Source organism: Anarhichas minor, unplaced genomic scaffold (genome assembly GCF_050575085.1).
Source record: "Anarhichas minor isolate MPS153535 unplaced genomic scaffold, ASM5057508v1 ptg000030l, whole genome shotgun sequence".
NCBI lineage: Eukaryota > Metazoa > Chordata > Actinopteri > Perciformes > Anarhichadidae > Anarhichas > Anarhichas minor.
This window is the reverse complement of record NW_027466476.1, coordinates 9,330,324-9,474,502: the sequence shown is the minus strand read 5'-3', so window position 1 is coordinate 9,474,502 and position 144,179 is coordinate 9,330,324. Positions and strand designations below refer to the sequence as shown.

At 42.6% G+C, this 144,179-nt stretch overlaps 3 protein-coding genes and 1 pseudogene across 3 annotated transcripts; 1 reads left to right on the top strand and 3 right to left on the bottom strand.

Annotated features, from left to right (window-relative positions):
* The first annotated feature begins 13,756 nt into the window (after positions 1-13,756).
* Positions 13,757-16,489, top strand: xbp1 (X-box binding protein 1). The gene is given in 6 exon segments (XM_076104746.1): positions 13,757-14,108; positions 14,577-14,673; positions 14,839-14,955; positions 15,071-15,151; positions 15,154-15,237; positions 15,366-16,489. Coding segments are annotated over 6 exon segments (1,194 nt in total). The 5' UTR covers positions 13,757-13,899; the 3' UTR covers positions 15,972-16,489.
* An 11,621-nt stretch (positions 16,490-28,110) lies between these two features.
* On the bottom strand, positions 28,111-55,180 carry LOC142964620 (coiled-coil domain-containing protein 60-like; annotated as a pseudogene).
* Positions 55,181-62,196: 7,016 nt separating this feature from the next.
* hspb8 (heat shock protein b8) lies at positions 62,197-71,967 on the bottom strand. Its single transcript, XM_076104826.1, has 3 exons — positions 71,381-71,967; positions 68,645-68,708; positions 62,197-63,767 (listed from the first exon to the last, which is right to left on the bottom strand). The coding sequence occupies exons 1-3, from the start codon at positions 71,799-71,801 to the stop codon at positions 63,587-63,589; spliced, it is 666 nt and encodes a 221-aa protein (XP_075960941.1). The 5' UTR covers positions 71,802-71,967; the 3' UTR covers positions 62,197-63,586.
* Positions 71,968-75,611: 3,644 nt separating this feature from the next.
* On the bottom strand, positions 75,612-129,681 carry srrm4 (serine/arginine repetitive matrix 4). Its single transcript, XM_076104295.1, has 13 exons — positions 129,337-129,681; positions 92,789-92,923; positions 85,244-85,333; positions 85,014-85,094; positions 84,898-84,924; positions 84,562-84,612; positions 83,101-83,184; positions 81,723-81,888; positions 78,215-78,537; positions 77,857-78,045; positions 77,217-77,318; positions 76,950-77,105; positions 75,612-75,888 (listed from the first exon to the last, which is right to left on the bottom strand). Exons 1-13 carry the CDS (start codon positions 129,540-129,542, stop codon positions 75,612-75,614), a joined length of 1,887 nt encoding a protein of 628 aa, XP_075960410.1. The 5' UTR covers positions 129,543-129,681.
* Between the last annotated feature and the right edge of the window lie 14,498 nt (positions 129,682-144,179).

Below are 144,179 nucleotides of genomic sequence, written 5' to 3'. Positions count from 1 at the left end.
ATTTAAAGGGAGCATGGTGACCCTTTAAAGGAGACGTATCGTACAAATTTTCAGGGTTGTATTTGTATTTTGAGTTTCTATTTGAACATGTTTACATGCTTTAATGTTCAAAAAACTCTTTATTTTTCTCATACTGTCTGTCTGAAGGTACATGTGCTCACCGTCTGTCTGAAACGCGCCGTTGTAGCGCGTTTCAATGGAGCTTTCGTTACTTCCTGTCAGCTGCTGTCGTTCACATACACTGCAATCGGAAATAAACCGGGACACATTTAATATGGTTACACGTTCAAACTGTGAAACCGTCGACATATTGTATAGTTGTGACGTAACAACCGCACGGATGTCCCGGCGGCTCATTTAAAGGCACAGTTTCTGAATACGGGCTGTGTTTTTCTCCGTGGACTGAGCTTTTCGATAAGCTTCATATAAAATAAAAAGACATGAAAATATCACTTTTTACAATATGGGATCTTTAACGTTGTTCAATATATAGAGACAATTATGATTTCCATTATATGCCACATCCCCCCCATATGTGTTTTTCATTGGATAGCAGCTGTGGATCCTCTCCTGACGCTCCAGTCTCTCTCTGCACCAGTGTCTAAACTCAGTCCACCCTGAGAAGAATCAGCTGTCCACTTGTTTAGGCTGAGAGGGTGCTGAGGATGAGAATGGCTCTGAGGTGATGGCTGGCTCTGGATGTCAGTTTTTTTCTTTTAGTTGAGCTTGTAAAAGTCAGGTTCATTGGCTGATTTATGAGGTTTCGTGATTGTGATATTAAAAAGCTGCACTGCTCCTCTGTTGTGTTCTCTTTTTTATCTCTTCTCGTTCAGTTTAATTCTTCTATTCTCTCGAAACAGCTAAAGCAAATGGTCGTATAATCTCTCAGTTAATCATCAAAGAAACAAAAACAATTGAGTCTAAATGATAAACATTAATTATGATAATTTGCTATTTGTCTTTGTCTTATTATGTGATAGTACTGAGGTTTTTTGGTTTTGCACTGAGTCGGACCTTGGCTATTTTGTAAAAAAAAAAAGTTTAACCAAAAGATAATAACTCTCAAATTAAACGATAATAAAAAATAATGGTTAGTTGCAGCCCTGAACCCATCTTTCTCAATTTATTTGTAACATACTGGAAATTTCACTACATTTTTCTGTACATATTAGGAGATGAATTAATCTTATGTGTGGCAGTATCAATCAGATAATAATTTAAGAGGATTTGGTTTTTCGACTGGATAAAAGCATATAAATAGTATCATTGAATGTGATGCCTTGATGGCGCCCGTGTTGTGCATGCGTATCTGTTGTGCCGTGTACTGTCCTCACGTGTCCGTCCAGATTACCCCGAGCTACTTCACTCTTTTACAGATTTCCATACATCATTATCGGATAACTGAGATGATACTTATTGCTCGTGCGAACCCCCCTTCCAGCCTGTCATTGAGAATAAAAATCTGTCCTTAATTGACCTGCCTGGATAAATGAATAAATATGGAATAAACACATGATCACGGGTTACTAATAATACCCAATGGGAACATTTGAACGTGTTTGATTAGTCTGTCAGTGCAGCACTCGAGCTCCCAGCCTCTGTGAATTGTCCCTTTGTTGGCACGGTGCTGACGTTATGTGTTAATGAAGAAAGGAGATGATGAGGAGGGGGGAGCCTTTACATTCATGGCTCCCAGAAGAGCGCATCACTGCAGCATATTATTACATAAAGCAATTAGGGGGCCCCACAGCCCCCCGATTGTGGGAGGTGCTTTCCCCACGATGACACAGAACGGTGATGACTATTGACTCCAGCCCGCTCAGAGTATGTTGCATGTTTGCGATGATGTCACTGCACAAACCCCAGTCGGAAACTCTCATGGAATGAATTATAAGTTGAGAGTTAATAAAAAGAGGTTATTTATGGAGTCCCTTACGGAGACGTTTGTAAGCACTGCTGAAGCTGTTTTAGTTAGAAAACCCTGAGGTTAGGTTTTAGTCTCTACACGCAGAAACTGAGACCTTTGAAAGCGATGATGCAGCCGAGTTCGCTGCCTGATTGGTTCTGATCAGTCAGGACGTATCCCTCCCTGATTCGCTACGCCCCTGTCACATGATCCTTTCTTGAAAGAAAGGACATCAGCCTTGACTACTAGTGGTTGATTTCCACATGGATAACAAATCACAACTGTTGCTGACCTTGTTGTTTAAGGTAGCAGCTGTTGCACAGTTAAATATTCATAATTCACAAAAAGCTCGTCTGGAAGGAGATTTTTTTTGTTCTAAAACGCTGTTTTAAAACAAAAACGTAGTAGTGTGGATGTAGCCTTAGGATACAGTTTTAGTTCATTCTCACTGCTCTCATTGCATCGTTTTCAGTGACAGCATGGCAACTGTTTTCAGCAAAACAAAGCTCTAAAAAGCCCACTGTACATTACCGACACTCAAGCACCAGATATTCCCCCCAGGAGTTGGTAGAGACCAAACACAGAGCTAGAAAAATGAACATTGGACTTACATTCGACAGGTAGCATGAAGCATAACTCCAAACTAGAAGAGCATTCGGAGATCGCAGACCTCTGCCGAGGACAATCCGCTCCAAAATGAAATGGGTTCCTCCTTGGCCCATGCTCCACCCTTCACCAAGTTTCATGGCGATCGGGCCAGTAGTTATTTTGCAATCCTGCTGAGAAACAAACAAGCCACCAAACCAAAAACATAACATAACCTCCATTTGTAAATAAGCGACTACTTGCAGAACAAGTTTGCCTTATCAACTTGGTAATAACACATCAATGTTTTGTTTACAACTTAGTTCTGCTGCCACCAAGTGGCCAAAAAACTAGCAACCTTGCTCAATCCAATACACCCAAGGCATTTGCTACTATACAGCCTTATGGTCTGGTATGACCGATAGCATATGGTGGCTAATGCGAACAAATATAAAGCAAACCTATGTAACTTTTGAAAGAAGAAATAACACATCTTCATTTTACAAGAAAAAAGTTGAATTCTTGTCAATAAAACACACCCTTTCTAATTTCAATACATACGGGAGTTCTGCTGCTACAGCCATTCTCGGTCTGCTGTTCCCGGTATCCCGACGCTAATGTAAGAAAAACTTCATCGAGTCAGTTCACTGAGAACTCTCCTTGCTACTGTTAAATTACACGAAACATTATCCCATTATTGACATTTATGTCCACAGTGGTCGTAATATAGTGAAAGAGTAAAGATTAAATAGGAGACATACAAAATAACCCCAGGGATAAAACAAATGGGTAAAACTGAACTTTATACTTGAGCTATCAGGTGAACATGTGCTTAGAGACGTTGTTTCTTAAGCAAAGGAGACTTTTTCCAAGGGAAGAAGCAGAACCAGGCTACCTCAACAGTTTGATGAAGACCATAAGATGCAGTTAAAGCTCTGGTTTTTGTATTCATTTTTGATAATATTTTTGACACACCAAAACAATAAAATCACTCCTTCCTGTAGCAGGAACAATGGCATCTGAAGATAGCATTCAGGAAACACAAACATGTGTCTTTTCTGTATCTTTAAAGTTACTTAAGTGGTATTTTATAAAAGTAATTTTATCTGACCACGGTTTTGGTCAGAAAATTATAATTACAGTATCAACTTTACAGTGGACAAACGACAGCATCAATCACCCTACGTTTTAAAAAGTGTGCTCCAATTTTCAAACAGCTCATAACTAAATGTTACAGGCTTTGAAGTCCTAACTATTCAGGGGCTGGGCCCTTTCCTGGTCGGACTGCCCCCCTCGGATCTAGCTCGAGGGTGAAAGTCGACTTTGAAGTGCAGACTAGACCAGGGGGAGGTATTTCAATAGGCCTCTAGTTCGGTGGAGGGCTAAAGTTGCAGCCTGTAAAGGGGGGGTGGGGGGGGGGTGAAAATGAGAGAGGGTAAAGGAGTGAGGGAGAGAAAGAGAAGAGCCTTTTGAAATGAGGCACCTGTACATTTGAGGCTTGCAAGAACAGGTATGTTCCCAGGGGTTAGGGGCTTTGGAGAATTCAAAGTCATTTCAGTCAGCTCCAACACTCATAATCTGAGGATAGAGGGGGGGGGGAGATATATGATGTTGATACACTCACACAGGCGTGAACATGTTCTCAAAGGACTGGATGGATGGACGGATGGAATCTGCGCTCACACTCACATGCTAACACACGGCAACGAGACCAAAAAAAACCCAAAACAGAGTGATTTAGACAAACGAGGTGGCTAACTTTCCTTCCAATAGTGAAATAAATCTCCTCCAGGAGCTGAAAACGTCTATTCTACCGAGCTGTGAGCAATGCAGAAACAATATTTAGGTCATATTTATTGTGAAAAAAAAAACTAGAAACACATTATATCAAAGAGAAAGAGAGAAGAAAACAAAAAAAAGTTAGTGGCTGATGTCCTCATCAATGATCAAAGAGCGAGCAGGTTTGCCTTGTGGCGACATGACGGGAAAGTGGATGAGGAAACAAGACTGGAAACAGGAGATAGATGACGATCCCTCAGGACAGTGTGTGTGTGTGTGTGTGTGTGTGTTTGTGTGTGTGTGTAACATGGACAACAGCGAGTCTGTTTGGTAACTTTTTCCATTTAACAATCTCAGATCTTGTTCTAAACATCAATTTGTATCATGAAGAGAAAATTACTGTTTTGTGTGGTCACTGGCATGAAATATTGATACGCCGTGAGAAAAAGGGAATACTTTGACATTTAGAGGAACACCACTTTCTTACAAAGAGCATCTGTCCTTTAAATACTCCGGCTAGCTCATAGACTTTGTTTAAAATATGGATGTAGTCTCTTTGACGTCACCCGTAGGTTTCTGAAGAGCCGTTGTGAAGCTCAAATTGGGCGGCTCCGGCCGTCGGCCATCTTGGCAGTGACGACACAGCTCGACTCATCCAAAAATGTGCAAAGAGACGATTAGCTAGCAACTTTAGTGACACTCACCTGTCAACGCAGCCACGCCCTTAATTATGACTTATTTTAAGCTTAAATATAATTAAAACAGGTGAGTTATATAAAACATCCACCCCCTTACAGTTGTCATGAACACGGATATTAGCTATTGAGACCAAAACAGTTTTTTGTGCCAGGCTGTAAACATTGTTGGGGATTTTACCATGGGGGTCTATGGAGAATGACCAGGCGGCAACCTCAGGTTCTGGAAGGTGAAGCCAATGCTGAAGTGCCTAAAACTTGCATTCTCTCCAATGGCCAGCAGGGGGCGACTCTTCTGGTTGCAAAAGAAGTCCGATTGTATAGAAATCTATGAAAAAATGACCCTACTTCTCACTCAGTAAACATTGTAAACATGAGTTTATGGTTTCAATGACTAGTTTACATTCTGATGTTCATTTAGTAAAGTATGGTTCATTTAGAGTAAAAATAGACTATAAAGCGGGGTATGCTGTAGGGCGGGGCTACCTTGTGATTGACATGTCGCTACAGCTACCAGAGCCGACTACAGCGTCTCTACGTCACTCCTCCGCTGTCCAAATATTGTTACTTCTGTCCACTGGTTGCAAAATCCAAGATGGCCATGGCCAAAATGCCGACCTCGAGGCTTCAAAACCGCAGTGCACAAACCAATGGGTCTTCATATCTAAGACACTGTATCAATCTTCTCATCTGTTAGCTATTATAACTTTTTACGGTAATAATATGTCAGTGTTGTGTTTACAGCTTGTTGTGCTGCCCCCAAGTGGCCAAAGAAAATAATGAATGCAGCTTTAACAAGTCAACTTATTACTACTTTTTGTACATAAGTAACTCAGTAACTAAAATATACTTTCTACTCACTTCTATTAAATTACTTTAAAACAAGAACTAAACAACGTTGTTGAACTCGTTTGTTTCTTAATTTATCTCTTTAATGTACTAAGTAATTACTACTTTAAAGTATTTATTAATACTTGTTAATTTACAGACAACAATTTGTTACCAGACGCTCTCTCACTAGCTGTCCTATCTTTTTGGTCTTTCTAACACTTTCTCCCTTTCTCGTCTTCATTCATCTCCTCTATTTCCTTGCCTCCATCTCTCCTCGCTAACTCGGCGGCGTCCCATTCGATTGCTCCCTTATTGCTTCAGACCGCAGGCTCAGATCATCACTCTGAGGAGGAAAACAATGCGTCAGCGCACCAAATCCCCAAACATCCAAATCCCCAAATGAAAAGGCGTTCTGCACATCACTCATGCTGGTCTCAAAGAAGGGATCTTCGGTTTGCGTGAGAGGACATGCTGACACAGTGCAACCCTTTTGCCACATGTGCCACCCAGTGGTTGGGTGGCAGTAGAGATGTAAGGGTGTGTGTGTGTGTGTGTGTGTGTGGGGGGGGGGGGGGGTTCGCCACCACTGAAAATGGATCGTCTTCCCTCCTGGGTCTCTTTGATGTCTGTGAGACTTTTTTTGTTTTCTGCTGATTTTGTGGTAATGGCTGCACACACACACACACACACACACATTCATAGACTCACTCACACACACACACACACACACACACACACACACACACACACACACACACACACACACACACACACAAACAGTTGAATGAGACATCAAAGGGACTTCAGTTCAAACTTAGCTGGTGGACACAAATTCAATTTCCCTTGAGAATCAGATCTTTGTGTGCAGCACCAGCTCACTGAATTACTGCTTTACTGTATTCAAATACTTAGTTCACTAGATTCTCAACTCACAAACTCTGAAGTACTGCAAGACTTTGTTTTCATTCTGATGTCCTTCAACAGCAACACAGTTATGGTTAAAAGTTCATCCTTGATCTTGGAAGACAGCCGTCAAAATAATCTCCTCAATTATCTAATTCAGAGGCTGTTCCGGTGCTTTTGATCAAATTACATGATCTTCTTCAACAGATGGAGGTGCTAATTCCTTGTGGTGAGTTTATTTTCTCGACAGCAATGATACTGTGTCATTGAGACCAGCTTTGTGCGGCACAAAAATATCAACTTCCTACCAACTTCTTACCTATTACAAAAAGCTTGTATTGTTGTCGGTGGAGAAGGTATTCTTCAGTTCACCACAGGGAGGCAGAAATGAGCAGTTGGTCATGCGAGGGTTGAACGCTGCCATGAAGTGGATCAAAAGGAGGAGAATCAGGGGCTTTAATGCAGACAGAGCAGGCAGCTCGGTAGAGAGAGCGGGTCCCTAACGAAGTGTTAAGTGAAGAACAGGCTGTTCTGGTGATTCAGATTGTCACATTGGAAACACACCTGTGCTCAAGAAGGACCTGGAAATATGTATTATATCTATTATACAATCTATTAAAGAGGCAAATCTCCATCATGGTTTTATTTTCAATGACAGAGTTAACACAAAGATATGCTTATTCCACATAAACTATCAAAACTAATTAACTGAACATATATATATATACACATATACAATTATTTGGTATTTTTGTCATCAATGATTATTGCTGAGTAATATGTCTGTTGAGGCTTCATATAACTAGCATGCATTAGGGCCCGTCATGATGGTGTTCACTGGGGCCCATCGTGTAACCACCTTACTCCAAAACAAATGAATGAGATGTGAACAATCTGCATCATCAGTGGTGAGTGAAAAAAAACAAGTGTATGAAGAAGTTGCATACTAAAAGAAAACACCAAACAAAGCAACCAAACAGATGTGGACAATGTGGAAGCTGAGAGAGAGTGAGGCGGACTGAACTGACCAGCTTTGAAGGCTTGCAAGCTCATCGGTCCAGGTGAGCGAACGATCAGCCAACATCCTGCAAGACGAAGAGAAAACACAAGCAGGCAGAGCGGAGACACAGGAGGGGTCCTCACAATGCAACATCATATTCCAACTTCACGATGTGTTTGAAAGAAAAATTATGCAATTTTCCTCTTTTTTTGAAGGATTTTGTTGTTTGTGAATAGAAATAAACATAATTTTAATCCTTTTCCTGTAAACTCAAAAGGTGCTTTGTTGTTGTTGTTTTTGTGTAATTTGCAGTTTCACACACCAGAGGGCAGTAGCACACATGACTTCTGCGTGGTGCGGCACATGCCAGACTGGAAACAGTCAAAAGCCGGAGTGGAAGAAGTCAAAGCTTTGATATCAAGTGTTATGAACACTCTTTGTTGCAGGATGCGTCCACCGCACACATCTGAGTCCGACACTCACAAGAGGAAGAGGAAGTGACACGTCATGAAGACGGACGCAGGTTGCGATGAACGGAAGATTAACGTGGGTTTCATCATTTTGAGGGCCCTCTTGCCTCTGTGTTGCATCAGATCAATGTTGCATCATAATGCAGCCGATTAAATCTGTCCAAGTGAAGACTCATGCATGTCACCGTTAGATCCACACACACGATGATTGCTGGACTTTTCCCCCCTGCAGATTTGTAATCTATTTTCTTTTGTATGAGCATATTTTTCACTGTCAACTTAATGAACAGTCAGTGTGTCCTATGTGTGTATGTGCATGTAGAATAGACTCACACTATTTAGGACAATATACACCAACACACCTTTTAAAGATCCTGCAGTCAAAAGTGAGCACAACAGCATCAACAGGTCCTGCACAGTCTTGCCTTCCTGTGTCTGAACAGTGCAGCGTCGCTGCTGGCAAAACAGTGTTGTTGTTGTTGTTGTTCGTCTGCTAGTACAGTGAGAGCAGAGTAAATGTGGCCCGTCTAACAAAAAAGAGCGCCGTGTCATCTCTCTGTACCAACAAAGCACGGCTTATCCGGGCGAACAAAGAGTCTGCAGAGACCCTAAGACAATTACAGAGAGGGACGGACAACAAGTGCTGTTCCACTGATTGCATTTAGGTCAAACTATACTGGAAGATGTATTTTGGCTTCGATTGTTTCCATTCCCACAAATGTCGTTTGGTGCAGAAACGGTGTGATGGATGGATTCATTAAAAAATGTGTGACGCATATCATAGAGGAGTTTCTCTGATCCAAGAGCAGGGACATTTTACTGCCCGCATACAAAATGTGTATGCAAAGTGGTGGATACCTTATCAGTAGAGTGGACATGGCGCACGTGCATTCACACACTGGATAATGAGACAAGTGATTGTCGGTCTAACTGGCGCGGAGATATCAAGGCCCAACCAACACCCCAGTGGATCGTGGGTAGGGGGGGCGAGATGTGACATGGGGAGGAGGCATATAGGCAAACACACTGAACCCCCCCCCGCAGCTGGATGTTGTCCCAGGGTGTGATCCCGCTCACCCCCCTTTTGTCCAGCCACCACCGTTTACGCCTGAGACCGCACACGGTGAGCACACGGTGAGCACACGGTGAGCACACACAGGCGTTACTGTGTTTACTGTAGAAACCAAGGCTTAGGAAAACACAAACAAACAAGCATGAGTATTTTTGTTCTTAATGACAATGTCAGTGCTGTAACCGCTACATGCTGTAGTCAAATATTAATGTTTTAATCAAGATTATGATAAAATGGGTTGGAGTGAAGTGTAGGATACACAGTTACTGATCTTTAAAGCCATAAAATACAGATTGTCAATCGTTAGAATTACAAATCCTCTATTCGAAATAATAAAATTCTTTAAGAGAGTAACTAATCGGTCCCAAAGTTTCTCCCTATATGATTGATTTATTTAGAGAAACAAAAACAAAGCAGCTATATAAAACATGCAAATGAACATTTCATTGTTAGGTTTTATAAGCTGCGTTTATGTATCTGTTGAATATCATTAAACAATGTTGAGTCATTATCAAAATTCTGTTTGGACAGGTTTAAATCATGCACACAGTACAAAACATGTGGGACAAACATCAAAGATGCCGACGAAAGACGGAACACAACGTACTGAGACAGAAGAATAGTTGGCACAGTTTGAATACCACAGGGTGCAGCTTTTATTCATCTGGAAGGCCTGTTATATCTCTTACATCACAGCTACTATGTCCCCATCTGGAAGAAATAAGTGTGATGTACACGCCCTGAGTTGTTGTTTTTTTATGCTTCTGGGATTGGTCCATTCTGAATTGTGGTTGCGAGGATCCACCCACTTTAATCACAGGCTCCAAGTTTGAGCTCAAGGGAGGATCCCCACCTCTGCATACATGTGTGTGTGCGTGTGTGTGTGTGTGTGTGTGTGTATCTTAGCAGAGTTGGTCTGTTGAGCAGCCAGGGCGGACTACACTTCGGTGTAGCTGTGCACACAATCCCTCTGAGAGCCTCCAAGGAAGATTATCTGAATCCAGGATGTGTAACCAACGATTTAATGCCGACCGTGCAAATACCGTTAATCTGCTTGTCTCGTATTACACAATATAAATACTCTTTAACACAGCAAATATTCAATATTATATACTCACCCATTTCTATTTAAGAACTCACGCTAACATACCAAATTGCCATAAAAAAAAAGGCAAAACAATAACCAAATGTAAAAATAATAATTAGCCATTTTACGGCTGGTTAAGTGTCGGACTATTTCTTGGCTTTAAACAAAGGAGATACAACGTGTTAGTGAGCTTTCGAGGTTCAGCGGATTTTGTTACCAATGGACAGAGCCAAGCTAGCCGTTTTCAGGCTTTGTGCTAAGCTACGCTAACCGTCTGCCAGCTGTGGCTTCTTTAAGGGACATAAGAACTGGGTTTCTGTGTATGTAGTCATTTGGTGACGATGTTTCTGATTTGTAACAGTTGTTTTTTTAATGACTAAAAGGTTTCAAGATGCTCAAGGGCTCTCCTCAAGGCAAAACCTTTTCGCTGCGTGTGTAGTTCCAGGTCTCGCTCAAGTATTCTCCAAATGCACTCTACATTCTTTTGAACCAGTCAGGCAGGACCTTTAAAGTCTGAGAGCGTCTTGAGTCTCCTTGTCTCAAGCTGTATTCAATGAGAGGTAATTGTTTGTGCTAACATTGTGGTGTTACACCCATTTAAGCACATCATGTATTAAGAGGATTTCCATTAAGTACTTACAGAGTCTTAGTTAGTGGTTACAACGCTCTCTTCTATAAGTTAATACACTGGTATGAGTCCACTGGCAGTGGTGGAATGTAACTAAGTACATTAAGTACAATTTTAAGGTATTTGTATATATATATATATATATATATATATATATATATATATATATATATTCCCTGATGGTCTCGTTTACTTATGTTGATCATGAGGAGGCATCATTATTAAATTGGAACTGTTTCATAACAAAAAAGTTCCTCACAATAACTTTAAAGTGCTGTTTACATGTTAATGTTTCAACGATAACGATTATACACTAAAGAAAACATACTTGATAATATTATTTTCTAATTCTGCCAATAGATCCCCTAAAATGTAAAACTTTGAGTATTTGTATAGTGCGATGTCACTGCTCTTATTTAGGTAAATGATTTGAATACTTTTCCCAACACTGTCTATTGAGACATTTTACTATAAACATATTGAAACAATGTGGACTCAACACATGATTTACATTTTAAACGTTCAGCATTTTCAGAACAAAAGAACATGTTTTACAGTTTGGTGACAGAGGCCCACTGGCTTTGTGCAGAATGTACTTAAGTATACGTTAAAATCCCTCTGGCTACTTTGCAGAAAGATTTGAACACTCTTCAGTTGTCTCACCTCTATCCCACTCGGGGTTTAACATAACTTGAGAGCTGCACACATTTGGGAGGTCACTTCACTGTTGATAAATGTGACACTTGTCTCATGCATCATGGGAGATCCCCCAACCGACTTTCCAGGTCAGAAATAACTAACTGCGTTTCAGCCTGTGGCAAGAGGGAAGTGTTTTCTATCAAACACCATCGCCTGTTCGCTCTCTTGAGTGACATAAAGAAACTTGAAAAATAGGAAATGTTCACGAGGAAGTTTAAAGGCACACGTAATTCATTATTTGCTTTTAAGCATGTGACAAGTTAGTGTAAACTTTCATTCGTGTGGCCCCGGGAGTTTTACCTATTTGGGCTATTGCTGCAAATAAAAGACGTCCTGCATTCAAATTACTACACAACACTGTGACACACACACACACACACACACACACACACACACCATCATAAACTGCTGCTCTCGCAACTCTTAGATGTTGATTCTGTCGTGACGGTAAAGCTCGGCAAACAGGCCAGTGTTTGCTCTGGCTCCTGTCGTTTCTCCTGCAGAGGTGAGAGACGACGGGGCCAAAGGGCTGAAAGCCGTAAACAGTAACGGTGGCCAGAAAAAAATGTGAATTCCTGGTTGAGTTCAAATAGGAGTTCTAGAAAGAGAGAGCACTTGTGAGCTTGCTTAATGTGTTTTTTGACAGTTTTATGACTGAGGCTCAGGGGGGGGGGGGGGGGGGGGGCGACATCTCTATCTTAAACGATAGATAGCTGCTTGTAGGCAAAATGCTTAAAGCCACTTGAGGAGTTTTATTGCGATGGCATACTCATAGTAGTAGTAGTAGTAGTGCAAAGTCTTGTTATCAATGTTGTAAACTGTGCTCTATTGCATCAATTCATATCATTCACCACACAGCTCCACATTCAACACACAAAGTCAACTGAACAATTCAACCCCTTGTGTTAAAAGTTGAGCAACACTGTGGTTGTTGTTGTCACCACATCCATGTGTTTTGTTGTGTTGTCGGATAAAGAACTTGTGTTTTACTCTTCATGGCTCAAGCTAACCACAGTTTCACTACCTTTGAGGCCTGCTTCATATGAAGTTCATTATTATGAAAATCTGAACTGAAACGGAACAGAAACGTCTTTATTTTTGTTCCGTCAAAAATGCAGCAAATTGTTATTTTGCTATTTGGTTTTATCAAACTTTAACAAATCAAAGAGTGCAAACATTGAACAATAATCTATGGCGCGGTCACATGAGTCCTGCTTTATTTTTATAAAAAGATGTGAAACCTCCTTCAGTGGAGGAAAAAAAAAAATTAAAGGAATCATTTCACAGACAAGAAACAAACACATCACTCCAGCAAGTCCTGTACAGGAAATATGCAATGAGCCCTTCGGGGAAAGCCATCAGAGTGGTAAAGCTTGTTTAGTGTGTAATTACACTCCTTCAAAGGAAAGAATGAGGAAATGCTAACGTCCAAGACAAAGAGCAGGAGCATCAGATGTCTCAATGAGGGTTTCAAAATCAAGAATATCTCCTATACTTAAAACCAAAAACAATGTGTGACCTGTTATGCTATCACGGCATTTATTTTATTAGCTTCAGCTGATATAAAATATAAAACATCAATGTGATATTTTTATTATTGTCTTAAAACAACCATAACGTGCTGCTTGTGAGGAAAGAGGTTGTAAATATATTATACGGATTAAATAATGAGACCGACATGGTGGTTCCAGGAAACTCCAAATCTATGACACAGCTCCACGATCAATAAAGAGAAAGTACTGCAGGTTTAGTGTATGTGATGAAGTCTGTGTGGCTCAAATCTGATGCAACTCCTGGAAACAAGGACCTGAGAATACACTGAAATCCCAGTTTACTCCATCAAACAGTCAAGTCCGCTCACATGGTGCCGTACCGGTAGAATAGAATATAATAAAATGTTTGAAATGACATGTTGAAACAGAAATTGACATCTAGTCTTGATATGAAACAACACTTCCAAGGTACTACGGGGTTTTTCATTTTGACTGAAACTTCAAATGCAGATTTTATCAGCACGGCGACCAATCACAGGTCGTAAACAAGTTGCGTCATAGCCGCTGGTAGCCTATCAGCTATCACCACGACAGTAGAAAAAGATCGCAGGCGCAGTCCGTCTTGTACAACAGTTGAGAATTACCGGCGATCGGGTTTGACCAGGGGAACCCTTCAGGTTTCTTCTGATTTCATTAAAGGATACCCGATTATTATTTCAGACGCCGCCAAGGAGGATATACAGCAACAACAATGGTGGTGATAACAGCCGGGACCGCGGGGCCCCATAAAGTGCTCCTGATATCCGGGAAACAGACGGGCTACAACCGGCCCATCTCCGTCGTCTTACCGTCGTCCAGCCCGGCGTCGTCGGACTCGGAGTCCAACTGCTCCGCCGGGCCGCCCATACGGAAGAGACAGAGGCTCACACACCTGAGTCCGGAGGAGAAGGCTCTTCGCAGGTTAGTCTCTCACAAAATACAATAATAGTCATGTGTCATTATTTACGGGGGTAAAACTCTTATTAATGTTCAACGAGTTGCTACAGGGACACGCCCAACGATATTGATCCCCTTTGGATTTGCCATTTAAATCTCAGCAAAAAAAAAGAAGAAGAATTGCGTCACTGTTGCATCTCTTAATATCACAAAGAGGTCATATAAACAGTTTAAATCTGTCCATTTTACTTAAACGTCGTTATTGCGTCGCCTTTTGGACTCTGGTCAAGCTTGTCAAAGTGCTTATCGGAGTGATTTGACTGTTGCCGAGCAGGATACTGATATCCTGGTATGCGTGCGTGGCAAGGAAACATGGCCGGTGATTGCGCAGTACTGTGCACTCTAAGTCCATGTCAGGGGGCTTAGTCAGCATCACGGAAAGAATGTGTGCTAAATTCCTGTTTTTCTTTTTTTCTCTTCTTCCCCTCCAAGGAAACTCAAGAACAGAGTCGCAGCTCAGACAGCCAGAGACAGGAAAAAGGCCAAAATGGGTGAGCTGGAACAGCAAGTCCTGGAGATGGAGCTGGAGGTAATTTATTTTTATTTAAATCATCTTAAAGACATTTAACACCCACCCCACTTTTTTTGGTGCAGTTTCATTTCTAGTTTTGGTTTCGTGCCCTTCATGCATCACTTCCCCCATAAACCGTTAAAGTTTCAGGCGTGAACATCTGTTTCATCTTTCGTCCCGCAGAACCAAAAACTTCACATTGAAAACAGGCTACTTCGGGAAAAATCGAGTGGCCTACTGACAGAAAACGAGGAACTGAGACAGAGACTTGGGTTGGACACCCTCGACTCAAAAGAGACGGTACGTTTGTGTTGCGGACAGCAGAGAGGGAGGCGGGTTGACTTCTGGTGAAAGTCGGCTCTTCAGAGTGGCGCGATCTTAATTCGCCCCCCTTTCCCGTTCTTTTATATCACAGGTTCAGGTTTTGTTGTCCACCGGGAACGACGCAGGTTTAGGGATCGGGTCTTCTGAGTCCGCAGCACTCAGGCTACGTGTGCCTCCGCAGCAGGTGCAGGCCCAGCAGTCCCCAAATCTGAAGACTTCTCAATGGATACAGATGGTCCTGACACTACAGACAATGAGGTAAGTCTCTGATAAAAATGAAAAGATGCGTCTGAGATTAAAATCCTCTTTCCAAAGCTCTGTAATGACACCGGCGTGAGGTCATGGGTTAGTAGGTTAATCTCCTGTTTCTCTCCCCCCCCTACTAGTCTGATTTGCTCATGGGCATTCTGGACATCCTTGACCCAGAGCTGTTCCTCAAGTCCTGTGAACAGGAGTGCCCGGAGCCGCAGGTGCTGCTGGTCGGAGGGGGGGACACAGTACCTGCCACCGCACCTGCACCTCTGGGGGCCCCATCAGTTAAGCTGGAGGCCCTTAATGAACTGATCCACTTTGACCACATCTACACGAAGCCCGTGGAGGAGGTGGGCGCTGGCGGGCAGCGCGACGACCCGGAGAGCGACACGGAGGAGGAGGAGGAGGAGGAGGAGAAGAGCAGCGACGACGAGGTCACCGACTTCCCCGTCACAGACGACGAAGTGGTGGTCGAGGAGGAGACCGTCTGCGTGAAAGACGAGCCGGAGGAGGTGGTCATCCCCGGCTGTGACGCTCTCAGTCCGCTGGATGACTTTTTCGCCGACATCTCCCCCGCGGCCCTCGGCGGCCTGGATAAGGAAGCCTGTCTTGCGGACACATACAGCGACTCTGGATACGAAGGGTCCCTGTCCCCTTTCAGCGACATGTCCTCGCCCCTCTGCTCAGAGAGCACCTGGGACGACATGTTCGCTAATGAACTCTTCCCCCAGCTTATCTGAATCAACCATCCAGCCCAATAAGTTAAAATATATATATATATAAATGCACATATATAAGAGCTCATGTGTAGTGTTCAATAACTACAGATAAGCACACGATGCTTCATGGCAACATAGGACACCACCGACTCTGCTCGTGTGTATATAGGCTAAAAGTTAAGCACATAATCTCCTATTATTACAGCAGGTCTGTATCATTGGCGATGCTGCATTGATTTGTGGGAGATGGAGTTCATGACAGCTTATTTTGGCACCAATTAATTACTGCAGAGGATTTAAGATTGCTAACAAATCTTTCACCCGCTGTTCCAAGAAGACAAGTGGGTGGAACCCAGTATTTCTGTAAATGAATAGAGGGGATGTGGGGGGGCCCTGACCATTTAAATATAACCTTTTTATTTATTTGTGTGTTCTGCTTCAGAGTCACTGTATGTCCACATGTAAAGACGCTTTCTTCTAATTTGTTGACGCTCTCCTTGTAGTCTTAATTACTGCATTAAAAAACTTTTTGCATTGCATCTCGTCTCTTCGTTTCAGTCATTGCAGGTGCTTATACAGTTCATCTAATCGTGTTTATTCGATGTCTCCCATGAATATGCACACAAAAGCAAAATGTTTTAAACTTTATCTTGCAAGATAATTCAGGTATTGTTTAACAACCGGACAGTTTAGTGCTTCTATCATTAACTGTAATGGATTGCTCTTTACTGCTGAAGTAAGTAGTTGACTGAAATCATTGGCAATTGAGGTAACAAGAGAAATTGCTGAACACTTGGTTCCAGCTTCTCACTGCTTCATATTGTAAACTAATTATCTTTGGATGTTGGACTGATGGGCAAAGAACCAGCACTTTGAAGGTGTCACGCTGACTTGAAAACACCCGCCTCAATGTCTCCTGAGCTCCATGAGGCTTGATTCTTAAATTAAAAAAAGGTAATTTACAGATAAGTCATCACTGAAAATATCTGGAATCATGTTTTAACCACGAAGACATCTTTCTGCTTGCAGATTTTAGAAAAAGATTCTATCGTCTTCACAATTTAAAGTCACAAATCCGCTTCACCCCCAGACGTGGTGGCTATCAGGAGTTTAAATTATTGAAATGCTTAGATTGACTGATTACTGTGCTCTTAGTATAGTATGAAGAGTCCAATGTTATGCTCATAAAAACTTATCTTAAACTCTATCAACATTCAAAACTCATAGACGGCACAATCTTTTCACAGCTATATCTGTCCAACTCTGAGATAATCTCGCACGTGTGCAGACGCAGTGTTTATGTTCCCTATCTAGCTCTCTTGCACAACCTTGCGTTTCTGAGAAGCGGGCCTGCTTGTGTTACATAACACTTCTAATGTGACAGAGTTTTTCTGGGCGTCCAACCTGAGACGGGTTTAGTCTTCACTTGCCCGTCAGAAGTAGGTCAGTGTGAAGAGAACAGGCGGAGTCTGCGGGTCACACCTTGTCCCTCGGGCTGTTATTCTGTAAATCACAGTGGCCCCCTTTAAGTTACTGAGGCTGTGATTGTTATGACCCCCCCACCCTTTGAATGAGCTGATTAGAGCTGCTTTTCACATGCAACACTGATGTAATTGATCTCTCCCTGTTCGCATTTAGCTCCTGTTTCCTTGTTACAAAGCTTTGTGTTTACGATGTCATCCATTATGTCTCGCAGCAGCTACTCTCGCACATGACGTCAAATTATCTGGAAGGGGGGGAAAAAAACAAAAAAAGAAATTGGCAACTCAGCTAATTTCACTGTAATCTGACCTCCATTTTGTTCGTGTGGTAGGTTGAAGGAAACCGCAGGAGTCTTTGACGTAGATGCGCCTCAGCTACCCCGAAACAGTGTGGTGAGAAATCGACTACTTCCTGTCTCGTACGTAGAAACCACAGCAAAGACTAAACCAGCCTCACAGCTGTGGAGCCGAAACTGAAAAATATCTGCTGAAGTATAGTAGATTCTGGTTTATTTAGGGACGACGGACTCTTTTCTGTTTTTACTCAATGTGTGTGTTACCCAGTAAAGTGTTTTTTAAGTTTTGGTTCAAAATGAGTTGGGTTGAGAGATAACTGCTCCCTTTCTTTGCTCAATGTCGTGTAACATTTAAACTATTTTAAATTATTTTAAGTATTGCCTGTCAGCCTTTTCTATCCGGTAAAGCACTTTGCAACCTTTGTTTTGAAAAGTGCTATATAAATAAAGTGTATTATTATTATTTAGAACAGCCTATATTTATAATTGCTGAGCTGTTATTGCTCTTTTGTTCCCCTCAAAGGGATTCCTGCGAATCCAAGATGATTCCTGTCAAAAACTCTTCCATTGCTGAGATAAAAGCACTTTTTTTACGATCACTGGAGATTTTGAAAGATGAATTCACCTTAAAGCACCCAAAAGATTTCCTTGCAGCTGTTTAGAAACTCAACACAGAAACTGATATTCAAATCATCCACAGTAAACCTGAGACCATGTGTGGTATCTGAAGGTGCTGCTGGGCGCTGTAACAAACAATGTGAACTTTCATACTCATATTCATTCTCCTAAATTAAAGGACTTATTAAAACAGAAAAGTTCCCCGGCACCGACTCAACGTCATCTGTGGGAATCAAGTAGCGTCATTTGGATCTCGCTCTTGGCCACTTTGGCTTCTTTGACCGAAGAAATCATTCAATCATGTGATTCAGGTGATCCCAGGTGAGGTCCAATTAAACTGGATCTTGCCAGTGCTCTCACAGCAGGTTTCATAATGACCACGCAGATCTTTTGAAACTCCAAATCCAAGTCTTTCAACAGAAGGATACGGTTCCTCTTGTTCAGGCAGGAGTGCTGCGATGTGGCTGTGACCTTTCTGTCCCAGAGAAGGAGCGACAGAAAAATGCAGCACAATCACCGGCCGAACTGAACACAATGAACCAATGGGTGACAAAGGCTCGGTAACACCAGACTGAACTCCAGCTCAGTACATCGCTCAGATTGCAGATCCTAACTCTTTGTTTCCTGCTGTTAGGGTACCATCAGACCGAACAGGTGTACGATGAGTACTGTATTTGTACCGCCGTACACGACGAAGACGAGGCGATGACGAGACGGCACCAACGGCACTTAACTGTGACTATATCAACTTGCAATTTTGTTGATGAAGAAAGACGACTAAAATGAAGTTTAAGAGGAGACAAAATATTTTAGTGTGCAACCATATTCGGACGACACCGGCAGAAACACAATGATCAGCCAGGAGGACTCGGGTTAACTTATTAAAGTCAAAGTTAACAATGACAACAACAGGAGAGAAAGAGAAGAGGGGATATTTTGCAAAATACTCGGCTGCAAAAATCACAGCGATTCTTTCGACGAGTAACAACAGTTTGAGTTTCGCACAACATAAAAACAAACGGTGAGTGGCCTTTAACTAAATTAAAAAAAAATATATCTGGCAAAATAAACACTAGTTTGTACAATAATTTAGCCCCTAAATGTATGATCATTTCAACATGTCATACATTTGAGGCTTGAGCCTCGGAGGCCACCCCTCCCCCGCTCCGCCCCGGATAAAGACGAGCTCCTCTAAACCAGTATGAAACCAACCTGGTGCTGCATGTCAAAGTTCAGGCTTAAATTAGAACCAGATTTGTCGCGCTAATATGACACCGTTGTCCCCAATGCATGGATTTGGATAAACCTTACCGCAGGCCTCGAGTTACTACGCTCAGCAGTATTATAAAGAGGATCGCTGAACCTACACTGGCGGCTGCCACTTCGACGTAAATACGGGTTTTACAGTCTAAACTGTGAACAGCGTGCTCAAAATGTACATTTAAACAGAGCGCAACAGAGCAAATCTGCTCCGACACAATAACAGCAAAACACTTCACAACAAGGATTCTGAGAAAGAAGCAAGCAAAAAAAAAAAAAAAAAAAGTGCCACCTGATCAAACAGGATTCAGTCAGGTGTAAAGCAAACAAGAGGTCAAAGCAGCCATGTGACCGTTTTCTCATGTTGATGGTGTGGCTGGATGGGGGGGTCACAGCCTCGAGGGGCTCAGCGACATCAGTCACCTGACCCAGATGAGGAATGTAAATCAGCGACCCCCCTTCGGCCTTCTTTATTAAAAAGGCTAACGAGTGGCTGATCACAAGCTGGGGAGGGGAGAGGGCATAGCTTTGGTATTTAGGGCACTTTATCAATAATTCAGTTGTGGAAAGGTGAGTCATCGACCGACGTCATTGCCAACAAAACAACATCTGTCCATCTCTGCACACAAACAACCTGCTGCACTCAACCACCTGATAATACTACACGAAACAAGGCTCGTCAATCCTGTCACCCCACCTCAAAAGGTGTGTTTCTATTCCCGTCATTTGTTCACGTCCGGTTGGTTTTTCCGGATTTTATTCACAACATTCCAAATGATCGTTTCACATGCAGTACATCGTTATAAGGCGTCACTCGCCTTATCACTCGCCAAGTCTTTCCTCTTCATCTTCCCGTCAGAGCTGCAACAATAGCAGCGTGATCCTTTGTCAGGATCCATCAACCTGTTATGTCAAAACATAAAAGGGAGTCAAGAACATGCAGTTCCACAAGCTGTTGAATAGTTGTAGAATTGTATTGAAAGATCCCCTCCAGCTAGGTTTAAAGACACAAAAATACTAAGAAGAAGAAGAAGTCGTTTTTCCACACGTTCTTAAAATTCCCTCATTGAAACATCCAAAATCTATGAATAAGTAAATAGTTTCCTAAATGAACGATGAATGTATGATATCTGACAAAAAGTTGTTCCTCATTTTTGGTGAGTTTTCGTATGAAAGTCGAGCAACACGTGTCAATTTCCATTCGTCATTTCAAAATACACTTCCGTCTTCACAGGAAACAACTTGATTACGTTTAGGAAAAGATCGTGAACTACTTAGTTAGTTTTAGGAAAAAAGTTTTGGTTACAATAACTACGGAAGTGTCGTTACTGAAGTACGCAAGTTACGTGACAAATAAACCAACGTTGACTTCTCGCTTCACACGGGGAGCAAACAGCGGTCTCCTGAGTGACAGATTGTTTTTTTGTTTACATTGTTGTACGAATCGCAGCGCATTATTTTTCGTCTGTTTCGCTACGAAGTGCTGGATGAGAACGGCCTGCCTTTTTATGAAGTTTCCTTTTGGACCACAAGTAGTCTCAGATTGAAGGTGAGCAAAGAGAATATTTCCTCCACCACCCTGTTAGTGTCAAACCCTGCACACAGACATCACTCTGCACAGTGACGCTCACACATCCAAGTGAAGCAACAAGAAGCAAAACACATTTTTGAGTGGAGGGGGAAGGTTAAATATTTGTAAAGCTAACAATTCTGCAAGAATAACTTGAGCGCAATCTTCATCATCACTCCGATTCAAGACTTTTCTGTTTTTCTTTTAATTCATTAATGGCCACATAAAGCAAGAGACACGCTTAAAAAAAAATACTCTTGCTTTTAAAATTACAAAACAACAGCAGCATATTGTTCGGAACACAATCCGAGGTCAGCAATGAGGAGGAAACGACACGATGAGTCATTTTGTGCGAGTGGCAGCAGGCTATTTAACAGGCACAGGCTAACGCAGGCTGCGGGGAGCACTCGCGTCACAATGTTGCACAAGGCTCCATTGCCATGGTTTCAACTTCCTGTACATGTGGCAGGTCTGTGAGAGGCAGGCCCGTCTGCTGGAAGAAAAACATGAATCACTTGGATTCCTCCTACACGGCGTGGCAGATTCTCCCTTTGAAGCTCTCTCAAAAGGCAGCAAGCCCACGTAGCAAAGATTCAGAGCCGATCAAGGGGATTTAAAACTGCACACATTTCTTTTGATATTATCTGAATGCCTTCTCATAACCTCGATGCAGCTTTGCATTGTGCTCGATCTGCAATCTAATTCAAGATCCCAACTCTCTAAGAAAGTTTCTCTTTCCCACTCTTATGGATGGTCTTTTTACTTCTTGCTCAAACCACGGAGGCCCCTGAGGTTAAAGGCTCGTATACCTCAGCCTCTGTCTGCCAGCAATTACAGAGTAAGCTTAGACGTGATCACAAAGCACAGGCGGACAGGCATGCACACACATACGCAAGAAAAGTACAGCAATTCCTGTTTGGAATTTCATCATTCATGTGTTGTCATCGGGACCACCTACGCTATCTGAGACAATAAACATCCCTCGGCTGTCACAGTTTGTACTGCGCCTGTTGCAATATTGAACACTCAATTGAGAGATCAATAGTGTTCCTGTCAGATGCAAACTTTGGACTGTATGTCTGCTTTTTTTTGGGAAAGTCAGAGAAAACAACCAGAGGTTAAGTGAGGCTGCACTTAGTCACAGTGGCACTTTGAGCTAAATGCTAATATCGGCATGCTAACATGCTCCCAATGACGATGCTAACAAGCAGATGTTTAGCGGGTAAGTTTTACCTTGATCACAATCTGACATGCCAACGTTTGCGGATGAAATGTGAAATAAAAAGGTTTTTTTTCCAGGTATTTGTTTGTAAAGTACTGGACAAATTAAAAACTTGACCTGATGTTAGAATAAAAAGCAAGGGGAACACTTAAGTTATTAGTATTTATTGTCTGGGAACCATGAGTCTAAGAATGTTCTCAGCCAATAGCATGTAATGGATCAATAACTTCACCAAAATTGGAATCATAAGGCATTTCACTCAGCAACAGCTAAACTAGAAAACCATTTGCCTAAATCATAACAAGCAATTTTATTTTTGCCACTGAAATGAAGTCAAATACAGGAACCTGAATGTGCCTCATATTGCAAGAAGGATAACGTGATCAATACAACAAGTCACAACCCAGCTGACACACTGAACAGCCACGGTCAGGACACTTCCACTGCTGCAGCCACAACAGCTGGTTTCCCACGGCGGCCTCGGCTGTAAAAGTGTCACATGTGTGTACTTTAAGCGAACGATCCGCGGCTATTCTGGCCCGGAGGCGCGGACAGCCTTCAGCTTAGCTTGTGTGACAAGTTACTGTGAACTAAATGACATCTGTCACAGTGACATAGAAATACAAGAAATCACCCGAGAGAGCTCCGGACACAATGTTTGGGTGGAAAATGTGAGTGTGTGTGTGTGTGTGACTTTGACAACAGCGTGGGCACCCCCTAACCCCTGTTAGAGCGGAGATAAGAGAGTGTCTACATGTGCAAAGTGCCAGCTACAGGGAATTTATCAGCAGGACAAAGGGCTAACCAAGGGAACATGCAGGAAGACACAATAAAGGAACTGATAAAAGCATGTAGCCATTACAGATATTACATTTGATATTTCAGGAGGTCTGCTATCATTTAGTGCAACTAAAATACAAGAATGATGTCCTGTTTTCCAACAACAATAAAGATTACAAAGAACAAATGATCATGTAGTTGTTTCAACGTAAATATTCAACGAAAACTACCGCAAAAGTACTACATGCCACGTATTCCACGGCCCCTTATGTCTCAGTTTAAAGTTGATTTCACTACTACTCAGCCTCTTTAACGTAATCATTTCGAGGCCCAGCTCCTGGTTGCACAACGTTTCACCACTAAGCAAACACTTTCACACACTTGCAGCCAAATTCACTTTCACAACTACACAAGCATGGAGAGGCCGCCGCTGGTACACTGGAGAGTAAATATTGAATTTTCCTGTAGGGCGGATCGACCGTTGTGCTTCTGATATGATGTGGCAGGAGAGGTCACAGCGTTTATAAGATCAGGACGCCCACGTGACTTAATCCTCATCTGAATCCTGAAGCAGTTAATGAAGTATTTTTTGGTACATTTTAACAGAAAGGATTTCAGCAGCTGTTCTTATTCTTGACTGCTTGTAATGATGGTGATCACGGAGTTTAAGCTCGTTCTGCTTTTTTACTCGTAACAAATGCCTTCACCAAAATGACACATAGATGCTTAAAATCCTCTTAAATCTCTAATCTCATGTTGTACCTTCATTTCTTCAGGTTTAGGTTGATAGATAGATGCTCAGTATTTTCTGCTGCTTGTGCTGTAACTGTGCAATTCTGTCTGCGATGAGCTACGAGCTCGAGTTACGGCCCGAAGGAATTTCGTCGACAATTGCCAACCAACCAAAACAGGAAGAGGAAATTGCTTTTGTTTTCCCCGTCAGCTATCAGTAGCTATCCCGTTACCAAAGAATGTAAGTTCTTGGCAGTTACTATCTTAAGTAGCAGAAATGGCAGACGGTTGAACAAGCGAAGTAAAGCCCTTTGTACAACAAGGAAGTTTTTTTAATCCGTCATCCGATAGAAATCGTTGAGCACAGAAACCTTGCACACTGAGTCCGATGTGTTTTATTGTTCTATTTGTTGCAAATATTCTCCAGGCAAGACGAAACTGCATTAATTACGTGTGTGCAATAGACAACGCAAGTCCCAAACGGGGCTAACGAATGAATGACGTTAGCAAGAAGCTATCGCTTAGCTGCCTGGAGCTCAGTCGCTACCGTCTAAACTTTAGTAAATCCTTTGTTTTGTGTCCATCCTCGATTCCAAGCTGTTCTGCAATCACCGGCCACAATCTCTTTAAATTCCACATCTAGATATTCTTTACTTTGTTGTTCAGCGCCTTGTGCTGGGAGACAAATGAACAAAGTGAATAAGATGCCATTTTGGATGAAAGTTTACATTTAAAGTGGCTGTAAGTGGTCTAAAACGCCGATGGATGCAAAAAAACAACAAAAAAACAGCAGAAATCAAAACTGCTCCAAAACCTTTAATGACTTTGAAGTTCCGGAGTCAGTGTGTAAACGTGATCGACACAACGTGAGGTTGTGTCAACATAAGCAGCGCCAACAATGAATCACTTGGGAACGCTCCTCATGGTGTTTTAGTGTTGCACTGCTGTACTGAGCTCTGCTCTGTTTGACTGTTTACCTCCTGGTCTCTTCTCTGTCTACTTTACAATCATGTGCACCTTTAACAAGCTACATCCACACATCCAATCACATTCAGTGAACAGGGTTCACGGTTCTGAGCACCACAGCGGCTAAACCTCAGGCATACGGTACATCTGGGACGGGTCACACCACGGCAGCGCTATCTGGTGCCACCAGCAGACCAGCCTTGCAATAGCAGCTGTTTTCAAAAACAATTCTCCCACACAGATGACTCAAAGTCCTCACAGTCTGTTGGGCTTCACCGCATGAAATCTGCAAATACTTAATAAAAACAAGGGATACTCGAGCAATTCAGTATTGTACTTCCATAAAGTTAGGGGCCTTGTGAAAGACGGATAAAAAGAGAAATGGTCTAATGGTCAAAACAGCAGATGCCAAGATATCCTGATTTTAGCTCTGAGGATGAAACAACCCCCCCCCCCCCCCAAAAAAGCACTGGATCCTACATTTCCCAAAATGCAACCCTTCATGCCTGATAAATGCCCACATCTTTTTAACTCGATATTTCCAGTTTGTACAAAGACTTTTTGTTAAAAATCTCCAGGGAGGTCGGGTGGATGGAGATGGAGAGGGTCAAGGGTCAAAAATCACCGGACTTTCACCCAGGAGACGTTCATGTCTCGAATGAAACCAGAAGTCAACGTTGAATTATTTGTCGTGTAGCTTCCATACTTAACTAACGTCACTTCAGTAGTTATTTTACCCTAAACCACGATCTTTTCCTCAACTTAAACAAGTAGTTGTGTTGCCTAAACACAGCAGAAGCCTGCACAGTTGCACTGATTGCACTCGTGTTGCTGGACACACAAATAAATAAATAACTTTATGTAAGATATCAAACAAACTGCTGTATTAGGATACGTTGATCTATTTACACCAGCTTGCTCATGCTCACCGCAACTAAGACTGTTCTTCAGCTTCAAACTCTTTTCTATATTTTATGTATGTGCATAATTCTACCAGTTTAAATCCACTGATTTGCAGCTGTATTTATTATCCTCACTTTTATTTACTATTTTCCCCTTTATTCCGTCTACACTCTGTGCCCTGAGGCGTGAGCTCTCAAACCTGAGTGAGAAGTTCAAATGAAAGAATGCTTGTTCCCCCTCATGTTTTCCTCTGCCGCCCTGCACCTCACCATCCCCCTGCCCAGGGCCAAGTGAGGGTTCACAGCTCCCAGACTGTGTGGCATTCCTAAAATGAGTGATAGCTTGTTGCTGACCCACCCCCCCCCCGTTCCCGATCCTCCCCCTCCTCCCCCAGGAAAGACACTCTCCCCTTTGACTCTACGCTGCTTCGCAGACTGAAGTAGATACGACAAGCCCAATCTCACGTGGAAAAAAAACAATACAGTGAATGTTATCGCAAATGGATAAGGAGGACTAGAAGTAGCTAGAAGTAGTTTGCAAAAGCAGGAGTTGAAATAACACATATTGCCAATGTGTTCCTAACATTATTTTCCTCAAGGCATCTCAAAAACCCATCGGGTCCAAACATTCACAGTCACATGATTTCAGTCACATTCACTCTCAATTTCTTCAAAATGCTGATCGAGGCAAAGAACAGAGAGTTGATTATTCCTAACGGGCGGAGCTGAAGGTCAGCCTCTTTTATTCACAACCCCTTCAGGAGGCGAGGCGGGGGCACGTCTGAGTGTCGTTATATTAGATCGTTGATCCATTATCCCATCGGCCCTGTGTCATCTGTGGCTTGCACTTTAGCAGTACTTGTGGCCTGTAATGTTTTTCATGTGATGTCTGTTTTACTGCTCCCTACGGACGGATAATACCGTGTAAGTGTTTTTTCAACCTAAAGCTTTTACAGCACATTTGCTAAACACTGAGTCAAGAAGATCTTTGCAGGAAAATGTTCTTGTGAACAGGAAGGGGTGGGTTTTTACAACGAATTTCACATTTGGCAACACCGACAGTGTTTTTTCTTTTCTTTAGATGATATAAAAGAAGAAGTGGTTAGTTAGCACGAGTAGCAATGACAGAGCAGACAATGAAGAGGGCCGCATACACACTTCATCGCTGCACAATGTATTTAGTGCAAACTAACGTTTGACCCATAGCACTTAAAGATTCTACCAAATAATGACATGTGGTCTCGTGAGTTATCACTGGAGACTTGCACGTGAGAAAAACAACAAGCAGGCCTCCAGGAAGACTTCTGGTTGCTCTTTGTAGCCTTTAACTGTAAATTGAAAGGTATGCACCCATTCTACTTCCTGCTTCCCCCCTTATTGTGTGTGCTCGCATCTCCTTGTTTATCCTGTACACATGTGTGACCCTGTGCTTATCGGTGTAGAAAGCATTGTACCATGTAAGACCTTTTTAATTCATCTGAAAGAGAAAATACCATTTAGCAGCAAAAGAAAAAGAAATCGACAAACTAGTCCACAGTATACACCGTTAATGAGATTATTAATTAATTAACTAACATAATTGAACGTGGCCGTCGGAGAGAAAGTGCTGGATGCTGTCTGGTGTCTGGGAGCGGAGCCTCAAGGCTTTGCCGCAGAGGACGTATCTTCAGCAGACAGATGACCTCTCGTACATACAGACAAACTATCAGTAGCAGCCGACAACTCGATTGGAAAAGTACTTTCACTGCTTGTTCTTTGTCAGATTTCATGTGACACTCCAGTGCTCACCCATTATCCCAAGTTTGAATATTTTGCGACAAGGTTCACATCGCGTCTGAGACGAATTGCTGTATCATATTTTTTGTCGTAAGACCACTTGTCATTAAATTAGAATATCACCGATGGTTAGGGGTAACCACTAACAGATTTGTTTCCTGTTTTGGACGTTACGGAAATGGTCATTGTCGTGGGATATAAAATAACCGTATAATAAAACATAAAAACTGAAAAAAAGGACATTTTTACACCTTGAATATCAAAACCTAAATTTAAAACATTTTAAGACTTTTTAAGGCACCCTGATTGTACCTTTAATGTAATTGTTCCTTTTCTTCGGGCAATTTAATTTAACTATGAAATAATAACAACAACAAACAGTCTTCCAACTTTCAGTTGCTGAGTTTCTTTTGGTGTTATTAGTTACTTATTGTCGTCCAAGACAAGCAAAAAGGTGGAAATGCAAGATAACTTATCCTTCAGTACTTGTCACTTTTACTCATTCATTTTTGCCCCGTTACTTTTGAGACTCTTTCAGCCTTGAGCTCACGTTTTATTTACAACCCTGGTGTCCCAGTGTTCCCTTCATCTATTCGTCCTCCAGGTCTAAATGAGTGTGGTTCACCTGGTGTTTGCGGGGCGCGGTGACACTGTGGGGGGCAGAGCGACCCTTGAACACAACCAGGAATCGTACTCGTCCCTGAGCATCTGGACAACGTGCTCCGTGGCAATCTGACAGAGAAGGAGAGTAATGGGTGAGGGATAGTTTAAATAGAGATAGACAGAAAGAAACAGAACCTCTAAACCAGTAAACTAACTTTACTGTGCTCCGGTGTCATTTACCAGCCGGCGTCCTGTCATTACACCGTCAGCTATCTGCTCAGGAGTCTGGGAAGGATCTATTCCCCCTCATTTCTGACCGGTAGAGGCGTGTTCAGAGGGTCTGGAGTCTCTTCGTTTTGGGAGTGGGGCTCGTCCCTAATTGATGGTTTGGTGGGAGTGACTGAGAGTTTGCTGTCGGGCTTAAAGTTAGGGGGAAGATGAGAGGAGTTAAATAAAGTCCCACAATTGAATCGCTACTATTCGACATGGAAATGCATCATTACAGAATGTTTATGGTGGGAGCTAACGAGATCATCTTTAATCTGCTACCCAACTGCAATAAGAATTTGGCAACAATTGCCTCCATTCAGATTTGAATCGTCTCTCAGAACACAGCATCACGTTACAATTCGCCCAGATTCCAGTTGTAAACATCAATGTAACGTATGATTGTGACAATTTCAGCTGGTCTGAAAATGTTAATCTAGAACTCGACAGTCTTTGTATTTTGATCATGCAGAGTTGTGTTCACAATCTGTCATTTTCTCAGTATAAGCTGTGGGAGAGAAATGATCATTTGTTGCTGCGATTCCGTGCCAGTTTGCTGTAACTTTAGTTTCGTGTACCTTGATGGCCACACGCAGCTCAGGCAGGCAGAGCTCCTTCAGACCCGAGGTCGAACCCTGAGGGTCTGCTGCTCTGCAAAACCAGTCAGCCTCTCCAGCACCCGGCTCCCCGCTCGCTCCCTGCACACCTCCTCGGGCAGGCTGCTCAGCAGAGTGGACACAGCCTGGACGTAAACGACAGCATGAGTGTTATCAGATCCACTGGTAACATCATGCTACCACACAAAAGAATATGGTATTTATTAGCTCTAATGTGCATGTTAACACACATGCATTCCACATATGCATGCAGTTCCACAGGTGAGTGCAAACACACATCTGACCTCCCCTCCCCCGACCCCAGTAAACCTCCCAAACCCCCCGACATTCCACACGAGATAATGTCTCCAGCAGGTTGCATCCCACATATTGTTGCCGGGCTTGTTTTTAGTGTCGCTGTTTGGGGCCTTCATCTCTTGGGACATGCAGGTCTGTTGACGAGGAAGTTGTTGTCTGTTGACGAGGCCCTGGGATTCAGTCACGTGACACAGGGCTCGAAACTGTACATCCGGAGTCAACCAGTCAAGTTGCGGTTTACATCCATTTGTATACATTTCCAGATGTTTGTAGGAATAAAATGTTGTATAAATCAGCCTATGAATAATATATGAACAAATATATGAAGGCAAACACCTTCAGATTATAGATAGGATGACTGTCTGCACTGCACAACTGGGGGACTACTTATAAGGTGCGACTCTGTTCAACCGATGTTAACATCAAGCTGAAAATCCGCACTTTAACCTAATAATTGTTGTTAATTATATCTTTAAACAAAACATCCAATCATTCACATAAACAGAATACGATGAAGGTATAATATTTCGACAGCGACAATAAACCAGGTCACACACTGCAGGTCAGACATGACAAAACAAATATCCTCAATTACTTCTAACGCATGCGTGCAGGTGCAGTTGCACTTTTTAGGCCGAAAACTCTTCGTGGCCTTGGACCCGGTTCGGTTGTCCGTCCAGCCTGGAGGCTGTGTTTTGGACTCAGATGAAACAAAGGACGGTTAAACAAGCAAGACTTGTTTATCGAAGAGACTGGTTAAACAGGGATGGGTCATTGTTGGAAAAAGACTGAAAGTGAGACTGGATGTAGCAGTCAACGCCCAAAACACTTTCACGTGTGTTCTCATGATCTGGGTTTTGTTAGCTGTTAGCCAAAATCACTGTCCAAAACACCAAAAGCGAGATAACTGCCCCCCCCCCCCCACTGTGTCAGAGTAGCGGCTGGGGGTCGGCGATGCACTCAGCTGCGTTAGCGCTCGCTGCTCCTACCGGCCGGGGGTCGGTGAAGAGTCGTGAGTGATTAGTCAGCAGGCAGTGAATGGCCGTATCGGACGGACAATAAAAGGAGTTTTGAGAAAGTGTAAGTGCACCGCAACCTCGAGAGGACCTTGAGCATGCAGTAATAACTGGCCACCCAAAATATATTATGCAGTTTGCTGCAGCAGAATGCGAGATTAGCCGTGGACAGACACGGAGGGGCACGCTCACTCACTCACGCACACGTGACCACACCCGCGACAGATCTCCTCCTGACGGTGAAAATGAATACAGCAACAAATCTGACAGTTAGCCTTCAAAAAAGGTTTCCGTAGATGAATACGTTGAGGGGCGCAAACTCCCATGTGAATTCCCCCACTGCGGGACTAATAAAGGATCGTCTTATCTTATCTTATCTTATAAAACGTGTCAAAAGAAAACCACCAGTACGCACACTGCTGAGAACATCGACGGCAACTTAATTGTGTTTTTGGCAAGATTGTATGAAATGTCTTTTACAGCGATTGCTTGCATATGTTGCAGCTTTTGAGTTTGAAGCAAAGTGTGTCTTTGGACTCCTTTCTGCCCTTCAGTGTCTAGACGGGGGATTTGCCAATTATGGGTTTTATTCATTCAATCACAGAATACAGCAGCGGTCACTGCAGACACACCTGCCGGAGATCTGCACCTTACTAAGTGCACCTTTTTAGTTATGACTGTTATGTGCTGATATGTTTTAAACATTTAGTTGCATGAAGACAAGTGAATAGAATGTAATGTACGGTTTTAAACATGTTGCACATGAACCATTCAAAGCACAAATGTCGATGCAGACCAATAATTACTGAAAAAGCTGGCTGAGAAAATAGTCATCTGGAACATGTAATGGAACATGTAATCAGTCACTGAATGGTGGTAATCATGTGCAGCCGAGGTAAATATCAGGTGGAAAGGACCAATGAAATGTCCATGATAACATTTTACAACATGCCCTTTAGTCCCCTCGCCCACAACACAATTCCACCGACGCTTTACAGCGCATTCCTGACATAGCCTTTCAGATCACTGCCTCTAAAACAGGTGAAAAGGCCAGAGCAGGAATGAAGATGAAGGGGACTAAAAATAGAAAGCACAAATTGAAGGGCTGTCACCACAGAGCGAGTGTGACGGGTACAGGTTGAGCAGCTTTCCTCTCCCTGCTCTTCTTCTCTTTACACATTCCAGGGTCACGGGAATGCCGGTGCTGGTCACGAGGGCTTGGACTTTTGTCCTCTTTAGGATTAGCTGCTTTCGATCTCGGGAAATAAAGCCTCGGCTACTACGGCTACATTAGCCATCGTAATGGGAGGCACGACAGCGGTCAGGGGTTGAACTTTAGGATTTATGGCAGTAGGCCGGTAGCCGTTATCTTTTATACCGTGTTTATCTTTTATACCGTGTTTATCTTTTATACCGTGTTTATCTTTTATACCGTGTTTATCTTTTATACCGTGTTTATCTTTTCCGGCTGCTGAAATAAAAGTCACGAGACGGATATTCTGCTAAAATGTAGATCCTTGCAAGATGAACTCACCAGCTGGTTTGTGAGCTTTGGCTTTCTCTCTTGACTTTCTGGTGGACATCTGAAAGTGTCCGGAGACCTAGAGATTAAAAAAACAACCTTTATTTAAACCCTTTTCTCTGCTCGTCTCTTTCATCCCTGCATTTTATTATACCTCTGTAACTCTCTCTTCCTTTCATTTTCAAGCAGAGTTTCTGAGGCAGGAGTAACGTCAAGTCAGGGTTTGTACACTGTATGATTCAGGAATATAGTCGGCTCCCAAGAAGGCTCACCTCTTATCTAATGCATTCCCTCCATACAGAGCACTTCTCTGTGGTTCAAATGAAACCCCCACACTCCTGCATCCCGCCTCAGTATACAGATCAACATAATGAATTTTGAATGTGTAACTTTGAGTAATTTATGACCTCTCATTTCACCAGGTACACCTGCTGTACCCAAAGGTCAGTTCATAAACAGGTACAGCACACACACACACACACACACACACACACACACACACACACACACACACAGCTTCTAGCTGTTTCCTCCCTGATGATTGAGATGCGCCCAGATTCTGATTTCTTTAAACATTTTCTTCTTCTGTTTTTATGAGTATTACGTCCTTTGTAACAATTGATGCACCTTCCTGTGTGCTTCTTATGAATGCTTATTGCTATTTTTTCTCCGTCTTTCGTTCCTTTTTCACTTTTATCTAAAGCACATCAAGTCTGAATGAAACGTGCTGAATAAAAACAGCCTGCCTTCAACTTTGCCTGATGGATTTCCTGCCCTGTGCTGTCAGGACCCCACAAACGGCTAACTGTTACTTGTGTTCCTGCCCCCTTCAGTCGCCATATGTTGTAGAAATAGAAATAATAGAAATGTAAATTGGCTAAATTGTGCAAAAAACGGATTAGATCTTGTGTATTGTATTACTGTAATGCATGTATTTCCACAAATCAAAACAAATATATCTCTGTATGTGTTGTGTTTGCATATCTAATCCCACAGCTCCCCCTGGTGTTCACATGCTGCTACTACACCATGAAATGAACATGTTTATCTAGTGTATGTCATCCCACTGAAGGATCAGCTGCTGGTTTCTACATAGATGTCACACACGCTGATGACACAATAAATCTTCACGAAGCTTCCCGAGAGCATAAAGCATTCATTAAACTGTTAAATACCAGCCTAAACGACTCAACTTCTCTATGAGCTGTGACAAAATTAATCACAGTGTGGCAAATCGGGCCGACGAGGCGCTTATTAAAATGTATAGCAGGATTTCTCATGAGGAATAGCTGTAAAAAAAACCTGCAGCCAAAACTCTAATAGCCAATAACTTTTGCAAATTGGCTGGTTTTACATTGAATAAATAGAGTTCTTATTGTAATTATCCCAAATGAATGCGGCAGATTAACTAAAAAGAAAACTACTGAGGGAGGCATTGGAATGCAAAATAAACCTAATCATTCAAAGTTTGACGATTCCTTTTTTCATCAAAGAGTTTGAAAAACGACTTATTTTTCTTTCCCAAAGTCTAAAACTCCTCTTTCAAATTCATGTACCAGGCAAAACAATGTAGTGTGGGCAGAGCGGCGCTTCTCCAGTGGCTAATTTCTGGATTTGAGACATAACTCTGGGGATTAGCCTGAACAGCAGTTAATTGCTTTAAACCAATGGCGCTGAATTAATCCTTTGATTTTTGGACTCCTTTTATGATTAGAGCGAGAGGGAGGGAGGGAGGGAGGGAGGAGTGGAATAAATATGTGAGAAAGAGAGAGTAATGGAGACGGAAAAAGAAGAAACAACAACCTGACAGTGACTCAGGCAGCCACGGCTGGCTGAGCAGTCTTTCATCAGGAGGTAATGATATGAAACCTGTAATCTACAGGAGGCGGGGTGTGTGTGTGTGTGTGTGTGGGGGGGGGGATCAGATGACTAATTAATAGCTCCGGTCTAAAAGCCCCGAAGCAGTGCACTCTGGGAGTCAGCGCAGGCAAGGTACAGGAGGGCTGAGCTCTGATCACACAGCTGAGTAGTGAGTGGAACAGACCCAGCTCTTATTTTGGTTTCCATTTCAGACTCAGCAGGTGGTGGGTCTGTGTGTGTGTGTGTGTGTGTGTGTGTGTGTGTGTGTGTGTGTGTTTGTGTGTGTGTGTGTGTGTGTGTGTGTGTGAGAGACAGTGTGTGTGTGTGTGTGTGTGTGTGTGTGTGTTCATGAGGCTGGACAGGGAATTCGGTAGGCAGCTATCTCTTTCTCTAGCTGCAGGGATAAAGTGACTTTTTAAGGCTTTGCGATCATAAGTTCGTGTCAAACTGCTGTTTCTATGACAACTGGGCTGAGTTTTCTGTGCGCGCGTGAACAGATCCTGAGTTTCCTTTCTTCACAGCGAGGTTGTTTCTGTGAAGAGAGATTGTTCTTTGGTGGTTCTTTTGTTCTTCCAGGTCTAGTTTAGGGTGTGATGCTGACTTAAAGTTAATGCTGACTTGTGACATGAGAAGTCAAGACGTTTAGGATGTGCTCGGTATGTTTTCAATGATTATTTGGTGTTGTTGTTTGCATTTCAGTGTCATGCCAAGAACAAGGAAAGAGTCAAAATTTCTCTCATAAATGAAAGATTACGTCATTTTTCAGAAAGACATCATGTCAATGCAGTTTTCAGACAATCTCCACTTACAGAGGCCCAAATGTTTTCTTGTAAACATATCGTGTTTACATAATGTTTACTGAGGGTCATTTTCTCATAGACTTCTATACAATCAGACTTCTTTCTGCAACCAGAGTAGTCGCCCCCGGCCGGCCAGTAGAGAGAAAGCAAGTTTAAGACACTTCCGTACTGGCCTCACTTTACAGAACCGGAGGTTGCGGCCTGGTTCTGATGGGTTTTGTCACTTGGCATCCATTAGTGCTGCATTACCGCCATCTGCTGGACTGTCCTTTGCCCCATCTATTCCAGCATTAACATGGCATGTTTAAGAAACGCGCACGACGGAAATGCTCCTGAACGTAATAGTGAAAATCACAAGCGGTGCCTGAAAGGTTTTTCACAGTAATTTATCGGGAACTACGTGTGAACGAGGCTGTGGTGGACATGTCCCACCTTAATGGCTTTTTTTTTTGGAGGTGAGGGAAAACGGTGGGTTACTCTTAGGATGCAGGGAATGAATGAAGTCCTTCTGAGCAAGCAGGGTTGCCACAAACATTGGTATGGTTGTGCGTGTGTGTGTCGAGTGTTGGTGAGAAATGGACGGGCTCTATTCCGTGCTGTGTTTCCCGTCAACAAGTAAAGAGATGAGTGAATGTGACTGCATGCAGACTCCACCCCTGCTTACCACACACCTCCATTCACGCTTGGTGTTGAAATGTGTCTCATGTGCAGACTGTGGGTATTAACATTACCCCCCCCCCCCCCCCCCCCGTGCCTCATTTTCATAAAGATGTAACCCTTTGAGGAGCCCTTTTTTTTGCGTTCATGAGCTCGTTTGTACAGCTCTCATATATGCTGAAACTTCCGATTTCGACAACTTACCCTCTGCGGGAGGTTGGTCTGTCCCCCTCTTGTCCTCCTCAGCGACCTGGACCAGAGAGGACACACTGCTGCTGCCCACAGTGACGGAGGTGAGGACAGGGAGGTGAGGACAGGGAGGTGAGGGCAGGGAGGGAGGCCACGCTCGTGAAGGAAGACTTCCTGCAGGTGGGGAGGCGAGCAGAGGAGCTGTAGGGGCGCTTGGGATGAGCGAGAGTAGATTCATAAAAAAAAAGAAAGAATGTGTTTAGTTTATCGTCTTAGAAAACAGAATGCAACTATACAAACTATTGTACTTTCAACCCATAGAGGTCAGTACAACAAAGCTTTTCTGCCAGATTACAGTGGAGTATCAGTGAAGAGAAATCCACTGTGGAATAACATCATTATCTTCACTATATTAGATTTAATTAAAATGTGGTGTATTTTTTTAACCTTTTTTACGTTTTGTCAGTTTTATACTCTTTTATATTTTATTTTAGCTTGTATGATTTATTGTTTGAATGCCAAACTAAACTGCTCAGAGTTATAGTATTGAGTGATCAGCTGTTTGTGTTTCTGGTGTGATAACTTTATCTCAACCGCTGCATTTGATCTTATTTGGTTCGTTGTTCCTCACATTTGCCAGGTTGTCTTTTGAAACGAGCTTGTTGCTTTCAGTCAAAAGTTTGACATTTTTCGGGAAAACCACACATAAGAATGCACTTCATCATCATACCGCTGCTATCTAGGCCACAAACAATCACCTCCCTTGTGCTGTATTTGAATCAATTTATTTACCTATTTATCTCCTTTTCCTCACGACATTTGTGCGATACTGTTGGAGATACTGTCACTTATCTTTACGCACAATCCTCGTTTCCACACGTGTAACGTGCTATATTTATTATCGTACACATTATTAGGGCTGCCCGATCTTTCGATATTATATCGATGTTGTGATATGAGACTATAGATATCGTCCATGTTTTGGGATATTTTAATATGGCATAAATGTTGTTTTAAAGGCTGCATTACATTCAAGTGAAGACTGCTCTATTGTTCTCCTTTACCCACTCAGTCTTAGTATCCACATCATGATGATTATCTAACAAAAATCTCACCGTGTAACTATTTTGTGAAAGCACCAGTCAACCCTACAATATCGTCGCTATATCGATATCGAGGTATTTGGTCAAACATATTGTGATATTTGATTTTCCAGCCCTTCATCTCATTGTCATGTCATCCTATCATTGTCACCATATCTTACTATTGTCTTTTCATCTAATTGTATCTTTTATATGATTAGTTCTCTTTTATTGCTGAGCCGACCCGTTCTCTCATCAAAAACGCTTCATTGTACTTTTGACATATTCACTGACACTTGAAAACACAGTATCGCTTTCTGCACAAACATGTGTCACTAACGGCTAAAACTCAAATCACAGCGCCTCTAACGGCCGTCTTTCATTGACATCCATTGAGGCTCCTGTCAACGCAGAATCTTTAATTGCCCCCTTTTCTGCTGAATGTCAGCACAGAATGGGGGCTCTTGGTACGAGTTCTGAGGGACTCGCCAAAAACCTGGCGGTAACTTCTGATGGTTTAAATCTTTTCAATGTTGTGTTTTTCCATCAAGCTCCATTTTCTCCATGCTAGAAATATCCCAGTGTGAGGTCTGGCCATCTGCGTTTGGACAGTTATTCATGAGGAAAAGTCAAAGCAGACCAGCAAACAACGAAATAACCCAGTGATGGTGAAACTTTTCTATAAGAACAGCTTTTTTTTTTGTAAAAGTTAGAATCTGTTCTCCTTCAAGCTTAAATCGAATTCTTCAGACTAGCTGCTTGTGGAGAACAAACACACACAGACAAGCTGACATGCGGCCGCTTGGCACATGCACACACAGGTAGATCTCTCTACCAAGTGAGGACGACATATGAGCAACAGAAAGGAGCCAGACGTGCCCCCCCCCTCTACCCTCTCTCTCCTCCCTATCTGTCTGTCACAGAAGACCAGGGCCTGAAGTGTGTGACGCTCCCATCAGCCTAATTATCAGCGTGGAAGGAAGCACAACACCTCAGCAACCTTTCCAAATGTCCTCTACTGCCACACACTGCCATCCCCTAAGGAGTAAGAGTGTGTGCGTGTGTGTGCGTGCGTGCGTGCGTGCGTGCGTGCGTGCGTGCGTGCGTGCGTGCGTGCGTGCGTGTGTGTGTGTGTGTGTGTGTGCGTGTGTGTGTGAAGATGCGTTTTGCTCATTGAGTCAGTCGGTGAGTGTAAGTATGCATGTTTGACTGTTTAAGTAAATGAGTCTGTGCTTTAAGATTTAAGGTTTAGAGTCTATTAGTTCTCGAGCATGTTGCACCTGACTTTCTCTTTTTGTGTGTGTGTGTGTGTGTGTGTGTGTGTGTGTGTGTGTGTGTGTGCACGGTAAAGCCGGGTGGCACAGTCCAGGATTTCTCTCTTTCTGCCCAGCGTGGCAGGTGGAGGACTTTGACAGATAAGTTCTCGGCAAAATCCGACCTTCTGCTGAGATCAGAGTTTGTCCAGAACTCGGAGGAGGGACACACGGATACAATGAATAAACTTCATGGCCAAAAAGTATGTGGACACACGAACATTACACCTGTTGGTGAAGGCGTTTGGCCAGATTTGATGAACATCACTTTGTGCTCGGGGGGGCAATGTGGTTTTGAGACATGAAAGGGCCGTCCCAAAACTGTTGCTACAATGTAGGAGACACCATTAACGTTTAAACATCAGCTATACCTTTTTAACCCGAAGAGCCATTTTTAAATGTTCTTATTAATCAGTTTGCCGTTAACATTAAGTTTAATCATGACACCACATCAAAATTGAAATCTCCAACAGATCTGTAATTTATTCCATCAAGGCAACGTCCACAGCAAGGTTGAAATAAAACATCTCTCTGTGCAAGAAGGCTGCGTTCCTCATGAAAACATCCACATCTGAGTTGAAATCATTAATCCTACCAACCTTCCACCAATCTCGTTTCTGCAGCAATGAGCTTAACAAATTATGCAAAGAATGCATCGAGTACCAGCCAATCAGAGGCTGAGTGAAGGGGAAAAAAAAAATCGATCGAAACTATACCGTAAATAACAGGCAGCGAAACTGCTAACGGCTGTAAGATGGAGGTACGTTGGCGCTTCAACATTTCCAAAAGAAATTGCCCACTTATTGTTAGTGTGCCATTGCAAGTGCAACTGTGTGGCTCATTCATGTGTTTTAATGGTTTTTGGACAACTAATGGAGCTCTGTGACGCAGACAAAGAAGAAGATATAAAAGACTTTGGCCTAACAGACAATAGTTTTTAGTAGAAGTTTGTCGTTATTTTGGTCTTTTTATGGGATTTATTGACAGTAAAGAAAATATAAAATCACCAGACTCATCCGTTAACTGGAACTTGGGTTCAGAAGGCAGAAGTACGATGAGGACATGTCCACAAACCTTTGGCAATATGATTAATAATAATAACAATAATAAAGAATAATAATAAAATAAATGATATAATAAAAAAGTAAATAAGATTGAGGGATACCTTGGTTGAAACAAACTGCTCCCATCTGTTCTCAATGGCTCTTTCTTTTTTCAGCAGCTTAATCGTGGTCGGGCCTCGGTCAGGGTGTTGTGACACAATCATCAGTACGCCGACCTTCTGCGACTCACCGCTAGTCGAAAAAAAACCAGCCTTTGGGGCAGAGACAGCTCGAGAGTCGCTCCGGCCATTATCAAAATCATAATTCATCTTATCCTTAAAAAACATGTGCGGCGCTTTAGATTGATGCCCGGCATCAGAGCTGCCCGCCCGGTGGAAAGCCCAGCAGTGTCGTAACCTTGTGATAATGTTTCATTTCATCCGCTCCTTGTCTTCCTGTACAGTAATGCCTCAGCTGTATCATTTGCTCCATAAAGCTTAAGACTTTCTGGGAAATTGGATTTGAAGCTGAGTGAAGGCCCTGGAGGCGACGTTTGGGAACCAAAAAAAAAATCACTTTGTAGCTCTTTTCCTTCCTTCTTTCCTTTTCTTTTCCTATCAATTATTCAAGGCTTACAGGGGGGGGGGGGTGCAGTAACACGCCTGTACTACATTCTACAAGGAGCCAGTGTGACCGAGCGCGGTACATTCGCCTTTACACTTTATGAATTAATCTATTCTCTGAGTCCAGGTCTCCTCTGATACTTGGAGAGCACAAAGATCATCATAGATCAATATCACGGCGGGATAAAAGAAAAAGAAAGAAAGAACTGCCTTCGAGGAATCACAGCAGACTACAGATGCAAAGTAACATCAATCCTGTGGGTTTAAACATGTGACTTTAAGCACCACACAGCTGCTGCTGCTTCTGCACTTCCTCTCCGTCTCCTCACTCTCGACACCCTGTGGTGGGTCAATATCACAGGAGCTGAGACCTGGAGGGAGGGGGGGCGAAGATGGAAGAATGCAATCTCCTCGCTAAGCCCGGACCCCCTCCGGAGCTTTGGACTTTTACATTTCATCCAGCACTGTCAGCTTCGCGCCCCGCGGCTCCTGATCGCCGCCACCCTTCATCACTGGCACCTCCACAGTACAGACGCAGCGTCTCTTCAGGTGGCTCGCATTAAAAACACTGCCGGGTTTGACAGAAGTTACTCATCGGTCAGCATGCAGAGGTCAGCGCCCGCAACCAGCCCGATCGCTGATGGATGTGTCACTCCTGTGTTTTCCAGGCGGTGGAATCACCGACGAAATAGTAAATGACGGTTAATGTATTATGTATGTGTAGTGTGAAGACATTATCCCAACGCTCTGTGTGCTTTGGTGTCTCATTATCCTGTCAACGATGAACACAGGATTACTCATTCATAAGCATAAACATTACACAGTTGATGTTTTAACAAATATTCAAAGCATATTTGCAAAATTAAAAAAAGAACTATTCAGATGCACCGTTGTGGCCTTTAACTTGAGTACCAAGAAATCATGAGACGCGATGTCTATAAACTCTTTCACAGAAGGTGCATTGAAAACATTATCCACCAGAGTCGAAAAAGTCAAAATTGTATTTTGGTAGTTGGAGCAAAACGAGTTGGGCGAGTTGATTAGGTATTAGGCATTGCCGCGAAGGCAGCTTTAGAAAGCAACTTCCTCAAGTGTTTGCTTTAACTGACCACTGGAAGGTTGTGTGTGGGTGGGAAGAACCTTTTGACCCCAGAACAACTTACTTGGGGTCCCAGCAGGCGGCGAGCGGGCCGACTCTGCCGTGGCGATCCAGAGTCGGGGCCTCCAGCATGCCGACTCAAGACAGCAGAGCTGATGGTAGATGATCTTCCTGCAAGAGCACACAAACACAGAGAGCGTCAACGTCTAGATACAGATACAGAGAGCCAAAAAAGTGCGCGTCAAATTATCCAGCTCATATTTACAGGATAAAAATGACACATTTTTTATAATCCCTTTTTTAGGTGCAGGTCCAAGATTGCATTTTTGTCCTACTTAAATGTATCTGTCTCCATTGCCGGTGTTGTCGAATACTGTCTCTCCGTCTCCCTACCCGAACATGAACCAACCCTTATCCCTCACCCTAACCACCCAGGGGGGGCGCTATCATATTAACAGGAGGGTAACACTCGATGGGGGAACTTCAACATTACACCGGCCTGGTCTATATGATGAATACGCAATTGCGTAGAGATTAGAGGTGAAATAAAAATGAAATATGAGGTGCAGGTGAATTCCAGATCGATACTAAAGGAGTTATGTCGCCCTCTGGTGGTGGTTTGCATTCAAAGCTCAGTGAGAGAACGCTTGCTGGATGAAAGACAGTATCTTTCATCCAGCAAGCGTAACAGACTACATTAAGTAATGGTGGATTGCCCCCTCTACTGGCAAAAAATAGACACTGCAAAACCAATCACACCGAACACCCTTCAATTCCAGTCAGGTCTTCTGCTGCGTGTAAAAGAAGTGGATGGAAACGGGACACAAAGAGGCCCGACTCTTCAGAACGAGAGCTGCTGTCGTTGCAACCAACGCAAAAAAACATGGCATCTCTCTAAAAGCGCGGTTACGCGGCGTCACCTGCGGTCAAGCGGCACCGTCCATCACCCCGACACTTTTACGCTTCGAGGCTTCACGACCGCCTCCATTCCCATGATCTCTCCAAACACATCAGACACAATATGAAATTCTGCTTTGGTCCCGGGTCGCTCCGAGCTCTTTTCATTATCGACCAGGCCGTTAGATTGTCTGCTCGATTAGGATCCGTCAGACGTCAGGCAAAGGCCTTCCAACGGGGTTGTTGTTTTTCCAGAGGTCTCGCCAAAAAAACAAGGCTGCATTCTGGAAGCGGCAAATAATGCAGTGTCGGAGGAAAATGCATGTTGAGTTGGAGGTGATGCATCATAAACAGATGTGTCCCCGTGGAACGGTGCACAGACGGATGTAAAACACAGAGGATTTCCTCTAAACATATATTAGCTCTTCAGGGAACTGCCGGTGCAGGTGTCTCTTAGTTTGAAATCTAAAATGTTCCTGCTTTGCCATTAAATCCTCCTCAAACACACTACGCCTGTCACGACATAACGAGCCTCAGGCAGTCTCGTCTGAAGCCAGGAATCAGTCTGTCTGCGTGTTCTTTGCATATCTCCAGAACCGTTTCGTCCGATCTACACCTGGTGGGTGTGCTGCCGGAGACCCAAGGTAGTGCTTTGTTCAGTGTGGTGCAATGTGGCCAGATGGTGGCGCTTTAACGTTTGAATTGGGAGTCTCAAAAACAACATTTGTTCTTGACACGAATCTATGTATTTAAGCCACGCCCGCTTGCGTGTAAATCGTTTGTCCGCCATCCTGAATCCGTCTTTTTCTCCCGCTATTCGGCCTTCAAATTTTGAGCAGTTGTCACTAAATTTGGTAGCGAACATCCCCGGAACAAACAGGATATGATGCAGATATATGTGCAGATATGATGTCTGCTGTAGTATCATCTGACTATAAAGTAAGGAATCTCGGTGTGTTTACGCGTGTGCTTCATTCGCATATCTCGACAACAGTCCGTCCAATCTGCTTCACACTTGGTGCAATTTGTACACTTTCTATATTAATAAACATTGCACGGAGAGCGGGGCTTCAAGGCCTGCGGCTCATTGCCCTCAGTTCACTTTTGGTGCTGGATGATGGATATACTAACATTACAACCAAACTCTTCCTCCCTTCCCTGGAGTTAAAGAGCAATGAGCGGGTTCTCGACAACCCTGGAATGAGCACTTCCAGTGGCCAAGCAATCAGCCCACTCCGAACCGGCCACTGCTCTAGTTCTCTTCAATCTTTCCTATATTTCCCTCTTAAAGAATAAGAGAAGCCACCTCCAGATGCTGAATGATGAATCCCACTTCATCATAAATTGGAGGCGTGCGGCTTTCACCCAAAAAGGCTGCAAGAAGAAGAACTTCAGCAGTACCGAAATCGAGGTACTGTTAATTCAACTTAAATGTGAACAGGATTGTCCAGAGCGTCTGTGCTGGCGAATAGCAGTGTGTAAGAATCACAATATCATCCAAGCGTTTTTAATAGTCTTCATTGGGATCAATAATATTTCTTTAGCCCACAATTTAATAATCCAATCATTATAGTCACTCTAAAACATATAGTAATCTAAATTTGATGATATGATACTCATGCGTTTTTTATGTTTTCTTTAAAAAAAGTAAAAGAAATCGTACAATTGTATGCACCTAAGAGAAAGAATAAAAAAATAAGAATATTTACAGACAAATAGAGGAAATGTGTTTGTTTACGGCTCCCCTGCATGAGGCCCAATGTGATACTGTATTTTTACATTTGTTCAAAAGCCTGAACTTGTGGATTGTATGCAGCATTGGCATCAAATCCTCCAGACAAGATCAAAGCAGAGCAGAAACCACTAAATGTTGCTTTTGTGAACCAGAGTTCTGTGTGTGTGTGTGTGTGTGTGTGTGTGTGTGTGTTTATTGTCAGCCAACACCTGAGTTTCTCTAACAAGGCAGATTCGTGAGAGAAAACTTTCTCTGACGTGTTTTTTGCAGAGAGGTTAGCTCCGGTTCACGGGGCATCAAAGGAGTCCGCCGTATGAAAGAAATACAAAATGAAAGCATGGCGAATATCTGTCAGTGTCAGATGTTTTGCATTAAATATTCAGCAATCTGTTTGTTTTCCTCTGTTTGATGTTTGCTGAGGTGTAGTAACACATCTGTTTGACATGAATCAAATGGATGAACACTGGCAGACACAAGAGGGTGGAATAAATGCAGTGATTCCTTACAATCGCATTCTTTTCAAACATCTCACCTTTTTCTTTAGGCCTCTACAGGGCGTAGAGAATATATCACAACATAACAGAATGCGCCGCTGCCGTCGAGCTGCTCGGATGGAGGCCGCCGAGCGGGTTATGCAAAAAAAAAAAGAAGAAGCTCTTAGACAGCTTCTGACCTTGAGTACCAGAAAACACTCGAGCAGATATATACGGCTCGTTAAGAAAAGGACGCCATCTTGAATATTGTCGAGGGAGCAGGCTGTGCGGTGTGTCGCAACCTTACCTTCACTCTTCACTCAGCAGAGGGGAGGTCAGGGAGTGATGGACAGGGGTGAAAGGTCGTGCTGAGTGGCTCTTCTTCCCGCGTGGCCGTGCTTCAGTCGCACCCGACCAGCCGGCAGAGGCCACCTGAACACAGCGGAGATACAGAGCTGTGAGCATGATGTGATGGGCATTGATGGGTTATTTTTAGGTGGTAACATTAAATTAACTGAATTCCCTCACATAGCCCAGACTGTTTATCTTAGTTTGCGTGTCGGTTTGCTAAGAATTCAAAGTATGAATGTTTTCAAAGCTGCTATTAATGATTTAAATATGAATATTTTCTGCTCAATCTTATGATCTTAATCTGAAGATTCTCAAACGAGATATTAAAACGAATCATTTCATGTCTGCAAAACCAATATTTAGGCTCTGCGAATCTCCTGTGAAATTCAAACATAGGCCACAACATACTTTTATCAAATGTCACATGAAATTCTGCGATACGACTAAATGAAAAATAAATATTGAACGGACAAATGCATCAGTAAAATTTGTGTTTTTGATATTAATATTCAACATTCTAATAGAGATTTCTTTTGTTTGGACAAAAAAACTGAAGGAAAAGCGAGAGGCACAGAAATGGGATCATTCTTCTGCGACAGCAATAGTTTTATTTATTTTTGGTCCACTTTAGGGCAGCAAAACAAGCCGTGAACGCAGGAAGATCGGAAGTATTATCGCCTTTTAGAGTTGATACGTCGATCAAGTGTTCAGGTGCTTCTTTACACATCCAGCAGATACAGAGCAACACTAGCGTTCCTTTGGAGTCGTGTTTTGGGCCTTTTTAAACATCAGTCCGTCCTGTTGTTAAACCACAATGTGTGCGCTGCTGAATGAGACCTGAATCCAGAGGATATAATGTGATATGCGCCTACAGTGTCATATGTGTAACTGTATGTTTGACCTGTATTTACGTTTCTTTCTTTACTTTTAAGGATGCAACATTCATTTCATACAGTTAATACAGTCAATTCGTATGTGAATCAGTCTTCTTTCAGCTTTGTTTTTGGTCCCCACCAATTCTTGAGGGAAATATCTGACTCTGCTGGCTGATAAATGCTGACTGGGCTCATTTTTTTGTGTGTTGGTCACAAGGAGCAACCCCTTTTAGTCATCTGGTACATTTTTTATATAAAAATGTTGATTGGTGCAGCTTCAAATACTCCAAAAATAGGATAAACTGACAAACTACGCCAGAAGTGAAACTGAGCTGATGTGAGTCGTGGCCTCACCCGTCTGAATCGCTGTCGGTCGCGGCTGTGTTCTCAGCTGCTCCTCCCTCCTCATCCGCTGCCTCTCCTCCTCTTCCTCCTCTTCCTCATCTTCCTCCTCCTCTTCCTGCAGGTGGTGGAAGTAGCTCTGGTCGCGCTCAATTGCTGATGCCAAACGTCTGCAAAGCAGAGAGATAGACGCATGCGGGAGTCACAAATACAGGGCATCACCGGCGTGCTTTAATGATGATATATGTTCACTTTCCAACAATCCAAAGGACAGAGAAGAAAAAAAACAAAAAGAAACAATAATAAATAAACCACAAATGCCAAGCGTACACATTAATCTCCTGTCTTTATTGGACATACAAAAAACATCAAAGCCGATGAGTTACATTTAAAAGTGCTTGCGTGACTTCACAATAATCCCTTTCTCACACACACACACACACACACACACACACACACACACACACACACACACACACACACACACACACACACACACACACACACACACACACACACACACACACACACACACACACACACACACACACACACACACACACACACACACACACACACACAAAGTGTGCACTGTAAATCATCCAAATCAGAGCACACCGAAACAGCAGGCAGGCACAAATGACACCTAACTAGAGCATTATGGGAGAAACGTGTTACGTCTGGCCAGATTAATGACTTAATTATGGCGGTTTAGCTTCCAACCGTAACCTTTCCTCAAACACTGTTTGCTTGTTTTTCTCATGCTGCACGCGTAATTACCTTTGCATTAATGCGGCGGTGGAAAATTAAAAGACGCCGCTTTGAAGCGACTGTCGAGGTGACTTTGCCAGCAGAACGGACCGAGGGAACACAGAGGTTCTTTTTGTTGTTTTTTTTTACACGAGCAGCTCGCCTTCTTCTGGGTGAAGGAGGCGGACAAAAAGCAGGTCAAAGTGTGTCCTGCTATGAAGCTCTTCATGACGAGCTGGAATGGAGAGTCAAGGTTGGCGTGTGATCCTTTAGTTGTTGGAATCAACAGGGATTCAAAAGGAATATTACTTTGCTGTGTGTGCTTTCAAACGAAATAAATAGTGTGGTTCAGCTTTGGTTGCTGATGTTTGGAGGGAGCTCAGGTATTCCAATATGACTGTGACTCTGAGACAATATCTGGAGAATAATGTTTGTTAGGATTGGGTGATAATTCAGTGTTATTGTTTATATACTTTCAGTATAGTGAATGGAGAAGATATGATCACAGTGTTTTCTTTGATAATATCCTGCTGTCCAAAGGAATGATTTCAAGCAAACTGTAATTAGAAAACTACCAATATCAGTCGTTTAAAGGGAGCGTGTGAATGGGTCTGTTTTTTTTCTATCAGCACGTGCCACGATATATTCATGCACACAAGATATTCATGCACACAAGATATGAATCCCTGCTCACGGTTTCATGCTCTTCCACTGATCGCCAGTTGGTGGCAGTAAGGAGACAATAAACTACATTTATCCTGCAACAGTTAGAGAGAGAAAAAAAATGCTCCAAGAAGCGCTACCGGCTTTGAAGCAAATTTTACATCGTAAAGTTGCAACTTCCGTCATGTGATGCCGTTGGGCCAACAATACTTAACATAGGGAAAGAAATGTCCACAGATCAGCGGATCATATATTTTTTTAGGTTAATCAACTTCTCAGTATGAGCACTTGAATAGGCCTTATTTAAATCATTAAGTCCTAAAAGTTGTAAAATGCACTAATGTCCAAATCCAGAGTTATTTTCCTTCTGTTCGTGTGAATGAGCCTGAGATCGTGTGGCTATGAGGCGGGTCTAAAGGAAACGCTAACGCGCTAATAGAAGCCACCACTCAGCTTGGCTGACAATTTGTTCCAGTTGCCACTTGCAGTACTGCCCCATAGACCACCACTTTAAAAGAGGCCTCTGTGAAACCTTTGACAGGACGCCTTGAACTGTAAACATGTCAATTATTTATTTTTGTGTTGAGAATTTCTAACCCATGAAGGTTTTGTATTTGCGAAACCTTACCCCAGGGCCTAGAACGAAAATGTTCATGTTCGTAACATCATCTCAACGTAAAGTCTACGGGCCGAGAGGCAGAAACACTAATGTGCATGTGCAGAGGGCCTTCGAGGCTCGAGCAAAGCTGCACAAAACTTTTTCAGATGTTGTGTTCAATGAGCATCTTCTTGGAACATGCTATCCAGTTCTCCTAATAAAACCGTCATATATGATGCAGGTTCCCGACTTAATCAAAATTTAGCAAATGTTTTTATGAGGAGGGAAATGCATTCATTGGGGTTTGTTGGAGATCATTTCGCTAACCCAGATGTCCAGAGCGACTCGAGGTGAATAGAACAGCTCCAATCTCCTGATTTATAAACGCAACAAGCGAAAGAGGAGCGAGGATCAGAGCCACAGTGACCTAACAATGTTCTCGTGACCTTTCCCTTTCCTTTTGCAAGCAAAGGCACAAAGGCCTGCATATGTTCCAGCCCCTCTGCAGCTCCAGTTCTTATTTGTTATCTGGCACGCGAGCTGGCTGGTAATATTTTCGCCCACAAGTAAAGCCGAGCACTTCAAGCTAGGGGGGGGGGGGACAGAGCACTTGTGTTCCAGCATGCTAATTTGGCTCCGTTTCGGCGATACGCAGAGCGCACCAGTTTAGCTCGGAGGCATGTCTGTTCTATTTGCATACCGCCACGCCCCTGATGTTACTTATTAATCTTCAGATGTGACATCCAAGTCCAAAATGCAGCAGTCTTAATTAAAGTGTGGTTCTATCAGCATCGCTAATGACTCGGAGCTGCGAATGTGCAAAAAAAAGTTGTTCCCCGGAGTAGCTGCCGGCTGCCAAGAGTGTGAGAGGCGGCTCAGTGACCTTGCCTCAGACGTGACTCATTTTGTTAGCTCTTTGTGCTAAAGTGACTCTTTCGCTTTTAGTTCAGCTTCTAATTGATTCATATCTTATAACTGGCAGGCATGTGGATGTCTTACCGCCGGTGTTTGATGCTCCGCGCGCACAAATGTTTGTGACAAGAGCAGCGATTCGTGTCTGAATGCAACATGAAAGGTGAACAGTAACATGCCGAAGGGAAAGGGAGAGAAAGAAGCAGGCGGAAGAAAGCGGACGAGTAGATGACGGGCGGTAGAATTTGGTGCGACAAGAAGAAAAAGATATTTTAAAAAGGCATTGTGAAGAAGCAATGTATCATCAATACATAAATGAAACTTTTTGTGTTTGAAAAGCCGAGACGCTCTGAAGTGAAACCCCATTATGCCTTTCTTCTCATCCTCACCGTCTGTCCTTCCAGTCAATAACAAGTTACTCTTCTTTGTGAGACTGAATTTTGAGCACAAATCCGAGCCTGGCTCGAAAAGCTCATTAAAGATGACAATGCTCGGAAAGGGAGGCTTGATCGGTGGCTGCAAATTGATTGCAATGTAAAAAATGTAGACATTTGTGTGTTGGGGGAGGGTGGTGGCGGAGCGGGGACAGTTTTTATTTTAACAGATCAGATCACGGGAGCCCTTGGGTGGCAGCTTGTTGCCAGGCAACAAAAGAGATCGGGTTTTTAGGAAGGTTGAGGCATCTTCACAGTGATTAGACCAACTAAGATGTTGTGGCTTTATTCTGAATCGACTCTCACGTCATCGTAAATTACAATACACAAGTTATGATTAAAGCCTTTAGCATTGGGGTATTTTGTTGGGTGTGATACGCGAGCGACAGCGACATGACGTCAAATCTCATTTCATAATTAAACCCCGATTATGAATCCATCAGAAGAATATCCGCCAGTTGCAACGTGACGAGAAACAGGACTCCCGGCAGCGTGGCGATGGTTCACGTCAACATCGCCGGAGACAAACGGCAGAGCACGATGCAACACAAGCTGGCGCAGTCATGAATGACAGAATGCCACGGGCAAGGCGCTGAACACGCCGATTGGGCTTTGTGGTGTCTGCTGAGACAAAACAAAAAAACAGCGAGTACGAAACCCAAACCGGATTCTCGTTGTATCAGCACACCACATATTTCCACGGAGCATCTCAGTTCACCTACATGTTGTGACAGAAGTTCATGGTGTATGAGGATTGGTAGCAGTGCCAAGATGCAAAGAAAAACCATGATGTAAATAACATGAGGTGCAGGAAAACATCAAATTCAGCTTAAAATGCGCGTCCTAATTTCCCCCTCATCTTTAAATGGAGACATTTATTACAGCTGTGTCTGTGTTTGGGGGATTACATAAATTAAGTGACAAATCCCCGTCCTACAGAGGAGGATTAGGGCCATTTGAAATACATTATTTGATATTATGTAATATTATCATCCAATTTTTCTGATATTTTTTGTGCTTTTAACTGAGAATCGTGATCGTTTTTCTGAATTCCGACCTTAATCAAAGAGCTCCAATGACCCCCCCCCCCTCCCAATACTCTTTCATACTCCTCTTGACATGAATTGGATTAATGAAGATCTGACGAGTAGAGCTCTTTTTCCCATGTCAGGATACATTATTTCATATATCTGGATGTCACAAAGTGTTATTGCACTTTTGCGTACCACTTCTCAGAAACGAGAGAAAGGGGAAAGCTGTGTTCAACTCATCCAGTTTTCAAGACTTTGTTTGAAATCTGACGAAACATCATAGTTATGTAAGTATTACAATGGTTTCTAAGAGTTAAATATACCTTGTGAACTAATGGTCGAACTGTCGAACTCAATACATTTGAGTGGTTCTGATAACTTCAACATACAGCAAACAATACATATTATCCGTCAAACACTGATGTAAAGCAAAGCTGATACTAGACCCAACGGCCCACCTTTGATTATTTTAACAGAGCAAAATTATGCATCTCAAAGAATAATTTCAGCGCCCGGCAGCAGTGGCTCCTCCTCAGGCCAGGAGCAGAGCTTGGCCTCGCTGCTCCGCTGGGAGCCGACACCATGCTGCTGGAGGCCTAGGCTGTATTACTGGGCCTGCTGAAGGGAAGGGAGGCAACGGGAGAACCAGAACCAGGACTGAGCGTGGCAGACTGTCAGACCCCTGCTGCAGTAAAATGAGAGGTTTGCTAAAAGGACTCTGGTGCTCGGAAACACTACCACTTCAACAATCCACAAAAATGAAAGTTTTTCGTAACTGTGACGATATACATTGTAACGTGACTTACATAGTAATGTTACCATCTAAGTATAGCAGGAAAAGAGGAACCTTGAACGAGGTCCTACCGGGTTCCAAGCTTACTCAACGGTTATTGGAGCAGAGAGCAAAAGGGGGCGGGGCTTAGGAAGGGTACGTTTTCGTAGCTTAGCATAAAAACTGGAAGGGGAAACAGCTATTGTTTCTCTCTCTAAAGTTCAAAAATACCAGCAATAATTAACATGTTGTATCTCCTCTGAAAGATAGATGTAAGAGAGACAAGAGGATCTAATGGTCAGATTCATATATAGACAGCCATTATGAAACATGAAATTGCTGGAAAAACAGCCCGCTACGTGGCAATTGTTTCCACGAAACTGTCCGAACTGAAAAACAAAACCAGGCCGAATAAGTTCAAGAAGTTTTTACTCTGGCCAGAGAAGCAGTAGAGACGTTCAACAAGTGAGCTGACAAGAGAACGGGCTGCCGTTTGGCCTTAAAGGCATCACAGCCCTTAACCATCACTACTGTATTCACTTGCAGGGATAAACAGCCACATTTCATCTGGAGGGGGGGGGGGGGGGGGAGCATCTCCTGTGAAAATGGCAACCTTTCCCCGTAACACCGGTATGAATAATTCAACACTCTGGGCTCTATCAGAGGCTGTCAGAAATGTCAGCCGGTTGGAAGTACCCTTGGCTGCCCCCAGAGGATTTTGACTCTGCAACCTGTGGTGGGGTTAGGGGGTTACACACACACACACACACACACACACACACACACACACACACACACACACACACACACACACACACACACACACACACACACACACACACACACACACACACACACACACACACACACACACACACACACACACACACCAAATACCACAGCTTTTCCAGTGGCAGGACTCCACTGCCTGCAGGACACTGAAAGCAGAGCGTACCTGCAGTGAGCAAACTGTTGCAGATTTCCTCCCTTTTTCCCCCCATAAATAGCTGCTGCTATTGCAGTCCTCATCTGTTTTAGTGGGGGGGAAAGCAGCTAGACACCACATGTTTACACCAACAGACGGGATTCATTTGTCCCATATTTGCTTGAACACCCCCAGATGTAAGTCTCACCTGGTGTGGCCCATGCAGGTGCTTCCTCAGGGAAACGATATCAGCCCTTTCACCAGCCTGCGTGCGACAAATTCAGGCTCTGAAAGGAAAGTGCATAAAAACAAAGACATAAAATCAAAAGGACAAGCAGCTATTATCTTATTGTCTTCCGAGTATAGCTCTAGTACTCAGAGCACTGTTTCACCTGAAAGACTCTGCCGCGTCCCCATGTGACCTCTGCAGAGGCGAATTGGGCAGCAGGTCAAGAGTAAAAGACTACGTCTCTAATATAACATCGCATATGGAAATTATCTAATCTACATAATTAACTGCGATGAGTAAAAAAAAAAAAAACTCTTTAAGCGAGATAAAATGATGTTTTCTGCAATGTAAATTGGATAACAGGGTGTGAGAGGAGTGTAAATGTGGGCGTAATGATTAACAGTCACACCTTACTTTCTCCTGTGGAATCTGGAGGGTTGCTGTTAATGGATCGGTCCACTATCTTTGGTGGGTCATCTGTAGTCGCCTATGAATCATCAGAGTTGAGGAAAAGGGACATTAGCGTGGACGGGATATTCATGAAGATGTTCTATCTTCAGGTCTTTCATTTGACTAATTTAGGCAGCTACAGAACCGATTAAATCCAACGGGTGATAACTGAGGATACTTATTTCCAACATAATCTCGAGCTGTTAAAAACACACGTTAAATTAAATTATATCAGTATCAACCAGGCTGCAACCTCCACTTCAGGATAGTGAAACCAATGCGGAAGTGTCTTAAACCTGCATTCCCTCTAACGGCCACCAGGGGGCGACTCCTCTGGTTGCGATAAGAAGTCTGATTGTATGGAGGTCATTGAGAAAATGACCCTAATTCTAGCTTGATGTATTCCCTCAGTAAACATTGTATCTTATGTTTATGGTCTCAATCGCTAGTTTCAAGTTTTCTTCAATACAGCATGATGTTCATTCAGTAAGTTATGGTCCATTTAGAGTCAAACAGACCATAAAGCAGGGTATGCTTTAGGGCGGGGCTACCTTGTGATTGACAAGTCGCTACCAGAGAACTGGCCGCAGACTAAAGCCCTTCCCCCAAAAGCGATTGTTCACTCAAAGCTTAGCAGCCATAGGTCTGAACTAGTGCTCTATCTGCAATTGTTAGCACGTCCTAACATCACGAAGAACGCTATTTCGACTGTAATGTGAGAGTCTGTGAAATGTGTTTGGAGCCTACACACACACACACACACACACACTCCGGTATCTCAGTTGGTAGAAAGCTGTCAAATTCACAGTTCTTTATTTAAAACGGGGGTGATACCAAAGATTCCAAAGATACTCTAGAATCTAGAATATTTCCATTTAATGATGACGCAGCCATAAAAACATGAAGTCTTGGGTTTGATGAAGAGTTGGAACAAACTGATACAGAATATGTATGATACTGTCAGACAGAATGATTTACAATCTTAATGCTCGGGGGAAAAAACTGCGTGAAAAGGGGTTAAAGAAAATTGAGTTCCAGAGTGTAAATGCTGAATCTTTGGTGGTTAATATGGTTAAAAATGGCACTCCGCTAAATGTCATGACTTTTTAGATTCAAAGCTACAGATGAACTGGACAAGACCCGAGCTGATGTCAGGTCTTTGAGCTGCAGCACCCAAAAGGACAAAAGAAAGGTGCCGAAAATGCCACGGCCGTCATATTTCACTGCCGGGCTTCTCTCCGCCCCACCGTCTCTCTTCATCTTCCTCCTCCTCATCACCATCATCATCTCCTTTGTCCCCCCGTGCGCCTCTGCTGATGGATGAGCTCGTTTGCTGCAGATCTCTTTCGAGTCAAACCGGGACACTGTTGTTGCCTCTCTGCTACTCCAGTGGACACCAGAGAATAGAGACCCCGGCACATGAATGCTGTACGGCCGCATGCACGCAAATAAAATGCATGTTCCAATTCATACCGAAAAAAAAAAAAGCCTGTGTATTTCCCATCAACACCCAGGAGTAACGCTTATTGCATTTGCCTTAACGGCACCACCGAGAGCTGAATCAAAAGCATTGCAAATGCAATAACACAGAGCGGGAAACCGCAGAAGATGAGATTGCCTTGTTTTCCCTCCTTAGTGATTTACAGTGTATACGGGGCAATTCTTGTTCACTGTAGCCATAGAGACAATGGATTGGCAACAGCCGGCATGGCTAAACCAATTCAGCGAATGAATTTTCTCCCCCCAATGGCGTCGTTTTAGTGTTAGATCGAGGTTCAAGCATCACTCCGCATTATTTCCGACTCATCACAGGCTGCAATAACTTGTAAAAACGGCTTTCCAAAAATACATTTCCATAGATAAGCCACTCCACTCTGATGTGTCAGGTTTGATACGGACTCTCTCTATTCGCGGCCAGCGACTGAGCCAGCACCACAATAACTATGATGAATGCAGTGTCCACAGGAACAAACCAGCCATTTGACACTTCCATCCCCCTCTTGATGCATTAGCTGCTGATATCCTGTGGATCCGTGGCTGTTTGAAGCCTCATGAGTCGCTGTGACTCCCCCCTCCCACCCGAGCATAAGGCCGTAATCATCGAACAATTGTCAATGTCTTACTTCAAATGCATTTGTTAGAGGGAACAGGCTTTGGGGGATCAGACGCAGCATCTGTGTTGGTGATTATGAAAACTGACTCTGCGGAGCCCACCGGGGCCTTCAAAACGAACTCTGAGATCCTCTCCAACTCCAGTCGCACTGAGGACGGTTCAAAGTAAACTGGGTCATGGGTGTGTTTCCCGTCCTCCTCTGACTGAAAGTCCGAAATTATGTTTTCATCTGGGCTGGAAAATTTTGATTTGCGACACACTTGATGTGCTTGAGGGCGGTCAGTGTCCATTAAAAAAAGCGACCGGCATTGGATGGGACTGCTCTGTGAAGCCCGGAGATGGTGAGGGAAAGGTGTTTGGGGGGGGGGGGGGGGGGGGGGGATGAATGAGAGATAGAAACCCTGCCATGAAATGAGAGCAATCACACACATATACACAGAAATATATGAAAATATCACTTGACAGCGGCATTAGCAGTTCAAGGGAGGAAAAACACGAGTCTAATGGGACCATGAAGACTTTCTGATCTTTAGCAGCAGATGGAATGGAAAAAAGAGAGAGGCAGAGAGAGAGAGAGAGAGAGAGAGAGAGAGAGAGAGAGAGAGAGAGAGAGAGAGAGAGAGAGAGTTTGGATTCTCTCAAATGAGCCATTTTTAATTTTGAGTGAGATGAATAAAGTGCCAGCCATCTTTGAAGTTAATCCTGATTCAAGGCATCAAAATGATTTGGTGATGATGTGTTTACACGAGATGGGGGGGAAAGTCATCTGAGAGAAGATATTATAAAGTCTGACGCTCTCTTTTATCTACACAAAGACAAACAAAACAAACTGTATTGAAACTGAGTGAAATCATGCAGGTTTATTTAGGCTAATGACTGAAAATACATTTTACCGCGTGCTGTTGTCCCACATTGTCGAGTTTAGGTTTAGTGTCCAGGTGTTAGGGAAGTCTGGGTGCCTCACTCGGTCCCCGGGGCACTTCCGGGCAGCCGTGCCGGGCTCAGCGGCACCTGTCGGCGGTTGTGACTCTCCAGGGAGTCCGGTTCCTCTCGACCCGGATCCGGGCGCCCAGTACTGTTCCGAGCACGACGTGTCCGGGGTCACAAACTAGGACCGGCTTTGGCTGCACAAAGACGTAACGGAGCCAGCGTGCAATTTCGATTAATCATGATAAGTCTGTATATTACGAGGAAAACTAAAAGTTGCACAGGAACAGTGCGTAAATAAACGGAGCTAAAGCGTCCAAACATTTCTACAAACTTCGGCTCCATGCGTTTTCGCACCTGCCAAATGTAGCTCAGCCCACCAGGAAGTAAAAAGTTATTAACTATGTGGCCAAAAGTATATGGACACTACAAAGACCTAAATCATACCAGATTTTAATCATGACACTGTTGTATGGAAGCCCATTTCCACCACTGCGAGGAACAAATGAAGATCCTGTAAGTCATTATAATGAGATACTATCTCAAAATAATGACTTAGTATCTCATAATTATGACTTAGTATTATGACTTAGCATCTCATATGAGATACTAAGTCATAATTATGAGATGCTAAGTCATTATTTTGAGATAGTATCTCATTATAATGACTTACAGGATCTTTATTTTTTTCCTCACAGTGGTGGAATTGGGCTTCCATACTATTAACACTCGAGGCCCTTGTTTGGTTAATTTGTAATAAATTAAAGTACGTGGTTGCAACTTGACAGCTAATTGTGATTTAAACCACGTTAATGTGAAGGATTCTAACAGGTGGATGAAAGTCTGACTTGTTAGCGTGATGTAGCTAAGTGCCTATTCATATCACAAACTACATCGAGGATGATGTCTTTTAAGCATGTCATTCACAATGGCTGGTAAAACAAATGTAGAGACAGTATGGGAATTAAAGATAGCAAAATCACCAAATCCCTTTTATTCCACAAGATTTCAACATTAAACTGGCAGCTATGGGGACGTCCTAAGCTAGCTACCTTTAGCAGGAGTTTAGGTTAGCTAGCTAGCTATGCTAAAGCTTTTCATTTTGCATTGTCACTGGTATAATGTATAAATAACTCAGTTCATGTCTGCCAAAATAACAGTTAATCGAAATGTATATGTTTTAATTTACAGACAACAGCTATAACTAAAAATAAATAGTAATGAGTAAATGTAGATGTAGCTTTAGCTAAGGCTAAGGCTAGGTATAGCTAAATCACCTGCTAGCTTGTGCTTATGTTTTAGCCCTCTTGCTTTAGTAGTCTATTGGGTTGTTAATTAACATTTCAGCAGCCAAAGTTCATTTACTGCAGTTTTACTTTACTTTACTTTACTTTATTTTTATTTTTATTTTATTTACATTAACTACACATTTTTTATGGCATAATATTGTTTTTCGAGTAAAGCAGAAGTCAAAATAACATCACACTAAGTCATGGTAACTCATGAGTCAGATAAAGAGCAGGGTGATATCTAATCCAATAAGATTAGATGTGGAACTGTTATTATTTACACAAACATGTATGCCTTTTTGCATTAGACAGTTTGACTTGTCACTGCAGGAAAAGCATAAAGTGCAATTATGAACATTGATGATGGCTCTCATCTATTAGGAGTCCCAGTGGGCATCCAAAATGAGACAGCAGACCAGATCCAGTTGTTATTATTGTTAATAATTACTTTGTTTTGTCTATAATATGAAAAGCATGTGGCATGTACATGTGGCATGTGCTATAGTGATATTATTGCTCTGTTCTGTTCAAGCCATGACAGTGCAGTGAGTGAGCATGTAATAGCGGTATTCTTGAACTGAAGCAGCTAAATGAGAGTCAGCCTTATTATTTTCATATGTGCTGTTCCTATTCAAATTGCCTGCCAAGAAAAAGGCCTGTTGTCCTCTAATTAGTCTCACTCTCATAACTGTTAAGAGTCTTACAACCTGCAAACATACCCGACTATTGAGTGACATGAACAGAGAATGCCTCTGCTCTACATTAACTTGTTTTCATCATTCAGTATTTGTATCATTTACCAGTGAGATTATAGATGTTATTAAACCATCAATCACACTGACTTTACTGATATTGGCTAAGGTGAGGTGCCAAAGCTCTTTCGTTATTCTTTGGTTGGTTTTGTAAAAAATCAAAGCTCAGTGTGAGACTGCATGCAATCAATTTAAATTAATATATCAAGATAATGTTGCAGAATCAATAATAATTTCCCCACAGTCCATCTATCTATCCTTTCATGCTCCATCTCTTCAGTGCCAATTCAGTCCACACAGCTCTGAGATCAACCTGGAAAACTCTCAAAATTGTAAAAAAAAATTACACTCTGTGTTGGATGTCAGGATGTTAACCTGGATGAACATCCAGAGAAGAGGTGCTAAACAGTGAAATCCGCTGCTGGGCAACACCGATCATTCACCCAGAGGCCGCTCCATGTGAAACGAGAAGTCAACAGTGATGTATTTGTCACGTAACCTGCGTACTTTAGTAAGGGCGCTTTCGTTGTTATTTTGCCTCAACCTAACTTAGTTGTTTCCTTTGAAGACTGAAGTTTATTTTGAAAAGACTGCTTGCATGTAATGAGCGGAAAGTGACACGCGTTGCATGTTTTCGTAGGAAAATGCACGAAGAATGAAGAGTAACTTTTCGTAAGATATCGTACGAACTATTGTATGAGAATACATTTCCCTGTTCTGTCGGCACGGTTAGCTGCTAGCTGCCGCCTCAGCTGTGAGCCATTTGTGTGGACATGTGTGAAACTCAGACATATTTGAGAATATGTCAATATTCTACAATAATCTTAAATTTCCTCTCTCATACTCATACTTTTTTCCAAATTGTATTTCCACCTTTGCCTTCCAAACTTTTGAAGAGTATGAACATCTTGGTGCACCGTGGGCATATATGCCTTTAATGTGAACAGGATGGAAGTCTCTATTGATGGTTGAAACAGAGGAGGCAACTCCGGCAGCAGCAGCAGCAGCAGCAGCAGCAGCAGTGAAACCCAATTTAACCTCTCACAGTATATCCTACAGACAGAATTTGTGGGTAAGGCATCACACAAAGTGTCAGAAACATCTGTTCAATCTGTTTTGTGCTCCAGTGGACAGTATGCCAAGATCTCAGGGCACACGGCTCTAAAAATGAAACACTGACAAGTCTGTCACACTTGATAAAAGAGGGAACAATAATAACCCTGTTGAGACTACCCAGCGAAAGAAAAATGGAAGTGGAAGGGAGCTTTGCACACTCACTGCACACACACACACATGCCACTGAAACGTTTCAGATAACACAAAACAGATACTTTTGTGTTATCCTCGGCCTCCAGTGGAGGTATTTCATGCTCCAGACAAACCACTGCCACTGTGTGTCCTTTGAGGAGGGTGAAACACAGCGAGAAGAGACACTCTCGATGGCTCACGACAACACTGAGGAGCCCAGTCACCACTGACAGAATAGAGTTCACCGGGATGTGAGAAAAGAACGGCCCCCAGGCAACAAGTGCAACAGTTCAAACACAAACTAGCCCCAGCCAACCGCTCGCTATTTGCCATTGCACCTTCAAAAGATAAAAATACAACTAATTAGTCTGCCGCCTTCTTCAGGCCAGCGAGAGGTAGCGGCCTCCCTCCACACCCATCACCCCATGCATGCCCACACATACCCTCTCATGGGATCGGCATGAGTGCTTAATAAGTGCTAAAACAGACAGGAGCAGTATATAAAGCCCTGCATAGATGTCTCAGTCTCACCGCCCTCAGCTTTCTTTTATCATTCCCTCACTCCTTAAGGAGATTTTAATTGTTGAAATTCAACGAAAGAGCCTGCAATTCCAGTTTTCTTTCCAGGTCCATAGGGTTTTTTTTTTGTCTGTAATTTTATTTCTTGAAATCATGAGCGAACTTGACAAAACAGAGTCGTCATCCGGGGCGAACGGCGGAGGTGTCCCCTGGTTTCCCCTGAGTAAATGGTGGCAGTACAGCAGGCTTTTCAATCAGGATGTTGGCATGCCGCCTTTCCTGGAGCCGGGGGACCATCGGTGGATGGACGTGGACCGGCTCCAGAGGAGTTTGGCCGGCTGCTTCTGGCCGGGGTACATACCCGCTCCGCTGTTTGTGCCTTACATCTCTGGGCCCATGAATCATGCCGGCCAGCAGATTAACAAGGAGCAGTACAAGTGGAGGGTCGGCCTGGAAGTGGCTCACTTCTTCCCCTCAGAGATTTCACTCAGCGTCAGAGACGGATTCCTGGAGGTCGGAGGTACAGAGCTTTGGCGTGCAGTTCTGTTAATTAAACAGCATTAAGAGTTCACTTTAGCATTGCTAATTACTTTTGCACACAGGATAGTTTCTGCTCAAGTATTAATAATTGCATCTATCTAATATTATAATCTCTTAACAGAGTTATCTAAATAGACTTCTCTCTCAGTTCACAGAATAAACCCCTCAAAACTAAACACTAATGGAAAGGAAGCTGAACGAAACAAAATTAGAAAGCTGCTGAATATAATGGGCTTGGGGAAATCACAGCGCTGTGGCAGAAATTCATTTCTGTGTTGAGTGGTTGCTCCGTGTTGCTCGATTCCTCTGTGTGTCCTCACATTCTTCCCCATAAACGGTAATCCATCCCCAGGGAGGCACGAGGAGAGGCCGGACGAGCATGGATTTATTGCCAGATGTTTTACAAGGAAATACAGGTATGCAGAGTAAACACTGATAATAAACCTGCAGACTATTACACACACACACACACACATTCTACGCCGAATGCAGACATCTGGAAAAAATAAATAGATATTACTGTATGTACATTGTAAACAGGATTGTGTCGTTTTTCAGGCTGCCAGCTGAGGTTGATGTGACCAAAATCGTATCCACGCTTTCTGTTGACGGTATCCTGACTGTGGAAGCTCCAGTTTCCAAATCCTCCGTTCCTCCTGCCATCATCATTCCCATAAAGGTGACCACTGCGGGGACGTTTTTTCACATTTAGAGCGAGACACCCCACGCTCTGATACATTTTGATACTTGGGGCTATTTTGCTTCCATAACATGTCTTTATTCAGACTAAACTAAATAAATTAAAAAACAAACACACTTTTAGGTGTTTATCTCGCTAATTTGTCTACTTGTTTCTGTAGTTTTGTCCTAAATTCAGCAACGGTTTGCATTAGATAATTCCTCATTTGTACATTTAAACATAACCTTTCAGAAAACTTGTAATATAAAGGATGATTGTCTCAATGTAAGTAATAAAGTGGGGACGTTTCATAGTGATATTAATTAGTTAATAAATGTTACCCTATTGAGACAGACATGTCCACTTCAGTAGACAAACCTTCCATTTTCCTTTTTATCTCTATTCCGAAGGTTTTTACGTTCATATATGATTCATCTATAGATGTCATTTCTAAAAAACATGGCGAAATTGTTTTTTTGAGTTTTCTGATTAACACAAAAATATATCCAAATTCCCTCTGTAAAAAAACCTTTGACTCTAATTCATCAAAATGAATTTTGAACCTGGCTTTATCCACTGTGCAGATTTCTGCTCTGGAAATGTATGCAAATGAGTGCATATTAAATAAGATAATTCCTCATTTGCACATTTAAACATAACATTTTAGAAAACGTCTAATACATAAAAAGAATTGTCTCGCTGTAAGTAATCACGTGGGGAAGTTTCATGCTGACATCAGTTAAGCTTTGCCCTGTTCACTTGGAGTGACTCCCCTTAAAGGAATTGCTTGACATTTTGGTATATGTACTTATTTGCTTTCCTGATGAGAGTCAAGCACATTTCCCAAAATGTCAAAGCATTCCTTCCAACTGGAGAGTTTAAAGACAAGTTCTGAACAATATGTGCTGATTGCATCCAACTCAATATCCCTCTTAAATCTCCACTTACGAAAGGACTGGCATGCAAGTTCAGTGGTATTGAGGTGGGGCATGAGAGCTGAGCTAGCTGTAATGACTTAATTTCACTGCTGACATTTCCTTCATATTTATGCACAAATACAGGTGGAGCTGGAGGTGACTGGAGAAAAACAGGAGAAATATGAAGCCCCTGATACAGAACTGGATAACTGCAGAGCACCGGAGGCCCAGTGTTTTCCGTCTGCAGAAGACGATGGGGAAGAGTCTCAACGAGAGGTTCAGGGCGATCAGGCCCACCCTGGCAGCGCCACAGCTGGGCCTCAGCAGCATGACGAGGGGAGGGAACAGGAGGAGGAGACCCACGAAGAGCCAGCCGGAGAGTCCAGCCCTTCAGCACCTGTAGATGGCGAAGACATAGTAAGTCTTCAAGATTCTCAGAAGAGCCGTGAAGATGAGGAAATCCACACAGATGCATCCGAACAGGCTGAACACAAAGAACCAGCCGTGGATGGAGAGATCCAGGTGATGGCAGGCTCAGGGGAGGAGGCCACAGAGGAGATCACCCACCCTGAGGAGCCAGAGCTGGGCGAGAGTCCACAGAGCGAGGAGGGCCCGAGCCAGGAGCTGGAGGCCGCCGAAGTAAAACAAGAACACGCCGAGTAGAGGCACGAATATCGGCAAAATGTTGCACACACACACCACATTTTGACAAAACACTGAAACAGCCTGCACAGCTTGCCTTGCGCCAGTTCAACAGATGCATTTTAGTCCGTAGATACACGTAGCCATATATAACCACGCTGTCTTTGGAGCTCCAATAAAGCAAGAGCATGTGAAAATTGTGTTTGTGTCACTCATTATTCCCATGTTTTTTTTTTACATCCTCTCAATCTTTAAACGAATGTGTGAATTTGCAACCGTTCCTGAATAAGTGATCACAGTCATGAGCATCATATTCATACCTCTGAAAATACATGAGTGCAAAATAGAAAAATAAGTGATTAATTATCATGCCGTTCCAGCTAAGAGGTTTTGACATTAATCTGATACTATACGTTTGCACAGCTGTGCATTAGTCACTTCCACGTGAATAGCTTGCCCAATTATGACGTTGCCATGGCAGCACAGGTCCACTCATCATCTAATAGCAGTAAATACAGACATTTTTTCAACTTCTTTTCCCAGATGATCATCCCTCTTGATTCCAATACACAGAGAGGATTGCAGTATTTTACATCACACAGCATGCAAAGGAGCTGCCCCAATTTTTAAAAATTTTTTTGCGCACTTGCATACAAAAAGCCGTGGCAGTGCTGCCTCCGTGCATTTGGCCCATTCCGCAGCACACGGCGGTGCCAATCTCAGCCAGCACTAAGCCCTCCGCTAATCTGCTGCCCAATTCCTTCTGTTATCCAACAATAACACCACAGGCTCCCTGGATCCTTGGTACCGGGCCAGAGAGTGGCACGGCTCTCAATAAAAAGACACAGATGTTAAGACACACTGGGAGATTGGCTGGACATCTTTTTTATTGCATCAGCCAACACAAAGACAAACAACAACAAAAAAAAAAAGAATGCAGGAGACAAACGTCTTTGGCAAACAAGTCAGACTGTCCGCTCCAGCAACCATGCGGCCATCTTCCCAAACACTCAAATAGAAAAAAAGAAAAGATAAAGAAAGCAAACCATGTTGCAAAACGTGGAACACTTTAGATTAATATTTAGATTAATACTTAGAATGAATTGGCACATGATTGAAGTATATTTACAATACACTTTGGTAGAATACGATTCACCCCATAATGAAGCCACAAAAGGTAACTTGCTTTCGATTCTTGTCAGTTTAAGTGACATTCATCAACTCAAAAGATAAACAGCTGTAGAACTGAAGGAAGTCAACGCACTCAAGGAAATAAAGGCACATTTGTTTTTTTTTCAACCAAATAAAATCACAAACAATACAATCAATGCAAAAACCTCCAATAAATGAATTGCATGTTAACATAAATAAACTATGATTCACATACAGTGTCATATTAACTTACCGGTTAGTGAGAATGCTGTGACTTATGATGCATCAGCGGCCCAACGGCTCTTGCATAACCTCAGGATATAACCATGTATAATATTAAAGCTGCACAAGACAAGTTTGTGGACTTGGAAAAAAATTGAATAAAACTTCACAGCAGTTCTGAAGATATGCATTTAACGGTAATACATGAGAGACACAGACTGACAGTAGAGGGTCTAATGGAAGAAATAAAACAGGAGTACATGTTTATCCAAGCAGCTGGTCTCCAATCATTGTAATAAAAGAGTTTAAAAAAACCACCTTGTGTTTTGGGTTCTTCTGGACATTTGAGTTTTGGGTTTTGACATGAAAAAGAAGTGACACCTGCATTTAATTTGGGCAACGCGGCCAATGTAGAGCATCTCTGTCTGTAGGAACAGAGATGCTTGTATACTTAAAATCTCTGCCTTGTGCAGCTTTAATAAGGACCTCAAACAAGACTCACCTATTATATTTTACACATTAACATTAGGCTGAAGGCCACACATTTCCTATCAAACATGTCATCAATAGTGCAGGATGATTCGTTACGTTAGTGAGGACGCTGGCTTTTAGACTGCGGGGGCCTCCTGGGGCTTGAGGGCCTCCACCTCCACCTGCGCGTCTCCACCCTGCGGGGAGCCCTCGTCGCTGAAGAGGTAATACGGAGGCGTCTGCCGAGCTTCGATGATGAGGACGCCCTCGGGGGACAGGGAGGCGAAGACGGTCACGGGGTCCACATCTATCGGGATCCTGATGAGAGAGTGAGAGAGGTGAGAATGAGTGAGTGGGATTTTTTTATGCAAAGGGTAGAAGTTCAGATGTTAAGAGTAGCAGAAGTTTACTTGGTGTAAAATCTGTGAGCTGCTGTGTGTTCAGCATGTTTAAAAGCACGAGTGGGAGCAACAAAACGGAGGAGAGCGGTGAGGAGAAACAGCCTAGAGAAACAGTTCACTTCCTGCTTGGAGGTCATGCAAATCTGGGATATTTTCCTCCATAAGAGCTGCTGCCAAAACATTGTTAATTGGGGGGATTTTTTTACTGACACAATACCAATAAACAGCCTGCAGTTAGATGATCTTAGCTAAAAAAAGACTTGGCTTGGGATTTTGACTGTTATTAAAAATGTTCACCCAGTCCTCCTCGGCTATAGCACTCGTTCTACGCTCACAAAATCTCACACCCGGGAGATGAACTCAAAAGGAGTTTTCATTAAAAATTCTCCAGCTCTGCGACGAAGACGAGGGAGAGGAAAAACACACACGGGCTCCAGGTGTGAGGTACAAAATAAACCCGATTCCAATTAACGAGAGCGTCTGTCTGCTTAACACCTGTAAATTACCATCGGTGTACAGTTTCCTAATCTGCTGCTCTCATCCGTCATACAGGCAACAGCTAATTTTGTGTTCGCCAATTTACTTTTTCTCCTCTTTGCTTAATATTTTTTTTGACACTTCTCATGCTGAAAATGTTATATTTGCCAGAGAAGAGTGGGATAATTGGCTTGCACAACTTGCAAGAAGTTCAGCCAGAGCTGCAGTATGTAAGGGTTTTTACCTCCGGAGCAATGCTATTTAATGATGTTACTTTACCAAACTGATACTGGTATTAAGTTATCAAGTTGATTTATCTAAATCCCACACATCCCTTTGGAATGAAAGTCCTCCAAACGGCTTCAGAGGCAAACACCCAATAATTCCAGGCAACTCTGTTCTTTGTCCAGACAGTGTGGCCAAATATGGGTATTGTGGGTTTTCGGTGTGAGCAGCCAAGTGTCTCTGGGAGTTAATATAAACATCAGGCTGCCCTGTTCAGACGAGGAGGCCGAGACTGTGGGTTTGCACTCCATTTAATTAGAGAGGACCCTCCACTGGCTTTCCCACTTCACTGAGAAATAAGTCAGAAGGGACTGGAGCTTCATCACACAGAAGCAAACAGACAGAGGGGTCAAGTCAGGTCTATTTGTGCGGGCAAGTATCACATACAGCGTCTCATGGAGCTTTACAGGTCCACTGCAACAACACCCTCCAGCAAGTACAAAAATCTAATGGAGGGCCCACACCTCCTTAAATCGCTAGGGGCGCAATAGGTGGGAAAAAGAAAATAACAAAAAATGGAGAAAGTTGTTATGATAGAAATATAGAGTCTTAAGCATCAGATTGTAATACATCCCATTTGGATAGAACCTAAACAGACCTCTGCCAAGGCCAAATGCCCTAAAGTATCTGGCAATGTGCACAAAAGTGAAAGATAAATCCTGTAATCCTGCTCATGCTACATCCTTCCACAGAGCTTTAATGAAAATCAGTCAGGTAGTTTTTTCTGTAATCCTGCTGACAAACAGATAAACAAAACCGAAACCGAAAACATGACCTCCATGTTGGAGGGAACGAGAGCGATTCAATTCAAGCTAAAAATAAAATAAATACAAGTTGCAGGAAGTAGGTCCATGAAAATGTCTTCACATCATTCAAAGGACAAAGGCGCTCAGGTATATGTGGGCGGATGGACGATGGAGGAGGCCCAGAGGTTTGAAGTTTTATCATCAATATTAATCTTTCTCAGAATGAGATCTCAGGCACGAGCAGTTACTCTCTGCTGCTTTTGGGGTTTTTCATTCTACTTCATGATAATATCTGCGAATGTACTATAAACAGATACATTGAATCTACTGTGCAATGTAATGTATGTCAATCAAAAAATACTGAAACCAGACTAAGAATCTGCAGTCACAGCTCTGTTAGGCTGTAGTTAGTGCTTTGAGCTGAATGCTAAAGCTAGCATGCTAACATGCTGATGTTTAGCAGGTGTAAACATGCCGATTCTGACTCTATGATTATTGCAACTTTTTTGTAATTGCCAACAACAGGTTGCATCTCATTGCAGAAATCATTTTTACCATGTTCACCATCATAGTTTAGCATGTTAGCATGTTATTAGAACCACCACTAAACATGAAGTAAGGTTGAAGCTGATGAGATTACCGTTCATTTGCAGGTATTTGGTTGTAAACTAAAGTATTGTAAACATTGAAACCGATGGTGGTGCCAAAAAGGATGTTAAGTTAAAGGATGAAAAAAAAAAACATTACAATTCATCTTCACAAATAAACACCACTTTCATTTTTAGTCTAAATATAATCGGCAGACGTAAGAAACTATAAATATATAATATAAATGTACTACACCACGGTCACATGACTCCACATCATCACCACTAAGATAAAGGCAGACTAGATTCTGGTGTGACGACGTTTAGTGGTCTCATTTAGCCACTTGTTAGCAACCGCCTTTTTTTAGACACTTAAAAGCATCAAAATTCACAAGAGGGGTACATTTTGACGAATTTTGTATTGTAGAACAAAACGTTAAAATCTCCAAATGCCACCTTACTGACTTTGAGAGGAGGGAATCAAAAGTGCAAAAATGCCGACTCATTTCTGGGTATTTATGACTCATCCCTGCATCCCCCCCCCCACCTTTCTTCAAGGGGCCAATCGCTGCGAAGCAAAGTTGCCCCTTCTGACAAAGTCAAATCCCTCAGCCGGCCCATTAACGTGGGACTCCAGCAGAAACCTTATCTGTCCAGCTCGGGGAGTTCATTTACCTCTGGCAAGCGCACATTTTATCTCACACATTGATTTTGTAGAGCTGCCAAAACACTGTCCAATATGCTTTTCCCCCCCGACAGAGACAATACAGTGAGACCGGACACGGCGAGTGTGTGTGTGCAAAAACATTTGAAGCATACTGTATGTTGTCTTTCTCCAACCTCTGCACTGACTCAACAAACATATTTGGTTAATACCGGACATGTTTCATGTTTAACAAAAAAGTCCACCCGTAGAACCTGTTTACCCTAAATCATCAGTGTATTCTATCAATCATTTCTGGAATGAACTGCTGCCGTTTTACTTTTTAGGAGCGACTACTTTCCCTTTAATCTGCCGTCACCCTTCCTGCTCACATCTGCATGAAGTTGTTGCATTCATTTGTAGGCCACACACTCAAAGTGGTGGCAAGTAACATTCAGAAATACACGTTTACTGTAGAACTAAACCTATTGTGAGCTACATAAAATATTCTCATTTCTTCGTGCTATATCAACATTTCATATGTGCAGTAATGTGGTCTATCTTATATTAGTTTTTGTTAGTTTTACGATTTAAGTATTTATGATATCTTTACCGTTTGATGACTTATTTATTATAGTTGCTTTTTCTTTTTTACTGATGCCTCTTGTTGTTGCACTTTGCGGGACTAATAAAGGATAATCTTATCTCATAACTTATCTTCTTTGTTATTCTACTCCGCTACAGTCAGAGGAAATATTTGCATTTTATTCCATTTTTTCTGACAGCATTTAGTTACTTTGCACAGGAAACAAAATGAAAAAGTACTTGGTGCTTGATGTAAAGTACATCCCCAACTATACAAACTAGTACTGTGACTGTGCTATCTCTCTGTTTTATTATGAGCAGAGGATTTGGGTATCGAGGTCAGTTATTTATATATTTGAACCCCCCCCCCCCCCCCTCTATATATACACATTCAGTCAGTCATTTATTTTATGTTTTGCTTAGCTGAGGAGCACGGGCCTGATCTGAGGGCTTTCCAATTACCAGGATTCTGACATGAACAGTGCTGGGCGAGCACGACTGCTTACCAATTAGCTAACAGGAACTTAGCAGAAACCGGAGTGACGCGCCAGCGATTCGCACCAGCGATTAGTAGCACTGCTGCTTGAAGTCCTCTCGCTGCCCAATTAAAACAGGCGGAGAGCCGGGCAGGTTGTGGAAACTTCTGTGACCCGTTTGGCTCAGATGAGTTCCAACGTGAACGAGACGTTGGTGCAGCCGTACACACCGACACTTCTCCGTGTAGAGCCCGAATCAGTATTCTAGTGTTCGGGAGTGTTGAGGACAGTTTGTTTGTCCACTTAAAGCCGTTTGTAGCAGCTGTTTAAAACTTTTTAAGTGAGAGCTGTGGACTGACTTTTACATTATTAGGAGATACGGGTTAGGGTTAGGGTTAGGGTTAGGGCGAATGAAGAGTCAGAAGAACTGAGAAAAGTCTTGATGAATTGAGGTAAATGGGGTTCGCGATCAACAACAGAAAAATTACATCAAAACATCCCGAAGCAAGCTCTCACATGACGCAGTATAATACTCTGGTTTACCTCAAGAGGTCAAGGTATCGCTGGGTGAGTGATATACAAATGGTCATTTTGTTGGTGAAGTTTTCCTTCAAGAGTTCTCCATAAAAAAGTCAAAGTCTTCCAGCTTAGCTTCTGATTAACCAGCATTTCGTTCTCATGGGGTTTTCTGTCCATTTTGTCCTTCATGTACATGTTAGTATTCAGCAAACAAGCAAAGTTAATACACATAGAGCTTTAAGAGGGAATTAAAGTGACCGAGAAGACATATGTATAAAGTTGCAGAAAATAAAGTTTTAAAGTCTATGATTGGAAACTTAATACATTACTTGGGCTTAAATGTACCAACACTTCAGCCTCCAACATAGTTTATATCTTGCACATGTGGTCATAAATATGGTTTGTGTCCATAATGTGCAGTGTGGAAAACCAAAAGAGAGTTTGCATCCATCAATCACCCCCGAGATTATACTCACTGTATCTTCTTTGTGAAATTCTTTGTGACTATGCCTCCTTCTTCCTGCTTCTCTTCATGTTTTCCTGTTTGAAAAAAACAAATAAGTGAGAGAGTGCAGAGTAACGTTAAATAACCTCAGATATGTTTAGCAACGTCATGTATCATAACTGAGTGTCCAGTTCGGTTTGATCACATTGTTTAAAAAGCTGGTGATGACACTGGCATGAAAACATGTTTCATTTGGCCCACACAGTTTTCCATTGCTCAACCAGTGGCAGTGTTTTTTATACTTTGGGGCCACTGGGTGGGTTGAAATGAACATGAAATGATGGAACACCTCCTGCTAGCTCGGTTTACGGCCGTTGTATCTCTCGGGCTCGCTATAGCAGCTGCTCTGGGGCTGCTAAATATCACGGCCCGCTCCACCCCTCGACCCCCGTCTGCACGCCGCTGTGTGCTACCCAATACCCCCAGAGTGACGACTCCGCCTGCCCAAAGTGCTGGACTCCACCGGAGATCGAGGGTGGAATCAAAACTCCAGAGAGGGCTGTGCTAAGATCACCGGTGAAGTCATGACATTATTATTTAAAACCTCACCAAGACTTAAAACTGGTCCCAGGTCATGAATAATGGAGGTTTGGTCAGAGAGTCATCCAACGAGGCGCTGCCGCCGCTTATTTTTAAGATTCTTACGACAGACATGCCAAATTCCAAACGCTCTATGTAACGCTCACAACACTGAATGTTCTGGGAGGAGAGATGGAGGACGAGACGGGAACACTTTATAATAACCATCATTAATAAATGATCATTTGGTAGTTGATTACACTTTAGGTAATAGTTATTTTACTTTTACATAACAATTATATAATAATGAATCATGTTTACTAAATATATTTTATATGCATTATAAAGGTGTTTTAAAATGTATTTATGTAATACAAAATATTATATATTGTATTATAGCTGGTAAGAGACATTTAGCAGACGCTTTTATCCAAAGCGACTTACAATTCAGATTCTATCACATTCAAGGACACATCGACATGCAGACTAGCGGAGCCGGGGATCGAACCGCCGATCCTCTGATTGAAGGACGGCCCTGCTCTCCACTTAGCCACAGTCGCCTCAATCAGCGGATCTAAACTCGCTGATGGCACCGCTCAGGTGAACTGTAAGCGACGACGAGTTCATTGAGTTCATCTGGAGGATTCTGTGTTTAACATTTGTTCCTTCATGTACTGAACACCTCCAGCATGCTTTGTATCACTCTTCCTGTGTGTCACACTTTTAGATCAGGGGGGGGGGGGGGTCGAGTCACTTACAGGCCCAACATGGCGCTGATTGAATGACCCAACTGGCATACCAACAATGTGTTTATAAAAAACTCAGAGTCGGGGGGCCCTGCTGTCCGTTGAGCCCTCCTCGGCTCCGGGTATCCCTGGAATTCATCCGTCTCTCTATGAAGCACTGACACGACGACGTCATTTCTGTAACTTACCCCCATAACCAGTGACTGGGCAAGAACGTGACACCAGCAGGAAACAGAAAAACTGTTTTCAAGAACATTCTCTCCGGCGTCTAGCGGCGGCTCGTCTTATTGTAAACAGAGACTGTTGTCACGGGCCTTGCCTTCAATCTAAATCGAGCTCGTGGGTGACTGAGGGAGTGATTCTCCAGGAATCTGAAACAGGTGTCCAAGCTTGAGGATCTGCCTGCCAACATGAAAGTCCCAGGCCCCAAAATCTGTTTAGCTCTCCCATATCAAGAGTAATTAATGCTGAGACCATGTTGTACCGCCGAGGCTTTCATTGTGCTGCTTTCAAACCCGCTGCCAAAGAGAAAGAGCTGGTGTTTCTCAGTCAGCTCGGAGTGAAGAGTCCGAGAGAGAAGATTCTGCCTTTTCATTTGGCCGGACTGCTGCTTTTTCCGTGTATTTTACGAGTGCACATGTTGTTCTGTGCAACTTTTATGCCTCACGTGACGGTTGTTCAAGATATTTTCTCTAAATGTGACCAGCTAGTGAAAAGTTAAAGTTGTAAAAATAAAACAATATATTGAAGGGATGAGAAGTTTTAGAGATACTGAGGTCAAGAATCCAAAATCTCTCAATGAAATTATTATTACTATTTAATATGATTGTATTATAAATATACTGCAGATGTTCAATTATATTGTATGTTAACTGTTATCTTCCTTAATTCAGATCTATATGCTGTTTTAACACAGCCAGAGACACAACAACAATATTACTTAATTTAATTCTAGTTTGTCCAAAAGGAAATATTCATAAATATTGAGTCTTAAGAAAATGCAGAATACACCTTTAAATCATATTATGTAATATTATTGAATATTAGCAATACTGAGGACATGACCTCAATGTCCTTAATGGAAGTTACAACACTGCACATTTTAGGAGTTTTTCACAAGCAGATGATACTATTTGCCCAATTTATTTAGTTTATATTCTATTCAAGGTGTTTTATGTGCAATATGCGTTAAATTGACGATTATTTTCATTCCGATTATGTTTTTGGATGATTAAATCCCCATTTTAAAGGAGTTTGTTGTTTTTTAATGTGCTCTATGAATAAAACTGAGTCACAGTGGGTTCACTCTGACCTCCAGTCATTGATACCAAAAGTAAGACCCTTATCCTCAATACACTTTGACTATAAAGTTATTTATCCTGCAGAAGAAAAAAAACCTGTTCCAGTTCAGTTTAGGCCTCTGCGACATCATCCCAACTCACCTGACACGTCTACAAATCCGTCCCTCGTTTTGATGGTTAACTCCTCTGGTTTGAAGCTGTGGACGTTCACGCAAACCTTCCAGGGCTCCCCCCCGGTGCTGGTGGTGGTGGTGGTCGGGGAGCCCCGGGAGGACGGCTCGCCGTACCTGCTCGTGTACACTGCGGGGCCTCCCGCGGACTGCCGCGAGGGGAAACCTGTGCGTAAACCGCTGCCGAAGGGCGACGTGCTGAGGCGCGTGCCGAGCCGACCAGACCGAGCCCAGCCCGGCCAGTCCATTGACAAATCTTCGGGGAAAGATGGCATCCCAAAGTCATCCTCCATAAACCGAGACCCGAGCTGATCCCTGAACGGGGACTCTCCAAACGGATCCCGGGGAAACCTCTGCCGGCTTCCCATCGTGTAGAAGTCTCCCTCTGCCATGTCCAGATGAGTTCCAGACCAGTTCAAGTTCTGCTGTTTGGACCAAACTACCCCGAACCAAAACTTTTCTTTAACAATTAAAATACAGAACTACAGTAATCTATGTGTGGTAAAACTTTATCTTTCTGGGATGTTGCGCGGTCACCAGCTTATCCAACTACGCACCGTTAAAGCGTGCACTGCTTTTCCTAAAAAAATGAACCCCTCTTGGCTGCGGGTTTTATACTGGACGGGGATTTCACAAGACGACGGTTCCGGAAAGTGCTGGGAGGATCTGGAAAGCACGCGCACTGCAAAAAATATCTTTGTAAGAAGTCAAACAGAGCCTTAAAATCCTTAGAAATAAAGAGAACATGATACAATAACACCTTGTTCTACTGCAAATAATATGTGCCAGCTGTTTATTAGCGTCAGAAAAACAGATTAGGAGTTAAATTAAGATGAAATTACTTGCTGATGTGGATATTTTTTGCAGCGCAGGCGCAACAGCTGACCAAAGACCAGCCTCCCCCTTTTTGTTCACCAGATGAAGTTAGTGTCCACATGTCACTCACTCAGAGCTGGAGCTCCTCTCGGTGACTCACTGGCTTTTTAATAGCAGAATAACGCAGAGCTTCGGGCCAAACACACTGATGTCACAGTACGGATAAAACAGGAGGGGGGGGGGGTCGTGTTTCAAGAAGTGCATCTTCAGAACGTAAAACAAGACGTTTTTTAATTCAGGACATGATTTCAGAGAGCTTATTCTACACACGCAGTGAAAGGAGAAGGAGGGACACCATGTTATTACAATGTGGAGTTCCCACTGACACGAGATAAAAGTGTGACAGCATGAAAAACAAAACGCTCCTTCATGTGCATGATTTCACACTGAAACACTGGGTCACTATACATGACTTTGTTATTGGGATTTTTTTCTTTTTTTATGATCACAAAAGACATGATCGGAGGGATATCTGTAGCACAAAGACATCTAGAGTCCATTGACGGGCATTTTGTCTTCTCTTCCTCCGTCCACCAGTCAATGCATCATATCCACAGCAACATTTCTAACATCCAACAAGGCCCAAACCACATTTTGCAAGTTTAAATAATCACCTTTTTGTACAATCTATACAATGCAGATGCGTATTTACACCACAGTAATTACATATTCAAAAACTACTTTGCACAAGAACTGATGCAAACTTTACATTGTGAGACAAGGGAGGGGGGGGGGGGCGGAAAGGGGCCGCTGTGGCCCGGGAGCCCGTCTAGAAAAGTTTATCGACTCTACTGCACAAATCTTCCACCGCCGCTTTAGAGTTTGTGGATGACTTTTTGTGCCGAGTCCCTTCCTCTTCCTGCGTCACATTTCCCTCATTCGTCCAATTTCGTTGACATTCAGGGAAATAAGCTGAGAGTATTGAGTGCATAGAGAGCAGTCTGTCGGCCCGGAGCAGTTACACAGACAGGATGATGGATTTGAAGTGATTGAGAAATACAACTTCTAATTATACGGAGAGGCAGTTTCAAACTTCAAACTCTGGAGGCAAAGCCGCCTTGAAGTTAACTTTTTTTTAGAATCATTTTGACACTTTGAGAAAATGCGTTCGAGAGAAGATGGAGAACACTCTCGTGTGAAGTTTTGATTAGTTGCTGGTTAGCTTAGCTTAGCATACTGACAAGAAACAGCTAATCCTAAACTCACTAAATAACATTTCATATCTCGTTAGTGTAATCTGTACATGAAAAGGCTCGAGGTTTCAAGATGTCTTTGTGACTAGCCGAGAAACAGTCCGGCAAATAAACCTCCCGTACACTTTTACACTTAAAGTTACTACACGGAACTTTCATTTTGTGTTGATCTTGGCGGTCCCTGTGGACAACATCTGTAGTGTTTCCGAGCACCAGACTCCCTTTAGAAAACCTCTCATTTTACTGCAGCAGGGGTCTGACAGTCTGCTACGCGAGGTCTTGGTTCTGGTTCTCCCATGTCCCCTTTCCCTCCAGCGGGCCCAGCAATACGGCCTGGGCCTCCAGCAGCGTGGTGTCAGTGTTGGCTCCCAGGGGAGACCGGAGGAGCAGAGAGGCGAAGCTCTGCTGCTGGCTGGAGGAGGAGAAGCTTCTGTGGGACACTGAGCTCTCCTCCTCCCGCTGGAGCTTCTGACTGCAGGTCGAAGGCAGCAGCGAAGCCGGATCTGGGTCTGACTGCCGTGAGCTGGTCTCTGCTGGAGGCCCCCGCAGGAATAATTATATAGAAATAGTTGAATAAATCTTCTCGCTGATGCTCTCATTTACTTATGAAGGTCATATAGAAGCATCAGTAACACATTGAGACTGTTTCATAACCAGTTAAAAGTTCCTCACAGTTTTGTGCGGATTAAACACATACGATATTTTCTAATTGGTGAGCTTTAGAGGTGCTGGCAGATTAACCTTTTAACAAAGCCAAGCCAGCTTGTTTCCAGTCTTTATGCTAAGCTAACCTAGCTGCTGTCTGTAGCTTCCTATTTAACAGACATATATCAGAGTGGCATCAATCGTCTCATCTGACTCTCTTGGCAAGACAGCGAATTAACATATTCAAATGTCAAACCTTTGCTTTAAAAAACAAGCACCCAAAAACAAAAGGTCACACCTTTTTGTTTTTGAACATCTGCCTCTACTTTGAGGTTTACGTGTGAGTAATGTGGCAAAACCCCAAGAACATCTGACAACAAACCAAAAATTAAATACAGCAGTGTCATAATAGCTTTAAATTGACAGTGTTGCATAGAAAGATTGACCACCACTGAGAGGGACAACAAACCAATAAATATTAAATAAACAATAAATATGGATGGTGCTGCACAATTAAAAAAACGTTTTAAAGTATCCTTTTTGTTCCCCGAAACAGATTCATTACGAGTTGTCAAGCAAAATACCTCCTCTGACACCGGGAAGATTTTGTCCCTGTGCAGCGCTTCGATCGCTCTCTGTTGTATTACATGGACTGACATTTCAATTGTTTCCCACTTGATCAGAGGATAAATTAACTTGACATTTGAGCTGACAGCCGGTTTGCTCGCCGTCAGGCCGCCCTCGCCGTTTCATTTTTCAGAGGGAACAGGTTTGTTCTGCACCTCGTGAAGCGCAGAGATCAGAGCAATACACCTTTTCTTTATTCCTGACAACGATCCCTCCGAAGCCATTTGTAAACACTCGGATCCAACGGCTCGAATGTTACCTCGATGCTTACTTGACGCAAAATCCACAACAAACAGACCTGACATGCAGTCAACGTCTGATGTCTTGTGAAACTGGTGCATCTGCTCTTGCTTTAGCCGACACATACTGTCTATTGCCCTCACAAATTACGTCATTTCAACCTTGGTACCTTCAGGCCTTACTATGCATTATTTCAATGAACTATCAATTTTAAAATAAATATCAAGCATTAATTTAAGAGAATAACTTAATGGGAAGTGAATGGACTTAAAGTAAGCAGCAGCGATGTGAGCTGACCAAACACAGGAACACTGTTTCTGTTTCATGTGCAGTTTCTATTGCAAATATCTAAGAGATGAACAGTCTCAGGCCATTTTGAGTGCTGATGCAAGAGGATGCAGTACAAGAACAAAACAAACAAACAGAAAGACACTCAGTCTCCAGTGGTCTCTGTGGGCAGAGAGAACAAGACTCGCCTCAATGAAAGACGTGGTCGAATCCCTGCGGGGGACATTTCCACTCAAAAGCGGAGCACGGAGACGCACACAGTCCGGCTGCTCCGACATCCACCGCTGAAACACGGCCACGAGACCTCCGTCCCTTAACGTGCTCCTGGAAACCCTAATGCCTGGTTTTGTGGCGTTTGTGCAGCGGACCGCGACTCCGGCTGCGACTGCGGGTCCCAAAGATGGAGTTCCAGGATGAGCTGCGGCTGTAGCTCCGGTAAGAGGAGTAACTGTGGCTCCGGCTCCGGCTCCGGCTCCGGCTGCGGCTGATGCCGTGGAGCGGGCTGCGGCTGCGGCTGCGGGTGAAGAGGCTGCTCCAGGACGACACGCTGGTGGAGCGGCTGCTGGAGGAAGGGCTCGGTCGGAAGTAAGGGATGGGTCGCTTCCTGGCACTGTGGAGAGCGACAACGGTAAGTGGTGTGAAAGTGACAGACAGTAAGGACATTAAAGCTGCAGCGTGAATTTGACTAAACCTTTAAGCCGCATCTAATAAAGTCACTGCTCAGCACCAAACAGGCAGACAGACAAAGTTAGCGACTAGCTGTCGAACATCGTGGAGCATTTAGCAGCAAAAGAGAGAGATTTCCATCAAAACAGAAATGACAGGACTTTGCAAGGTGGCAAATATGGTAGTTTTACGTAACGAATGTAGTTATTTTAACTCAAACCACAATCTTTTCCTAAACCTGAGCAAGTACTTCTGTTGCCGAAACCTAAACAAGTAGTTTTGTTGCGCAAGTAACCCTAAAAACTAAGTAAACCTATGTTTGGAGGATATTTAGAAAAGACAATATGCATGTAATGAGCTAAAACTAATCAATACGCCGTCCTTGACACATTCAGAAGCGACACTAGAGGGTTACCTAGAGCGCCATCGTTTGAAGCGTAGGGCCACTGGCCAAGCGTCACACTGAAACCCTCTGCAGAGTCGAGGGGAACTGCAGAGTCGGGTGACAATTCTTTGTGGGTTTGACCCATAAGTAGTATACAAATATTGATCGGTGCAGCTTTGAAATAATATAGATTAATGGAGCAATAACTACATCAAATCTGATGTTTTTAGCCTCTTAGTGTAGTGTTTTATTGTGCATATTTCAATTGCTGCTGTCAAAGAGCAGCATGAAACAAAAGAAAAGTGAAGCTAACTGTGTGGGAGACAAGATCTGTTAAAAAAAGTGAACATCACACTTTTTCTTTCATATTTCGGATCGCCTGTGTTCCACCATCTGTTCCTTTAGCACCTGTGGTGGCTTCGGAGCTGACGGTTATCTCATCCTTTTGACTAAATGCCATTTCAAGGTACGCAGCTCATCAACACGATGAGAGAGATTTCAGGTTGGGGACTTGTCCCACTGAGGGGGCTGAGGGTGGGACCAGCAGCACATATTTGCTTCCTTTTGGCATAATAATGTGTATTGTAGCAGTAAAAAACCCGGGTGGGAAAAAGCTGTACCTTGTGATTCGCCGTGCTTCCAGATGGCTTGGTGAGTCTCTCCTCCGTTTCTTCATAGGCGAGTAGGATTTTCGTCTTTGTCTCTTCCCACTAACCTTATGTGCATGCTTCACATCTGTCCCTCTGGAGCTATGTGTTCTCTTTCTGTCTCGTAGTCTGACAAGCGGACAAAACAAAGAGAACATTTCACAATGTAAATGTGTATTTGCTCCCGTACACTCGTAATGGGGAGTGGTCACGCAGGTGAAAACGTTTCGTTAAGTTCACCTGTCAGCGCTGTGTCTGGAGTAGCTTCCTCTGGAGCTCAGGCTGGCCACGCTGCCTCGTCGCCTCGGATCAGCTGAATAACTCGGTGAGCGTGAGTATGAGCTGGCAACGAGAAAAACCGCAATCATCCCCCGCAATCGAGCAAAGCACCAGTAGTTACAATTCCATACACATTTCTATGCACGTTCCTGAAATTTCTGCAAAATGAAACATGAAACAGTGCATCTTTCCATCAACTTCCTTTTGCAAACATATCATGATGGCATTTGTGTTTTGGTTAATGAATGACTTTGTCTCTTATCTCGACTGGAAATGGGGACTTTACGATTACACCCCGACACGCCTGCTGTTTTTATTCTATACTTTTTGTCTTTCTAATGTATTTAGTGGCAGCACATGAGTGTTCTGTACTGCGATGCACGAACACATGTAGCAGGTACCTCCATGTAAAGCTGTTCAATCAAGATCTACGAGACTACAGACATGTAGGCTCTGTGAGGCTGTACTTAGCTGTATGTAGCTAAATGCTAACATGGCAACATGCTCACATGTGACAATGCTAACAAGCTGATGTTCTGCAGATGTATGGTTCACCATGTTAGCTTGGATATTAGTGATATAATAGAAGTAGTTAACCCACCTGCAGGACGACAGGCTTCGAGAGTAGCGGCCAGAGTATCTGGAGCTCCCCGAGGATCTGCTCCTGCTCCTGCTGCTGGATGACCGCGTTTTCAGTCGCCTTCCAGACGACTTTCTCATCCTCTGGGAACAGCTGGAAGTCTTTGGAGATCTCACAACCTCCACACGACACCCCAAGGTTATCTGCCCACTGCAACGAAAACACGTTTCACTGCTTTTAAGAAATGCTCTCCCTTGTTCTCACTTATCAGATTCATATTTCAAAAGATGAAACAGAGCGTGGAAACAGAAGATAAACAGCTTGCAATTCCTGGGAAGCATTCATTCAGATGGATTATTTATTATGAACACAACATTACCTCTTGCCGTTTCCACTGAAAAGGGTTGCAGACAAGCCGTCCTCCACATAAGGTTTGCACATGGAAGCGTAGCTGGTCACAGAGTTTCCTGAATCAGAGGCATTGCCTCTGTCAGTGAACTTCAGCTTCTCTGGCGAGGCCAGACGTTTACAGAGGTTCCTCTTGTTGTCAGTGACACTCGCCTGACAAACACCAGTTTTGCTTGACGGCGGCGAAGATGTGTCATTCCCCGAATCGTAATCGTGCGGAACTTCGGCCTGGCCGGATAAATGCTGAGACCCTTTTCCGTGTAAAATCTCTCTTCCAGGTTCTGACGATATAATCTGCAAACAGACAAATAGGCTGCAGCTTAAAACCAAACGTGTGTCGATAAATGAACCCTGCTATCTGCTTTGATGCACTGTGAATACTCTAGTACAATAGGCACATATTCCCTTGAAAACACAGAGAAGGATTTTTTTTGTGCTTTTTTTTCTCGAGACAGAAAAACTTTGAAAGATAAAGACATCATGCAAATTTGAAAGCATGCCATTAACCCCCGCCCCAAAAAAGTCTGAACTCAACTTAAGTCAAAGAAATCAAGAAGAAACAAATTGAGATAAAGTCGGTCTAAACTAAAACAATTATATGAAAGGAAGAACAAAAGAGCAGAGAAGAAAGAAAAACTATGCGTGGAAAGATCTACCGGCTCTAACTCGAGTGAAGAGAAAAAGAGTAAACAATAGCCCCATTGAAAAGCCTCATTTAAAGAACATCGAACAAACATCACAAAATGGGTATTATGTAGAAATGAAAAGGATTGCAGACAAAGAGAGATCCCATCAGTCTAACTAAGAAAGCCCTCAGAATGGGACAGATGACTGTGCTCTTTCTCCTGTAAGAAGTAAATCATTTGCCTGCACCGACCTACAAGTATAAGCCCTAAATCTGCGGATAGCATCGACTTACCAATCAAGATTTCCTCCTTAAGTAGGTAAGGTGTAAGAAAAAGGGAAGAGCGGGCAACATAAGTGCATCATTAGAGTCGTAAATTGCAAGAAAAAGACAGTAACCCTCTCTTCAAACCCAGAGCCAGTTAGATTTATATTGGCATGTTCCTTTTTCTTTCCTTAATGGTGCATTGTTCTGGAGCTATTCAGGAGCAAAAACGTCCCGGAATACTTTAAAAGTGTGCTTGTATGCGAGTACAACTACTGCACACTGAAACCAGGAAGTTGTTCTACTGCAGACGTCCACAGATACTGACTCTACTTAATAGTTCAATGATCTTGTAAAATTATGATCTCTCTTTATTTCTTGACTACGAGAGGTTTATCCAGTCTGTCCTCCTCACGGTTTCCCATCATCTAGTCTGAAGACCGACCCTGAGGGAAATGTAGTCTTTGTTCGTCTTCTACCACTCGCATCGCACCCAAAAGTAAAAGATTTCACTTACAGAAAAAAAAACAATTTTAATCAGGGACATTCTTCAATGTCACCCGGAGATGTTTTGACAAGGCTGCCTTCAGATAAACATTTCAAATGGTTCTCGTGAGTTTCTGTTGCCACAACGTTTCTTACGCTTCCACCACAAAAGAAATTCACCAATTCATCACTCATACAAGAAAGGTTGACATGTTTAATAATCAACCACATTCATGTCAATTATTCATATTTTTGAAGGTTTTTTCTTTACGGTTATACCTACCTTTCCCTTTATGGATTGCTTTTTTTGGGAAAGAAATATTAAGCAAAGATCATTCTGCATCACCAAACCAAAACCCATAAATAAATGCAAACACCGCTGAATAATTGTGCTCCAGTAAGCCACCCCTCAGCAACTAACTGTGAAGTCCTCCTGAATGCCAGGCATGACTCAATATATGGATTCATTTATTGAATTTCAATTAAAACCCTGTGGTGTGTGATTAAAAACATTTCTCCGTGCGATTAGCATAATTTAATGATTGCTGGAGAGAAATTAAATATATCGCATGCTCCAGTAAGCATGAGACAATGAGTTTAAGGACATTGCTGTATTTATGAGGCTCTTTGGCAGAACATCACTTTAAAAAAAAGAAAAAGAAAAGCAGAATCAACCTGCAATAAACAGCTAGAAGCCGTCAATTACAGTTTAAAGATGTTTGTTTTCTGTTGGTTTCATTTCAGCTGCGGTGTCACATCCACAATCTGAACAACTGAAACCGTCAGCTGGAAGTTTAACATAAAACTATGACTAGAGGGGAGAAGGGCGGAAGTGAAAAGGACATATTTATTTATTTTTCCCCACTTCTGGCTCCTGAAAGACAGTAATAAAGAAATATTTCAATATAAAAAACATATTCTAAGAGTCTCTGAGTCTTTTTCATTGATTTAACACTCAGTCTAAGAAAGTTAATACATTTTTGTTTTTGCATTTACAAAGATTTTCTGAGCTGCTTTACTGTTAGGGTTTTTTTTTTGGGGGGTCTAAGGTGGCAAAAAAAAAAGTTTATAAATCATAAAAAGGCATTCTAAGGGATCATTGTTTATCCCTAACAGCTATTAAATGAGGACGGTACAGGAAGCAGCGGGACACGGCCTCAGACAGCGAACAAGTGCATCACTTCCTCTGTGGCGCTACAGTTCTGCAATGGTGAACTATGCAGTACGCCACAGATCTAACCACACACAGATCTAACCACACACAGATCTAACCACACACAGATCTAACCACACACAGATCTAACCACACACAGATCTAACCACACACAGATCTAACCACACACAGATCTTACACTAAACTAGAAGCTTTATCGCATCCTGTAGCAGTCAACTACAAATCTACATTTACATGGAAATATGTTTAAGGTAAACAAATAAAGCTGTTACTAAGTGTTTTATTTTCCTAATCTTGACCACGGTTGCAATGAACAGTAAGGAAAAATATTGGCATTGAATATTCATTAACAACATCACGGAACAAACACACCTTTAATAAAGGAATATAAATATCTAGTGAGAAATAGCTCTTGAAAATAAAATATTTATTGTTCATCTTCATTTAAATGTGTCACTTTGTTTCTCAACAGGAGGGAAAATTAGCTTTTAAAACACTATATTCACATTGCTATAATATAGTGAATGTTTCATTATGGTCGTTATGGTAATGGAGAGTCTTCTACGGTGTTGGTTTTAAAAACAGAAAATCAAGAATCAACAAAATAACTGGAAAATAAAGAATGCATAAAAGGAGCTCAGAGTCAGGCCATGAATAGTTTTTGGGTTTTGTAAATATCTATTCTTCAGAGAACAGCTGAATGGGTTAAGACAATTCATTTTCAAAGAAAATACTGTCTTTGGATTGAAACAAATACCAGGATGTGTAATTGTAATTTGACTAATGAGCTGAAAAAAAAGAAGTTCCAGACCCAGCCGCCTCACTGTGGGCATTTTATATTGCCTGACGATAAGCTGTTCTACATGACCATAACTGGGAAATCAAACTGAACCAGCGGCAGCAACGTTAAGAGTCCTAAAGTGTACTTACGGTAGCGGTTGAGAGGACGGAGCGATATTTTGGAGCCGTTTTACACACTGATTTGGTTGCAGGTCTCCATTTCATGTCCGTGTGGTCAAGCACTCCGTTGGATTCTTCTACTACAGCTGCCAGGCCTCCGAATGCCTGATGCCTCACAGATTTATGCAGATGGTGTCTGTAGGAAAAATGGATGGATTTAGTTTTCGTGACATAAATGCTTCTTACTTCTTACTGCACCTCAGTGAGTGGGACAAAAAGTAGCACACATGCACATTTTATGACAGTGAAATATCCGGATTTACCTCTGTGACATTTTTTTCATTTTGTTTTGTTTTGAGAACCTTTAAAATAAATTGTAACCTGTTGTGTTGACATAACTAAAATGTTTGGAGGATTAGCTGATTAGCTGATTTTCAGCTGAATAAATGGGCAGTTTAAAGCTCAATATATCTCGATTTCAATTGCGAATTCCTCTGCTTAAAGTGACAGCAGACATGTTATCATTATGAAGTAAATGTTGTTTGCACAATGTAATGTATAGAATAATGCAACCATCAGCATTTTATGGCTCTCTAAAAACAATTCTGTCAGCCACCTGGTTGTAAAAAACTGGAAAATGGAGAATAATGTACCTCAATGCAACCTCCGTTGGCGTTAGCTGTTAGCTCCGTTATTTTGCCAAGCAGGACTGCGCTGCCCACCGGCTGCTAACAGCTAACGTTAACTAGCTCTCCTCCTGCCGATTTCAACCTCGGGTGTGAATAACTAGTTTGCACATGTGCAGTACTGATCAGGCCAGATGTACGAATCGGACAGCGAGTGACTCGTGTTGAGCTGATAAATGAAATTATAACATGATATCAGATCGTTGCATAGACTCGCGTATACTCCCCGATACACAATCCAGTATTTTCGGCTGTATCGGAGGCATTCTTGATACTGGTATTGGTATTGGAACAACTCTACATGAGTCAGAGTTCACTAATTGAGCTCTTAAAGGATTCTCACTCCAAATGCAACATTTTGCATTCAGGGGCGATCAATGATTATCTAAGGATGAATTAAGACCAGTCGAAGCTACGAGAGATCATCATGCTGTCAACCCCGTTCAGTATAATCCATAAAAAACTGTGAAAATCCTTCAACTTTCAAAAATGTTACAATAGGTTATGATAATTGAGTGCATCGATCTGTGGAGTGAATATGGGGCCACTTCCTGTGAAGCTGTGATAAGGGCCGGTCGTGCCTGAGATCAGGAAGTCACCTCTGCCTTATCAGTCATCGCTGTGGTGTGACCAGGAACTCGGCAGACACCTCGAGCTGATAAGATAAACTGAGGGAGTAAAAAACAGGGGGTGGGTGAGGAGGGGGAGGGACGGGATCCTACCTGTCCTCTGCGGGAGATTGGTAAGATGAACTGTCCGACTCTGACCTCCGATAGCGTCGCCTCCGCCGAGAGTGAGTCCGAGAACTGAAGGAGGAGATGAGGAGAGAGGACACGAGTGGATAAGGAGCTGAGAGCACTATGATGAATCAATTGACAGGAAGTATTATTTTTATAATTAGTTAATCAATTATGTAATTTACCAAGTACAAATCCCAGCTTCTCAAATGTAAAGTATTTGCTGCGTCTATCTTTTCGATACCCTTGCACATATTTTTAAGCTTCGGCTTCAGCCTACAGCTTTCTTGGTCATGGCTATAATTGTTTCTCAGGGTTCCCACTCTGTATCTTTTCCAGGTGATTTTCACTGATGATCTAGCTGGTATGACAGACAATAATATGTTCCTCTCTTTGGAAGTGTGATTCATTGGTTTGACTCTCTCAACATTGCTCAATGCACATTTGAAACGTGAGCCAGCGTTGAATCACAAATCTTAAACCTTTGCTGGCAAAACAAGCACTTTAACTTTAGCAACTGAACCAAACATGCTCCAGACCTCAGCAATTAACTTTCAAATCAGTTCAAACTGATCTGAGGTTGTGCTCACTGACGTTTTTTCCCAGTTCGGAGAAACAATTGCCCACCAGAGCAGGAGTAATTAAGTCTGGGGATGCTATCTTCCTACAAAGCTAGCTAGATATACCCAATTATAAACTAGAATTATCCTTCAACCAATTAATCTATGACTCCAGCAAGTGGATCTATGACTACTCATACTATGGATAGATTCATCAAAAAACGTAAATGATCTTTAGTTGCAGCCCTGTAGAGCACACATGTTAATTTGTTGGCATTGCCAAATGTTTGGATCGTGTTTTCTCTGATATGTATATGACCCGTGTTTGAAAAATAGCAGAGCCCGTCAGAGAGAGGGCGAGAGGATAAAGGAACAGCGAAGGCATGAAGACCACAAAAGAGCAGAGAGGAGCGAGTTGAAGTGAGCTGGAAAGCAGCGGTTTCTGTTGAAGTAAGCAGCAACTGAATTCGGCTCTGTGCTTACAAGCAACGGGCCGCTCATCCAAAGTCGAATTATAACATGTTGCGTGATCACAGCATGAAATTGGTTTCTCTTAACCTCCGTCACCCCCTTTTTTGTTTTTCCTCCCCTCTGTTTGTAGCTCAAGCTTTCAATCTGTTCTCCTCTTTCACGAGGATTTTATTTCCGCGCTTTGCTCGGAAATATAAAAGCCTGCACGTTTCTGCATTCAGCCATCGTGCCCCCTACATGAGAGCACTTTGAAGGATGCTCTCTCTTTCTTCCTCAGCGATCGGTGTTCTGTAAAGGGTGGACGGGCTTACCATGGGGGGGAGGAAGAGGAGGTGGAGGCGTGGGGTCAAAAAAAAAGAGTTGTGTTGGATTTACAGAGAGTACATTGATTCTACTGCAACAAGCACGGACTGACCTTTTTTTGTGCTTGCGCTCATATTTCCTCTTGTGTTTGAAACTTGAAGAGCTGGTGGGATGAAAGAATAAAATGATGAGCGAGGCATTTTAAGACAGACAAAGGCTGCACACACAATGACTTCTTACTGACACATGAAGGGAATTGGCTTTGAGGTTGGATATCTTACAGAAAGCAGGCGCTAAATGTTCCCCTCATTTATGACAGACATGTACCCAGGTGTTAAAGTTAGCTCTTTTAATTAAATACTTTAACCTTTAGAAATTACACACGTGAAGACACAAGGCATGCTAAAATGATGCACAACATCTTCCAATCATCGTACTGCACACATACCTGTGTTTAGACTTTTTGGAGGTATACCTGGAATAGAAACAGAAAACATGATTTTAATCACCTAATAATACACGTCATGCCACTTTGCCAATATTGTCGTAGTAAGCAAGAGCTACCTATGCCGCTTGCTTTTCTTGGAGCTTTTCTTCTTCTTCTTTTTCTTCTTCCGCAGTGGCGACAGGCTGTAGGAAGGCGACCTGAAGCCGGAGAACAAATAAACATGAACTCTAGAGAGTGCCGAGCTTCCTCCTGTACACCTCCCACGGCTTATTCATTTCAGGAAACAGGACAAAGGCGTCCGACGATACACCTCGCTGCAGAGTCATCTCGTTTTTTGGGGACTGACCTTTTCCTTTTCCTCTTCCGTTCAGACTTTCTCTTCTTCTTCTTCTTCTTCCCCTTGGGCCGAGGGGAGAGTTCCTCATCAGAGGAGGGGCTGTGAGCAGAGACAGAGCAGAGGGGACACTTTAGTATTCATTCCAGGGATGGGATGTGAAATGTGAAATCTCTGCAGCAAGAGTTACGACTTATGAATCCCATTATATCTGCGCTTTTGGAATTAAATTTACAGTGTGGGTGTCCCAAGTATTATCTAGCCATGGAGATTCTAGTTTTATTTGCCCAGTGTTGGGGTATCTGCGATTTCTGCCTCCACTCTAACAGCCCAGTATCCCTAAGAATTATGTCCATATTGGACAATTCTGCAGTCCATAATTTACGTCCAAAGCCAGCGATCGGCACCAAGGCAGTGTGTTGGGTGACCTTTCATAGTGAAGCATTGAGTGAGGTTGTGGAAGTCAGGTTGGTGGATCAGAATGTAATCAACAATTTACAATTAAGTGTAAAGTCTTTTTATGAACAACAACCTTTCCCTGAGATTAACTACATTGCAGTTGCCATGTGCAGATTCTGTAGAAAGTGAGAATTTTATAAACATCGGCATTGGACGTAAAACAAAACAAGTAAAAATGTTGTCATTAAAGTTATCTGTGGTTGTAGAAAAACTCTTTTTGACAATGTTGACTTTGAATGGTGATGCTCAAAGAATTGAAAAATGCTTCACTGGATCTACTGAAGAAATAGTCCCTAAGAAAATAGATGACAGTGTGTTTTATCAATTTCAAATGTCACTTTTCATTGAGCGCCACATAATAAATTCCATTTTTTTATCATGATTTAGGTGAGCCGCCCCTCTATCCTGAGATATAAATAGATTACGTTCAACGTTATTGTCATTGCACAGAGAGAAAATAATGTGATAACGAAATGCAGTTCAGCATCTAACCAGATGTCTAAAAGGAATAAAGTCTATTGTGATGAACAAAAAATAAACAGAATGTATAATATAAAATAAGGGGTAGATATGGATATGCTGCGGTGTATACAGCATGATCAGTATGAGATGAACACGCTCAGAGGAGTCATCTGTCAGAAGAGGGATTCGAATCCACGCCTCCAGGGGACACTAGCGCCTAAGACTGCTCGGCTATCCTGAAGTTCAAATTACAGTGACCACCTAAAGCAGTGCAAACAGCACCTAAAAGCTGCATTAACAGCGACATTGTTGTATCACTTTGTTTTGTGAGAAGTTCTTCACCTACTTGTATTTTGTGATATCAAAGTTTCAGTTTTCTCTGTGTTTTATGCCAACTCTCCCAATAAAAACAGAATGGATGGGGTAAAATAATCCACATGACTCATCGCTGGCATCACATAACTGGTCGTAACTGCATCCCGATTCCCTCTCACAACACACACGAGCGAGATTATCTTTGAGCCAAATGTCCCATACGAGATGATCCCATCACAACAGGAGGAGGAAATCCCATCGAGACTGGTTTAAAGTACAAAACAGATCGCACGCCAGTGAGCGTCACTGAAGTCGGGGCTGATGACAACATGGCCTCACGCCAGGGGGAGATAGATCTGTGATGCATCCCATAGATAACTTCAGTAATTATGTCAGGGAATGAATCCTAAAACCCAGAAATTACTCCGAATTTTTGCTCTTCCGGTTCCCTCGTCTCGAAGTCACTGAGTTTTTGGTAAGATGCCTGAAATAAGAGATTCTAACTTGTTCTAAGACATATAATCCGTCTGTAGATACCCCTCTTTTACATGTCTTAAAGAGGCGACTGCTACCATGTGGCGAAAATGAAACTACAAAACGTCACCGTGCCAACTAGTCCGACTCGTGTATACTAGCACTCGTGCGACCGTGGTGTGGTTATAGCCTGTACACTACAACACATATACTGTTAGTGTTCACTTTACGCAACGAACCTTAGACCTTTTTAATTTTTTATTTTACCGAAACCTTCTTAAGTTAATAAAGTTGATCATTGATCACTGAGTGCGGGATTCTTTGGTTCTGCCACAGTCAGTATTCCTGACCCCATGCACCTGTCTCTGAGACTCTGTGGTGTGCAAGAAGTTGTTTTTAAAAAGCTCATGTAAGGGTCAAGGCCAAGTTATCCAGAACCTTTCTCTTCAATATGGCCCCGATTTGTAGACTCAAGTGCATCTTCTGCAGTAGAAGCTAATGTTAATTCCTCGTTCATTTCCATGAAAGTTGCTCAGTGGCGCATGAGGCAAAAATTGCTCGACTGCTGAGTATAAAATTACCCAGATCTTCCACACTGCTTCCGCATCCGTGGGCTCATAGAGCAAGCGCACTAGCGTTTCCTTTAAACCTGCATCCAGCTGCTCGGTCTCGGCTCGCTCACATCAACGGAGGAAGGAAAATAAGAATGGATCCGGCTATTAGTGTGCAACCTTTAGGACCTAACGTCTCTTTCCCAATAATGGCATCACGTGACGGACCCAGAAGAAGTAATTCCACAGTTTGACCACTACGTAAATTGCCCGGCGCTCTTCCCGGGGGTTTGGCACAGACACACGTGCTCATGCTAGCCTGAGATATTATCCCTTCACCCATTCTTCCCTTGAAGTGTGAATTCATAATAACAAAGAAAAGAAACTTGTCCGATTCCATCTTTTGAACGGCTTGTTTGCTGTCCAGAGGTCCACTTCATTTTCTCTCTGATAATGACTGATGTGGAAAAAGGAGACGAGGGCCTTTGAAGCACCGCAGCCTCAGTGAATGAGCCTTTCAAGTGCGGGCCGGCGGAATTTCATAAAAGAAGAAAAAGACATGTCGGGTGATACAGAGTACAGGAAATGTGCCAGGAGATGCTTCTGACTGCAACTCCCCTTGCGTTTGATAACGAGGTCGAACATAAGCTTTATTCGGAAAGACCTGTCAAGGTTGTCTGGTGTTGGTTGAACCAGAACAGATTTCATGTAGGAGTGACGGAGTGTTTCACTAAAGGTAGGGTAGCAAATAAAGAAGCGGAGGGAGCTGGCATGAAGACATGTTGCACTGCATTTATTGCCCCGCCATGCTCATTTACTCCCTTACAGGCAGAGAAATATAAGAGGACATGCACAATGACCTTTTGTCATGAACTAACAATTGAAGCTGACTCAGCCATTTCCAGTCATCACAGAGGCTGCCTTTATGGTGACTAAAGGCGGGCTATCTTAGGGTTTATCAATCAACAATCAGAGCAACGTGTCAGTTGTAAAAAGTCATATTTCTAACTATTCACTACTTCACTGTTATTGTGCACTCGAACCTGCTGTCAAGTCGAACCTCTCCGATTCATTGATGTGATCGTCCACCAAGGCGATCAAGAGACAAATGAAGGTTTTAATCTTCTCAACCAAATTTCCCCAAGTAGCAGACGTGTCAAACCTCTCCAAAACCTCATTTGGAGTAACGACATAAGCTTTCTTTTGAAGAAGTGACTTCAATGGTTCATTTCGTCCCGATTTAGGAGACGTTTTTTCAATTCAGTCAAGAGCGGAACCAATAAGTTGATTAAACGAAACTGTCTGCAACTGTTCTGGTCATTTTTTCAAGCAAAAACAGCAAACATCCACAAGCTCCAGGTTTTTAAATGTAATAATTTGCTGCTTTTTTCACATCTTTATGTTACGTCTTTATGTTTTGTACAGCTGGTTGGACAAATTAAGTGATATAAAGACATCACAATGGGCTCTGGGAACTTGTGTTTTTCACTATTTTCTGATCTTTTATTGAACTAAAATATGAATCCTAAAAATGAACGGCAGCTACTGAAAATATTTGTTCCATGCAGAACTATTTTCAGTCAAAAGCCGTGGAGATGTCTTTCACAGTTGTCCCCATGTTCCTTCCATTATGGCTCAGGTACAGTTGGAGGCTCTTCCCAATGTTTGAAGGCTCTCATTGGCTCAGTCATTTCTTCAACAGGGGAAATAGACATTTACAAAGAGACTTGTGAATCTCTGGACAAAATTGAAGATAGAGCGGTCTGACGCCCCGTTTACACACTTATGAACTCACTGAAAACATCTGCAGCCACTGTGACTCAAAGACAACGAGAACGTGAGGAAGCTTCAGCTTTATTAGAGGACATGCAGGAGTTCCTTTGGATTCCCTCGTGGAATTAAGTTGTTTCTTTTCCGCTGAACAACAAACAAGAGCTTCAAATTAATTAAAAGAAAACCTGATTGTTGATTTCAATGGCTTCCCAATTCTTTAACCAGCTACCCAGACTTGAATACAAACCAGGCATGGAAACTAAATGTAAACGTGTGGATGATGGGCGAGGCTTCAAAAATGCATTTAAAAGTTAATTTCCCCTCAAAATGGGTAAATCAGCAGTCCCCTTTGAGATTCAATAGGAAGCTAATATTTCTGGAACAACTAATATACTAAAACAGTTTTGTTCTTTCAGTGGTTCTTCTGAGAATTTAAAAAAAGCATTAAAGATGAATTTCTGAATAACATTACCAATATCCAAAGATACTTTTATAGCACAGAATCAGGCTTAGAGCTCTCTGCAGAATTCATCCAAATGTCTACAAATAGTATCTGTATCAGGCCTCTTCGTGTTCACTGGAGGGAAATATTTCGCCAAGGACACGTGCTTTTATGCTGCACAAACAGCAGGTCACGCTAACAGGCGGGCGTGATCACAACTGATCCAGACGGTGACAAACTGCACTCCGGCTTGATGTATGCGGACCACAGAGCTCTGGAGACCATGCGCCCGTTTCATTGGATGCAGCAGAGGACTGTCTCGCTGTAATAAATGGACCCTGCCTGGTGTAGTCGGCAGTTTGGGAGCATTAGGAACTGAAATGCATTAGGGCTGATTAGACCGACCGAGCCCAAGTACCCTCTCCTGGTAATGAGAACGCTTTGTCACTCATTAACGCCTCGACCATTCTGGCCTTGTAGAAAGAGAGCACAAGCATTTGCATTCTTTTTTTCTTCTCCTTGTCAGCAGAAACAGTTCCTTTTGATGAGGTGGAGAGAATGAAAAGGGGAGAATGAGAGAGCAGTCAATTGCCAGCTACACTGGGAATGGTGATTGTGCAGAACAATGAGAGGATAAAAAAAAGGGGATTTGGGGACATCTGATGAGAATGTGCTCAATGCTGAATGCAGCCTTTTTATTTCCCCCGGCCGCAGTCGTGCACAGATGTATACACGTAACTGCATCTTGGATATGTCGTTTTTTAATAAATACAACACTTGCTGGGAGTTGAGCGCTGTATTATATTTAATACAGTCGTGATCGGCTGGATTTCTAGTGAACGGGCATTTGTCATTGTGACACATTCCGGCAAATTAAAAAGATACATCAGCAGCCTGCGCCGACGGCGTCACAGTGAACCGTGTTTTTGTACCATCAGCTTTCTAAAACACTCGAGCGGGCAAACTACTTCTAGAAAGGAGCTGGTGTCAGTGGCTGCTGGTTTCATGTTATAATTAACATGGGTTGCTCTGGAAAATTGGGCTGCTGTCGACCAATTAGCAAGATAACAACCCACAGAACAAAATGTCTTTCTCAACAGAGGAGAGCTTTCTCGGGCAGCGACTCGCTGGGCTTTGTAACTGAGACAAAGACTTTTTTTAAATGACTCCGCCTCATTAGCCACTTTTTTTACCAAGAGGAGATGAATAAACACAAACACAATTTTCTTCCCACATTCCTTCATTCATTATTTGCTGATAGCCGGTCTGCTAATAATGTCTCTGCTTTTAAATCTCATCTTAAAACCCGTTTTAATTTAAAGGCCTTTCAACAACTATCATATATTCTTTGTTTTATAGTGAGATGATCATGTTTGTATGACTGTATTAACATGTGTTTAAATTTGTGTGTATGTTTATATATTTCTTGTACAGTCGATTACTGTTTTCTACCTCATGCAGCTGTTTTGAATGCTGCTTTTGTCCTGTTATTATGCTTATATTGTGGCCGAAAATGTGGACGTGTTACTTAAGCTGGACTTCCTGGATTGTATTTCATCAGCCCACACCAGTGCAGCTCCATGAGCTTTTTTTTTTTGCCTCAGTGTTAAAAGGTGCTCTGTAGAAGATTAGTACATGAAAATACACCTGACTCGTCAGTCTGAACCTCACAGAGGGGCTGCGACAGTAAAGACAGGGTTCCCTACAGCGTACTACAGGTTGGCACAGGGTCCATGCTGAAATTCAGAGGAAATGAACACACTTTAATATGAAATAATATTGAGCTTCAGGGAAAATGAGCAGTACAATTTCCCCCAACATCTAGTAGCTGCATTGATAAGGAGGCGAGATACGATCACGGTGTGCTCTTGATCTCCTTCCTCAGGAGTAAACATGAGTGCTGTGTCCACTTCATCTTCTCTGATTCCTCAGTACTTAAGTTTCTAACAACTTTGTACATCTCAGTACCATTTGGAGTTATTCGAGTCCTCTGGCTCTGTGTTGACCGATTCTTTTTTCCGGAGGATCCAACAGAGATGTACGCGAGCCTTTTTATATTAGTCAATATAGTCAATGTTTTAAGTAGCTATAACTGTCAGGTCAATACGAACATTCAGGCTCCCTCATGTGGATCAAAGGTGTACTGCATTTATGAACGTCACAAGTAAGACTGTGGAGGAAATTATGCAAATTCATCCTTAAATCTCAGTCCTTGGGAATCGTTGGGAGTCTTTGGGAATGACTGCTCTACTCTAACTTCAGCACACAGGAAAAAAAGACTCTTTTCAGAGGACTACAAACACCATACATCTTTCTCACTGAGCTTTATTTTTCTATCAGATGTCTTTTCTTGCACGCACCATCCAGAACGATTATCAGAAGCCCGCATGCCGGAGCGTTCTCGGCGCTCGCTGTTGAATTCAAAAACAAAGAGAAGAAGCCGCCGCCGCCGCCGCAGTTCATCCAAAGAGAAGCGATTCATGTTTATGATCCTCTCTCGCACCTCAGATGCGGCTTCAGTCGTGTTTTACATATCGCGGGCTGGTTCCCTGCTGTGTAACTGCAAAATGGCTTTGAAGGTGTCAGATTAATTGAGTAACAAAAAAAAATATATCTGCCTGAATCGATTTCCCCCCCCTCAGAATACGAAAGCCAGAGAACTATTGTCAGTGTGTGAAGGAGACTTTTGACTCAAGGTGCTGGTGAAAAGAAAGGATCTGAATGACACCGTGTGGAATTCCTCACAACATGTTTGTATTTCTCCGCTGGGCCCGGCCTGATAAGACTGTTTACATCCCCCCCCCCCCTGCATCAGAATATAGAGATTAGCTCTGTTTTTCTCATGGAGAGTCAAGCCCTGAAGGAGTGTTTGGTATACTGTTAAAATGCTTTATCATCAGCAACCAAAATCTACAAAAACAACCACACACCAACCCCCCCAAAAGGAAATAACAACCATTCATCATCACAAACGTTTCAGCACAAATCAACAATCCTACAACTTTTAAAGGATGGTTGATATGAAAGATATTTGAGATCAGAAAACCTTGCACCTCTTCGACAGCCTGAGGACTAACTCACCTCCTGGCCCTGCGGTGACTGTGGTGTTTGCGTCCTTTTCCTTTAATGCAGCCGTTCCTGTCCGCCGTGTCCAGCCTGGTGTCCGCCGCTTTCCTCTCATCGGTCTTCAGCGGCTGGCAGGCTGTTGTCTCGAAGCTGCGAGACAAGCATTAAAAAAAAGAAAGAAAAGAAGTTAGGTTTTGCTCTTGTGCCTTCTCATGAGAACTTTTTAAAGAGATTTTTCTAGTTGTCCACACAGTCGACGCTTCCATCATACAACAGCGAGGAGGATCCAGCATGCTTGGTTAGCCTTATTCCCTCTGGTCTACTGGATATGTGTTTTATTCCCCTCCATTTCTCCCCGCCAGCCATTCTCTGGGAAAATTGGAGGTCAGCCATTTACCATTCAAATGGAGGTGTCAATTGAAATGTAGTTATTTACATGCTTCAGTTGCGCTGACATTTTGAGGGAAATGGTGTTTTCTATCTCGTGCTGAGCAGATGCAGACAGGGGAGATGCATGGTCATCAGAAAAGTGGAAGGTCTCCTTGAATTCTTTTCTGATAAACTAGAGCTCATTTTTAGTTGTTGACATATATTTAAGAACATCCAAACATAAACATCCAAACCATTTTTTCAGCTGAAAAACAATGTGTATGCTTATATTTAGTGGTGTTGTTGTTGGATTCAGCTCCAAATCTTAACATTTATCATTTCAACCGTCCCAGTCACAGTAAACTATCTATAGGCACAACATATAAATGATTAAGGAATACATTATTGTATTTTTATTGAAACATTTGCTTTGACTAAAGAAAAATCTTTGCATTAGTAGTTTTAATGATATATTATAAGAGTTAGAGTTCGGTAGAATAACAGGGTATAATTCCCTCTCTAATATCTATTTCATGTTGCCTGAATACAACTGTAGTTCAACTTTGTGTGTTTCAGATAGCTGTTTGATTTAAGTATTTGTTAGCTAGTGGCCAGAAATAATTAAACAGATTTCAAAATTGAGGCGAATCATCTCTGGCGTCCAATGCCGGCACAAAGCTGCTATAAGTCAGGTGTTTATCAATTCACCCGCTTCCACCCCGAACCTGCCAAAAAACCTCCATTGGCAGTGAAATCTGTCTGCAGGACGAATGACTAAATAAACTGGATGATTAGATGTGAGCACACAGATCTAGCCCTGCTTATTATCCTCTGTTTTAGTCATGGGAGATTTGAGCGTAATTACACATTCTCCTCTTCTTCGAGTGGCTCTCGTCTGATTGTAATGAGAAGATAATCGGAGCCGGAGATTATAGGCCGTCAACACCCCCCCCCCCCCTTCTTCAGCGACGAGCAGGCAGGAGCTGTCGTTTTCTATCTTCCTCACCTTCGCTCTCCCGTGCTTCTCTGCATAAGAGGGCGTGCCCCCCCCCCCCCGGCAGGGAACTAATAACGGCAGACTGGGCACTCCGACATGACCGAGTGTGTGAAAGGTGATCGGGGAGATGCAGACAGCCACCGGTAGGATAATTAGTGCGATCAGGGAGGGCTGAAGGGAAAGTAACCTTCCGTTATTCTGGTGGTTTGGCTAACGTTCTCCTACTGCAAATAAAAGTTTGCTAATATTGTTTTCTGGATCATTGCGAGTTATAATGCTTCAGGTGGCAAACTGGGAAATGATTCACAGCTATTTGTACAGTGGTTAATCATCTAAGATGAAGTCTGAAGCTCTCAGACATCTTGATTAAATCTCACTCTGTGTTGTTGGTTTTTTATTTAGGCAGCAGAGTGAAATGTCAGTGAACAGCCAGTAGTAATGGGGGGGGGGGGGGGGGGGGGTTCTCACACCTCCCATCTGCATACAGCAACAATAATCGTCAACGCGCTACACTACGGCCTGCTTTCAGCGATTCCTCCTCCTCCACTTATTTCTATTTGCATTTAGATGTAGGCCTACGTGTTCATTGAATGAGTAGCTATCTGACAACCTATTCGACCAAAGCGGGAAAATATGGAAACCATCTGAAATCATGCAAATGTGTCACTCTTTCAGCGGAAATCACGGAGGACTTTGATTTGATTCAACCTCGTTCACTCTCTTATGTGGCCGGGCCACATCACAGCGGTCAATTCTCAGCTGTAAAGCAGACCGTACACACGCAGAGGTCTTTGGGTGTTGAACACTTTCAGTGTGACAAAAAGATATTGACGATTCTTCCTGCGAAGATTTAAACAATACAAGCAATTTACTCGACACGGTAGAACAAAAAAGGCCGGAACGTTTCCGCTCGTTGTTCCTGAATAAAGCCGGAGAGCAAAGTGGCCCAAAAGCTCCTTTAACTGTTATTTGCTGTCAATCTAATAAGAGCTGAGGTTGAGGAGTTCTGAATGAAATCGATTTCGCCATTGCGGATGCACATTCCCTTCATCCGGCTCTGCAATTTATTGCTGAAAGTTTCCAAGCTATAAGCACCTGGATTTACCGCTGGCTGTTTGTAACTGTCAAACAACACACCTCACACACACACACACACACACACACACACACACACACACACACACACACACACACACACACACACACACACACACACACACACACACACACACACACACAATCCTTTTTGTAGGCATAATTCATAACCTGGCAGCGGTTGAAGGTATTTAAAGGGACAGTTAAGATCACCAAACTGGCAGAAAGCTTGAAATGAACGCAAATACGGACTGGATCAAGCGAGGGTACTCAATGACGAAAAGCTCCGTGGACACTAATCCGTCCCACTTTGTGACTTTTTGACCTCTTTCTCTCATCATATGTGTCATACTGCACATGCACGCTTCGGCGCCGCTCCCCACGGCGATGAGTGATTCTGTCACTGGAGGCTCGGAGGAGCGACCACGCTGGGACTAGCTCTTGTTTCCGTCTTTGTCACAGAGGGAGGGTCTCGCTCCTCCCGACGCGGGGGCTCCTCCGCTCCGTCATACACGGCTGCTGTTCGCTGTCACGTGGACGGGTAACAGACACGGACAGATGGTTCACAGAAACACACTGCAAAACAGGGAGACGGCGAGATTTTGAAGAGGGGGATGATGTGATTTTTACCTTTGAAAAACCTCTCTACATGTTGATTATTGCTGCCCTGAAGAATAAAAGTTTCTGTATTCTCTGTGATATATTCATCTGTGCCATAGAGCTCCACTGTTGACTATAAACACACTGTTTCACTACGTGACATGCTCCTTTATTTACAGCGTACATGGGCACTGCAGTTTATTTTGAGCCCGTCCCAAATATATATTGTTCACAAATCCACAGCCACAAATAGTCCTTTGTACTAATATTTTTTGTTGCTAAATAAGCAGATTATAACATATAATAAGTATGTTTATAATGTATTATAGACAAGGGTGTCGTAGACAGAAACCCTTTTTTAACACAAGACTTATCCTTTGCGGTGAGTAAGAATTAGTGGTTTAGGTACATTATATATTTGATGGGTCGCGTGTTGTGCTTCAAGTCAGTATTTAAACAAGGTACAATCGTTCCCTAATCTTACTTAAGTGTGTGCTTAAGTTGTCTAAACATAACCATAACAATTGTATTAATGCTTTAGATTCCTTAATATTGTACGGAAAACAACATTTCTTAATGCCACATATGTCTGAATGCAAATGAGTTTAATGGATTGACGTTTCAGCTCTAGTTAATCCACAGAAAACCAAAACATTAATGAATTTAGTAAAACGAACGTAAACGCCAAAAGCCAAAACATATTTAACCTTTTCAATTTGTGTTCAATCTAACCATCTGCTTGTCAGTTGAACTTCCATCTCTGTGCTGATATATTCATCCAGAGGCACAGGAGGATCGCCATAGTTTGTGTACAGTTTCGTTGTCCACGGCCAGTTTACGATACTAAATTGAGATAAACTGCTACAATATCTGCCAGGAGCTGCTCTGTAATCTGCCAGCTGCTTTGCACAACGCTGGCTCGCTGTCGGATGGGCTCCGAGCATCGGCTGACATCGTACAGGTGTGCAAGAAGCACGCCAGGCGGCCATTAAACTAACCAGCAAAACGCTGCTACACAGCTCCGGTGTTTGCGTTAAAAACGTGTCAAAAATCACACAAGCGATTAACACAGATTGCGTTCTCAGCTGCCTCAATTACAGTCTGCAAAACATGTTTTCATCGGCACTCTGCTTTTTCTGTTTATTCCAAAGCTGTTGAAGAAAAACGACCTGACATTTTGCTTCAGGAGGCCTTCTGGGGCGTTCGAGTGCGTGCAGAGCTGGAGGACTCTGGAAGATCTATGACGACACAACAAAAGACACAGCACTTTCCCCTCTAAACCTGGTATCTGTAGACACCCCGCTGTGACAGAAAGAGATCTTACGAGATAGAGTTAAGTGACACTCGAGGGGCATTTGTACATTTTCTGTGATCTCATCTGCTCCTGAAAGCACAAACAGACAAATGCACTTTTTGTTTTTGCTTTGGTTGTGTTTTGCTCTCTCGGCGTAAATCAGTGTACCCTCACACACCTTTGCTTCTCGGGTCAATTTAGTTCACTTCATTTTGTTTGGACACGTCTGCACCACTACTGTGCACTGGATCATCCTAATACTGCTAAAGGTCGACTTAATCTGCGTTCTTTACCGGGGTTTTCAAATGGAGACGCCCACTCAGCCGTTTGCTTACTTTGGTTTGGGTTAAAATATAATAATGTGAACTTTATAGAAGTATTTCTTCTTTGTGATCCATTTAATTATCTTGTGACGCCCAGAGTGAGAACATTGGAATCTGCTGATTCTAAGGACTTTCATTAGCGACTTCATTTAAAAAAAAAAAAACACAAATATACTGTCGGTTCCAGCCCCTCAAAAATCCATATTGGTCGACCGTGTGTCGTTTTGGTTGCCATGCCATCCCCACATACCTGCTGATTGCTGAGAAGACTCGCGCCTAATAGAGCAGGTGAATAACAAACTGTGGCAAACAAGTTAGGGGTTATACATGGAAGGATCAATACAGCTAACCCTAAAGCAACAACAGGAAAACAACATCAGGCGATCGAGGGACGATACGTCACTTTAAGAAGTCCCAAGAAGAAGTGTGGAGGAGCCAAAGGAAATTAAATATGTTCCTTCTAGATTCTCAAACTCAATTAAGACGTTGTGTCGAAAATACAAATCAAATGTCTACTTTTGAAGCTAGTAATTGCTTAATAATGGCTGACATTAATGGCAGAACTCTTGGAAAGAAACATTACTTCTACATGAAGTCTAGTGGAAAATAAAAGATTTCCTCAGAGTGTCATTTCTCTTGACAGTGGAGTGGCCCTCAGTCCAACAACCCAAACATCCTGATTATTCAAAGTGGAGGGTTGCTAAATTGTGCAAATTAGCACTTAAGGAGCTCTGTTCTAACTTACAAGCTTGTAAACACGTCAAGGCCATCAGAGCTGATAATGGAGACCGAGGAAGGACTCGCATGACCTTCATCCTCTCAGGAGACATTTGTGTAAGTGAAAGTAGAGTGTGCAGAACTCGGGTGCTTTTATACATTTTTTTCTCCCCATTTCCACATGATTTAAGAGTTCCCCCGCCGCACTTGAGGTTCAGGGAGGCTAATAACCTTTTCATTATCCATGTCAGAGCCACCAGGAACAATTGATTATCGTTATTATAGGAGTGATGATAGTTGAGATAATTACCAGGGAAAGAGATGATCTACTACCACAATCAAAACCCAGACAGGGTGGTCCCAGGGCTGCTTTAATTTACACCCAGTGTTTATCCCAGTTTCAGACTCGAGTCAAGAATAACTTTATCATCACCCAAAGGACACAAGCGAGCAATTAAATCCACACAAAGTGGATGAGACGCTTCCCTCACGAGGCTAACTCCTAAGGCACTCAAAAACCTGTTCAAAGTTTCCAATGCGAGGCGGGTACTTTTGAGAGACGCGTTATTGATTCAATGTTAAGACTATTTTGAGGCAATGGTTCAGGTGAAGACGCTCACAAACACACGGGCATGCAATCAAGCGGTCCCAATCAATTAGGCACACGAGCGAAACATCCAACCACTTGATTACTGAGGCTGCCGTCAAAACTGTACTCAATTTAAATGAGCGTCTGCATGAGCTGGCATGTTTAGGAGTTTAATCTAAGATATCTGACTAATGAACACTTGTGTTGCCATGAAATTAATCCAGTTTGCGTAGCGGCTCTTGTGACAACCGTTCTGGGGGTGGTCAGGTCCCCTGGAACAAGTTTGTTCCTGTAGCAGTGTTGTTTCTTTTCTTATGGGTAAAACACCTCATGAGTTCCTTCCCCAGCGGAGGGGATTTTTCTCCCAAACGTACGCAAGATGGGTAATAGATTTTTTTTTTGTGTGTGTGTGTGTCATTTCTCCTGTTAGAATAAATTGCAAGGATGGATGCAAATCCTTTTGGGCGGCTGAGATCAGCCCCAAATTGGCCGCCTCGTCTTCCTTACAATGCATGATGGGAAGGCAGAATGATAGAAGTGAACATCAAAGATTTAATGGCTGTTCAGCCCCCGTTAGGAGGTATCAGTGGCTCCAGGCAATTTCCTGTCTTCGCTAGTTTGTTCCAAATGTAAGATCCAACTTCAGCATTAAGCTTCGACAGTACATTAGGCTTTAATTATGTAACGCTGGGAATGGGTTTTTGTTCTCCATTTTAATTTCAAGGTTCATGATTTATCTATAAATGAATTCTCTATAAATCAATTCCCTTCAACAGTTTGTATTCACACATTGCTCCAAAGAGCAACGGTGGGAAATAACTAAGTAGACATTTACTCAAGTACAATTTTAACTTTAATTCTATTTTATGCTATTTTATGCTTTTGCTCCACTTCATTTCAGAGGCAAATAATGATCAATAATCCTTTATTCGTATCGCCATTATTATTTAAGATTTTACATAAAAACGCATAAAAAATTCGTTTTTAGTTTCCAACATTTTGGGGTTGTCGTTACTGTTTACAAACAAGCAGCTGGAGCCTCTCGTCACATTTCGGTGGTCTATAAGTTAACAGTTCCACCAATAAGAGGTTTCCCCTCCAAATCTCCCAGGTGGTCTGTTTCTAATAACTGTTGAAGCCAAAAAGATGTAAAATGATCCAATATTTCACAAAAAAAATGCAAAGATTACAGAAAAGGCACAGAATTACAATGCAAACGTGTGTAGAGAACTTGAAACGAGGGTGCTGCAATTTATTTAAACAATGTTCACGTCCTTTTTGTTAAATAGTTAATTGTTTGTCATAGCTTTTTTTATGAGTGCGAATGTAATAAAGTTTACTAAAACGTTTTCTGGATCTGCTCTTTTGATATGCAGAATGTGATTTTACGGGGAAAACATTTCCAGAAGCTTTAAATGGTCAGATGAAGGCTGAGGTATCCGTACATTAAAAAATAAAAATACATTCAACTGTAGTAAGTTTTGTCTGCTGTTAATAATAATGGTCCAAAGTGATCTGAAATTGTTTAGTTTTAATTAAAAAAACCTTCTAATTTTCTCCTCAATTCATCTCCTAGTATCTTTAATTCACTGTAGAAACTCAGAGCGTGATACATGCGCCAACATGTGAATAAGGGGCGACTGGCTCTTCAAGCACTGGTTATATCAAGTAGTTAAAACGAGCTTCATCTCAACAAGCTACAAGAGTAAAATACTGCTTTCACACTGACGCATCAGTATCATACCAATTTCATATCAATATGTCAGGCAAGAGTGCTTCTACTTTTGTTTTTTACTGAAAGCAGGATTTTAAAATGCCAGGCTTTTACTGGTAGTAGGCTATTTTCCCACTGCGGTACTTTCCCTAAGTGATGTGAATACTTCTGTCAATGAACTAAATGTAATTTGTAGAATACAAAGTGGATTAATTGATTGTACATCCTGTGTATGGACGATAATGTGGCTTTGTGATTACACGTGGAGAACAACTGGCCCTGATTATTTCAATCAGAATAACTACATAGTATTTTGAATATGAAAAAAACTCTACATCCTCTCCTCGCTGTCAGCCAATCAGCAGCAGCGAGCCCTGTTCCCCTTCCAGCGGGTGAGAACGCTGCGAGTGACTTTAACGACAAGCGAGGTTGGTTTATTCAATTATTGTGTCCCCATGATAAAATGGGAGCAACATAACGGCTTGATTAATTTCCTTATCACGGTGAGCACAAAGAGTAATTACAACCAAATCCACCGCTTGGCGAACCACACATCAATCAAATTAAAGCAGTCTCCACTCGGCAGCAATCACTTCCAGAACAGCACGAATGAGTCGATGGGCTCAGGACGCCGCCTCCGGCCCCGAGAAGTGTTTATCCGAGAGCTCCAACACCGAGCGAAAGGGTCACACAGGGAGCTCTGTGCATGTCGGAAATCATAAAAGAAATTATGTATGCACACTTATAATGCCGGTGTGAGCCAGGCTGGACAGGACCTCTGTGAATATATTTGCCTGAAGCGGTCATTAAAGCTCGTGACAATCTTGACGACTGGCCCGCTTCTAACAGGAAAGAACACTGTGTGAAGCTGCGACCAAATGTCAACGCATAATAACGCGTGAGCGACTCTATGACCCCCAATCACATCCACGACCACTTACCACACAGTGCTAATTACCTATACCTACGACTAAAACTGAGCTGATGGTGAAGTTGCTTCACTGTTATCGTGAGGGAGAATCGGTAAACAGAGACTGAGTGAAGCTCTTTGGTCAAAAACCACGACCATTGACCTCAGCGCTGAGGTCTAACATGGCCGCTCGTCAATTTTAATGAACTGTGCCCGAAGCCTAATGGAATTTTACAAGTACTCCTGATACTCCACGTATCAGAAATGTATCAGAAATCACTGCTTGGTTATACTACAGATGTTATGAAGCAACGCAGTATGTTAGAAAACATCATTTGTACATTTTAAAAGGCAGACTCGGCCCAGTTTGTGCCTCTAATTTATTACCATAACATCTGAGTCACAGAGCTTCCATTTCCCTGCCAAAAAATAAATAAGTAAAAAGCTGGGAGGTCATTTACCAACTGCCACTCTTCTCAAAGTATTTCCAGAAAGGCTCTCTTATACATGGTGGTGGCACAAAATAATAACATCATTTATACAGCATGTTTCGAAAGCGAGTGCTTCACAAAAGATATTAAACCAACCGATGCAAAGTGCAATAAATTGCAACAAATTAAAATGTAATTAAGGTGCGATATAACAGATGAAATTGCAAACATTTATAGACCTGATAGAGGATCTACAGGCTGCACTCAGGTTTGTATGGAGTTAGAAAGTCTAATATATAGTCGAGGTGATCATTAAATTCTTAAAATCTATTCGAACAGGCGGCCAAACGTAGAGATATATACTGTAAATGCAACCTTCTTTGAACATCCGAGTTCACTTGGCGATCACAATTAAACCTGTTATCGACTGTGACGCGGAGATTTCTATAATGAAGTGTTGTTTGATCTGACTCATGAGTTTGTAGAGACTGACTGTATCTGGCGCTCTGATAGTGGGACCTTCTCATGTGAGTGCTCTGATTAATAAATGGATGCATCGATTTTGAATCAGTAGGCTTATGTTGTTGTCTTCTATTTTTTCTGAGGCTATCGCCAAGAGGCTGCTCAAATAGTCCCGCAAATTTGGAAAGTGCAACGTAGTCGACGTGATGGTTTCCTCAGGCGCACCAAGGAGATCGATTGAAAGCTAAATTTCTGATTTTTCTCAACAGTTTTATTTATAGGCTGATATTTACACCAAGATAGGTCATAAAGCATGATTGACTTGAAGAAACCAAGCGACTCCATGTAAAGTCAGTCATTCAGCACCCCCATTTAGCCAGAATGGAATGGTCCTTTGATTTATAACCACATTTTTCCACCACTACTGCAAATCGACTGTGAGAGCGAATCAGGCTCCTTGAATCGAATCGTTGATTTTGGGGAGACCCTGAGAAGAGTCTTTGAGGATTCTGGAAATACCTTTACAACATTGTTGTTTCACAATCTTCTGCGTCAACACTGAAAGAACCTCCTCACTATTTTTTTTGTTGCTTTGAATAGATAGCCTGGAGGTTTCTTTCCAGCTAATCATGTCCCACCATACTGTGCGTGAAAGAATGAGGCCTTAATTTGAGGAAGAAAAATACAAGTAAAAGAGAAAAAAGCATGTTTTTGGACGAAGTAATGACTTATATAAGTTGCAAAAAGTAAATGTCATGACAGTAAAATCCAACCACTCTATCCCCAACGCTGTCTGTGAGCTTTATTACTGAAGTCAGAACATCTCATTAAAAATACGAAATTGAGGAAAGATTTAAAACTGTAACATCGACTGGAGGATGAACCCTTTTTGGAAAATTAATTAATTTGATTTAGTCAGTGAGTCATAGCCTAAAGCCTTCGTTTGACGAGGGTAAACCTGCTGGATTCCATTGGCAGCTCTTTCTATTTGCCTTCCTTCTGTAGAGTTCAAATCAAATCCAATCACAGTGCCAGCGCTCAGATTCACGAGAGCCGTAAGTGCTGCGGTTCATTATAGGAGCCGCTTCGGGAGTAGAGGAGGGGAGGCCGAGTAGGAGGGGATGTTGAGGAGTTTGAATGGCGTCTTACCGGATGGTGACATGTCAGATGTGGTCACGTGGATGTGTCGGGTGCTGTCTGCGAGGTAATATTTGTGCCAGAGTGAGGTCACGTCAGAGCTCGGGAGGCTGAAGCCCCGGGGCTCTGACAAAGATGGCATCATTCCCTGTGGCTGCTGCTTTACATTGCAATCCTGTTACAAGCCGCTTCGGCTTGAAGGAGCAACATGTTTGGCGAAAAAAGTTCATTCCAGTGTGGAGCGCTGAGCCAAGGCCAAAACTGCACCCCCCAGCAAACAGCAACATGCACAACAAAGGTCGGCTGACTCTTGATTAGCCCGAAACCTCACCTGAATAACCAACACTGTGGCGCCATCGTCATCATCACGCCGCCATCATCATCACTGTCATAATCATTGCAAACCAACGACGCTGTTTCAGAGTCATTTAGAAGAATAACTCGTCACATGGTCCTCTTGGCCCAGATTGTTAACATCTAAACTGGAAGTGTTCCTCCTCTTTCACGCATCGTAAACCTTACGTAGGCATCAATTACTTGCTTCCAAATCGAGTTGGAGAAGTGATTAGAGGGTTCTTTGTGTGGAGGCAGAGGGAGGGAAGCGGGGATAGTTGGGTCTAATTAGCAGCTTGCGAGGCGCACTTCCTCGTTGCACTTCTTCCTGTGTGAAGGAGATTACTGGAGAGCCTTCCGCAGATGCTAATGTGGCTAATGTATGTGGAGTGCAGTGAGCAATAATCATGGAGCGCACCCCCATGTTTAATTAGCACGACTATGGAGATGAACGACGCGCTGCCGGGAGGAAGCCGCTGAGGTGGATGGATGATTGGCAGAGGGTGCTTCTGCAAGAGTTTGACCAAAGAAGGAGACAAGAAAGAGGCGAGCACGTCATAAAAAAAAGAGAGTTGGATCAGGGAAATGAGCCTTCAAGTCTATGCTGAAAAGAGAGTAAAAAATGTTCCCCAATGAAGTTGAATTTGCTCCCTCAAACAGCAGATGAAAGATGGGTTCAGCATTGGACATTTCATTTTCGTGTTTTTGGGCCTGTGTGAAGAAAGAGTTTTTTTCCCCCCCGAGGAGCTAAACAAACACCAATTAATTGGGAGGACAGACAGAAAAATAAAACTGTCATCTGGCTGAAACTCAATCAGCCAATTAAACAAGTAATATTTACCGGCAACTGCAAAGAAGAGCGTAAATAGCTGTTTCCATGACAGTGAAGGTAATTTAGAATCGGCTTTGAGGGACCAGCAGCCATTGCTCCGTGCGTTAAGGACCTTCCGAGACGCGTTTTCCCATTTCTGCCTCCAATTATCCAACCATCACGTCTCCCCGTAGTTGCTCCATGGGAATAATTCACGGCATTAAATTAACGGTTTCTCCACACACCTGTCTGGATGTACACACCTCGATGGAGGAAACAGATTGGGACCCAACTGTACACTTTGGTATTTCAATCTCCCCCCGCTGCCTTAATGAGCTGCCGGTGTTCCCCACTAATTTGAGTCAGTAAACATATCAGGTTTGCAGCCCGCCATGACAGGCGGAATGAAACCCAATGGGCCAGTCCACACCTCGGTGCAGGAGAGAGACTAAGGGAACTCCTGACAAGATCCAGATATATGCTGGTAATTAGAGAACGGGTTCAGGATTGACTAACTTCCCATCTCTCTCTCTCTCTGTCTTTCTTTCTTTTTCTACCTCCATCCTCGGCTGTGACGTCCTCTCCTATGCAAAGGAGCCATGCGAATTATTCACAAAGGCCCGCTTGTGAGAATGTTTCACAGTATCTCTTCCCTCATTAGATAATCAATGTGAGTAGAAGAGTGGACCACAATTTTGAATAAAGATAATGAATCCCCCCCCCCCCCCCCATTTCCTGTTGATTGATGTGCTCTCATAGGAGCAGTGTGCGATCCGTCAGGGAGGGCTGAGATGATGTCACAAGTAACATCTGGATTCCTGGATAACAATGCGTTTTCACACCACCTTTCTTTTTAATGACATGTCTACACCATCCCGTACACGTTACAAATGGGCATATTTGGGAGGAATTAAGTCTCGGACAGAAAATGGCTAACAGTGAGGCTGATGATTGGATTCATGGAATTCAATTTATTCTAAATTGTACCTAAAATTGAGCTGCCTGCCTGAGCTGGAGAAATAGAAGTCAACGCAACATTTTTCTTATAAAAGAGGAAAAGCATTAAAACCCGAAAGCACCATAGCTGAGATTAACACTGAAGCTGAGACATAAATAGAATCATAAAATCTTCTTTTTAATGACCCGAACTAGCTTGAATTACCCGACATCTGTCCCGTTTCCCCCTCACCTGAGCTCATTACAGTTTGCACAGTATGCACTCTGTCTTGTCATGCTGCTTTTGGCGTTGAGACGTGAACAGGTAAGCCGTCCCCACCCTCCTTCCTCGTGTTCTCATCGCCGCTCCGTCTTTGCCTCCTACCAGGTGTGCCGCACGGACAGACGGAGGCGCAGCATCCAACCGATCCAGCAGACCTACCCCCACTTCCATGCTATAAATGTGCCTAATAAGTGGATGGCATCATGTGCAATCTTCCTCCAACTAACTCCCCACTGTCTTCATACGCTTGCATCAGACCTCCAGGCTTGTTCGTTCTTCGTTCCCGTGTGCAGCTTTGACCTTCTGCCTCTGAATATTTGAATCCGGTGCAGGAAGCGGAGTCTTGGTTTTTTGCGAGCTCCACAGTCCCGTAACGCCCGCTGTCTGTAGTGTATCAAAGTCAGGACCTCCTCCCACGTTCTGCTGCTACACCCGGTGGGCTGTTACACGGGCCATGGGTGTCACATCCTCAGTGTAATCTCTCTCTCTCTCTCCATCTTTCCTGTTCTTCCTCTCTGTTCACTTGACTGCATTCTTTGTCCGTCACATTGGACCTCATGCAAGTTTTTGCATCTTAACTTTCTCTTACTTCTTGCGCTGGTACGAGTGTGCCTCGTCAGATTCAGCAAACGCTCCTAACTTCGGATAACTTTGGTAATGACAAGTGTAAACATGATGAATAAGAATCGCAAAGTTGGAATTACCATATTTAACGCCCCAATAATTCCATATTGGGCTACGAGCCCTGCCCCATATGTGTTGAATTCCTGCTTTCAGAGATCCATAGAGGAAAGTCTATGATTTTAACAGCGTCAGCAGAGGAATTAAGGGTACGTGCTACAGACAAAGAATGGGGAAAAATGCTGCGTCACCTGAAGGTCACACTGTCACTGAAAAATGTCTGGAACAGCAGAGCAATAAAGGAGGAGGGGTTTGAATAAACTAAGTCGTTTTACAGTTTTGAGATGTTCATTGTGATATTGTAGCGTTACACAATAGCATCATTAACCAATTTAAATGAATGGTGATGTCATTCGGCTACATGAATAGATTTAGAATTATATTAGTCTATAATAGGATTTGAATTGCAGAGTCAAACAGGATGATGTCAATATAATAATGAAATATACATGCTATGAGTAAAAAATGCACATGTATGACTCCTACGACAGGTCTGTCAATTGTGTTTGTTGCCAAGAGAAAATTTCAAAGGCGAGAAAATTGCTGAATGCGGCAAGTTTGTCTAAATTATTCGTAAAAGCCACTTATTAAAAGAACGAATCTGTTCGAGTGGTTCCAGCATCTCTGTCGTATATATCTCCACTCTCATCTCCCTCCGGTATCTCTAGAGAAACCATTTTAAATGGCGTCTGTCGCAGTAGTCTCACAGCATCACACACACACCACAACCACGAGGGGAGTGATCCAGTGCTGACAGGCGCTTATAGAAGAAGCATTGCCATGCTGCCCACTCTACATGGCTGTGCATGTGTGTGTATGTGCGTATTGGAGCGTGTGCAGGCGTCAGTTACAAGCGTGGCACGTCGCTGTTGGCTCTTGACGAGACTTTACATTAGCTATGCAACCTAGCATCTAAAATAATCATCTTAAAAAAACGAGAGCAATCAAGACCCCCCCCCGTCGACTTCCTCTCCCCCTCCAAGCTAATCAGTGGGTGCTGCTGGCTGTCTGCTAGACTTGATCTGATTGTGAGACAGAACACTGTCAGCCTGTAAAAGATGAGTAGAGCAGCCTCCACATTATGCTATGATCAGAGGGGGCATGGTGGTCCAGCAGTCTTTTTATGCTACGTGGACCCTACGTTGAATAAAATCTGCTAGACAAACCCAGCCTATCTGCTACAAGGGTGTTCACCTTTGACTCCTCTTTGAGAGAGGTCTCTAGAAAATAGAAGGTTCATTTTGTCCGTGTCTTTTTTGGATCATTTAACCACCTGCATGAAAGACTATAAGCGATGATAGAATTAACCTGGACCTTAACTTTGGCCGGATATCGGGCAAGCAAGTTTTTTTTTCTGTAGGTTGTGGAAGTAAATGTTTTAGTTTTTTTCAATTGAAGCTGAAATGATTTTTGACAATTTATAGGCCAAAAGATTCATTGATTACTCGAGGAACCCACAAGTATGCCGCATTTTCAATGACAAGTTGAGGTTTGTTTTTTTCCTCCTTAAACTGTACCACCAAAGGTAGATGCCAGATGGAAATGTTTACTTCCTATCTGGCCTCTAAATTGATTGATTGATTGATTTCAGTTGGTGAGATGGGGTCTGCATAACAAGCATGTTTACTGCAGGTCCTCCATGACATATTGTATATTTGAACTCTTGTCCTTCTTGCACAACATGACAAATATCCTAGTTTTAATTGTGGAATATTTTCTTTGTTTTTGTAAATAAGAAAGCTTTTTAAAACTAAATTAAATTCTTTAACTACATATCTCTTTAAGCAGAATTGTTTTGGCACGTACTCTGAACACGTGATCCCACAACCAGTCTTTGAAAAACAAGTCAGTGCAATAAATCCTGTGTGTCACACTGTTCATAAAACCCAAGTCTTTATCACCATAAAATCAAACAATGACACACGGCGGTTTTAATCTAAGCTAAAAACAATAATGTTCCCCAACTGGGCCCCACTTCGTCCCGGGAGGATTTCTAACCCTTCCTGCTGATGGCTGGAGGTGACCTCGGTCCATGTTGGTACACATAATTATCATTTCCCTTCGGGGGAATCGGTGATCAATGAGAGAGTGACCTTCCCCTCTGCACGCACCTTCCTCAACGTCAGATAATAAATTGGTTCATCTCACCTCCCCTACCGTGTTATTTAGAGGGCCATCGGAGGGAGTCCATTACCTTTTTATGGAAAGGAGGTTCATTCAATTTGCTGGCGACCCAATAAGAAGTTCTGTATGGATGCATGGCGAGGGGCTCAAGGGCAAGTGAATTATTCCATTATCTTTAATGTGTGGGAAGACAAACGGTGTCAAGGTCCTGAGGGGATTTATTTAGCTGTGTAACCTCTGTTCCTCAAGAGGAAACAATACGAGTAAATACAAAGTCACAAAGGCTCCCTCATGCCTATTCACAGCTGTTTGAATGGATCTTAAGAATGCATTCCTCTTCAAACAAGCTTAATTGTATTTCATATTTATGCTCCAAATAAAATTTTTACATTATCATTATTATTTAATTTATTTAAATGAACACCACTTATTTTGTTGTCGCTGCAACTTTTGTTTAATAATTAAATTTATTTTCTACAAAGATTTTCTTCCCTTCTGCTTGTTTGTTGTACTGTAAATAAAAACAGTAAAATACGTCTAATGTAATTTTTGTTCAGTCATGTAAACGTGCGAGCAGCTAAGTCTTTATTCTCTCTTTATTCCAGGGTGGAGGCTGATGTGACGAACATAAAACTCTAATGGCATTTAATTGAGAAGCATCACGGCCTCATGGCTTTGAAATGGTTTACTTAATTAAAGAGTCTTCTTATATTTGGCTTAAACCTTATTAAAGGATAATCCCCCTTAAAGTCAAAGGTGGTGTTTAAAGGATTCCCCATGCAGCGCTGTGAGGCTGCACATATTTTACTGTATTAATGTAGATATAATGAGTGGTATTAACTGTACAGTGACATGCACATTATGGTCTTGTATTGTCGCCTGTAGTTTGTATAGAACCTAAATTAATGTTGTTTATAGGAGTCACAGCTGTCTGTCCATTACAACTAATGATTATAGAACAAACTTCCCCCACTGTGGGAAGGTTTTATGCACAACAATCAGTCAAATAATACATCTATCCTTGAACAGTAAAATACTGTTACAACAACAATTTCTCCACATATTCTTAGATTTTGGCCTAAACAATAGTCACATTGATTTAATATGTGACATTTGCTGCATGAAATTGTGCCTCTGCTCTTTTCCCTTGAAGGTTAATGCTTCATTTCACGAAAGTTATATTAAATACTATGAGGGAAACTCATCTTACATCTGGCCAAGTGTAGATGATTCCAAAGACACAAGATGCAATGTGACAGTGTTAGAGGAATAGTTTGACATTTTGGTGTCTGAACATGAGTCTTTCGTTTTCCACAGTTAAATGAGAAAATTGATACCACTCCTTTAAATGTGAAGCTGCAGCCGGTTAGCTTAGCTTAGCATAAAGACTGGAGATGAAGGGAAACAGCTAGCATGGCAAAAAAAAACAAAATCCAGCACCTCTAAAGCTCACTTATTAACACGTTGTTGTGTGAAGGCTAGTCATGATTAGATTAGCATTCACAAAGGTGTTAGCTCTTGCTTGTTAGCATTACGTTCTCTTTAAGCTGCGGAAGTTCATTCTGGGAAACGAAGGAACACTCGACACTACAAAGAAGTAATAATATTAATATGATGATGATTTGTGTCTTCCTTTATCATGACCAGATGCCAGCTGAAGTACAATATTTTTCTATTTCTACTGCAATCATACTCAAGGTGAAAACGTCAATGCAACAGCACATGCAGTGTGTAGGCACACTGAGCATATCGAATCCTGATCTATTTTGAGAGCTCTCTGAAAAGCATCACCGCTTCATAACATAGGTAAACAGGCATAATATCATAAATTGCATATTTCATATTGTTTTCCACTTCGCAGGACATATTGGGAAACAAGATACGTTCAAAAATAATCCCTAAAGGCACGTATGTGAACGTCTTCGGCGTCTTGACAGCGTGTTTTTGTTGTTGTTGTCATTTTGCCGGCAAACGCAGCCTTTCTATGAGTTGAACATGAGCAGCAGCGGCGCCTGAGAAAACGTGCCGATGGATGTAAAGTTGAATCTCACCCTTTTGTCACTGAAATCCCATAAGCATATTCTCCACAGAGTAAATAACAGCGAGGGAAGGGCGAAGTAACAGTGACTCAGGAGTGGGGAGTCCACTCTCTGTTCTCAGGGGAACACGAGGAGACAGAGTTTCAGAGAAGGTGAGTCTGATCTTGCGGTGTTCGGAGCGGAAGAGAAATAGAAGAGGCCTGACGAAAAGGGACTTAAGCCTTATTCACATGGGGCTGCTGCTACTGTTTTATGCCATTAATAACCAACCCTGTCAACCTCTGTGTCCTTGACTACAAACGTCTAAATATGCAAGTTGTGACTCTGCGATCATACAACTGGTCAAGAATGAGGTTGATGTGTTAATTAAAGGGGTTAAATCGTGGAATGGCTGTGACGGGGAATTAAGAATGTGTAGTTCATATTGCAAATTAAATAGAAAAAGTTTAAAAATAAAGTGGTAGATGCATAAAACTGAGAAATGATTGTAAACCACCACAGTGACGCTGGGATTATTTTCACCTTGTGAGTCTGTGTGTGTCATCATGGCGTATCGGGAACTACTAAATAGTGAGCGAGTTGCATGCTGGGTAAATAGGGCAGGTATTAAGCTTCATGTCTTCAATCAACTTCGGTGTTGTTTTTCATTTAATTGAATGCCTTATTGTTATGTATTCTTCATTATGTGAATTAATTTTGGAAAATTACTACTATCAAGGTTCATACCCTTCACATGACCATATTTTGAGCCAAGACTAGCGTATTTGATGTTTTTAGCGTTGTGCTGTGTGTTATCTTTTGGAGGACCATGGTTCGTCTCAAATAATGAGAGAGCACAGTTTCTCCTTGTGTGAAAATCCATTGTTTTTGCTGTGGAAACTGACTTATTTAGACTTCTGTAAGACACCGACTTCTACTTCAGTGTCAGTTGTAATTTTAGATGTAATTATTTTGGGTAGAGGGGTGTGCTGCTCTAATGAGGTTTCCCATCATCTCACCGTACCGCTGTCACATCGTTTCACAGTCCACGTGATGATCGTGCGCTCTTGTAAAATCCCCGTTACAAACCCAGTTGAATTGCTAAGAAATCCGGTTTATCCTTCAGATATCTTGCTGTGTTAACAGGGCTTTTCTAATCCATTATTGCGATTACAGAAACTGTGTTTCTCACCTACATGACATTTAAGAGATCAGGCTGTGGCAGACAGCAACAGCAATCTGAGTGCATAGTTAATAACGTTTTCCACCTCTGTCTCCCTTTTTCATGACAGTAAGAACAGATAACCTCGTCTGTGCACGTTTTGAGGTGAAGCCAGGATTATGCTATGTGGCAAAAAAAAAATTCAGTTGAAGAAATGTTAAGTCGTAAGATGGTGGTGGGTCTGGAGAGTGCTGGTTAGGTTGAGGCAACAACTTGAATAAAAGATTGTGGTTTCAGTTAAATGTCAATAAAGCAAAGAAGCTGTTTCGTACTTTTTCAAATGTTTAACCAAGAGGATCTTTCTCTTACCTGAAACCCGGCACTGGTGATAAATGATTACCACACTGCAGAATCTTCTTTGCAATAAGTACAATAAAACCATTGCGAGTAAAAAGCAAATACTTTATCAATACACCTGCTCCACAAGCATAAACATAAAGCAAATTTGCCCCCAAACTCTAACTTTAAGTGGTAGATTTGAAACAGATTTAAAATCATCATAACTCTTTGAAATTATTGCAAAACCATCTCACGTCCCAGAGCAATATTGGTCCCGTGAGATGGGGAACGAGGCTTTAGGCCCGGATTAGAGCTGATAGCCCAGGCGGTCAGCCGCAATGATGACCAGAGGGGTAAGACGCTACGTTGCTAACTGGCTTTTAAACTCGACTCCTCCAATCTGACGCACCCTAACCTTGGGAGCTGTCAGTCAATGAGTGCGGCAGGTCTGTCAGTCAGGCTGGAGGACTGTTCTCTCACCTCACAGTTTATGAGGAAAAATAGGGCGTCTGTGAGATTATTCCCGCTTTCCAATACCATATTGGCCCCTAATCTCCCGCCTCTCTGGGGCCATTCTCAACAGGATGAGGTGTCGTTAAGGGCAGCGACAGATGGAGGGAGGAACGGTGGAGGACTTTAGGAGTAAATATGTCAATCACTCGAGGCGCTGAGAGGTTTCCTTGAAGAGGAGGAGAGGAGAGTCAACAAGCCGACTCTCTTCCTCGCCAACGTCTCTACGTCCAAAGCGTTCAGACGCATTACTGCACCTCGGCTGCTGGATACTTATTATGCAGAATGAGTTTAAAAGAAATGTTTCCTTATCAACACACACACACACACACACACACACACACACACACACACACACACACACACACACACACACACACACACACTGTGGTTTTGATTCATGTGCAAAACCTGTGGTTTAAAAGCGCTGCATTTCAAAAGCATTTTTCATCAGGTTGAATAACGAGGCAAATGTGCAGAAAGTCCCAAATAGACTATTCTGCTCTTTGACTTTGACGTTGATATCTCAGTGCATTACGTTTGCCCTTTGGCCATCATGAGAGGGATTATGCCACCAGTCATCTATTTGTTTACGCAAATCATCGCTTGATAGGCCGGCGCGCCCCCCCAACCTCGGCTGAATATATCAAACGAGCATGAGGGCGTCCCGCAGTCAAATTGTAGCCAGCAGCTCAATGTCCACCGCATGATATAATGCAGTGTGCTGTATTCTGCTGCAGCAAGTCCTGAAGTAGTATCCAAATATAGACAATGTAGGTTAATGTGGAGGTTGATTAGATTAGGCAGATGTTCTGCAACTTCAGTCTATGACGCATCGTGATAATTGCAAACCTGGTTCAGATTCTTTGTATTTTAAATCTGTGGATTCTTTGCCAAAGGTTCCCTCGGCGAAATGGGAGAGAAGAAAAATCAGAAAGTCAAACTTCTGGCGCAGCCTTAATAATTTAGCAGTCTTCCACAGAAGTAGGAACTCATTTAGATGAGGACAAAAGGCACTTGTGCATCACCCTGGTCGGATCAAAGGAAAATCATTAATTCGGAGCCTCCTGTTGGAGTCAGATCTGGTGTTTTATTGCGACTAGAGTTCCCTAAACTGTCTTCGGAGTCAAAAAGAGTGCTGAGACAAAGCAATTCTACTTATCCTGCAAGGGCACTGCTGAGCCCATGTTTAAATTGAATGCCCCAAAATACCCGTTTAATTATGTGGCTACCAGAGAGGCTTTCATGTTTTCCAAATGAATCAAGGCGAGCGCGATAACCAAATCTTTCATTGATGCAAAACTGGGAGAGAAAGAAGTGATAGGAAGCCACTGAAATGTGCTCGTATGCCAGAGACATTAATTATATTTCTTATAATTAGGTAGAATATCCCCAGATCACCCCGATCCCTGCAAGATAAATTTAATTAGTGGACAAATTAAACGGCACATGCAGTGTCCGTATCTTTATAAAGCATCCTTCTGAGGCTGGTGGATGTCTCAGTTTCTAATGGTTTACTGTCAAGGTATGGTCAAAGACAAATTTACACCCCACCAGGCAAGGCGATAAAGCTGTATTGAAAAGCAGATTTCATCTCAATGTTGTAATGACAAATTCTCTTTGAAGGGCCTTTTTTTTTGTAAACAGGGATTTCCGGTGAATCAAAGCACAGAGCAATAGAAGCATTTCACAGATGTATGACTCCATGTGATGATAAAGGCTGCCTATAGCTAATGAAATACTGGCACTGAATATATAGCAGATCACCTCTCCATGGTGATGAATAAGGCTGACTTTAAAGGCTGAGAAGTTAATTAAACCTGCACTGTGGAGGACTAACCTCGCTGATGGCACAACACTTAATAGAATCATTGATTAATTATGTGTCTACAAGACAAACAAGACAACATGTTACACTAGAATTAGGTACTTATCTCCCACATGGTCTCAAGACGTTGAAATCGTAACACAAAGACAAGGGAAATGAACGACCAAATTTCATGACAATCCGGTAAATGATTGTCCAGACATTTCGCTCAAAACCACAAATGTAATGTAATGTAATGTGGTGCTAGTGGAAATATCAGGTGATCACCAAAGTCATTGGAATTCATCCTCTCGGATCCACTAATGTCTTTGGAAAGGATTACATTTATTATTTTCGCTAAATGTTGACTTTTGGACTGGATCTTTTTTTTGTATCTTTTTTCAATACATTTTAAGAAAGAATAATTTAAATGTCAACGTCATGAATGAAGCTTCGAAGCCTCAAACTATTCGGGAAAGTCCTAATAATAACCCATGTAGCCCTAAATCCAGCAGGAAAGTTGGGTCCATAGATATCTATATGCGTCGTTTGGACAATAATTGCGTATACTGTCCTTTGTCTTAAAAGAATATCGTCAGTAGGGGAATTTTAATATCGCCTAACCCTAGTCTGATGACTGAGCAGCCCCCAAGGCTGTTGCTTAACGTAATTAAGGAAAGAAATGAGCCATTTCCAGACACCAAGGCAACAGAAACACCAATCATGTGGTTTTTGGGCAGTGTGCTGATGTTGGGGAAAAATGATAACCGTCTTTAATGATTTTCTGTCATCTGCAAATATGAAATTGCATGGTAGACTTATACTTTGCTGAAGTCAGTATAATTTGAGAGATCATCCACCGATCAATGATAAAGAGACGCAAATATGTTTTGTTGGTTGTCATTTAGGGTTGTCACAAGGTAGCGATGGCTAAGAAATTCTCTGTTTTTTATGTGAAGAAAAAAGCAGTACAATCAAATCGTTTAAAAGAGGCGATCCAACTTTGCTGAAAGGATCATATCTGCTATATCCTCGCCGTGTAATTTGGCCTGACAGAAAAGGAGATTTTTACTCCACTTCCTAGCGTGTCCCTCTCACTCCGAGAACAGCGACCAACCTGTCAGCTCCATTTGTCCTAATCAGTTCTCACTGGGATGTGCCCGGCTACTGGAATGTCACTGGGAATAACGCTCACACTCGGAAGTAGCACACTGGAAAGATGAGCCTTTGAACAACAGCCTGTGCCATCTGAGTACAGCTCTCGACCGGCTACGCTGTCACTCGCTGACCTTAACGTTGACCATGATGTTGACCTTCCACTGCTCAGAATCAGCTTGTTGTTTTTGATTTCTGATTTCTGTTCATCTGATGTGGCATTAGGGAGTGTGCGGCGCGCCTCTGAAGTTTGGGTGGAAGCTCTATAGGGCAGCTGTGCACATATAGGTGAAAAATGGAGCTAAAAGCTGAAATTCAAGCTATGTTTCCTTTTTGGCTTACTGCTAATGAAGTAATGTGTCACACTTAATGTGTACTGTAAATATTTCATATGAGATGTTTAGGAAAATTTGGTAAATTGACCTCGTCACACTCTGTTAAAGCCTAACTTTACCTCCAAGCTAGCTCGATTGCTAACAGCTAGCGTGCTGTCAGTTAGCAAGCTCATTAGATTGACTCCTGTCTCACAACTGTGTGAAAACCAATCGTCTTCTGTGGAGCGGTTTGTTCTCCAACAGAGGAGGTTAAATGAATGTAAATTGAACAACACACGATAGTTTTCTGTTTGTTTAATCTTTACTCTCACTCTCACAGTTAACAGTTGTGCAAATCCACCTCCAAGGCCATGAATTCATTGGATGTTACCATTATATTTTGACCTAGCCTTTGGATCCACAGCACTCCACAAACAAAAATAAATAACTCACAAATTCAATAATTTATTACTTCTCACACTCTCTAACTTAAGCTTAGTTAGCCAATCTGAGAGTAAAACAGGAATGAAATTATCTTTCCGTCTTTTTAGGTCATGAGTCATTTCTTCTCAGCTCATCACAGCCCTTCATCCTGTCCCATCGTGTGTTCACATTTCATTCCTATTCCCTTTCTATACCAAGTCATTATTTGTCATGCTGAGCGTAACAGAGCTCTTATCCAAAGAATAAAAGCCAACGTTGTTAATGTTTAACTTCAAGGCTCCAGAAATGTTAACATAATGCAGCTCCGCTTTGTAAAAAACAAGCCAATAACTCAACGGACTGAACCAGGATCATTCACATCCCGTGTATCTTTGATAATACTAAACTCTGAAGGGTGCTTCACTGTCTGTGACACTGTGTGTCCTTGTTGAATTCAAATATTCCCCAGAGCGACTATAACTGCACTAATGAGTTGTTATATGCGGAGAGTGTCCTACAATGGGGAGGCACTGGTATTGATCAACAACCCTGTCAACCCCTCAGATGTAATATAGTCTTTTTACAGCTAAAAGGCAGTAAAAGTTATATTATCCTGGCCGCTGGGTACATTTCTATGCTCATATAAGAACTATTAAGTACAAGGCAAAATGGATTCATTATTTATGACTGAATATTGAAAACAGGAATAACAACATAATGAGGCCAAAGTGTTAGGACTACTTAACTAGAATCATAAGAGGTTTAGTGCCATAAATTCTTAATGCAGTCATTTTGCGGCTGTTTAAAATGTTACCTTACATTGATTGAAAAAGGGCCAATGTAGCTAAAAACTCTCAACGAAGCAGCCCTTCTCTGACTCGACTTCACCACAAAGTTTAGAATTTCATAGTTTCAGAATCGCTTGTCATTGCGTGACATTTCGTGTCAAGAAGCGACGGCAGAGGTGAAAGCGACGGCATAAGGAAGGGAGTGACGCTGCGGGCCAATTAAAATCCTCCGCTCCCATCTCCGATTGCAATCGTGACATCAACACCGCCACAGTTTGCACCCTTACCCCCGCATCAGTTATGCAAATGGCGGCAATTTCACATGAATGGCAGGACGTCTTCCTGAAAATGAGAATGGGCAAGAAGCGAAAATGAAAAATGGAGGAGGAGGCCGAGACGTGGGAGCCAGTCAGCCTTGAAATGATTTAATTTAAGCGATGAGGAGTTGACTTTGATAGGTTTGCATTTTAATAATGAATAGTATAACTGCTTCAGGGGTCCAGTTACAAAGAAGTAGCATACAAAAAAAAGGAAAAACATTGAGATCAACCAGGCTCATTGTCTGAATGTCCTCTGTGTGTTAGTGTGTGTTTGTGTGTGTGTGTGTGTGTGTGTGTGTGTGTGTTGATCTATCATAAACAAGATGTTCCTGGGACAGTTTTTTGACTCTGGAGTTAAATTTGCTGCCAGGGGGAAAACGGCTTCAGCCTATTATGTAGGATTTTTCAGTTTTTCCAATATGCCGACTCTGGGGTGTATGCATATTTAATGAGGCCTTTGCCTGACTGAGACTGAGAGGGGTTTCAGCCTCCTGTCATTATGAGTGATTGCGCATCCTCGTGGTATATTCCAGTTGGATGTGGCAATAACTATCCGTCTATCCCCCCCAAAGCACCGCTGATCTTATTATGATTATGACTTTTTCTGTCGATGTAGTTTCAAAACCTGTCGCATTATATGCTTTATGTTTTGGCTCCTACAAACTCGGGAGTTCCTCACGCAGGAGTGTATGTTTATTGTATGCTGTATGTAAGAAGGTGTAAATAATTGAGCATTTACGGCACATATTGCGTGTCAAAGGCACAAACACAATCAAAAATGACAAGACGGGTTTCTCTGGGTGTTACAAAAGAGCTGGGGGAAAAAAACGGCTCGAGCTTTTCCTTGGCTTGTGGGGCCTCTTCCCTGCAGGCCAGATGACGAGCCGTTAAAGTTGAAAGTCGGGTCATATCTTTTTCATTTCCAGGGATTTCCCCAGTTTGTGAAGATCTAATAGATCCTAATGAGCGAGCCGTCCCTCTCTCAGCCACCACTCGCTGGTAATGAATGGCTTAAAGGAAGAGGTCATCTCTTACTGTCTGAGAGATTTACTGCTGTCCATGTCGAGCCAGTTGAGAGGACAAAAGGGATGTTTCACCTTCTCTCTCATCGTCTATTATGAGTTTATTCAATGCTGTATATGAGCCTGCATATAATTCAATTCCCTTTGGCCAAGACTCAAGAAAGGATTTCTATTCATGGGCTGGAATATGATATTGAATAAAGTGTAATAACCTTGGCTGCTCCAGTGTCCTGAAATGGACAATCTTAAAATGTCACTCACAGTCTCCCCTCTCATTTCCTTCCTTCTTCTTTTTCTGTCACACAGTTATTACAGCCATGCTTTGCACTGCTGTTATATTGATTTCCAGCCCACCTCTTAATTGGAAATGATAAATATTTTCCTTTTCCTTTCCCTCTCTTTCTCTCCTTTACCCTGTTTCTTCCACAAAATACAGAAGCCAATTACATAAAGCTGCACTATACACTATGGCCCCTACACCTCCCCACTACTGTTACGTTTGGAGGGTCCGGCATATTAAGGGCCATCCCAAACCATGGAGAGTGGAAGTAGATTATATAACACGGAGTCTACATTAATGCCGACTACGTGCAACGCCATTTTTTGTGTTCGACATGGAACACGCTCTGAGCAGTTTACGAGTAAACGGTTTGTACCATTTGTACAAAGTAAGACATTGACATTTTATAGGTGATTGTATTTAGGATCAAATATCTCGTCATATCTAGTCTACAAAACGGTAGATGTGACAATTTGATTGTTGTGTATAAATATATATATATATACATGTATATATATATATATATATAAATAAAGGGACTGTTGCCAAAAAAACAAGCAGCTCAAAAACATCAGCGTTAAAAAAAGAGAAAATGTAAAAAAAAAACATTTCTGTATGAGACAAAATGTAAGAAATCGAAGCAAAGTTGATGTTCTTTGCAATCGGTCTTTTTATTTTGCCCATTCAGTTGAATGCCTTGTTGTGTACTTGTTCTTCAATGTCAAAGAAAGTCCACAAGATCTTCTTTTGAAGCATTTCAACAAGGTTGAGTAAGCATGAGCAGCCACAGGAAGCAAACACTGAAAGTCAAGTGAAGTATTTGAGGAAACATCTGTCCGCATGTGTTACTCACGTCCCCAAATAAAGTCGAGTAGCCAGAACATTACGGGGTCAAAGCTCATAAGAAACCCCTAATACGATTTGAAAGACGAAAGCTTTCGATTCTCGACGAACCCTCAGAGTCTGTGTCCACCAAACTACTGAGAAGATGTTTCACTTACAGGAAATAATCAGTGGTTTTACATTTCAGAGATGTTTTACACATTAATAACGATTCCCCACCTTTGTGTCTCCATCTGTTATATTTAATCTTGTCTGCACTGAACTCCCAAAATGAGAAGCACGCACACACACACACATCATGTGAACAAGCATACACAATGTATTATGTTAACGGATTTAAATGTCATGAGTCTTTTTAAATGTCAGTGCACTCGGTTTTAACGTCGGGCAACCAGGTGCAGAAAAAGATCCAACCTGCTGTAGTTTACTCTAGATTCGTAAACTCGAACAATTCAAATTTCAATGAAAAAGAAAGTAACTTTCAAACGGGGATAATTATTTTTTTCCCTCCCTGTTACGATTATGGAATTAAAGTAATTCAGGCGTAAAACCACAAGCTCAAACTCAATCGTTTCACCGCTCTATGCCGTTGGAGCAGAACATTTCTCTTTACAGCATGACAGATTACATCCCTGCCGTGTGTTTTACTGACGCTGATTGAACATCTACATCTTTGCACACGGCTTTAATAAAATAAATTCAGTTGTCTTAGTGTCAACGCATTTGAAGGTGGACTTACTTAACTACTTTAGTACAGTTTATAAGCGCTGACATTGTGTATTATGTGTGTTGTAGGACATCTCAGAGGGAATTATTCTCTATTTACACTTCACATTTGGTGTGTTACATGCAAAACACATGATATATGCAGTCACCATCATCCGTTATGCAGAACGTAACGTTAAAGTCTATTACTGTGCTTGAGTTCAATATACAACATTCAGAGAATTAATAAAGCAGCAAACAACTAAGATAAAGGGAAGTAATGTCTAGCTGAGCAGAGAAAGTTGCTCTCCCTCTGTGTGTGTTGTAATCCGGCCACATGTGCATGTTAGTGTATGTGAGGGTGCTGTTAGCACTGTTTCCACGGTTCATAATTCCCTCTCTCATATCTATTCTATATTGCTATAAAACCATCTTCTTCAAACAACTGTGTTTATTCAATTTCCTCACCAAAAATGACATGACATTCAAATTAAATTTGAACACCTCATGGTGATGTTATAACCCGAATATCTGCCGATAATGGAACTTTATTTCACACTATGATGGTTGAACTGTGTAATTAATGCTCCGGTTCACATGCGTGCCGAACCGTGAGGGGGGATCCGTATGGATCACGGATAAAATATTCCGTCACGTCATGGTAGAGAAAATGAAGATATCTTCCTTTAGTATAGTAAACTAATTCTATCATGTAAAAAACCTCAGGACACAATTAAAACGTATAGTACAATAGGAAAACTTTAGAAGGAGCTCGTACTGTGGGGGTTATTTTTATTATAACATTATTTCGCTAAAAAAAAAGGGGGTCAGGGGTGCTAGCTGATGTCGAAAATGTCCGATTGTCATCAAGTCCCCCCCCCCCCCCCCCCCCCCGAAAAAACTAGTAAAAGGTTTCTGGACTGCATGAAAATGATACACATGGAAATTGCTGCAGGAGGAAGGCAGTGTGTGGTATTTTCCTCACTGAGGTGGAGAGCTGTGATGCCTGAGGGGAAATTTCACAGCAGCTTTGAGCCGATGTTTCGAGGAAAGGGTTAACTCTCAGCTCTTTGCTTTCATCTTCGAAAATGCTGCTGCTGCTGCTGAGGAATTATCATGTTGAACCCCCCCATGGCGCTATGTGTGTCAGTCTCCATATGGACTGTATGTGCATGCCCATATATGTTACTGTAAGTACCTGCACATGCAAGCAGTTTGTGCACATGTGTCCTGTTGTATTTCAAAATATTGTCCCAAGAGGAGACATAAGAGTAAAATCCTCCAAAGTGAAGTCTTCACTTCCTCGAGGTTTGTAGGTATTATGGAGTAAAATCCTCCAAAGTGAAGTCTTCACTTCCTTTATGGTTTTTATAATTGATTGTACTTTGATGAAAGTTAAGGTTAAGGTTCAGGTCGACCGTATGCTTGCTGCCAAAACAAAGATGACCACATGACAGGCTTATAAAGACCAACATGCATGTCTGAAGTTTAAACATGTGCCACAATCTTTGCAGAATCAATATCAGATGTTCTGTCTCGTGACAAAGTCTCTATATTCACCTTTTAGACAATTGCTTTTGTTTCAGCTCTAAAGTTTAATTATCAATTCTGATAATTAAACTTGCAATTAAACTGACTGCAATTAAACTGACTGCATTAAGACCCCTGATTATCAATCAGGGGTCTTAATGCAGTCAACCACTGGATACAGTAAAACTAATGCATATGTTTATGTGTGTGTGTGTGTGTGTGTGTGTGTGTGTGTGTACACGGAGGGATTCAGAGTCGATCCATCCTCTGATGCAAAACCCAACCAAGCACACCAAGTGTGTGTGTATGAGAATAAAAAAAGAAAGAGATTCGTTGGATAAAAAATATCAAAGACCCTTTTGAGCTCCCAATTCACAGAGACTGGCTTTTTCTTTCCCATCATGCATTTGGGTGCATCAAGCATCTATCACGAGTTAGCACTCAGCACATCGTCTCCCAGAATCAATGGGAGTGTCATTAGAGCTAAAAGTAATTTGTTTCAGCACCATTATGAGCCACGCAGAGACGAGTTGAATTTGTAAATGTCAAACTGAACTTTAAAAGACTGAATTATCAACTTTTACACGAAGATGAAATCAGATCACAAAGAAGAGAACTTTATATTGTTAGCTGCAGCCAAACTGCAGCAGTGCTTGGAAGGGATTGGTACCCTGCAGGTAAAGAGAAATATGAATGTTCGCAGTGTTGGTAATTGGAAAGGTATAATGAGTAACCTGACTGGCTCGCCTCTGCAGGTTGCCTTCACCATCAAAAACATGAGAACATCACTTTAATTCCACTAAAAACAGCTCAAATTATTTATGATAGCCTGTCTGGAGAGTTAAAAGTGATGGATAGAAAAGGATTTTCTTCTTTTACTTACTAAGGCCAAGATGCACTGAAAGCAACGCGCTGCAATGACGCGCTGCAGGCCTCAGATTTGGAAACGCCGACACCAAGTAACCAGCAGTATTTTGGCAGAAGGTTGCTATGTAGGCAATGTTTTAGTGTATTAGAGTTACCCCTTAATCTTTTAACTTGATCTAAATAATGAAGATCCTAATTCAAAAATATTAATTGGATTAAAGATTCAATTATTGATATGATATGGATGAAAGTTTTACAAGATAATGTAAAATTGATGCTCCAAAATCGAAAACAGGTCGGAGTAAAGGTGTCGAAGCGGTTCATGCTTTTGGTGCGCATTCGACCATTTATAACATTTAAAACTAAAGGTGTTTTTCAACACGAGTGCCAGACGCTTTCAGTATGTTTGGGCCTTTAAGCCTATATGATAAAACGCATTGGTGCTCCTTTAAAGCAAGACTATGCACGTTTGTGAAAGAAGAAATAACACAATCTTCTTCTTGCAAATGGAAAATTAAATTCTAAAGCAATGAAAACACACCTTCGCTCCACACAATGCACTCAGTAGCTTTGCTGCCACAGCCTCACTTCGGAATAGGAATAGTAATATCGCCAAAATCAGTTCATTTCAGAACTTCAGAGACACTTAATCCATCAAACATACTTTCATTTTCTGTTAGTGTAATGGTTTCCCAACAGACATCAATCAGAAAACAATTCACACGTTGTGCAGGATGCGGCAACAAGAAAAGAAAACAAATGACTCCTCCTTAAAGTCTCTCTATTGGCGATGGACCGTCTGTATGAACTTTTCTAATGTATTCATATGTGATTTTGCGTTTGCATTTTTTTTCCTCTTTTCCTCGTAAAACACTGAACTCAGATATGCTCCGAATTTCTAGTCGAGCTCCTTTAACAATCTCTTGCCTCCACACAGCTCTCAACATGGCGACTACAGAGGCTGGGGCCTCGCGGCTAAAGGTGCTAACGGCGCTGAAAATGTAAACACCTACGAGGCAGCAGTGCTGACAGAGCTAACAGTGTTTACCCGAGGAGAGGTGCCAGGGGGTGGGCACGACGCCGCATGCCCCTTAACGCACAACTACATGCTGTGACGGTGCACCAGGTGTTAACCGCGATGCACTGATTTGATTTACATGGATTAGTTGTGCAGAAATCAATGTCAAATACAAATCAACTCCCCCAATTAGCAGCTGCATTATAGCTGCTTTTTCTGTGACATAACAAAATGCATCCTGCTGTAAAACACTGGAACGATGTTTCGAGCGTTAAGCCACAGACTCTGGTTTGATTTGGATTTGCTACACGGGAATCAATACCCAATGTGAATTCATTGCGGCGATAAGTCGGATCGCTGCCCGGGGAGCCGGCATCATCTCCTGCTCTCTTGTCAGCATGCCTCAGCAGCCGCATCCTGTGTGCTCCGAGTAATATGACACAGACACAGTGAAAAGATATCGAGAGAAGGAAGCAGAGAGATACTGATGTGAGGAGAGGGAGGGAAGTCGGGGAAAAGAGACACTCGGCGACGAGGAGAGCAGAAGTCATTCAGAGAGATGTATAACGGCAGACAAACCTCGTGTTTGTCATTCTCACTGCTGCTCCTTGAGGTTTTTGAGACTCTATATTCTCTATTCATTTATTCCCACTCTCAGAGCATTTTTATGTTTGTATTTGTGTGGATGTGTGGATGATATCCAGCGTGACACCAGAGGTGGCCAACGTGGAAATACAAACCCAGGACACATCGTTTCCACTACAACCACAAACACATTCTTGTTTATTTCCAACTTGGAAACATCTGGCAACATCGCTGTAATAAGTTCTCATCAATTCTGATTCTGGTCAGACAGTCATACAAAGTCCCCGTGTTGACGAAACTTATTTGAAAGAAAAAAAACAGACAAAAAGTAAAATTACTACCTAAACATTCATCTCAGTTTAGTGCAACTCTGACCGACCATACTTGCTTTAGTAATGTGCACACACAGCTTTCCTTTGCAATGGGGGACACTTTGTTATGCAAAGTGGTAAATACTACAATACCCATGAGCCTCAGCTGTAGCAAAACATGGCGCAACAGATGCAAAATGTATCAACAAAGTTGACCCAAAATTAAAAGGTGAATTTATTGAAGCTGCAGATTATATTGTCAGTTTTCACAAAATCTTAACAAATTAGCAGTGCACGTATACGGTAATCCAGTCTTTGGGATTGGTGACTGGATGTATGTTACAGAAATGCACCATGGGAATCGTAGTTCATTTCTTATCTTATCTCCTCTTTTGGTATGTCGTTTCAATCAGGCATGTTTCAGATCCAAGCTGTGGCAGAGCAGTAAGTCACGTAACATTAACTTTTACTTCCAAAACCAGGAGATGCCAAAAATAGCTCCTCCTATTTTACGACATTGTCATGTCAGGTACACTCAATGAAGAGGTTCAGAGAACCCGGCACGTTTTCAACCTGTCGGATCTTTATTATCGCTGTATTCAAAGATCTCAGCCGTTATCCTTGTCAGTACGACGGTATTACAACTGATATAATGGCCGGAGTTAGGAAAATAACACCGAAGCTGTAATAAACCTGACTTACATCATTTCATAGAATGCAATGGTTTCAATAGGATATGCTGCAGTATTTCAAGATAAAACTGCACCTTTTAAAGAAAAGACATTACAACAAAACCCCACTCCCTAGCTAAATGATCACTTTAGGGACATTAAGAGAGAGCAGAAAAGAATTTGGGAATCTTGCAATCTTGTGTAAAACATGCAGAGAATACATATCATTCACAGCTGATTGCCTCTGAAAGCCACAATCCAGCCAGGATTGTATTTCAGACCATTGACTCAGTGATCGGTCCTCCTCCTACCCATTTTCCCTGAAGTCATCACAGCAAAATGTGAGGAGTTCTTCAATCACTTTATCAATAAATCAGGCTACAAATTGACCCCCCCCCCCCCCCCCCCCCCATCATGTGAATGTGAAATCTACACCAATCGGTCTGTCAACCCTGAAAAAAACAAAACAAGCCTCCTCTTCCCTCTCTCTAGATTTCTTAGGTTTCAAAAATCGAATTTTAAGCACGCAACTTTCTTTACAAATGTATTTATAATCAAAACAGTTATTCCATGAACAATTGTCATCATTTCTCACCGCTACAGATCTTAGAAAGTAATGCAGGCCTGTATTTTTAAGCAGGCCATTTGTTCGCCTCCAGCTCATCCAAAAATGGCTTTTAAAATAGTTTACTTTCTCCCATTCTTTCACGTTTACATCGGCTCGCTGTGGGTCTTAGAATTGACTTCAAGAATTGGCTTGACAATTTCAAGGATTTTCAAGGCACGGTCCGGCCCCTAGTTATTGTTGATATGTAAATCCTTTATGAGCCACTGAGACCCTCAGGCCACAGTCTCCCATTTGTTCCACCCACTAGCTTTATTACCAGAGGTGACCGGGCCTTTCTAAGTCCGTGACCCTCACCTTTGGAACTCCCTGCCTCAGTATTTCTGTAGCATCTAATAACTCACTTTTATCAGATAGCCTTTTTGTTAATGTAGCTGTCTGTGTCTGAATTCTCTTTTGGTCGTATTTTTCTTTGCTCTTCATTGTGTTGCTGATGTGTTCTGTGTTAAACTATGAAATTCTTCTTGTAATCTGATTAATTTTGCATTTTTACTGTTTACTCTGTAGTTTTTTTTACCGTTATCTCTGTTTAGACAAATGCTACATAAATATCATTATTATTACTAGCAATAATTACTAATTCGGTAAAACAGCTCTGCGGTATGTACTCTTATAACGATTCATTTTTGATTGGGATCATTTCAAAGAAGTGTTGATGTGACTTCAGGCTGCAGTTGAATTGCATTCTGTTCTAAGGTGTTACTGTTATTTTGTCCACCCCGCTGTATATTCCCACCGGGGCTGTCAATGTACAAGCCCCTCCAAACCCTTTCCCTCTCCTCCTCGTTAAACCAGCATCTGCTGAGGTAAGAGGCCTGAAACCCCCAACACACACACACACACACACACACACACACACGCACACACACACACACACGCACACACACTTCCCCCCCTCCTTTACACTTCATTCTCTGGAGCCTGCCATCTGCCATAGAGTTGAACAAGACCCCACTAACACGGCAGCCACACACACACACACACACACACACACACACACACACACACACACACACACACACACACACACACACAAGCTTACACCCTCATTTCAAACCCTTGCAATTGCTGGAAAACATCTCCAGTACAGATGCACATGAATGCACACAAACATACAAACAAACAAACACACGCACACACACACACATATACACGCACACACACACACAACTCGAAGTTGGCCAGGCTGCATATTTAATGAGAAGTCCCCCCCCCCCCCATGAACATAACAGCTTGCAGGGTCATAATGGTTTGGAGCAGAGCCCCACCCCGCTGCACAGAGAGAGTGAACTCCTCCCCTCCACCGTGCGACTGGCCCGGAGAGGAGGAGACAGGGAGGACAGAGAGGGGGTGGACAGAGGGAGAACAACAAACTCTAATTACTCCTCTGTGGCTAACGGGCCCTTCCAGCATTTCTTTTTTTTTGTTTCAGTGGTAAAGAGAGAGAGAGAGAAGGAGGGGAGCAGAGAGGAAGAGGGAAGACAGAAAAGAGACCTGTGCTGATTGAACATGAAACCTCTCCCCTCTGTCTCCTCTCTTCTCTCTCCCCCTCTGCTTGTTGTACATGATGCCCCCTCACTTTCATTGCAATTGTTCATCACCCCTCAGTTATTCACGATGAATAATGATGTCTCCTCTTGGAGAGCAGGAGGCAGAGGAGCGAGCCTGAGGCCATGCATTCTGATGGTCTAAGCATTCCCCAGTTACTTTCCGCTCATGCAAAATCAACAGTGCTACCGGGAGGGAGAGAGGGGGGGGGGGGGGGATGCCCGAGCATCCTCCTGCGTTCACATTCTCTGGGTGTTTGTTGTGTTTTACTCAATATTTACAATCCGTATCATCCAAAAGAACCTCTGCATTTCACCCTCCTGCAAATATTCACACAGAGGCATGGGGCCAGAGAGGAATGGTGGACGACGGGAGCTGTCTCCTTTGACAGGCAGACCCGGGGCGAATTAGGGACATTATGTCTGCTCTCTGGGGACGTCCGGTCTCGCCCGGCCCCTGCCATGCTGCCATCGGCGTCACGGTGGACGAGCAAAGCCACTTGAGGAGAGCTTCCTTCCTACAGATGCTAAAGCTGAAGAGACAGCTGGGCCCCGCTCCAGAGTCTCCGGCTATTTACAAAAAAAAAAAAGGCTGCTCACTTCATGGCAGCAAGCCACATTAAAGGTTTATTTACTCTTTTTTTGCCGGTTTCCCCAAATAGATTTGAATCTATCGTCTGTTGACTGACAGAAAAATTAGATTAAAGCGTTGTTTTCTCGTCATATCCCACAAGCTAATAAAATCTTTTATAACCAGGCCATGTGCAGCGTTATGGTCCTGCTGTATTAGAGCCCATTAAAGGCACATTATCTGGTTCAGTGTGTTGCGCTGCCTGTGCCGATGTAGGATGAAATGGGCCATTCTAATCCTCATTAACATAGCTAATTTCACATCAGAGAAAGTTGATAGTGGGTGTCAAAACCATTCAAAGGTCACCCAAGCAAGCGAGATCATTTGATATGCAAGTACGCGCCCGTGCGGTTGTGCCAATGTTCTACCTGTTTGAACATCCGTCGCGTGTGCTGTTACACGCCTTTCTCAGAGGCAAAGCGGTGTCATTGCCGCCGTTGTGCGGTGTTTGACAAACAGGCACGGCAGGCCAAGCGGTGCATGACACAAATGGACAAAGTTGTCAGAGCCAGGAGACGATGGTTGATACGCACACGGGAGAGAGGATGGGATCAAAAACAAGAAGGGACAAGGAGGAGAAAAGAGCAACAGATATCCATCCTCCTTTCCTCTAAGTGCGACAGCTGACCTTTATTCGGAGGGATGAAAGTGGGGGAACAAACACGTGACGTGTTCAACAGACACTGGCGCAAAGCCATGACACGAGGGCAAAGAGGGTGACAAGTGTGACATTACCGGCATGAAGACGAAGCTGCCATGTGACCTCTGATAGGGGAAAGTGTCACACTCTTCGTGCCAGCTGTGTTTGGCCGTATGTCATACGCGTCCCAATGCATAGCGTAAATTTCACAGAAATGCTGTTAAAACAACGGCTATGTGCCACCCAGACATCTAAAATGATTACTTTAAAACCGAACAACCAGATGTCTTTTGACTTATAAATCATCAAAAGCATGGACTTTGGGGCTAGACTGACTTTGCAAGATTTCAAGGATGCCTACTGTATTTGACACGAAGGATGAGTTTAGTGTTTCTGGCATCAATACAATTTAGAAAAATGCACAAACGTCAGAGTCCTTCTTGACAATAACTCCGCAACCACTTGCCGATGTTTCGTATAGACAAGCATGTGTTGCAACGGAGAGTTACTCGCTCAAAAAACAAACGCTCGGTAACCTTTGACAACTCTTTGAAGCGGCTGAACGTCAATCACATTTCATATGGGGGAGAAAAAACACAAGATGTGTTTGTTCTGTTACTGCGATCAGAGAGAGATGAGAACTCACTTGGTCACTCTCCTGTGGGCGGTGATGCTTGCCACGATGACGCTCTCCGGTCTCGGGGTGGCCACAGCCTTGAAAGTCCCCTTCCAAAACTTCTCAAAGAGCTGCTTCTCCTTCAGCCGCTGGAAGCCACCGGTGATGCGCAGCAATCCCAGGGACGGTGGTGGGGGGCCACAGGGGCCCGGCTGGAGCGAGCACTGGGGCTCCATCTGTGGTTCTTGGTCTCCAAAAAAAAACAACGAAAAACAATAAAAGAGTCTACACGCTCATGGAGAAAACACACACACTCGTTGTCGCTCAGGAGCTGTCCAAGTACTGAATCAAAACCGTGCAATGCGTTGCGACCGTCCTCTCCTCTCACAGCATCGGGTCAATGTGTCAGCGCGTCTGTCCGCTCTCCGGCGGGAGCGTGGGGAGGGGGACAAAAGCTGACCCTCTCCAACTGGAGGCTGGGTATTGTTCTCCCAGATGGGGGGGGGGGGGGGGGGGGGGATTGAGTTTCTTTCTCTCCGCCTCTCCTCTTCAGTCACATCTGCTGCTTTTTTGGGGTTGGGGAGTCGGAGCGTCTCCTTTTTTATTCTCGCTCCCGGTCGGCAGCCTCACACAGAATCAGGCATCAATCAGTCCAGAGGAGTGAGAGACAGAGAGAGGCAAAGTGTGGCTTTTCTTTTTTTCTTGAGTGCAATGTTTGAGACGCATGCCCGCTGAGCAGGTGTCGAGGCAAGTGTCGCGGCGTGTCTGAGGGTAGGCGTGAACAAGCGTTGGAGAGCGCGTGTGTGTGTGTGTGTGTGTGAGTGTGAGTGGAAACCGAGTGAGGAGCTCAGCAGAGAGCGGCTTGTTTTGTGTCTCTCAGCTTGTGACGTCAACGTTGGGGGCTGGACGCTGGGGAGAGGGACACCTCCTGTCATCCTCTCTCTCTCTCTCTCTCTCTCTCTCTCTCTCTCTCTCTCTCTCTCTCTCTCTCTCTCTCTCTCTCTCTCTCTCTGTGCTACACTTTAATCACTCTACTCTTGATTAGCTTCCATTCTCCTCCTGACTCAGAAGCTTCAAATATCTTCCGTTCCAGCTTTTCCAATGTTAGAATTTGCAGCTTTCCTCTCTTTGTTTTTTTTAAATCATTGTTGATTGAATATCCTTGTTAGTCCGACCAAATAAGACATGTGTAGATGTGACCTTCGGCTCATGATAACTGTGACGTGTTTTTACTATTTTCTGATATTCAAAGGCCAAACGATAAATCCTTCCGTAAAACGAATTGTTAGGTGTTGCTCAATTAATTATTTCATTTTTGTCCATTTATATTTTTTCCAAACATTCCAGTGAACCTTTGTGTAGTTTGTAATGTTGCTGTTCTTCACTGATTTGCCACGTATTTCCTTGTTTATATTATATAGAACCTATACTGCCACCACCACGACTAACTATTGCTGCTGATCAAGTTAAACTTTGAACTGGGACAGTTCAACATAATCCTCCTCATACAGCTGCATGTGATGACAACACGTCTTTACCCACAGCTGCAAACATATGGAATACTGGATGATAAGTTTTAGAAAGAGTTCATCAAATAATAGAAAGTTCTTAGAAAACTACAAATCATTGTATTGAAAAAGAGGTGGATCAACAACACCTTCACCCAGTCTCATCCATAATTGAACATTTTCATTGATTTATGGTGAGACATTGTATGCTAACCCATGAGTCAGGGATTATTGATATGTCTACTCTACACATAGTCTGCAATATGCTGTAAACTGTGTATTTTCTTGTCCTCTTCCCTCACACACACACACACGCACACCCCCACACACACACACACTCCATCAGTGTCTTGGACAAAAGGCTGAGTGAATCAGCATAACAAAAGGCCCGGCTCACTGAGGACCAGCCAGAGCATGCGGCTGACACAAACCTCCCCCTGGGGGGGTTTCAGCTTCTCCCTGCCGTCGGATACGTCCTCCTTTCCTCTTCAGTCTGCTTCTACACGGCACATAACACGGAGCAACAGCTCAAGAACCTACCCCCCCCCCCCCCCCCCCAAAGGCCCCCTCCCTCCCTCTCCTTTTCTCTTTTGTCGCACTGACTCTAATGCTGCGAATCATCTGCTTCCATTGCTGCAACACGTGGGACTCTGCCTTGAAATCTTGGGAGGGATTATCGACTACTACAGGGATGCCACCCTGTTTAGGCTGCAACAAGGACAAATACTATTTAAAGACGTTTGGAGACAGCAAAGCATAGCTGATTATTGGACAGCCTTAATGTAGAACAAGTTCACCTTTGTTACCATAACATGACTTCTGCATAAGCAGAGGTGTTACACTCTCAAGCAAGTTGTGGTTGCTTTCCAAAAAAAACAAATCTGTAATATTTTTTAAATACTTTGCCTCGACTAAAAAACCTTTTACACCACTATGTGGTGGTGTTACACCACCGCTATTAGCATTTTGCATTCTTTTTTGACATTTTAAAAACTCAACATTTCAATGGTTTAATGAAAAAGGATCGAAAGATGAATCATTAATGAAAATAATCATTAGTTGCAGCCCTACTATGGATCACTAAGTGCATAAAATATGTTCCAAATGTTGCTGTACTGTTAGCTCCGTTATTTAGCCAAGCAGGACTGTGCTGCCAAACGGATGCCACCAGCTCACGATAACTAGCTCTCCTCTTGCCAATTCCAACAAATGTGTTGTTCACAATGTAGCATTATTGGGCATCGGCAACTAGAAAGCATTAATGCTAATCTCATAAACATCACATTTATTTTTTTACTCCCCCGATCGGACAACTGCATGAAGAATTCCACTTGTCAAGCGATAATGTCAAGCCCTGAAGCTACTTTTTTTATTTTTTATGATGGAATGCAATTTTTTCTTCCTCACTGAATGCTGATGGTAAACACATCTGCTCTGGGTGACTTAGACCAGGCATTTCTAAATATGGGGATCAGTGCACGGCATTGTTTCTACACAGGATGAACCAGGACCATCATACCACAACATTCCCTGGCTCTGTGTGTGTGTGTGTGTGTGTGTGTGTGTGTGTGTGTGAACAAGGTGTCGTAAACAAAAGTTTCCACACACGGTCATGACAACATTGTCTTGTGAACTTCTCTTTCCCCTGATGAGGAGTTGTGGGCGTGAGCAGGAATTAATATGTATGCATAAAGACCTAGCGCCGTACCTCTGGATTAATAATGCATATATTAGCTGATAACATGAAACCTTGATGTATAACAACGGCAGCCACATAATGATAAGTGGCTGCTTCATCAGTGTGCTTTGCATAAAGATGGAGCGGAGGCACTCTCAAATCAAACCAGAGGGCAGAGACAAGCAGACCCTGCACAACACGGAGTATGTTTCATTTATGGGGGAGAATATCAAACAGCCGTTTCTGCAGTGAGATGAAGTCCAGGTTATATTGGAGGGCTGTGCCGAGGGCAACGGGGTGGTCTTCCTCCTGCTGAGTGTTTTTTATGAATTGCTTTTGCTAGCAGTGGTTTTATATGGAAAGTTGAGCTGAAGGACACAAAGCTGTTGTGGAAAAAGTCGTTTACCTGTGGAGGGACAATCATTTCATGCTTCAGCCTTGGTGTGTTCACAGAGAGAACGGCACCCAGTGACAGCGACTTAACGTGGCATCACAAAGACACACAATTAATACTATTCATCATAATCGGTACTATGTACGTTATGTCACATGAATATCTAAAAACAAAGCAAGGACTCGCTGTCTGTGTGTTGTTTGCTATCTCGAGAATCGCTCATCCGATCTACACTCGCTGAATGTTTTGCTGGGGGACCGCATGGAGGGCTTCGTCGAATTTGGACACGCAACACTTTCAATATTACCAAACTGTCAATTAATTATCAAACAGCGCTCTGTGTAGCAGTGGAGGCGGAGCTTAAAGGCTCTGCAGGCTTGAGCATGTCATTGTTGCCTGACGACATAATTTACGCCTAACATTAACCATTTGCGGTCAATGTCTAACCTTAGCTATTCAAGGTTCATGCCTAACCTTTATTATACAAGGTCAATCCCTACAGTTTGGCGAGCTAGCCAAGGTTGCTAGATAACGTTAGCCTGTGATAACAGTTGAAGCATGAGGGCAAAGAACACTGATCTCAGACCTGCTATTTTCCTTTAGTGCAGTCACGTTTTGATCAACAAATAGAGCTTTTCAACCATCATCTCTTTTCCAACCGAGTCGCAGCGATTGCAATACAGCCGTAATGTTCTTGGTTGTGTGAAACACAGCTAGGCATGAAGTGCATCTATTCAAAGCAAATCACAAATGAGTTGATTTTTAAAGGAGCAGAGGGAACCTATGAAACGTTATTGGCCGGGCTCAATGGCTTTGCACTGTCAGAACTCATGCTGACAGTAATTGCAGCTGTTAGCGCGGATGGATTCGTCCGTATAGAATGTTTTTTTTGAGGTTGCAAATAAATTCAACAAGAAAGGGAAAAGGCAAATTGTTCAGGGACGAAATGTTCCTTTCTCTTTATCAATCAGAGTTCAAGTCTATGAGTTTCTTTTTGTGCAACTTCTGCCACTGATGCATCATTTGAAATATTTTCGTTATTGAGAAACTCGCACAAAAAAGATCTGTATTGCCTCCGCCCTTCCTTCAAAACCCTGAACATAATTTTCTTTTCATAGCATTGTTCATCTCTTTTTCATTTTTCACTTTCAGCATGCACACCTCCGTACAACTTCAAGAGAAATCAACCGCCGGTATCATCTGAGGATCAGCTGTCACCGCAGCATTCAGGACAGCCTGGCTTACTTTTAAAAAAAGTTTTGAAGAGATGTGACAGTAACGTTTCTTGGCTCTACTTTTGCCTGTGGTGTTACTGTATGTTCAATTATAATTTAAGAATGTAGTCGTATAGTTCAGCTAATGAGCCCTGAAAACCAAAAGAAATGTGAAACTAACAGAAATGAGCTGTCATTTCTGACAATTTCTGGTTTCTAAACATTTGTGATTGGTGTGGTTGTTAAAATGATTCATCAAGTGCCTCTGTGCATTTTTTTTTCCAATCGTTTGAGTGAAGCAGCTGAAAATCTTCCCAATTCGGGGTGCTGCCTTAGGAATTCAAATACAAACACATCTCTACTTAAGCTGTACCTTGCATTGCTTTGGTCTCATCGTTCTCTGAGGCAAGAAGATGAAGTAGATGTCAAAAACGGGGAATCTTAGATCAGGTTGAAGTAAGTTGCTGGATCTTGAAAAGGCCCATGCTTGCACCAAATAGATAAATTAACTCCAGATCAGGAGGCGAGAAGGAAAAAGATAGAAATGTAAAGAAATATTATATTCAGTGTATTCAATCGGTTTTGGTGACGTCAATATTCAACAGCGGATGCAAGATTATAGACTGAATGGCTCCAATGTAAGTCTGCACATTTAAGAATTAAACAGTGCAAGTATTTAGTACGTGGCTTATTAAAAATAGCTAATATGCAGTGACAATGCATTCATATGCTAAACTAACTCAAAAAGTCTCAAAATAATGTGATGACAAACTCACAGATGTTTACAGAGTCTACATGGTCACGAACCTTTGACCCAACAAAAATGTGCTTCTACACCATGAACATGTCAACGTATTTTCAGAGTGACTGTGAATTAGTATGTAGGATTGATAAAAATAAATACTCCACAGGCCACAATGATCAACAACGGAACATCTATTTTTTTTTCTTGTATTCTTTAAAAAGTGTAATCAATTTCTTGTCCTGTTGTTAACGTGCCAGACAGAAGTGTTGTTTGTAAAATGGTTTAAATCAATGAAAAGTTTTTCCCGTGACCCATTTCTCTCAGCAGTTGCTCAGCTTCACACAACATAACTTTTGCTGAGTGTTGGAAGAAGTTCTCAGATCTTTTGCTTGAGTGAAATTAGAAAAAACTAAGTGTAAAGTCAAAGTCATGCAAATAAAAAGTACTGGCATCCAAATATATAAAACTCCCAAAAGTTAGTAAAGTGTGCTCATAATACATAATATCTCGTTGCAGAATAATGCATATTATTATTGATGCATTAATGAAGGGTCATTCTGCAGGGTTTTTGCCAGTGGGCCTAAGTTGACTCCCTGCTGGGTCTCAGCAACACGTGATTCATTTATTTTCCAAATAAAAATGTGCAAGCAGCACAAACGTAGGTTGAGTGCATGACGTTAGCGAGTGTGTGGTCGAGAGAGAAAGCGTGTGTGTGAAGATGAGTATTAAGTTCACAGTAACATTACAGCTGTGAATGTAGCAGTTCAGTATGTGCAGTGAGGCTATATATATATATATATATATATATATATATATATACCTAAATATATACATACACATAGATGCAGTAATCTTTAGTATTTATCAAATAAATGTAACAAAGCAAAAACGTTTACCTCTAAATCGTAGTAGAGTAGAAGTATAAAGTAGAAAATAGAAATTATACCTCAAAATTGTACTCGAGTGACTGTAATTACTTTCCACCACAGAAGATATTGCCTATAGGTGGTAATGGCTGCTGGTGATTAGTCCCATAACTACTGGTTCACATCACTGATAATGTAACCATGGACTCAGGTAATTAATGCAAACACATTCATAAAGGAGACAGAGCTCAGACACATTTAAAAAGGACAGAAGTAAATCTCCTTCGAGTTAAACTTTGAGGCTCGTCTTTAAATTATAAACTACAAATTACTTTTTAAAGTGGGACAGACGCTCTACAGAATAAATCCCAGCATGCACCGTTACAGTGTTGCAGGGCTGCTGCCAACTAAGACACAGGCTATTCGTCGGGTTTAAATGTTTACTCAGAATCCCCTCATTAACATGTAAACCCCAAAATGCTAGGTGCTTTGGCTCAGGCTGCTCAACCCTGATAAGATATTTCATTTTCAGGCGACTGCAATTTTGGAATAGGTCTGACTCCATTGTGTGACACGGCGCACGGGGGGGGCAAGGTGTGAGGAGGATGTCCGATAAAAGTAGAATTAACAAAGCAGGGAGTTGAAACAATGAATGCAGCAGCACGGGGAGCTAACGCCGTTGGTATGTTTGTTAGACTGAACATTGGACCGCAGCGTCCAAACAGAGAAATAACAGCCCTGCGATCACAATGACTGGTTTAGCTTTACAGTTAAATCAGTGCAGACGGACTGGAAAGCTAATGGGATACGTTGCTCTTCACACTGAATCTTTCTATTAGAATATCATACCGAATATAAATGGATTCTCATCCCGCTTCTATCTCCCCATCAGCGCTGTCACAGACAGAGCGGTAAAAGTGTCTCAGCTGTAGAGACATTGGATAAAACCGGCAAAGCAGTCAATCTGGCAGTGTAATTACCCATCATGCCGTAGCTCAGAGCTCCTCTTCTTCCCTCTAGGTGCATGAAGAGATAAAATAAAGATAATCCCTCACACCCAACCTAACTCTACAGCGCAGCGCTGGCTGTCACCATAGAAACCCAGAGTTTAATACATTTTAAGGTTAATAATCTGTACTTTAACCAACGAGAAAATACCAGAGAGAGAAGTTAAAAGGTGCTCTTTGTTTATGATGGCAGACATTGAAACTACTATATATATAAAAGCCCAGATGTAACACAAGCATTATGAATTCAAACAATGTACAACATGTACATCAGAGCAACGTTTTGCAAAATAACAGTTCAATAAGACGCCTCGGGAAAACTCCTTTTTGCACACACAGTATCCTACATCCTCGTCCTGTGTCTGACATTTGCACACGCGATCAGTAATCAATGCCTCTTATTGCCCTGATAAGCAAAGATTGCTGTCCAGGTAAACAAATTGAAAGACGCGCTGCAGCCATTAAAATTGCATGAGCGTTATTTTCCACAGATGTCCCCGTCGTCCAAGACAGCGGTGGGCCGTCAGGACCAGCAAAGCCTTCTCTGCTGGCCCTGACAGAATCACAAAGTTAGAGCTATATACTTTATTATTTTTCATAAATACACTACATGTATTCTAAATAGTTTTCCCATTAGCTTATTATCTCATTGCATAGCTACGGTCTTCCTCTGTTGCGCTGCTTCTAGCGCAGCTTGTTTTAGGGCTTTTATCCAATCAGATTTGGCCTCTATGTTGTATCTAAGTAAAACAATCTGCCCGGACAAAACCTCTTAGGGAGGAGAACTGACATCCCATCTCCTACCAAGAGTCAGCAATGGTTTCTTTTTATAATGCCCACAATCTTTCCTTGTCTTAAATCAAGCAATTTCAGATGTTTTTTTGAAATTATTGTCATATGGGCATTTTCAGAAGTCACCGACAACTTTTTTATTTGGCTTCACATGGTTTCAGCAGGCTAAATAAATACATAGTAAAAGCATCAGGAAAACATTCTCCATAAACCTTGACAATGTTGAAGCACCAAGCATCATCACAGTGTAAGCAGGCCAGGCAGGTGATGAGGCAGGTCGGGGGGGGGGCCGTGTGAAGGAGGGACCCAGCAGCACAGGGCAAGGGCGAGAGGACACTCCCATCTTGCCAAATGAAATCATGAGTTTCCATCAGGGTATAGAAGGCCGGAGGGTCGGGAGGAAAGAGTCTGTGTGGGAGATCTGCCTTTCCCCCCCCCCCCCCGGGCCCCGGGGACACAGAGTAACGCTCATCTGTGGTGATTGCGTGCCGGGCCGTGTAACGTTACGCGGAGCCCCTAAAGATGCGCTGAGGGTCACCTCGTGAGCCGTCATCTGAGAGGACAGCGCTCATGTTGTGAGGCTCATCCAGAATTTACAGACCTCACAAAAGGGAGATCATTATTTGTGTCTCTGTTTGGTAAAAAAAAAATGTTGGAAAGTTTCAACAGCTGCTTTTTAATGGGCCTATAAGGATTTTCAGCAGTTAAATCTCAAATTTATCAGGTTTGCTGACTAACTCCAAACTGCTGCAGTCTTGTAGAATTTCTCCTGTAGATTCCTGCATTTATACTTAATTAGTCTTGAATATTAAGGGGTGATTGCAGGTTATGGATGAGAATACATGATGTATCGTTTGTGATTTCTTTACCGTTAAGTGCACACGCTACTCAGCATGGCCCACAAAGTAGTCTGAAAACATTGCCCCCCATTGACAGATGGCAAAGATCTTACCCCCCAGCACCTCATGGCTGCATCTTTTATCTATAAATACAGTTGGCAATTGCACAACGGTCGCAGGTGATGCCACATGTCTGATGTTCATTTGCAAAGCGAGACCTCCCTTGCACGGCAGATGGATTCTCGCGACGTCATGAGATCACGCAAGAATTGGGGGAATCACATCTCGCACGAAACTCAATCTCGTCAGGCTTCAAGTAATGCGTTTGTCAGGTACGCCAGAGCTATGCTGCACAACACCAGTTATATCAGAAGTATTTCAGAACGGTGTGTTTTTTCTTGAGCTTGATTGACAGATGGTTCATCCAATCCCCTGCCAGTCTTTTGAAAGTGCCTTCCCTTTTCCAATGACAGCGTCACCGATGGTGGAATAATGCATGTGACAAACCCTCTGGCGGGTCAGGTTAGTCCACTGCCGTCTGACATTTACACTACAGAGCATCTTCATAATGTGCAGCGGTATAATCAAACATTCTGGTGGCACCACCAACCTCAAACTACTGGTATAAGAAGGTGACGTGTGCACTGACAGTAACGGTACAGGGAGGAGGCACTAGCATCAGCAGCTAATGCTACTTCCACCTAGGCTTGTGCCGATTGGGGATCAGATCGTATATCGATGATTGAAGGGATAATCAATGTTTTTTTTTTTTACTACGCCAATATAAAGGCGATTTAGGAAATAGTTGATTTCTTTCAAACCTGCAATAACAGTATTTTGTGGCCACTTGGGGGCAGCACTATTGAAATACAATCACCTTATAACTTGATACTTTTTTTACACATCCAGCAGTTACAGAGCAACATTATTATTCATTTTGAGTTATATTCTGGCCTCAAACTTCAATATATTCCCTTTCTTTTAGCTCTTGTTTTTAGGCCCTGCCATCACCGTCTGATTTTATGCAAACCGGCTGAAGTGGCATTTGTCATTATGACACGTTTTGGCAAATTCAAAAGTAACCTACACCAGCAACCTGTGCCGACGGCATTGCAGCTCTAAATCCAGATTGTATTGCATTAGTAATAAGCAATATGACAAAATGATTAACGTTTGTTCATAAACGGACTACCGGAGCCACTAGTGTTGCCAAAACAGTGGGTCTTTAGAGCTTTAGAGCTGGAAACAGCTGCCTGCTGCGGCCCCTAACAATAAGGGGGGAGCTGCAGATTCAAGTGATAATTTGTGAACTGCATTGTTACAAACATATCTGTATTTTTTTACTATAGCAGATTGTGGACTGTGTGTCTTGATACCAAATAGTCTGACAGGGAGAGATACATAGCCCGAGTAGATAGGTAGACAACATTTTTAATCAGTGCAAACCTTCTTTAACATCAGAGTCTGAAACAGACACCATGCAACAATTTACACTCTGCCTATAATCCTCAGGAATTCACATTCACTAAAGGAGATACAAACGAAACACACTTGCCAAAAAAAGACTCAGAGGAAGCTTTTATAACAAAAATGTAACGAGCTTTAACCGTGAATAAATAATCCCTGTTCTGCAGCATGCAGTCCATTTAATTGCATTACTTATCAACTTGTCGGAGAAATCCGTAGCTGGACGGCAGAGAATTTCCACCACGGAAGTTTCATAACAGCTGTGTTTGTCAGATCATCGCAATTCTTGTTTATTTCATTCAAACTTACTCATCCACGTAGAACAGAGTATGTGGATGGGAGATGAAGAGCGTGAAGACTGGCAGTGGTGGTGAGAACACGCGGAGAGAGAAAAATGGGAGGCAGAGACGGGGAATACAGAAACACCTCCAGGCTATGCCTGTCACTCCTGCTAGCATTCAGGGGCTGCCCCGTTTGCCACTGTCTTTATAAACAGCAAAATCAATATGGCCGCTGCTCTCACCGTGGGGCTGGAGGAGTCCTTCAGTGTATCGACTTACAAACAGGTTGTTCGGGAAGGGCGTTGCTCGGTGTGGAACAAAGAAAGTTTTCAGAGTGGATATGTTTGAGTTAAGAGTTCTAAAATAAATAAAGTATTTTATGTTTTAACCTGCAGTCTTGCGGTCAACCATCACTGTTGAAGACTGTTTGAATTATACACTTGCATCCACTGGTGTTTCCGGTAAACCCATACTAGAAAGGTATCGCAATACCCTGCCGTTAAAAACGGTACGATATTGCATTTTAGTAGTACCGCTACTTTAAGAATGACAGCTTTTTAATAGCCGTATGCTATTTATTGTGAGTATGACATGACAGCGTCATACTCGCTGTCATACATGTCGATGTATGACAGCGTGGCACTCTGCTTTAGAGGACGGCATTAGGATTGGGATTAGGATCCCGCCGGAGCGAGCGGTTTTAACTTTGCTACGGTCAAAAAGAAACCGCTGGTCTTTGGATTTAGCTAGTGCTAACCAAAAGGATGGAGTCAGGTAATGAAGTCGAAAACAGATTAAAGCTGGTCTCTAGCTTGTCGCCTGCACATTCCCGCTCTGAGCTGGTTTCTGTATCAGCAAAAGGTAACAACGCAGCTCTAATAACCGACCACATGCACAAATCAAATTAGATTCGCATTTTTTTCTGAATCTTTCTCCGAATCGCCTGTAATTTGGCAAAACACATAATCCACTCATGAGCATGTCTTAAAGTATTTGAACGTGTTTCTCAGTAATGTAAAATGGACAGAGGGGAAAAGCAGTCTCTTCACAAACACCACTTTGACACAACACTGTGGTGAATTTATACTCATTTTTTGTTTTTTTTGTTTTGAAAGCCTCTCGCTGCTCCCTTCCTGCAGCACCACTCTCTGTCTAAACTGTTAAGATGTGCCGACGGGGGGACGGGGGGGGGGGGGTAAAAATATAGAGACTTCTGTTCACTATGGCCTATTTAAGACTGTCATTTCATGGTAAACACTGGATTAGTCATGCGAACCATGAGAGTTTTCCTTTTGTATCGAGCAGCAAAAAGTTGCAGCACGACCTGTTTGTGTCAATTTGCAGACATTGCACTTCCTGCGATGTGACTGTTGTGCATGCACACATTGCAACGTTGATGTTGAAACCCTGTATTGTGCAGCCCTAAACGCAGTCCAATTCAAGTCTGCGATGAACTGCAGCCTCAGAAATAACAAGCACCTCTCTGTTAGTGTCAACAAAAGGTTCAGAAGTGTTGTTGTGAATTACATTCGATTGTACAGGCATGAGTTGTATATAACATGACAGCATGCTTTCTGACAGCCTACTGTGGTGAAATATCTTAAACTGCTTTGGTTTGGGTGATGTTCCCATTTTACAGTCACATTTTAAAATGTGTCACTTCCTGTGCCTTTCCTGGCAGTGAATATACCCCACACCTGTATATCAATTACAACTAGATTGAGACTAGGTGCCCTGTTGAGTTTTGTTGTCAACAATTGATGTTTACATTTACTCTTACAGACTAATGCGTTGAATGCATTTCCTTCCTCATAAAACATTTGCAGATTACTTTTAAACATTTGGACCAGTGGACCAAAGCAAAGTGCAGCTTTATTTTTTTGTATTCAAAGACAAAATAACTGCATAATCAGTAAACATTAAAAAAAACATCACTCGGATATGACCTTTAGATGAACATCACAGTGGTACACACGCTTGTAAACAATGACTAGGACTTGAAATCAAAGAATGCAGTGGGAGGGTGGAGTGTGTGTGTGTGTGTGTGTGTGTGTGTGTGTGTTGTGGCCAACATCTTCCTGAGATGACATCTGACAGCGCAAGGTAAATGTAGCTCCCTGACAAGCATGACAGCCTTCGTCTAGAGGACAGCGAACAGCAGAGGTACAAAGCAGAACAGAAACCGGCACACAAACACAATCTGATGGCCTCAGCTTCATTCTGCCAATCTCTGCTCCCCACAATACCCCGCTGACTTTCACACCTTCCCTCCTCATAAAACAAGATCCACTCCCAACACCCCGACGGAAATCTGGGATTTATTTTTCGCTTACGTCCCCTATAAAATAGACTCTTATGCAAGTGCTCCAGATTTAAAGCGCTCAGAGGGGCCGGGAGTCCATATTCTGCCACTTCTGCCACTTGGGTGTGGGGGGGGATGATGATGATGACTTGACTGAACCCACTCTAATTGATGGGTCCCTTTGCCTGAAGCATGAGTGCGTATGTGCTTGTATATGTGTGTGTCTGGGCGCACGCTCGTTCGGTGCAGACTAAATCATTGTAATGGAGCTCTCATGCCAGAGGAACTCAATGGGTGAGGACACTCACAGAAGATGGCCCACCCCACCCCCCCCCCCCCCCCCCCCCCCACGGAAGAAAAATCATTTGAAGGCAAATCGCTTTTGTGTGTGTGGTTTCTCGTTGGAATGCACGGGCAACGAGGTGTTTTTGTTCCCCTCCGCTCAAAGGGCCTTAACCCCCGCTAGGCATCGCTAATCGCTGGACAGAAAGCGCCGAGTGTTCATCGCTATATCTCGGGGAAAATCCGATTTGGGAGCCCACTGGTGTTCTCCAGCAGTTGTTTTTCTGCTAAATAATATTTGGTTTTAGAAATGAGGATGATGGAAAATGTCTTTTATCTAGCTTTGAGCCCCACTTACGAGGCAAGATGTATTGCTTTATGTATCAGTGTAGCGTTTTGCTTCACACAGGCAACACAGAGGGATGCGAGCATTAAAGGCTATGGTCTGGCAAATGCTCTATCAGCTCGGGCTCTAAAGGAACAAATGTGTATCTTTAAACTGGATCAGATGGTTGTAACCAGCTGTATTGACTACTGTCAATGATATACTGATATAATCAGATATACTGACACAGTAAAGAAGCATTCCTCGAGCACCTAACATGTCACCCAAACACTCAGGACGGTATAACACAGTTGCTTTGATGGAAAAAGACTGAAGACAAACTTACCCCCAAAAGACTAATCGAGTAAAAGTTATGCATGGGCCTGAAATGTAGACTAAACCAAATCTAGACAACCTACAAGTATAGATGACGCATACTGCATGTGTTTCTGTCTATTTGATTTAAAAGAGGAATGTGAAGCGCATACTTCAGACCAGGAGTACACGCAGTTCTCTAGAAATAGCTGCGGGTCACACGATAAGGTGGACAAGGCATGTGAGGTGCAAGACATAAAGTCAGGCCGAGTTCTCACTTGTCTTTTCAATGAGACTTCTGTCACCTCAGGTCGGAACGCAGCTGAGACACTTCAAAGCAACCTGCCTGATCGGATAATGATCGGATGTATTTTGTGATCAAAGGGCGCGGCTGTAAAATGGATAAACTCCTTAAATTTCTAAACCTTACTCCTCCTCCTTGCGCTATGAGTAGACCTGTTTCATTGACAAAGCTCTGCTGATTTGGTGTTGAACACAATTAATGTCCTATAAATTCTTCACAATAAAAGCCCCCCGTTATTTTGCAATTTAAAAGCTTTTATTTTGAAGCAGCAACCACGTCAGCATGTGGTCTGGCTGATCTGATTCGAATGCGAACATGGTCCTTAGAGTTTAACATTGTTTTAGGTCGTTTTCCTAATTCACTGATTGTGTTATTACTGTGTTATTACTACAAAAGCATTATGTAAAAACGTCAACCTAAGGTAAAGTCGGTTTTGATTGAGCGATGTGATGAATTCGTGGTAGGCTAAACAAAAAGCTACAGTCGTTAATAGTTCCAGGTAATATTTAAATAAGTGATTCAGGGCCTTACCGTAGCCCGTCTATGCTCACTGT

What these genes read in the sequence shown, in the direction of transcription:
- hspb8 (XM_076104826.1), bottom strand. Translation starts at nt 71,801, where the DNA reads ATGGCAGAGGGAGACTTCTACACGATGGGAAGCCGGCAGAGGTTTCCC. An exon ending in CGGATTTGTAGACGTGTCAG is followed by an intron (nt 68,709 to 71,380) that starts GTGAGTTGGGAT and finishes TTTTTCAAACAG; the next exon opens with GAAAACATGAAGAGAAGCAG. An exon ending in AATTTCACAAAGAAGATACA is followed by an intron (nt 63,768 to 68,644) that starts GTGAGTATAATC and finishes CTCTCTCATCAG; the next exon opens with GATCCCGATAGATGTGGACC.
- srrm4 (XM_076104295.1), bottom strand. Translation starts at nt 129,542, where the DNA reads ATGGAGCCCCAGTGCTCGCTCCAGCCGGGCCCCTGTGGCCCCCCACCA. An exon ending in GCCCACAGGAGAGTGACCAA is followed by an intron (nt 92,924 to 129,336) that starts GTGAGTTCTCAT and finishes CTTGTCTCGCAG; the next exon opens with CTTCGAGACAACAGCCTGCC. An exon ending in CAATCTCCCGCAGAGGACAG is followed by an intron (nt 81,889 to 83,100) that starts GTAGGATCCCGT and finishes TTTTTCCTACAG; the next exon opens with ACACCATCTGCATAAATCTG.